Source organism: Dipteris shenzhenensis, chromosome 26, assembly GCF_047967505.1.
Source record: "Dipteris shenzhenensis isolate YYH24624 ecotype China chromosome 26, Dip_SZ_1.0, whole genome shotgun sequence".
Lineage (NCBI taxonomy): Eukaryota > Viridiplantae > Streptophyta > Polypodiopsida > Gleicheniales > Dipteridaceae > Dipteris > Dipteris shenzhenensis.
The window spans coordinates 11,415,856-11,560,034 of NC_141621.1; the positions used below are offsets into that span (position 1 = coordinate 11,415,856).

Here is a 144,179-nt window from a genome sequence, read left to right on the forward strand (position 1 = left end):
ACAAAAACAGGTAGCATTTCATAGCATTTCAGGAAAAGTTTTTTTGCAGGCTAGAAAATGTTGCACTAGCGTGACTTGTTATTGGATTTTTTTTCTAACATAGAGCAAAAAATTGATGCAAAATTTGAAGATTTTGACATCACCAATGCATTTGGGGTGCCCCAAAATCCCCAAAATGACTTTTGAATCACCAAAATTGTGACTTCAGATGAGGGAGAAGTGACATTTAGGGCAAATGTTTTTGCCTAGATAAGGCTGTGTCGGCCCACTTCCCTATTGCAAAATTACCTTGCCACTTAGCTCGCCCAACTGTTTTGTGATAATCTTTTCACTAAGTGATAGTTGCTACCCGTGCTTTGCCCATCCCACGATTGCTTTATGCTAATTTCGTTCTTTTGGAAGCTCCTCGTTAATGTTGCTAGCAATCACCGTCTCGTAGGTCTTCCAACTTGCGCTGTGTCTAACTCTATGCAATTCAGAGGAGTTGCTCTTACATGATCCATGATCATTTTTTGCAAATCACCTCCTTGTGCCTCGCTGAAATTTTGGTCCATGACTACCCTTAATTCATCTATGACGACAACCATAACGTGCATCAATAAGCTTCGTGTTTTAGCCCAATTAACTTCATCAATAATTCTAGAGAGATATTGTACTAGCTTTCACTCATTAAAGCCAAGTTTTCCATGACACACAACTTAAAAACACCTCCTGTAAACACATAAGGATGGAAAGAACAAATGCTTCCTCAATGTCTCTCAGCAAGGACCACATCAAGTTAAAATCAAGCTATCGAGTGAAATTCTCTCATATATGTTTCGACCTTGTTTAGGTAACCATCTTGAGCTAATATTAGTCAAACCATAGGAAACTACAGTCATAAGATCTGACCCCTAAGGGTTAGTCCAAGCTTCATTTGATTCTCTTCTATCAATATCTTCCTGATGAGGATAGCAATCCTATGAGTAGGAGAGGAAGACGAGCATGAGAGCCCGATATGGTGGTACAATGCCCCTCTTGCAATGCTAGTTCAACTCCTCTAGTCAATATGTGCTTTCTATATAAGAGTCTCATTTGCAATGCCTTAACTTTTAAAACAAGTCGTGTCTTGTTGCAGTTCTTCATTGGGTAGGATGATATGAAGTCTGTCATGCAGGAATACATCCAATCCTGAGCGGTTGAGGCCCTCATGAACGCCTGCAAGGCACACCATACGAAATTATGCCATCTAGAGCTGCTTTAAACAGCTAGAGTCAACTAACTAAAGCACTCACAAGACAAAATAGATGAAACATTTTTGGCTCACATTTTTGCCCTGCCCTCAAGCTCACACATGACACTAGACATTCACATGGCACTCATATGCCATGGCGCTAATTGTGTAGGAAAAGGCTACTTGCTCTACCCTTGGCTTATCCCTAACCAAGGGTTAGGTTAGTTACCCTTCTTTCGAGTTGGCAGCTACTGTGGATGTTGCAGGGCGGTCTTAGCAACTCGGTGAACACTAACAAACAAGGGGCCTTCCTGCTGCTGCAGATCACAAACGCACAGATGCTGCAGGGACCAAGGGATGCACTCATCCCCTGCACACGAGGAAGGGGCAAAGATTGAGCAAGAGGGATTCCAATCATGGTGGCGACAAGATTGGCATTCATATGTAATGATGGCAAGCAACTGTCGTATTGTGATGGACAGGACAGCCATGAGTTGATAGAAATTGCAAAGGTTGCATGTTGCAACAACCACCAAGCCACATTGAAGACCCTCAAGGAACAGAGGTAGGCACTGAAGAAGGATGGCTTTAGAACAAGGGGTTGGAAGGGGCAGCATCGACGACAATGCAAGCCAATGGTGTGGTGTCAACATGCAGCTCCTCCTGCAGCTATCCAATCAGTGAAACGCTGCAGGATTTCCGCATTGACAGGCCTGAGCCATGGGTTGGTTTCTGTGTCTGGGGATTGGGGGGGGAGGGAGTGGCTGGGGGCGGGGGGCATATCCAATGCGAGGTACAATGCCATGAGGGTTGACATAGTCCCTGCCCTTTTTGGCCCTCTTGTCCTAGAACATCGCTACTAGTTTAAAACAATGCTAAATTAGCCCTTACATCAATTTGTTGCAACTTGGCAGGCTGCTCCCCAAACCTCCTTAAGGCTATGCATATGCATCTTTATGCTGTGCCTAGCCCATCTTGTTCTTGGCATGCTTGTAGACAGACCTCTGCCCTGCCATTGGCAATCTGCCACCCCCAACCTGCATGGTCTTCATGGGTCATGCCAGCAAACTAATATGAATCACAGCTATGTGGCGGCCTGTTCTGTCTGGCCTATGTCGGGTACATAGCTTGAGGGGGTTGGAAAGAGACTAAGTCATATCAAATGCGAAGTACAATGCCATGAGGGTTGACATAGTCTCTGGCCTTTTCGGCCCTCTTGTACTAGAACATGCCCAATAGTATAAACATAGCCACTTTTCTCACTTTGTTACAGTTTGGCAGGCTGCTCCATGACCCTCCTCAAGGGCTATGCAGATGCACTTTTATGCAGTGCCTAGCCAGATTGTTCTTGGCATGCTTGTAGACAGACCTCTGTTGTACGAAAGGCAGAGTAGGATACAGCCCTGCTTGTGAACCCCATGAATGGGAGGGCAATGTCCTAGATGGTAGATGATGCAGGTAGCCTAAACAAAGGACAGCCACCACACGGAGGACATGCAGCCTGCGATGTAAGCTATGCAGCCAGGGTTGGCACCCAGGACAAGCAGCACACAAAGGCTTCCCACATAGGCCATGCATTCCAGTCAGACTGCCACGTAGGCTATGCAGCCCATGCAACCTGATAGGCCATGCATTCCAGTCAGACTGCCACGTAGGCCGCCACATGGTTGTGATCCACATTCACATTTCATATTTGGTGCAAGCAACTAGCAGATCAATTTTGCACTAAGCTACGCATTCAATACCTCAGCTACTGAAGGAAAACAGGTAGAAGTATGGCTTCTACTGATCTTCAAAGCGTTGCAACGAAGCCTTCCAGTAAGGCAAGTTGGAATGTGCGGCTGATCACGTTTGCCCAATAAGCAATCACGGCTAGATGAAAATCGGCAAGATTTGGGTGTAGATGTATCCAAATGAAGAAGCAAGGGAGTCTTTTGTTGCATGCAGCTTTGCAAGGCGCCTATCTCTTTAAATCTTTGGACAAAATGCTTGAAAATGATTAAAATTTCCGAATTCAGGATTTAGTTTGGGGTAACTACGTGAATCGTCCCAGACGACGCCCAAGCTCTAACCTGAGCTGGATGCAACCTCAACAGACTCTTTGAGGTTGGAACTCCAGATCGAAGAAGGAATTCTCCTCGTATGCAAAAGTTCACAAGGCGAATGTCCTCGTTACATCTTCGCGCTGGCATGAAGCTCTCTCATGTATTCTAGTAGCGTACCTTGTCAATCTATTGCCAGGAGTGATGATTCTTGTGGTGCACCAGTCACGAATCAACAGGCTCTTCAGAGGGTGGTTTTCTCGATGCAGCCCATGCGGTAGGTACAACAAACGTCTACGGCATGGGCGGAATCGGAAAAATCAACCTGGTAGAGCAAACCTCATTTTCGATTGTCTTGAACTGATTGCTAAGGGGGTAGCTGTGGTGGAACTCATAGTTCCTCATGTCTTGAACTGATTGCTAAGGCGAAGATGTGGTGGAACTCATAGTTCCTTGGAGATGAGAGTGAGCACTCAAGGGAAATTTAAAGGAAAGGGAGGAGGAACTTGGAAGGTGGAGAGGAACTGATTGCTAAGGGGGAAGCTCTGGTGGAACTCATAGTTCCTAACTGATTGCTAAGGGGAAGTTGTGGTGGAACTCAGTTCCTTGGAGATGAGGTGAGCACTCAGGGAAATTTAAAGGAGAGGGAGGAGGAACATGGAAGGTAGAGGGGGGTTCTTTTTAGCCCAGCCATTTTCCACAAAGTGAACCTCATAAAAAGGGGAGGTGAACCTCATGATTCGTTCCACTTTTTCCACAATGTCAAAAAGGCATGCTCAAAGGGGCTGAACCTCATGATTCTCTCCACTTTTTAGCCTAGCAAACGATTCAAATTTGGCAAAGTAGAAATTAGGCATTTTTAGAATTTTGGGAAGTGCATTTTTCCAATTGGACAATATGTTGACTCTTCTTCATTGGACTTGAATGAAGACTTTAAAGTGGTTCTCTCTCTCTCTCTCTCTCTCTCTCTCTCTCTCTCTCCTCTCAAGTTTTCTTACTCCCTGCCTCACCCCCCCCCCGCCCCTCTCTCTCTCTCTCTCTCTCTCTCTCTCTCTCTCCCCTTTATCTCATGTAGTCTTCCTCCACACCATTTCCTCTTTGTTTGCTTTTTTGATCTTGGGCAGACAGGCCTTATGAATGATTAAATATCATTCACATTGTTAGCATGCCAAAGGCAAATGCCTAAGTGTTTGTTTTTCCTTTCTCTGATTGCTCACATGGAAGGATAATTTGAGAGGAGATTTAAAAGTTATCCTAATTTGAGGGTGAGGTTGTTCTTAAATGAATGCTATCATGGAAGGAGATTTACAAATTCTTCTAATCTGCCTATCCTTTGGCACCTAGTGAAATTTTCACCTTGTTTCACAAAATCTTCTCTAATTTAAAGAATCAATCAAGTGGCAGCTTTAGCATAAAACATAGAGAAGCATTTTAGTGGCAATAAGATCTAACAATCAAGCAAAGGTAGGTGCATGAAGTAAAGCCCCTTGCACCCATAGCAATAAATCAAAAAGTTAAACCCACTTTCCATTCACAAGCCAAAAGCCAAAAGATAGACAAGGTGAGTAAGAAGGGAACCTTATTATTTTGCCTTTTATTCATGAGGGTAGGCATTTAAAATTTAGAAACCTTTTACTTTCCCCACAAGCATCTTGAATGCCTTTTGCTCAAATACCCCCTTTGCATGAAATTTGAATGCCATCCTTTTGACCTTAGCTTACTTGGGCTACTTCTTAAGAATAATGTATTTCTTAATTGAGAAATAGAGGATCAATTATCAATGAGACTACTTACAAGTTAAAAAATGGATCACCACAGTTTATTAATGAAAAAATGGATATTCTGCAAAGTGAACATTTATGTATATAATTTACAAAACTTCCACACAAAGGAAGACCTAATGCACTTAAATTTTCATGTTTTACACAAAATTGCCCATTCCCACATCAAGAAATTATATATAAGGAACAAGGTTTGTTTGTAGCAATTAGAGTGCAATATATATGATTCAAACACTTTTTATAAAAACAAGGAAAATATCAAACACACACACACACACACACACACACATACTAATGTATCTCTCACACACACATAGACACTTATTTCTTTACACACACACACACACACACATGTATACTTCCCTAACTATGAATTATTCTTTTATATACCCCTGTGAAATCTTCCCTTTACACTTTCTTTTTAACCACCCCAAATACCAAGCCTACTAATCGTCCCATACCTCCTCTAATCCCTTCTTAACCCATGTACTCATTCACTCCTTACTCCACTTGTGACTTAAATTTCACTTGTGGCTAAACTGTTAAAAAAAAATAAAATCTAAGAATCCATATGGTTGTCTATCTTCCTAGGTAAAGCAATAATAAGCCGGGGAAAACAGGCATTATTTGTCTATCCAAATGTAACTATGATGTCACCTAGTTTGTTTCGATGGTGGTGGGTAAGTAGACCCCGACCTCGGAATGTGGACTGCCTAAGGATAATATTATGTTTATCAAACTCAGTATTATAAAAAATTCTTAATTTGATCAAAATTTTTACAAACTCTAGTTGCATTTTTAAACTTAGATGTCTCAAACATTTTTTCCTTTTTTAACTTTTTATCGAACTGATGGAATTAATTGTATGGCTCAATTATTGATGGGACTTTTTAATCTAAACACACACTTTGATTTCCTAACTATGGGCTAGTGCCATATAATTAATTCACATCCATTGGATAATTCTTTAGCATGGATAATCCCTAGTCATGTTGTGATCCACCTTATCTTTTACTAACTTTTATATCTATTTTGCAGAATTGGTTTACGCATTTACTATTGGCATTATTTTTTCATTTTGATAGTTATCATATAGATCCACTTTTATTCACTTATTATCAGTAGGTGAGAAGTAAGTTCCACATGGTGGGCTTACTCCCCACCATGTGGTCTTACCCTTTGGGCCACAAAAAAAGAAAAAAAAGAAAAAAAAGAAAAAAAAAAGATAAGTAAATGTATCTCACACATAGACAAATACTTATTTCTTTACAGACAAACACACGCACGCACGCGCATGTGTACACAAATGTATGCTTTCCTAACTATGAATTATTCTTTTATGTACCCTCGTGAAATCTTTCCTTTATACTTTCTTTTTAACCACCCCACATACCAAGCCTATTAATCGTCCCATACCTCCTCTAATCCCTTGTTAACCCATGCACTCATTCGCTTCTTACTCCACTTGTGACTTAAACTTCACTTGTGGCTAAATTGTTAGAAAAAAAAAAATCGAAGAATCCATATGGTTGTCTATATTCCTAGGTAAAGTGATAACAAGCTGGGGAAAATAGGCATTACCTGTCTACCCAAATGTAACTATGATGTTCTAACACCTAGTTTGTTTAGATGGTGGTAGGTAAGTAGACCTCAATCTCGGAATGTGGACTACCTGAGGATTCGACATCTTTTTCAATATTATGTTTGTCAAACTCAATATATTAAAAATTCTTAATTTGATCAAAATTTTTGCAAACTCTAGTTGCATTTCTCAACTTAGATGTCTCAAACATTCTTTCCTTATATGTTTTCCTTTTTAAACTTTTTATCCAATTGATGGAATTAATTGTATGGCTCAATTATTGATGGGACTTTTTAATCTAAACACGCATACACTTCCATGTTACACACTTTCACTATGACTCTAAAACCCCCCCTTCCCCCCGACGACACAACCACATCGAGTTTAATTACATCATGACTTCAATTATATCATGATAACTTCTATAATTTTTTGATGCTGGCTCATGTGTCCACCTTGGCATTTTAAATTCTTGTCTAGTTTGAACATGGTGTTTTTGAGCTCTATGACATGCATTTAAAATGTTACACCCCTCTAATTAGTGTAGGGTGTTTTAGTCCTCTTATTATGTTTTAAGTAATACCCATTTGCACTCTTAGCATCCTCGTAACCTCTTTTAATTGTGGGTATTACCTCTGTAAGATTGATTTAACCCCTAGTTTATAAGGCCGCCCAACCCTTTGTTTTCTTTTTTATTATTAACAAAAATCCCCCCTTTTTTTATTTTTTAATATTTTTAAAACTTTAAATTCCCTTTTTCTCATGCCTTTATTATTATTAAAATTGCCTTATTTTTTAATTAAACACCAAAACCCTTTTTCCTTTTCATTTTTTACTCTACTATCCTCACTATTTTTTCCTCAAACTTTACCTAACTCTAAGTCAACCCCTTAACGCCCACCACTGTCTCCTTACTCATCACCTCTTCTTCATAGTACTACTTCGACCTCCCTTAGACTCCCTCTGTCATGAGTGTTTTCCCACTCCTGCTCTATCAGGCAGTCTTCTTTGATGGGTACCAGCTTCTCTTGCACCTTTGAGGCACTTAGCATATGCATACGTAGAGTTTAGCAGTGCACACAACCGGTTGCATTTAATTGTCTACATAACTGGAGTTTGTTTATCTTTTTTGGTCTTAGCTGGTAGTCGGGAGACTTTCCGCTACTCTTACGTAGTTCTTTATCTCATGAGTAGCTCTTTTTATAAGATATTATGTACACATATACACATTTATACTTATATATATAATACACATTTATACTTATATATATAACTTTATTTTTACACTCTTCTATATATTTATATGCTTATTTATAGTTTTAGATTTGTTCTTTTATTAAGTTAACTGACTCTATCCTTACAACTTATTCATGGGGATAGTTATCTTGCAGAGTGCCAACCAGTTTTGGACGTCTACGTAGTAGCCATTGCCTTTCTCATATATTTACAATTATATTAATTCATATAGATATATAATTGTTTAGTCTTGTAATTGTTCTTAAAATAATTATTTGCTTGTTTCTTCTCCTTATTTCTTTATTTTATATACATACATATATATATATATATATATATATATATATATATATATACATATATATGTGTGTGTGTTATTTATAAAGCTTTCCAACTTACTTATTTTTATGTATATTAATGCTTCATTCAATTACTTAAGTTCCCTTATCTTCATGCCTAGTCTTTGTTAGTAGGAGTTGGCCCTCCTCATTCTCTTTTGCTTTTGTTTAAAAAAAAAGGGACTCTATCATTTGCACCTTATTAACAGTTTACATTTTAAAAGTTGATTTAGTTCTTCCTCCCTAAGTAACCCTTTAAGTTTTGTTAAAAAGAGAGCGAGGATGACCCCCCTCATGCAATTTTTCTCAACCACTTTTTCCTTGTTTCTTTTCTCATTCATTTTGTATGGATTAGTCTCTTTTATTCATAGGCTTATATATACAGTTGGCTTAAAGGTTCTTTGTAGATCTCTTATTTCATTCTAATTTTACTTTTAATTTACTAATCACTAATGTTGTAGTTTCCTTTAATTAATCGGCGTAATCCCGGAATAGTGTCCAACTCCCCTCGTCAATGGAATTTAACCAATGCGTAATCCATCTCCCCCCTTGGTCCTTAACCCCTTTGCTTTAATTTATTCATTTTATTAAATAGTTTTTTTCAAAACCTATAAGTTATTCTTTAAGAAAATACTTGGTTAATTTTATTCATTTAATGCAATTATTTTCAATTTTTTATAATAGAAATTGCCTTTATTGAATTAATTTATTATTTCTTTTCATTTGCTTTAAAACACTTAAGCAAATTGGTTTATTTTCCATTAAGTTTTAAAAGTATTTGTCTAGATGGTCCTTGTTGTGCAATCAAGGGTGAGGATTACCCCCCATAATTCAAAAGGGTGTGGACTACGCCCCTGTATAACAAGGTTTAATTTTTCTCTTAAGATGATCATTCATCTCTTAGTTTATTTCAAATGATGGTTTTTCTAATGCTTGTGGACTAAACCCCTTTTTTGTAACACATTATTTGTGGATTATCTCCTTTTATTTTTTGATGACTCTTTTTATGCATTAGAATCTTGAAGGTTGTGCATGTTTCTAGGTAAAGCAATAACAAGCCAGGGAGCACATGCATTAACTGTCTACCTAAATCATGCTATATTGTTCTAACATATAGTGTATTTGGATGGTGGTAGGTAAGTGTACCTTGACCTCAGAGCGTGGACTACCTAGCGGATTCGACATTTTTGTACTAATTCTAGTCAGCAAACTCAATATAAAGAAAAATTCTTTTGCCAGCTCACCTATTTTCTTTTTTATAAAAGTTTTGGATTGCAATATTGTCAAAAGGTACTTCAAATTAGTTTTATTTATTTATATTTTCCAACCAGTGCTTTTTAATCCAAATGATTGAATTAATTGTATGGTTCATTTATTGATGGGATTACTAAATCTAAACACACACATAGATCTAACCAACTAGCCTTTGGTCGGGCTAGTACCATACAATTAATTCATTATCATTGGATAATTTTAAGCATGTTAAATCTTTGTCTTTAGAAAAATTCTTTTGCCGATCCTCCTATCTTCTTTTTTTAAATAATAGTTTTGGATTGCAATATTGTTAAAGGGTACTTCAATTTAGTTTTATTTATTTATTTATATTTTTTCAAACTAGTTCTTTTTTATCCAATTGGTGGAATTAATTGTATGGCTCATTTATTGATGGGACTTTTAAATCTACACACACACACACACACACTTCTCTTACTTACATGCACTCATGATGTGTGCACACACTTCCTCACCTTTACTTAACAACCCCCCCACACTTTCTTACCTTTACTTAACACCCCCCCCCCCCCTTCCTCTTCCTTATCCTCAATTATATTCTAGGTCAATCCAATCATCCATACTTCCCCTAGCTCCAACACAATTATCTCTTTGAACTCATATAAAAATCCCCCCCACACATACACAATATAATTCTTTTTCAATCTTTTATTTTTTATTTTTGGTTTTAATCTCTTATGATTTTTACATTTTCCTCCCTCATTATCTAAACAATTTGTGGCCACACACACATCGACATATGACCCCTACACAACCTTACACATGAGTTACAAACTTATGTACACTTGCACTCACAAGCATCCTTAAGGAATTCAAGGGAAGACTCTCGACCCCGTTTGCCAAACAAAGATGTGATTTTAGCATTAGAGACATAGGGAAAATGCAAGGAACTCCCTATGGTGGATGTGGAGGTCAACATACCTTTCTAATAAGCTCACCACTATCTTAGACGGAGGGGTTGGAGTAAGCATCATCACTAAGAAATGTTGGGAAATATGGGAAAGAACCAACATGGAGAGTATGTACTTGGTGTTAAAATTAGCTGATGGGGCCACATCTAGGCCAAAAGGAAATCAAGATCAAGGTCTTTAGTTTTACTTATCTGGTACAGTTCATAATAATACAAAGCCATCTTAGGGAGACCGTTCTTCCATCTAGCAGGTTTGGTCCATGACTAGCACTAAAATAATATATACTTAAGGAAGGATGAGCAAGTCCTCGTGAGGGTCAAGGTCCACATGTGGAAGGACCACCCTATGTTGGGACACTTATTCATAGTTGAATCCAATGCAACACAAAGTTTCACATCCATAAAGCTATTCTAGGTGTGTAATGCCATAAGAAAGAGGGCAAGGGAAGGGATGAGCATTGGTATGCACCACTCCTAAAGCCCGAGTTCTCCCAAAATTGGATGCATGTGCTTGCCACAATAGATGTCCCAGAAAGAACATGCTTCCAAATTACTACCCCCAAACTAGAGGAGTAAGAAATGGTTGCTCCCCTCAAAAAAATTAACATGTTCAAGCTTAGCAAGGTTAGTAAGGGGGAGGTGAAGGCAAAATTAGAGCTTCACTGGATGCTTTATGTAAGTGCCATCACTACTCTAGGTGTGTAATGCCAAAAGAAAGAGGGCAAGGGCAAGGATGATGAGCATTGGTATGCACCAATCCTAAGGCCCAAGTTCTCCCAAAATTGGATGCATGTGCTTGCCACAATAGATGTCCCAGAAAGAACATGATTCCAAATTACTACCCCCAAACTAGAGGAGTAAGAAATGGTTGCTCCCCTCAAAAAAATCAACATGTTCAAGCTTAGCAAGGTTAGCAAGGGGGAGGTGAAGGCAAAATTAGACCTTCACTGGATGCTTTATGTCAGTGCCATCACTGTCCACCATGAATTCTCATCGATTGGGGTGCAAGAGTAAGCTAAGTGACTACCCTTGTAGGCACTATGAGCACCGAGAAGGAATGAGTGTCCTAAGCCAAGTCCACTAAGGCCAAAGCTAAGAAACCATCTGCTTAACCCAAACCCTTACCCAAGGCAACGATGGAGGAGGATCACAATGATAAGGAAGATTTACATCAAGTCCATCCCCACTATAAGGCTTACACGATCCAAGATAGAAAGATTCTCTTTCAATAAGCCAAGCAAACAAAAGGAGAGGGTGGCAATTAGAGCTATAATGGTCTCACTAAGGTAAAGGAGGTGAATTTTGCACTAGAGAATGTAGAGCCTCAACCGGTGTATGTTGCTAATGACCCCACCCAATCAGAGGAGCATTAGAGAAAAACTGAGCTCATTTTGTGGTCATGTAAGAAATTCTTATTTTCTTGGCTCAAAATTAAAAAATTCTAGAGTGAGAAGCACAATTTTATATGGTCAAGCATTCATTCGGTGGTATAAATTGCAAAACAGATAAATTGACATTTTGAAGTTCCCACCCGAGTGTTTTTCAATGTGTCATAAATGCTTTGTCCAAGATTTTTATAGATCTGGTGGTTTTGGCATCAGCACAACAGTGTGTTAGGAGCAGGCAAAAATCCCAAAACAACTTTTGAATCACTAACATGGCATTAGTCTTATTGCAACCTGGTGTTGCATTAGCACTAATGTAACATCTAGCCCAAGTTGTCAATTTTGGCAATTCTAAGGGGGATGATTTGCATGGTGACCTTGTGCACACATTTCATGAGTGCCTAGCACAAAATTTGATTTGGTGGAAAACTTGTTTGTTGATGTGCATCTTTGACCTACCCGTATGACAACATAGTTTTTTGGTGAAAATAGTGCATGGGTGATTCACTTACCCAACTTTTGCTTTCATATCCTATTCACCTACTTGCTTAGCATCATCTTAATGTGGTGAGTTAGAATGATTTTGATAGACTCAACTTGTGAAGGAACCTCGTGAGTGTCCGACTATACCATGGACTCACCTAGATTTAAAAATCATGCATGCATGTGAGTGTGTGTGCTACTTTGGATCAAGATTGATGTATTGCATCATACCTCACTAACAACCATGAGTTGATTTTGTTGGACAGTTGAGCTGATAGCAATGGCCTTGAGTGATTAATTAGAGGTACCATGGAGTCGTTACGGCTTGGTCTTTAGTATTCCTAGCCTTCTCATCCTACAAAAGCAATGTTGTCATACATTGAGGTGATTCCTTAAGTTCTATAGGTTCCTATGTGATTACTCTATTTTGGGGAGTAGGTTCTTGTGTGACTATGGTATTTTATTGGACTAGAGTTCCAAATTTATTTGGTGGTCCCCCTCTGACGTGCATCTCAATGGTAGGTTCTTGTGCTACTAGCCCATTTTCAGGAGCAGGTCCTTGTGCTACTAAACAATTGCTTTTGAATTTATAGCAATAGATTATTGTGGTTCTAGCCCTTTTTGCAAAGTCACTCATGGTCTTGCTCTACTACTGTTAGTAAATCTATACTCCAAGGAACTCTCGTATCAATATCCGTGGAGTTGCCTCTCTGTAGGTGCGGTAGTGTTGCCACATTTTGTCCAAATGGGTAGCTCATCTAGGAGAGGGAATTAGGTTGGCAAGCTTAGGTACCCAAATATAGACATTCCCTTTATAGTACCCTTGGGGCTTTAGCATGCTCTTAGGGACCCACTACAAATGACTGTTATGCCTTGGGGATCTTGGTACTTGTCATCTTCTTCGGGGCATTTTCTACCTTAGAGATTGAACTAGCTCTGGCTTGGGTATTACTAAAGAAGGGGGAGTGAGATGCCGAGGTACTACCATTGGTATCCAAACATGCTTTTCCCCTTCAAAGTAGTGTTGGGCTTGAAGTATCTCTCTTTGTTCCCACATCCTATGACTCCTTTGTCATCTTCTTTTGGTCCCTTATGTAGCTGAGGCTTGAACATTTGGAAGTGAGCTTGTAGGTGGTTTAATTTTCTTAGAATTTATTGGCTTTGTGGATGTCGTCATGGCTCTTGTGGACCTTCCATAGAAGGTCACCACGGATGTACGGTCCAAACCCATGTGTTCATGTGGCTGTGGACCTGGCATCTGCCCATTTTGTGGCCTTTGGTTTTGGCCATTCAGTGAAATAATTGATGGTTGTGATGATGTAAGAGTGTAGAGTAGAATCTTGATCCGACAAGTATGTGGGCTTCAACAGAATGCAAGAAAAGGAGAGACAGCCTAAGTGCAGAAGTCATTGCTACAGTGATGAAGTTTTGGCACAAAAATATGAGAGTTTCTCCAAATAGAAAGGACATCTGTAAGAAGCGGATGGGATGAAAGGTGTTTGAAAAGCACATCATACACATGCTAGATATAACACAGGTCAGTGGTGCCTAAACCAGCTCGATGGTTGTTTGTGATTGAGCTTTGGGATAGTTTACTTGTTTCTTTTCTTAAACTAGGCTTGGACTAAATGTGATTTTCCTAAACCAGCACAGTGGTTGGAACATCATGCAACCGTAGGCTAGTTTAGCTCAATCGCTAATGATGTGATTCTCCTGAACCAGTGTGGTTGAACAGACATTAGTTGTTGTCTAGCCCAGTGGTATGGTTGAGCAAAAATTAACAGCAATATATTTTGCAATACATTGTTATTTTACGAAACTAGCCCGGTGGTTGGAACATCATGCAACCATGGCTGCTTCAGCTCAATCACCATTTATGTGATTGTCCTAAACCAGCATGGTTGAACAGACATTACTTATTGACCAGGTCGGGGTTGAAATTATTGTATTTCTTAGTACTTAAATTCATTAAATTTAATTTCTTGCTATTCGGGTCATATACCACTGTTAAATTATGGAATTGAAATTATTGTATTTCTTAGTACTTAAATTCGTTAAATTTAATTTCTTGCTATTCGGGTCATATACCACTGTTAAATTATGGAATTCAAAAATGAAAAGCAATATATTTTATTTTCTAATGGTGAAATTCAGAAATAAAAAGCAATATACTTGTGATTGTCTAATATGTGAAGTTGAGACTGTCAGGCTAAACCATCCTAGTGGTTGAAATAGTGACAGTGTCCTAAACCATCCCAGTGGTTGAAATTGTGACTATCCTAAACGTGTCCTAAACTAGCCCCGTGATTGAAATTATGACTGTCCTAAACCATTGCGGTGGTTGAAAATTATTTTGCTTCATTATATACTGTAATTAGACCGTGTTTTGTATTCTTTCAGTAGTAGGAAAAAGGGGGCTTATTGTTCTGTTATTCTCGCATGTTGGGTCAGTAGATAGATTTGTATCTCAAGTTTGTGGATCAAAATCTAGACATTTCAATTGGGCAGAGGAGCTTTGAGCATTGTAAGCCTTGGTACATCAGGAAACTCAAACAACCTTTAATGCTCATTAACGACTTATAATAAGTTAAGGCTAGGGTAAACAAACTAAGATATTAGCTAACAATAGCCTCAACTAACTGATAATAAGTTAAGGTTAGGGCAAACAAACTAATATATTAGCTAACACTACCCTCAATTATTAAAAAAAAAGTCATGTTGACCATTGGCTACCTAGCTCATTCAATATTTTTCCCTTGCCTATTTAAAACTTTGGTAGGAAATTCATGCATATTATATGTGGACCCACCTTGTAGCTCCATACCCTATATTTTGGCCAAGGGTAATAACATAAGACATACTAAGTTGGTGCCCTAGGTCCGACACCAAGCTTGGAAGTTCACAATTATCGGGTGTAGGTTGAGCTATGAAATATCTCTCTAGAGTGAGCTCACATTTGGTTTAAAAATCCATAGCTAGAATGGGCTATCTAAAAATTGTATGGCCTTAGAGGAGGGCTTGGAAAAAGTTAGAGGGAGGGGTTAGGTTAAATCAACATGATAGGGTGTGGATTGTGCGATGAGGGTGGCATAGTGGAATGTGAAGGTCTCTTCAACCATACATGGGGCCAGTGAGTGGGTGGCAAGATAGCAAGACATGTGCACAAGCCCTGCAAATTCATCCTATTGCCTATTCAGCATGGAATAATTTGGTCTAGGACCTTGCTTCAAAAGGCCGATCTCCTAATGCAACACCCAATTGTTATCTTGTTCTATTTGGAGAGTAGTCTTCAAAGTGTTTTTGCTACATCAAATAGAGCTTCTAATTGGTGAGTCACTTCTAAGATAGCTTTGTGGTATGATTCTTCTCTTCAGTCAATTGGCCTGCAACTTGTGCAAGGTGGGTGTGCATCTCTTTTTCCTATTGCTAGAAGGATGGCCTCTATCTTGGGCCTTTTGGTGATTAGTTATTGTTGTAGCTCAGTATTGTGGAGATTAGCCATCATACATTGGGCAGTGGTGGTTGCTTGTGCTTCATGTGCCCTTGGGAACACATTTAGGCCCATTTGTTGCTTTTGGATCATGGACATCATGGCTCTCTCATTCATTCAAATTGTCGTGGTGAAAATCTTGGGCTTGCATCAAGCTGTAAGCCTCCTTGCTATCAAATGCAGCAAAGGAGAAAAATGCTAGCACCTCTTGCACCTTGATCCAATTGATATCCAAAGAATGGGAGGAATGAGCAAATGGCTAAGCAATGGTGTGACCAGTTGTTTGTTGGGCAGTTGATGATCCTGTGGGCTGAGGCTGTGAGGGTTGCATAATCCCTTGGGGGAAGGTGAAAAGAGCCCAGATGCCATGCTAGTCTAGGCTAGTCTAGAAATATGCACCCAGGATGGCTTTATCATGTAGTTCTTGTTAGATATTAATGCTCCACTCTCGTGTAACTACGTGGGAACCAATTAACTCTACTTGTAAGCCCCCCATATGAGGAGAAGGCATTTGAGTAGCTCGGTTATCTAGTAGGTCCTGGTTTAGACACCAGATGGGGGCCATGTGTAGCCTGATGGCTGGACGGCTTCAGATAGAGTTGGCACACCACCAACTAGGCTACATGCAAGTGTGGGAAGGCATCCCTTGACTGACCGCATAGAGGGTAGATGGAGCATTTCCCGGGGCAGCCCACTTTTAGGTTGCAGGGCCCGTTTGGAGCCTCACATGATCTCGGATGGCTCAGATGATCCCGAATGGCTCCAGGAGTCTGTAGGTCAGTTGCTCTATTTTGCGCACTGGATCTATCGTATGGTCGGTGGCCTATTTTGGGACCAACCCCCAGTCGACCGTTTTGGGCAGACTGGGTCAGTCACCCAATTGAGCCTAACCGACTATGAGTGGTGGCTATATAAGAGCAAGCCTGTGAAGCCCATTTCATCATTGGCTACAACAACCCTGATTCCTTAGCATCCAACCTCCATCTTGTACTGTTTCCAACATGCCATCGAAGCTTCTTTCACAGGAGCACACGGTTGGGAGGCAGCGCCATCTATTGTATCAGTTCTATAGTAATCAAATTTTTGATTCTCCATACTATCTTGTTTTCTCTCTTGCGTACATGATCCTGTTATCTGTTGAGCATAGACATTGTATTATTTTCTTACATGGTATCAGAGCCTGGACTTTAGCAAGAAGATTTGGTAGAGTGTTTCTGTTTGCGAGCAGATTGTGAGAGATGGCCCAGTCCGCAAGATTGCGAATCCCATCGTTCGACGAAAGTGGAAAGTTGGACGGCTCTAATTATCCACTCTGGAAGTTCAAAATGAAGACCATCTTAAGCACATACGAGCTTTGGGACACTGCTACTGGGGTGGATGTGAGGCCAGTTGCGAGATCGGATCCAACCAATGCAGGACAACAGATAGTACCAACTGCGGATGAGATTCTCGCATGGACAAGAAGAAATGCAGATGCGTTGTGTTCTATTGTCTACAGTGTTAGTGATTCCGTCATGGCATTAATTCAACATCTAAAACAGCGGGGGAGGCATGGATGGTCTTGAAAAATCAGTACGAGACCACGAATCAGATGCGGATTTAGAATTTGGAGACTCAACTCATGAACGAGAAGTTGTCTGAGTCTGAAGCGGCAGAGAAGTTCATTACTAGGGTAAAGAATCTGCACGATCAGATGACTGCGATTGGCATCACCATAACCAGCGAGAATCTAGCATGAAGGTGCATACGGATTCTTCCACCAAAGTACGATGGTATTGTTATGGTGCTGAATATGCAGAATAGAAATCCGCCCCTCAACTTTGAGGATTTTAGCACGATGCTTCTGGAGGAGGAGATGCGTCAAAAGATGAGGACTGGAGAAGATTTGGCTTTCTGGACCGGATCAAAGAAAGGTAAGGGTAAGGACTCTGGTAACCCATCTTCTTCTGATGATAAAAAGAGAAAGAAGAAGGTCAAGTGCTTCTATTGCAACAAGGCAAGGCACAAGCAGAATGAGTGCTGAAAGAAGATTGCAGATGAGAAGAACAGAGTAAAGAAAGAGTCCAACAATAGTGCACAAGTAGTACCAATAGAGCTATTCATTGCAATTGAGGAGATTTGCACAGAGGCAGTTCATGTACCTGCGGATGAACCTTAGATCATTGACAGTGGTGCATCGCACCACATGACCAGTCGGAAGGATTGGTATACCTCTCTACAGCCGGTAGGGAATGACATCATGGTAGCAGTCGGCAATGATGCAAAATGCCCAGTAAAAGGAAAAGGTACAATTGCTCTCAAGTCAGATGGAGTTGTAAGATAGTTGTCCGATGTTCTTTATGTGCCAGATATCAAGAGGAACTTGTTGTCTGTTTCTGTGATCACGGATCGATAAGAATGGTGCATAGATTTTGGATCTTCAAGGGAAGGTCGTTGGTAAAGGTACACGGCGCAACAACATTTACGAACTCTCAGTTTTTAGTGCTCGAGCGGATGTGAAGCACACTAAGCTGTGGCATGAGAGGTTTGGTCATCTAAACCTTAGTTCTTTGAAGGAAATGCATAAAAGTGGAATGATTGCAGATCTACCAGAAATTTCAGATCTACCCGATGTATGTGAAGCTTGCATGATGGGCAAGCAGCATCGACATCCCTTTCCTAAAGAGGCCAGTAGGGCAAAGGCTCCTCTAGAGCTCATTCACACGGACCTTTGTTGAAAGATGGAGATGGAAGCTTTGGGTGGTTCCTACTACTTCATGATGCTGATCAACGACTACAGTAGAAGGATATGGATATACTTCCTGAAGATGAAAGATGAGGGTTTCAGTAGGTTCAAGGAATGGCATGTAATGGTCGAGAAAGAATCGGGGAGGAAGGTGAAGAAGTTGAGATCAGACAGAGGTGGAGAGTTCACATCGACTGAATTCGAAAGTTACTACAAAAGTCATGGGATCAAGAGGCAGAAACCCTCGCCACATACATCACAGCAAAATGGAGTAGCAGAACGCAAGATGCGCATCATCTACGAAATGGGTCGGAGTATGATAAAAGGGAAAGATTTGCCAAAGACTTTCTGGGCTGAAACATGTAACACTGCAGTTTACATCCTGAATCGTAGCTACACGAAGGCTGTGAATGGGATGACTCCACTGCAAGCCTTTTTTGGTAAGAAACCTTTAGCTGCACATTTTAGAGTTTTTGGCTCCCATATGTGTCATCTACCTCATCTTCATCACCCTCCCCAGTCTGGGTTTCTTGTATGGGTTTCTCAATCACTTTCTCTTTCACAACCTCCTTCTCCCATGTATCAGCTAGCTCGCCGGCCTCCGTAAAACCGGGTTTCAATATCTCAGGAGTTTGGGGTTCCCATGACGAGGCTACCATCGAATCTACATCGAACTGTGAAATGATTAAAAGTAAATGGAGTAGATGAAGGAAAATTGATGTGACCAACACATTTTTTTTCATCGACAGACCAATACTTTCTATAGCAGACATAAATCAATGTCCTTTCATTTGTCTCACATTGGGTTTCATCCTACGACATGCAACAAAAATAAGTTTTAAATTTATCAAAAGAAAACACAATTATAACAATAATCATTGACCCCAAAAAATCTTTGCATTTCATTGCTGCACTCACCAATAAAGGTGGTCACATCCAGCACATTTATCATTGATGACACTCATCACTGCCCTGGACTGCAAGTCTGAATAAAAAATCATGACATGCCAAAGCATTGCCATCGTAATTGACATGAACTAGTCAAGAAGACTCATTACTTCTTTCACTTTGTAAGGGACCCCATCAAAGGTGGATCTGCAAGCATTAAATCCATATGGTATGTCTGCAATGATCGTGTACTCATTCTTAAAAACTATCTTTGACAATTCATTGCAATCTCCTTTGAGCACACAATAAAAGTTTGGTGGATGTTTTTTCCCTATGTCAAACTCTAACATGTCATCACTAACATTGATAGATTATTGTCAAGTTCGATGGTCTTTTTCTTTTGTAGCCTGTTCAATCAATTGCTTAAAGCTTACAGGCATCATACTACTCTCAGATCCCTTCTTGCTTTGTTTCTAAAGGTGGTTGTCAAAATAACAGCTCAATATTTCGAACGTTGCAAATCTAGAATTCAAAAGAAAATTTCCATTAACATATGTATACCAAATTTGACATACCATGCTTTTGAATACATTGAAATATGGAGCCAAGCTCTCCATCTTACTGCTCTCTGGATACTCCTCCCGAACAACATCCCAATCTGGCAAGTTCAATCGCCAGATCATTTCTTCCTACATTCTCATGTATATTTTATGCCTGCATTGAAAATGCATGTAGAATTCATCCCACTTTTACAGTTGAAACAAAGTCTATTGAAACATTGTTTGTGAAGAGATTAATGTAAAATCAAGGAGAGACATGATGCAAAGGAGAGAAGTTTACTTACTCATCAAATTCATTGCCCATTTCATCCAAAGAGAGATCCCCAGACACCACTCTGCCAAGCATAGACTTAATTAGAATCTCATCTTTAATTCCTTGCATGCTCTTCCATTATGTGGCTCGAATCTCTTCAGGTAATGCTTTCAAGGTCTAGGTTTCTTTCTTGACTCCTTTAGGTATGAGTTTTTTTTTTTCTTTGATTTCAAAATTCTCCCACTTTGAAAAAATTGCATTTATCTAATCCCAAACTTCTCCACTACGAAATGCAATTTGAAACATCCCATCCCATGATCTCAAGCTCTCACTTGGCCTTGACGGATCTTTAATTGTTGTGGAAATCCCAGTCTCCTTCAACAAAGACAAGTAGAACTCTGGAGTGATCAAAGAACGATCCTCTTTAAGTTTGGTAACAAACTCATTGTGATAGAAACGAGCCCGTTCTATCCAAGACATGGACTTCCTATAGTCATTGTTATTATTGTGATCAAAAGCCAGTAAGTTTGCCTCTGTATCGGTCAAACGAGCATAAACTATATAATTACATGTCTTGCAATGAGAGTTGTGTGGAAACTCAATATTCAACTACCTCTTTGCCTCTGCTGAATGGGAGCCTCCAAGAACAAAGTAGTTATAATCATTTGCTTTTGAGCGATCAAAAGACGCCTTGTCAGGACAATCTTTTGGATCCATGAGCACAATGTAATTCACAACTTGTGCATGCGGATTGTCCTTGATTTGTGTCTTCAAATTCTCAATATGGAAAGGATGTATTGCACGCACCTCAAATGGCCAAAGGCAGTGCTAGGATCAATAGGAGGTCTGATAACATGATCAATGTGCAAGAAGAAAGTATGTCAATCCACAAGGTTATCTCATTGTACCTTTGCACGGACTATCTTGAAGTGTATCTGAGGTGCCATCTCCAATGTTAGCTCCTGATACTTGTAGCGATCTTGCAGCTCACCACTGGTTGGGATTTTAATAACATCCAATGGTTGTACTCTCCTTGGAGCCTTTGATCCCAGTTTACTCCTTTGTTTCCCTTGTGCAATAGATGGAGTCTCCTCAACAACATCCTCATAATACTCCAGAGGAAATGCACTTGCAGCCAATAGAGGTCGTTTTTTAGGGAGCAGTGCACTCAAACCATGCCCACTTGGGGGTGCACTCAATCCATGATGACCTAAAAGAGAAGGTGCTCTCAATCCATGTGAACCTATGGGAGTTGTGTACTAGAGCCAAATTTTTCAGCTTCAACACGGGAAGATCCCTTTCCTTTTCACTTTGAAGAACCTATTGGTTTGATTGGTGATGTTGCAGTATCTTCTGCATAACCCTCCTCTGTATGCTCCTCAGAATCACTATTGGAAGTTGATACCTCCATCTCCTCGATTATTTCATCAACCTCCACAATTTGATTTCTCAAGTGATAAATAAGATCCTAGACACACAAAAAACATTGAATCTCTCATCGTATTCAAAATAAAATTACATAAACATAGAAAATTAGAAATTACTTATGGATAGTAACTACCCTTCCCTTCCTCTTTGATTTGTTTTAATTGTTCTGCTACAGCGGGTGGAATAATAGCTTTCAAAGAGAACTTCTCCTCCATAACAATACAAACAATAGGTTTCTTATTGTTATCAATCCCAAGCATTTCAACACTTTCCTCATTGGACTCACTTCTTGCGATATCTTTACTCTTTATTATTGGCTTAAAAACTAATCTTCCAGTGGGAAGCGTCTTTGGAAGCAACAAAGTCATCTCATCCGTATCAGTGTCAACTTTGATGGTCCATTTTGAATCAATGTTATTGTGTACTTCCACTATGTCCCATAATTTTTTAATTTGCAATGAACCTTCATCAAAAGGAGCAGGAACATCATAAATCTACTGAAGCTATTACACCTCAAGACTTGGATCCTTGGCACTTTTCTTTGGTTCCTTGGTGCCTTTCTTTTCCACCCTTATCTTTTGTATCCCAGTGGAAGCATCCTCCGATGTGGGCTTTCCAAACTTGACACAGATTTCTCCAAAATTTTGTTTGTTCAACATGATACCTACAAAAGATATAAACAATGTCAAAATATTATGATATCATGGAGAGAATATCTCAAGTTGAAAAAAACAAAAACTAATACAACAAGCTTGATGGTTTAAGACTTTGAGCTTCTAACATAGACATTCTTCACGGAAAAGGATCTCCATAGGCTTATTATTGAAACATGATTTTGGACGAGAGAATAAAAAACAAAAAAGCATGAAAAGTAACAACACTACAATTCAAAAACAACAAAATTATGGCCAAAATGCCTCTCTCTCTCAAATTTAATTAAAAACCACTGAGATAAAACTTCGTAATTTGAAGATAAAACTCTATTTTTAATAAAAATCATTCAAAAAATAACAAAATTTCACCAAAAAACCCTCTCCCTCTGTCTAACTATCCCTCTCTCCCCCTCCCTAATTCTCTCTCTCTCTCTCCCTCTCTCCCTCTCTCTCTCTCTCTCCCTCCCTCCCTCTCTCTCTCTCTCTCTCTCTCTCTCTCTCTCTCTCTCTCTCTCATAGACTTGCACATTGTCTTGGCAATGAAAGGCTAAAAAGATTACAAGCCCGCCTCTATAAAGAGCCCCGCATTTGTACAGTAGGACAAATGAGAGTGCCTGGACCACATGGCAATATGGTATGCTCGTGGTTGCAAGATTTAAAAACATGCCGAGGCTCTTCCAAATAGTGACGAATTGCACTTACCGAATAATTTCTCCAAGCGTGAGATCCTTTCTATGAATAAGGATGCCATGGTTACTACAAGTGATGAGTACATGACATACCAGAATTTTTGTAGGATTTGGAAGAATGAATTCAACAACATGAAGATACCAAAGCTTTGTCGCTTTGGTGTGTGTGCCACATGCATGGACTTGAAGGCCTTGTGTAATAGAAGTCAAGGACAAGAGAGAGGTGTGTGTAATCATGCCGTGAAATTTTCTTCTTTTTGACAAAAATCGTTTGCTTGCAACATCTAATCGTTTTCTATATTTGCAGTAGAAGCAATCGCAGAGTTGCAAATGCATCAAGAAATACAAGCTCTAGAAAGGAAGAAGTTAGTGAAGCATCGCAAGAAGAGCTACCAACAACCTGATAAGTATAAAACCATCATCATTGATGGGATGGATCAAAAGAAGACCAATCTTCCACACTTCAAACGAGTGCCCAAAGATTTGAAAGAGGAGAACTTCATCACATATCACGTGGTTGGATGCATGATCTACCGTGGTGAATTAATCCCCAAGGTTTATCTACCGACACCAAATGTAAGAAATGGTCCTAATCTCATAGTTTTTGTTCTTAATGATGCATTGAGGAATCTTACACAACCTCTTCCAAAAGTGTTGTATGTCCAACTTGATAACACATCGAGAGAGAACAAGAATAAAGTTGTGTTGGCATGCCTTTGTATGCTTGTGGGGAAAGGCATATTTCTGAAAGTGAAATTAGGATTCCTTATGGTGGGCCACACACATGACCATATTGATTAGATGTTTAGCCAGTTCTCAGTAAAGCTAAGAAGGAAAGAAGCATGGGACGGGGATGCAATGATCCGCATTTTACAGAATGCATATGTGCCAAAACTGATAATTGCAAACACGGAAAAAACAATAGATTTCAGACACTTTGTGTTTGGTGACAACAAGTGAATTGATTGATGTATTGAGAAGCTCAACGAGTTAAGCTTTCAACACAATTTCGAATGAAGAATGATTAAAAAGGCACGACGTTGTTGTGGAGGAAGTTCTATTCCACATCATCAACTTGGGTTCTAGTCAAAGGATTGAAGTTCTTGAAGTGTGTTCCACAACATGAGTTGTATGTGGCACCCTTACAACCTTTACAATCAGTGAGGGAGGTGCAACGAGCCATGAAGGAGGGGAGAGATGTAAACCCTATAAGTTCAGTCAATGAGATTAGAGAAACAATCCAGCATGCTACAATGTATTTTGAAGATGTGGTGTGGACATGGTGGAATCCATTCTTTACATCCCGAATACTTATCAATCACCAACTAAATGACCCCAAGTTGTGTCAGATTTTGGTTGGCCACAATGCATTGAACAAGATTTTATAAATGCGCATATGAATGCTTCTTCAAGTGCGCATTTACATGCACCTTCAAAGAAGAACTATCTTGGGGAGGAGAGAGAAATGTACCTTGGAGCAAGAAAGTCCAAAAAAGCCAAGGAAAGGGTTCAAGAAATGTGGAGTGGTAGCATCTAGGACTTGGCAGTGAGTATGATGGTTGATGTGTTAGCAACAGATGATCCTAGTGGATTTCCTTTTTGGATTGCTAAAGCTGCAAAAGTCAAAAACGAAGGTTCAAAGACCAAGTCAATAGAGGTGCATTGGTTTTTCACCAAGTCCATGGATGCTTTCACAGGTCGATATAACACAGAGATGGTGGTAAGAAGGAAGCGTGGCCAAAAGGGGCGACAAAGAATTGTCCAAGAATTAATACTCTACAATTGGATGAGGTAGATATTTTGGTATATGCATTTCAATTAACACAAGCCGGGCATTTGCCAAAGGAGACACAATACATAATATCCCAAAAATTTCCAAAGACATTACTCGGATGCAGTGAACAAATGGAAGACAAGACACACCATGCAAAAAAGAGGGTGGCAACTAAACTTTCCCAGACTGACTCAGAGAATGTTCTAGTGGACAGCCTAGAGGAGAAAGGATCTTCAACTTCTACCACATAAAGCTTAGGCCCTAGTGCATTTGAAGGTGTAGGATCAGAGGATGAATAATGTTCTTTGTCCTTTTATGTACTGGATGCATGGGCCCTTATTGTATCGGTTTTAAAAAATTAACGTATTTCTTGCAATTTTGGTATTCCAAGCGTAGGTGTTTGTGCCCGTTTTCCAAAAAAACTATCATCAAAATTTCAAAAAAGCATGGTTTTTATGTATTTTTTCAAAAACTGTCGCCCAAAAAGGCCATCTCTTTCAAATGTGGCATGACTGCACCGATGTTGGAACAGAATTGCCTGAGTTGAATGGACTATGGCATGTATCTCTGCATGCTACTAGAGATGTAATTGCCTCATAGTGAGGACTTACTTTTGCTGGAATAACTGCACATTGATCATTGGTGAACTCCTGCTGAGTATCTACATCTGATGTGATAGTAGATGGAGTCCGGATCCATGCATGAAGATGATGGCTATGCATCATAAGAATCAGATTGTGCTGATGTAGGTGTGAGGGCCTACTGCCAATTATGCTTCATGGTGAGGGCTTACTGAGGAATGTGCCTTATGATGAGGGCTTACCATCAAATGTGCCTCAGGCTGAAGGCTTACCTTCAAATGTGCATGATTAGAAACTGTAGGCTGATCCATGCTAACATGTGGAAGATCTGTGTCCAATCGCTCAAGACCAATGAGGCTCGAGTTTGCTTCATAGACTGGAACATACCTTGTGGCAATGAATGGTCGAAGTAGGTTCTCTTTCCACTCACAGATCTCATTTAGAGTTATGACTGGTGTGTCATCAACTGTGTGATGTGAAGAGCTCCATGCTAGAGTGGTCTGATGCTCTGTGCAAGAGGCATCCCCGTTACCGAGACGAGAGCAACTACCCATGAGAACACTGTACGAAAGCTGCCACTAAGGGGCTTATGCTAAACGATCAAAAGCAAGTCATGTGAAAACTATGTGTATGGCAAGGATCAAGCATGTAATCGAATGATGACAACTATGTGTCGAGAGTAGCCAAGAGGCTGTACAAGGCTGATGTATGTGTACGAGAACCAATGCTAAAAAATAGTCAACAATGTGTGACTTTACATGGGTGGCGTGTGTGTCCAAGAAGATCGCAACAATCCTGAATCTGAGAAAGGGATAACTCTGACAAGTGCCACCATTGATGATGCCCAATGCTGATGTAGTAGCCTTCTATCCACTGCTGATGTGGTAGTGGGATGCGCTTCGTAATGTGGCTACCAACGTGGTTGATTACATGACCGATGACGTTGATGTGGATTGATAGGGAGGTAACATGGTAGCAGGATGCAAAGGTTGCCATATGGCAACTAGTGCAAGAGAGGGAGAGAGAGAGAGAGAGAGAGAGAGAGAGAGAGAGAGAGAGAGGAGTGCACACGATATAGCTACATGTACACTAAGTTGTATTGAACATGAACATGAAGATATACATGTGAATCCCTTAGGGTTAGGCTTAGGGTTAGGCTTAGGATTAGGGTTAGGGTTAGGATCAAGGCTAGGGTCAAAGGGTTAGGGTTAGGGTTGGCATTAGGGCTAGGGTTAGGGTTAGGTTTAGGATTAAGGTTAGGGTTAGGGTTTGTCGCTAATTCCTTAGAGCTATGGTTTAATTTACACCATCATCAATAGATGTTCCAAGTAGTGATATTGGAAACATTCTCCCAAACACAATCCTCCGAGAGAGGTGGTGGGCACGAACGGGAGGGCTGAACTGCATTATCGATCTCAATCCAGGAGACTTGCTATCCATGTACCCTATAAGCGGGTGTGACAGGGTCGATTGCAAAGGCATGGCCTCCCTCCGTGAGCTAGGCCACCATCCCCCATGTGAAATCCATCCTCAGTCTGTTGGCAACAATCCTGAAGGACGCCAGCCATATCCATTGTACAACAAGGAAGCCCCATAGACAGTGCCGGATTGTCTCCAAAACTCTGTCCACTTAACCCACTCATCTGCCATCTATCCGCACCTGCTCTAGCCAGGGGCCGATTGGCAAGCCCCATGCGCAAACTCGTAGAAGAAATAAGAAATGTTTCGTGGGCGCAAACTTGTCCAAGGGCAGGGCCAACAGCGACCTATGACCTCTCTCGGGACATCTTCTCTAGCTAATGGTGCTCCCTCATGGGGAACCATATTGTTTCCTCAAGCGATAAACGACGCCCAATGCGAGTAGTGTACAAGAAGAAGGAGACCTCCTCCACCGATCCGAATGCCAGTAGTATATGAGAAGAAGACCTACTCTACCCAATCCAAATGCCCTATGCAAGTGAGCCAATCCCACAAAATGTCACATAAGGGTCTTCCCTCCCAAATCCCAAGGCACCACACTGCTTCCTCTCAGGTTAATAAGATTATGGAGGGGTTGATGTACCAAGTCCTACTCAAGTGGCCAACAATCTTGACCCTCTGCCACTCCAGGTCCTCTAAGTCCACCTCTGTCTCCTCTTCCATCTCTGACTTAGCCTGCATTTACCCTCTCGATTCCACCATATAGACTCGAGATTGGGGAGCACCAAGAGACCCCCAAAAGAAGCGTATCCAGAGCGGTACCCGTGTCTGCGAGCATTGTGCTAGCCAACTATGGGGGGTCCAAGGGCTCTATAATTTCTCCCACCAAGAGTTCGAGATCGCCTCCTCAATCTCCTGCATCCTGATGCCTACTCCTCAGAGGTAAGACAGGGCCTATCTGTAGGCCTGTATCGCTCTAGAGAGTCATCTCCATGTCCTAAAGGAACTGGCCGGTCCCCTATCCCATTGTGCCCATCCGATATGAGTCTGCTACCCAAGCATGAACCCCTCCAAATCTTCGAACTCCGGATGCCATATGAGCAGATGTCTCCTCTCTACAAGATGGCCTAACCCATATGAGTCCTGCCAATCTCTCTAGATGCTCCGCATTAACAGCAGAGAACCCTTCCCTATAAGTGAAGCCTCGAAGAAGATCCACCTGTAGGACTACTGCCACTTCCCACCACCGGTGCGAGGTGTATCCCCAAGAAGCCCCCACTGAAGTAGGATCTTTCAGGGTTCTGCACACCTGGGGTGAGGCCTCACACTACCAACTTGCCCAAGAGGTCTCTTCTCTGCATCTCTAGATCAATAATGCCAAGTCCACCCTATGCCTAGGGCAAAATCATTGTCTATGAGGCCACCCTGGTTCTGGTGTCACATGTGCCATCCAATCTAGACCAGAGAAAATTATGAACCAAGCACTAGAGCTGCCCCATGTAGCCTTGGTGAAAGCACCAACAAGAAGCAATGTACCAGGACGTGGCAAGGAGTACATGGTTCATCACTAATGCTCGCTCTACGAAAGTGAGAGTTTAGCAAGGCTCCAATACAAGAGCTTTTGCCAAACACTCTCCAGAACAAGGTTGAACTGCTGCTTTGCCGATATGTCAATGCCTACCTAACAACCTAGGTATTTGGCCATCCCTCCTTTCGGGATCCACCAAAATCCGCTCCCCAACCACGAACATCTTGACTCATCTTTGTGCCTATGAAGAAGCCAACTAACTTGGTCCAAATTTTGCAAGCTCTAGAGGCATGGCAATAATGGACAGCACTCCTCTGACCCTCTCTAGACTAGCTGTAGAGCCATCGACATAGAGTGCAGTACCATCTACGAACTCCGAATCTAGGAGCTCCGACTGTCAGATTGGCAACCACATCCTTGTACTCTTCTCCTTGCCATGCAAGTTGTCTAGTGAGATATGACCATTCTCTAGAACGGGAACACACGCGGAACTCAACACAAGAGAACTTTCTGCATCTGAAATACATACAACACAACTGAAAGCTGAGTTAAAGTAGAACTGAAAGTAGAGCTAAGATGTGGACTAAAAGCAAAAGCTCGTGAGAGAGGGACATGCTCCCACATTTTTAAATAATCGGAGAGGACGTGCATTGCTCACCCCATGTTAAGTTTGGATTTTTTTTCCTCACAAATTTCTACTTACATTCTTAATCTTTAAACTTTTACTATTTTGGGTTCTTTGAAAGGATAGGAGCTTTCTATTCATGAGTTGAATATGTATAGCTCCATTTCTTCAATATATTCCTATAAGGATAGGATTTCCCCTAACCAATCTTGTATTTTTTAATGCATGTTCTTGACAGGGAGCAATAGTGAGCACAGACTCAATCAATCATAACACCAACATTCTATCATTCACATGATCATAGTCCTCCTTATACCTTAAAAGGTTGCAATGATGATTACTTCCATATTTGTCAAAAATACCATTGAACTTATGCATATTCAAGATGGTAGCCATGAGAGGGTCTAACCCAAGAATTAGGCAGTGTCCTCTCTCTTACAAGGCTAAAAAAACAACTGAAAAGCTTCAAAGTATAAGCATTTAATGTAGCAAAGACTTGTTACCAAATTTCATACTACAATTCAATGATGCTTTCACTTACATGCTTCATAGAGGTGACTAAATGAAAGCTTTCCAAGCAAATCCAAGTATCGCAACTTAAAAGAAAGTTGTAGCCACAGTTGTACAAATGTTTTTCAAAACTTTAAAACCTCAGAAATGCTAAAGTAGCGCATCACACTCACAACCTTGTTGAAACTCTCCAAAACAAAGACCTGAACTTGGAGGGCTTGTATCTCACTCTTCAAAGCAAAGAAAAGAGGACTTTCTGAAGCAAAAGAAAGCTCATATACCAAAGAAGATCCAGCACAGAGATTGGGCGAAATGGCACGGTTGGACGAAATGGCACGCTGTTTTGCCCGAGGGAGTTACTACAGACTGAACCTGTGTTTTGATATTTTCTCCTTCGTTACTGAACCAAATGGGCTGCAAAGTGACTCAAAATGTTCGTCTTGAGATTGCCCATCTACTCCTAAAAGGTCTCGAGCAATGGTACAACAGACACGGAGTATTATGCAACAGAAGAATGACGAAAAAATGCGTTGTTTGGAGAATGGCAACCAACAAACGCTTTTTTTTCAATTGCTTGCGGGTGGAAGTTCGCTCAAACGAGGAGTATCTCCAACAGGAAGGACTTGGAGAATAGCGGAGAACTAGGGAGAACAAGCTTTAGCAAGATTTGGGAAGAAAGGGAAGAAATGGTGAAGATGAAGAAGAAGAAGATGGAGAAGAAGATGATGATGTGGCACAAATGGACTCAAGGAGGATCAAAGGACTCTGATACCATGTTGGTAAACTGAAAGGAAAGCATGCAGTGAACACAAACTGAAAATTCTTGCTTATGGAATGAAGAAAGGTGAGGTCCTTAAATAGGCACCTCTTACATGATCACTGACATCATTAATGACCTCTGAGCTCCACAATCATCTCCTAGATTCTCTCAATCATCCTATGTGGCTTCTACCAGCACCTAACAGTGCTTATGGGCACCTAACTGTGTCTCTAGCACACACACATAGAAACCAAGGTGTGCCTGGGACATATACCTTGAGATATCCCATCAATTCTATGATGGACCTTTTGTGTTTAAAATATTTTTATTAGACAGCCTGTAAAAGAAAATGAACACAATGCCTTAATGCAAGGCTTAGATAATAGTAAGGATGAAAAACTCCCCAACTACATGAGCAACCCCACATCTTTGCAACATTACAAAATTCTCGCACCCCACAACCCACCCTACCAATGACGTCCCTCAAGTATAGTGAATGGGTACTCAGCTTGCAAACAAGACACCTCATAACAAAGCTAACATACTTATGTAGACTCCATGGTCCTTGAACCACAAGCAATCAATTTACTTCGTGAAAAGGTTTCTTCCTAGGCCTAATTTTGTCACTTGGAGCCTAAATTTGCCACTTGGATCGAGCATGGAGTAAACAATTGTCATCCCGGCTTTGCATTCACCTTTCAATATTACTTAAATATTGTGAGGGTGACTAATTTTGTGCGTCAGTTGTTAAGTTTTCCTTCTCTATTGAAAACCTAGATCTCTATCATCTTGTGGGTCTCGTACAACCAAAGAACACAATTTTTGCAAGACGACGAGCACCACAATGCAAGTCAAGAATCTTTAAATTTTATGCAAGCACAAAACAATTACCAATATAAAAATATTCAAGGCTACAATATCTAACTACAGCACCTTAAGATGAAGAAATATACAAGTTCAATGACTTCAGAATATCAAAAATTACCTCCCAATCCCACACCCATGCAACATTACAAAATTTAACCAGGTGCATTTATTTAGGATAAAATTATCCACAAGCACGCTCTACCAAGAAGCTTGATCCATTTCATGCAGAGAGAGAGAGAGAGAGAGAGAGAGAGAGAGATGTTGAGCAATGATATTATCTAACATAAAATAGCAGCACATCATTTGACACGTCCCCTTACCCAGATTTCCCATTCTCCCCTTTGGAACCAAAGAGTAATGCAGACACTCTGCTTTGATAAAGCTTGGTACCAAAAAGGACACACACACACACACACACGGGTGTTTTTATTTAAGAGGGGGGGCACACAGGCGTTCAAGGGGGAAACAGTATCTCTATGAAACGATACTTTTCACAACACCTATGTTTTGCTCAATATCTTAATCCCACGTCATGTAGCAGGAAGAAAATACAGTGTGGAAATAACTTGTCTAACTCAAGTAATTGACTACTTAATCACAAATAATAGCTTGCACGATATGACGGTGTTAGTACTGTGAGTAAAAATCATCAATCATTCATCATTGATCCAATCATTCCCACACTAGTACAAAATTTGACATACCGCAGGCGGCTTCTGTCAGGCAGTACCAGAAGTATCCTTTGTATCCACGAGACAGAAAGCACTATCCTGATAATGTAATAAAGGACTTGAGTTGATCACATACTGCCACAGTACAACATGAAGCCAGTTCCCCCTGCGGAAAGAGCTGTTATGTTGTAAGAACAGCATGGCTAATCCTGCCATGAACTGCGCTCACATACGTCCTGCTGCCAAAGAGATAATGGAGAGCTGGGGCAAGGAGCTACATGGGAAATTTCTTAAATTTTGTTTTGAAAACACATGATTTTGAGAGCAGGACACTCGGTAGAATGCCACACTACTGGCTATCAGCTGGGAAATGTGGCTTCAACATATTTGCCCCTCACACATGCTGCTATACAAGGGCCTTGAATTTACCAATGCAACCCTATAAACAAACGATGCATAAGCTTTCACTCAAACTCAAGACTGGCTTAGTTGTGACAACTTAAGACTAACCTTTTAAGCTACAGGTAAACAGATCTCCGTCGTGTATTGGATAACTTTATACCAAGCCACAAGATCTAATCATAGAATCCAGGCATTAAAAGAACTATTGCAAATATGAGCAGAGACTATTCCCTTGTTGCAGAGGGCAGGCCTGCAATCTGAGCAGAATGAAATTCCAACACACGGAAGCAAAGAAGCTATTCTTGTTTATGCCCTTTCCCTTTTTATTGTGTGTGGTGGAAGGGAGTCGAGATTAGTACAGAAACAACAAATTCTGAAACAAATCGCTGCATTCAAACTATGATCGAAAAAGCCAAGCCAAATAACTGCTTGGAGACAATGTGAAATGCTATAGTGGTCGGACTTACAGGTCACATACTGAATGGCACAAACCTTGTAACAGTGGCCATTTTGAAACTCTTCAAGCCGAATTCTAGCTCAAGGATATATACAAGTACTGCGGTAGCAAGAGGGTAAAGGAAAGGACAAACCTTTCCATAATACGCATCTTCTGTTCAAATGGGAAAGCAGTTGTCAAAGTTTGCCAAAAACTGAAAACGCGAGAAGCAGATATCCAACACCAAAAAAATAAGCATCAAATTGTGAGCCCATATCCATCATATCCTTGCAGAGATTGATTTGGTTTCCCAGTACAGGACCACAGGTAGTGAAACCACATTTAAGTCTAAGCTCCGAAAACAGGGGCAAAATTGCAATTGCCTTCAAAAACACTCACAAAGATGCAGTGTGCTCCCTCCATCGAGACTAGTAGCGGTTGTATCGACTATCTGAATGCCTGCAAATGTCAATGCTCAGAAGAATCAACCTATGTTCAGGATAAAGAATGTTTGTCAAGAATAGCCATAAACATAAAAACAATTTACAAACCTATGATAATCACCCCGATCTCGGTCCCGAGATCTTCCACCTGTTTGTTCCCTTGAACGCTCTCTTGAGCGTGACCGCGACCTGCGCATGGATGAAACAAATAACATCCACTGAGCACTGAGCTAGACAATTGCCAGGTAAGATGATACTGCCAAATATTTGGAAGACATGAGGTTCTCTTGGGACTTACATCCGATGACTACGAGGTTCACGAGCACGATCACGCCCCCTGTCAGAGTCCCTGTCAGATCCTCGATCTCTCTCCCTGCTTTGTGTGTCACGAACTCTCTCTCTCACACGGTCCCTCTCTCTCTCACGCTCATAATCACGCCTTCTATCATAATCTCCGTCAGCCCTCTCTCTCTCTCTGCTAGCGCCTTGATCACTTTGCCTGTTCTTTGACATGCTGAAATGTTTGTTAGACACGACATCAGACCATGATATCGTACAAATCAGCAATTGCAATGTTGCAGCAAGGTATTTGAACAGATCCGACAGACCTATCATCATCACCACGCTCAGTTTTGCGACCCTTCGTTCGCTCATCCTGCAAGCAATTGTCCATCCAACAAACCGGTAAGGAATTAAGAGGCAAATTGGAATACAAGCCAATTCAAACAGCACGTCATCCTTTAGGAAGAGACAGTATCAAGGAAAAACTCAAACCATTCACATAAAACACTATGTTGAGGATTCAAAGCTTTAATCTTGCTCCTTCTATATCGAAAACCAAGTAACAGTATCAAGGAAAACTCAAACCATTCACATAAAACACTATGTTGAGGATTCGAAGCTTTAAACTTGCTCCTTCTATATCGAAAACCAAGTAGCAGAAAGATTTAGGGATAGGTCCACAACAGTACACAAGAACTCGTCCAACAGCAGACAGAAAATGTACGCATTCCTAAACGACAGATCTATGAGGCCACAGAAAGAGAAAGCCAGACAGATTGAAGACTCAAACAAACACACACTCAACAGAGACGGACTAAATGCACATCATAAAGATACAGACACCATTACACTCAAAATCTAAGAGCAAAAGGAAAGCTTAACCTTCTCACATGCAGCAGACACCTAATCCTTCAGGACTCATAATTCTGTGTGTGCAGTCCATGGTAAAATCTCCCACAAAGGAACATGTACATCATTGAAGAAGTTTACAAATAATCCTAGCAGAAGTCACAAAACTTTCGTAGGACTTGAAAACCTAGGTGTAAGTGCATGCTCTATTTGTGTTTACGATGCTGCATCATTGTTCCCTTTGAGCAATTGTTTACCAGCATGTTTGCTTCTTTGAAAGAGAATAGAGATAACACGCCCTAGTTCTAAGAGCCATTCTTCAAAGGAATCCATTGCTTGATCACTAAGATCACATATCAAACCCCTTGAAAGCCACATAAGATAAAAATGAGAAGAAGATCGGTGTATATACCTTAAGGTCTTGCAGTTTCTCACGGATTTGCATGTAGCCTAAGTGAAGCTTTCCCCCAAAATGATCCGCTAATCGCCGATCACTGTCAACAATAACACACAATCAGAACAAAGCCAGGCTACCAAAAAAAGTTATGTATCTTTGTAAGACTATAATATATCCAATTGTATGAATTCAGAAAAAAAAAAGGCTCTAAAGTCTCAAATTCTACAAAGAAAATAAAAGAGAGAACGAAAGAGAAAATTTAAGAAATTAATTAGTTGACTAGCACGAGTTAGTTTAGTATCGGCAACCTCTTACTGAAGCCTCTAACCCATTCCGAGAACCACACCAAGCTACCCTTGATCCTCTTCAACAACAGAAAAGCTCTCTCTCTCTCTCTGCAGAATCTGCCCCATAGGGGAAGTAGAAGATGAACAGCATGTACTTCTGAAATGTAGAGCCTATGCACACATCAGAGAAGGATATGGAGACAGCAGCTATCTAAAAAATCTACTAGAGCAGGAACCTACTTGAAAGAGATTTTGGAACATGTCTAGCACACAAGCTAGCCCAACACGTACTCAAGACATGACGAGTTGTCATATTTTCTCTCACTGGATGTAAGGGATCACTACTAGTTGGTACTGTTCACCAATCCCATACATATTGAAGGGTCTCCCGCGGACTTTAATACAACCACCTCATATCACCCCCCCCCTCTCTCTCCCTCTCTCTCTAGCCCGTCATCATAGCCCTCAATGTACCCCGTAGCTTATCCCATTGTCGTAGACGTCAACGTAGCCGGTCGTAACCCGTCGTAGCCCTCAGCATATCCTGTCGTAGCCCAAAGTGTAGCCTGTCATAGTCTAGCCGCTTAGCAACGCCCACTACCTCACACAAGGGTCAGGTCGAGCAGTGTCTAACCCCGAGCTGCGCCGAAATCCCTTGTGCAGTTGGGGGGTTAGTGGCCCAGCCTCTCTTCAAAGTCTCCCTCCACCCCAACAGCTTCAGCCAGCAGGCTACGATATGCCACAATTGCAGCTAGGACACCCTCTCCATATGCGCACACATACCTACGAGGAGGTCTAAACCAGCCCATCATTGGGCACCATGAGCAGATTTATTATCTACAGCAAGAGGTGAGAGATTGAAAGATGCAACTAGCGGATGCAGTGGCCTGAGGGACCTCGTAAGCAAGCAGTAATTGAAGAGGTTGTAAAGTCTTGCCAGGCTTCCCTTCCTACCCCTAAATTAGTTTCTACGGTTAAAGATCTAGTTCATACTGAAGTACAAACTGTTAAAAAAGACGTAACTGTAGAGTTTGATGCAGAGGCAAATATATCTGACATCCAGTAAAAGACCAATGAACATGCAGCTAGACGTGATAATGCTTTGAAGATCAGAATTGGAGGACTACACGTCAAAGCGGCAATCACCATTACTTTTGTGTTGTCAATATTGACCTGCATTCTTGAGGGTTTGCAGAATTCTCTCATAGATAAGTATTATCAGAGCATATTCTGCAATCTGGACACCCTCCTTGCTGTGTATTATTATCCACTCATCGATAAAGAGGCCGAAAAGAGTCGGTGAGAGGGTGCAGCCTTGCTTAACCCCTATGTCACTGCCTATGACAGCTTTCGCCTTGGAGCATGATCCATCAGCTTTGCTAACTTTGCTAGAACTCTCCCATAGAGTCGGTATGTGGCCTCTCTGAGTTCTTGAGGGATTCTAGTCTTTCCCATAGCTTCTTACATGGACTCGTATCGAAGACTTTCTTGAAATCCACAAAGCAACAGTAGACATCGTCTTTCTTATGCTTGGCTCCCTCTGTTGCAGCCCTTATGGCAACCAAATGATCTACCGTCCAGAGTTTGGGACGAAACTCTGCTTGGAATGTGTGTCGTGACTCCCAATTCCTTTATCTCTTTGTTGATCTTTGCTCTAGAATAGTGCCATATTCATAAGTTTTGGTAAGCATTTTGTTTCTTCTCTCCTCCCCATGTTAACATTTGTGCTACCAGCGCTTGTCTGGATATATATATATATATATATATATATATATATATATATATATAGAGAGAGAGAGAGAGAGAGAGATGTGTGTGTGTGTGTATGAATGTATAATACAAGCCCCACTCCCATAGATCATGAAGGGTCTCACACGGACTTTAATACAATCATATCATGTCATACCCTCCCTCTCTCTCTCTCTCTCTCTCTCTCTCTCTCTCTCTCTCTCAGCCCTATCACGGAGTTTTTCCTACCACATCACACGAACCCCCACGATCGTGACCCAGAGCCAGTGACTCGACAGCTCAGATAGAGGGTTGACGCGCAAATTACACTTGGGGATATCCCCTCTGATCAGCATTCTCTAAAATTACGGTTGAGGCCATGAATCATAATAAGTATAATTATCTAGCTCCAAAGCAATCTAAACATATGTGATCCTAGGGAAGTCATTTTGGCCTTCACTAGACCCCCCTCTCTTTTTTATAGTAAAATCACCAGACCCCTCTCCCTCTCCCTCTCTCTCTCTCATACACAAGGAGCGGTTGCTCAGAGCACGTAGAGGTGATCAAGACACACAACAAAACCCCACTGAGAGTATGATCACTGAGGTTTTCCAGCCAGACAACACTGACCAACAGGACCCACAGAGACGGCGGCTTCGCAGACCCAAGCCAAAGCTAGAGACACGCCAGACTCGTGGGCGCATTGAGGATTAGAGGACCTACCCTCCATGCTCATTAGACTGAGGCCCGACCCACTGGGGTGACGATGGCACTTGTTCGCCGCAAGGCTATAGCCGGGAGACCAAAGCGGACCTCACGCGTCAGTAGTCGCCAGCGACCTATCACAGGTTATATGCCACCACATCAGCCTCACACATCGACGCCCCCCTCCCAGAGTTGATGCCCCTACTAGCGCCCACTTCGAGCGCCCAAAGAGTTCTCTCTATGTATTGACGCCGTTATGCTCAGGACATTGGGTTTTCCTTTGTATTCATCATGGGTGTATGAGACCCTTTGGTATTCCAAAAACTCCCTCCCTCCCTCCTTCCCCTCCCTCTCTCTCTCCCATCAGTATTCCAAAGACTCTAATAAAATCTCTCTCTCTCTCTCTCTCTCTCTCTCTCTCTCACACACACACATACACTCTCACACACACACACACAAAACCAAAACTTAAATTTATATAATGATAAGACACTCTCGAAGAAGGCTAAAATATATTGGCAATCATTTGCTTTTAGGTCCAACAAAAGTGCTAGTCTCACAGAATTTCAATATTCAGAAAACACTCGCATATGCATTGTCAGGAATTTGCACATGTGCATATAAATTGGGGTGAGTACGTGTGTGCGTGCATGAACTTGTGCATGAGACAAAGAGATACCTGTCATATATACTTAGAAATGCACCACAAATGTCACAAACTCGGAGCTTTTGATCTGTCTGCAACTTGTCATAAGAATATTCACCACATTAGAAAAGAAAAACACTGATATATAGAAAGAACTCCATGAGGCTCTAGGCAATCACTTCACATATTAAGTCTTATCACAGTGATCACAACGAGCTGCTACTGACCATCATCATTAAGAAGCACCCTTCAATAAACCCAATATTTGTATAGGTGACCACAGGGAGCTTCCAGAAAACTATCATTGAAAAAACTTTCACCCAAAATGCAAATAGAAAAGAAAAGCAACGCAACACAAACCAAATGAGATGCAAATCTTTTTTCAGACTTTGACCTATACTTGAAATGAAAAAGCTGGGATTTTAACTTAGATCAAGAACTTATCATTTATGCAACTACAACATCAAATATTACTGGAAACGAGCGCTACTGCAACAATCTAAATAGAGGACAAGAAGCAGTGGTAGCAAGACATCTTTGAGCCAGTGATGCGTGATATCTGAATACCTCAAACATGTACACAACCTCAAGCAACACTACAGTAACCAACACACAGACTCAGATGATGAAAACAATTGAATCAGTCTTGTTTGTCACACAGAACGAATCATTTGATGTTCCCACGACCAAGGTCCTCAAAGCAAAGGATGTATCGCTGCTGCTTATATTCATCCAAAACAAGGCAAGCTCAGACTTACAAGAAATGTGAAACATTTGTTCCTCCAACCAGGGCTCTTTGGGAATGATATACAAAAAGCTGCAACGACATATAAAAGTTTTCAGACTATACATTACAGAGTAGCAGAGTAAGGACACTGCCAGGAAGGAAATCAGCTTAAGCAAAAGTGAATGTTACAGACACAACGAACCATATTACATGGGAGAAGATATGTGACTCTGCAACAATATGCTGAAAGGTTTTACAGCACTCTCAAATATATGCATGAGACTTGATTTGTGATTGCACAACCACCCACACTATCCTTTCATTTGAAAGATCTCATGTGTGCTATGATGAAGTCAACAACAATCAGAGCAACAGAATCGAAATTCAAGTGCAGAGCAAGACAAGAGTTAACAGGAGATTCAGCAAGAACAGCACAGAAACAATTTCACATGCCATAGAAACTCCAAACAAAATTTAGATTCTGATCCAGAAGACATGTAGCTTTATTTATAGTACGGCTGCCCACACAAAGAATCTGACTGGCAACTCCAAAAGACCAAACACCCCCCCCCACACAAAAAAAGAAAAAAACACCCAAAAAGGGGGAAAGATGAATGTGCACACGCACATGCACATGCATACAACCCACACCAACCTCTGCCGCACACACATGTGCACATACGCGAGTGCACGCACAAAAACTTGCACGCGCACGCACAGACGATCTTTAACAAATATCCGATGAAGTTTTGTGGCAGGAGTTATTTTTCACCTGCAAAGCTTTGTGTGAGGTTAAGGTTTTTGGCAAAGCAAATACTGAAAACATTATAAAAGCACTCACATTGTGCACATCTACAGCTGCCAAGTTTACAGCATCTGTCACAGGCTCATCCACCAACCACAAAACCAAAGAAAAGATATGACCTTAAGCATGTTACCCAAGAGTCATGGACATGAGACCTTTACTTCGAATTACAAATCAAACCCTACTAAGAATACTCACAATGCGCACATCCACAGCTGCTAGCTTTGCAGGGTCTGTCACCGGTTCTTGCCGTGCGCTCAACTGTCAAGTAATTACAATGTCACAATAAGCTCCTTTGTTTATTCAACTTCTTGTAAATTGGCCATAAATATGACTATCCTCGGCGACTTCAAACAAATAACAGTTGTGAAGCATAGATTACCTTCCTCAAAGCCTCTGCCTCCTCCATTGCTTTTTGTGCTTCATCAACCATTCCTAGCTCACCTGCGCAAAAGTCATAATACCTAAGAAAAATGACCTCGCACATGGACAGACAATCAATGAGCTACAGGAACAGAAATTGTATTTGATGAGCAGCAACTCCATTGTTCGAATTCTCAAAACTATACCAAACCCCTAAGCTTAACATCTCACCTAGATAAATTTAGAACTGTGTGCAGTTATTCTTAGCATGTGAGAGGTGCCATTAAACAAGCCCACCAAATCTCTTCCTTTTTAAAGGGAATATGCAGAGTCATGGAAGCCTCTGACTACCAAAATCAAAGATATGACTTGTCACTACACTATACACACACACACATATATACATATACACACACATGTATATACATATACATATACATGTGTGTGTGTATGTACACACTTTTTTTTTTGGGTGAAAATTTTTTATCCTTTATATAACACAGTAGCTTCCCCATAATGGGGAGCTCGAGAGTAGGGAGCTCGAGAGTACACACACACGTGCGTGTGTGTGTGTGTGTGTGTGTGTGTGTGTGTGTGTGTACATACATACATACATATATATATATATATATAAAAGAGAGAGAGGGAGAGGAGAGAGAGAAAGAGACAAATAGAAGAAGGAAATTTAGAAGAGGCATGAAAGTTTTAAATAAAAATCGCTTTGTAAGAAAAGCTACATTTATCTTCTCATCAGTACTCGACAATAAGCTACCATCTAGCTTCAAAGGATTTCAGTAAACCCAATGCTTACTCAGCTATAACATCCAATTCACCAACTACAACCACAAAAAGGAAGAACAAGAGAAGAAGAAATGTAAGTGTGTGTGTGTGTGTGAGAAGAAAGTGTCAATGTACTAATGCTTTTAAAGGAAACTGGCTATAAGCTATCACAGACAACGAACTGTGTGACCATTGTTAACCCTCAAAATGTTTTAAAAGGAACCTCACTACATTATCTAATATGCAGCAATCACCATAGCTCTTTGTTAATGCTCAAAAAATGATGTAAACCTGCCATCCCCACTACTACTGTAATATCTACAAAATAGCTTACCAAGTTCCTCCGCCTTCTTCAACTTTTCTTTGATCATCTCCTGTGTGCGTGCATCAGGAGGAAATGGCAAGGGTGCTAAAGGAGGTGGAGCTGGAAGAGGCTGAGGCATCAAGGCTCTGTCCTTGTTGAAAGCATCCAGTAGCGACATTGCCTATTCAATATCCCACTTTAAGAATTAATTGATTAGCAAAAACCTAGAAAATGTTAGAGATATTCGTGGCTTCTTACATTAGCATTCTGCCTCTTACGTCCATGTTTTGCACGACATTCTATCTGCCCAGTGCCAACGTCAAACTATTTCATACCTGACGATCAGCCCTTTTGGCTCTCAGTTCCTCAACTTGCTCCATAATTCTGATCTTATCATCAGCCCTCCCTTCCAAATCTACAAAAACGAAACAAACAGCATCAACAAAAAAGCATTGGCAAAACTATCATGAAGCAAACTGTCTTCATATATACAAAACAGATGCATTGGAAAAACCTATCATATTGTCTTCATAAGAAATAGATGCTAAATCGCCGACCGTGCAGGAACACTGGATTTAATCTGGGAACTACCACCTGAACAGTGCATCCTCAAAATGCCTCAAAACAGTATCTCACCTAGGTACTCTGCTTCTTTCAGTTTCTCCTTGATTTGCCTAGTATATTCCGCAGCTTCTGGGGACTAAAACCACAAAATAACAATAAATAATCTTACAAGCAAAACCAAAACACACACTCAAAGCATTCCTTTATTGCTCATGCCTCGACACAAGAAACTGCCCAAAAAGATCGCATTGCTTGTAAAGTAAACTTAAAAAATGGCATTAATTAAATAATAAGAAAATCATTATAGAAATTTCCTATTTATTACCTTAGTTACTTCCGAAACTGCAATGGCCGTAGCTGCTTTGGCATCTTCATCTTCAAGGCGCTTGAGGGCACGGACAATCTTCCTATCACAGTCCAGTACGTGTTTGTCCAATACATCCTCTAACTCTCGATCATAATTGTCTTTTCCTTTAGCTTTGGCCTCCTCATATCTTTACCAGTGAAGGCTCACATTTTCCCTTAAATTGCACAATTGTAAAACCTTCTAAAGAGTCCAAATATTTCTCCAATATGTCCTCTAACTCTCTATGCTAATTGTCTTTTCCTTTTGCTTTGGCCTCCTCATATCTTAAAGTGAAGGTTATCATTTATTCTTAAATTGGTGAACCCTACTCATTCTAAAATGCAAAACATCCTGAAGCTTGAAAGACTACGCAAATCCAGCTCAATGTACACGGCTTAGATTCATGGCCTTCCCATGTACAAAATTTCTCGTACTAGAAATACACATAATAAACTGAAGCTACATATAGCAACACAAGAGGTAGAAAGGGGTCTTTTTGCCTTCGACGCAATTCATGTGCTGAAGGCAGAAAACATGAGACGCCCAAAGGGAGCGGTCACAAGATGGAAAAAATTTACATCTGTCATACATAAATTGGTTAAGTGGTCATTGAAGCTGAATATAGAAAACTGAAAACGATATAGTTCCCATTCCAGAAACAGAAATTGTAGCCTGTAAGACCTCAGCTTCTTAAGGATTCCAACTCCATAGACAACAGGCATCCACTAATTTAGCTATTTTGCCCCCATACACCTTCGCTACACTACAAATGCATCTACAAACGTTTACTACTGTACAGGTCAATGTCTTCTAAAACAAAAGGTCTGTTTATTTATTATGAGTCTGTATATAAGTTTCGCGTGAAGACAGATATCTGTCCCCCTTTCAAATCAAGTCAATGGCAGAGGGACGCCCAATACAGTATCCAAAACACCAGCACATGTAACCAAAATAGACTTTGCACATGCGCGCAACACCAAAGCACACATGCAAGCTGTGCACATAACAGGCTTTGATGTTGTTCTCTTGCATGCACAGCCAGCCAAGTATGCGCACACAGCAACAGCTCCAAAACCCAAGTGCCTGCAGATTTGTGAACCTGCAGCATCCTTAAAGGAGTTTTGGCATGTACAAACGGGCCCATGATCCAAAGATTTACCGCTCAGCCTCCTGTCAGACATTCCATACAAGTCCGTATGGCCTGCCAGAACTGCATAGAACATGTCAGAAAATCCATACAGTCTGTCAGAACCTCTGTACAGCCTGTCACAGACTGCAAAGCTTACCAGCCCTTCCCCCAGGGATTGCCATACACTCCAGAGCAGGATCTTCCAGCGCCCAGTAGCAATCTACTGCTACAACCAATCCAGCACCAAACAGCTCCAAGACAAGCTGAACTAACAGCGCAGAACTGGTTCATACAGCCTACCCAAGGTCTCCCGTGCAGTTGATGACCTAGGTGTTCAGGTTGACGAACCAACCTCCAAATAGCATCTATACATGACATGAACTGGAAGAAGCTCGAATCCACCTGCTTCAAAAAACAGGCCTGTATCCAGTATTCTCATTCCAAAGGCAAGTCGAATCCACGACTTCACCAAAGGGAGATTTGTACATGCATGCACCAAATATGTGCCCCTACTCAACTTTTTAATTAGTTGTGGAGATTGAAAGAGGGGTGAAAAGGAAGAGTACAAGATCATGATTTAACTAAGGGATAAAGGGGGGAAGGGGTAGAGTTTCAGATTTCACTACACATAGAAGAAGAATTCTCGTCATCACACAGAGTCAAGTCTTCAACAAACGAGGAGAAAAGCCCGAGATCTGGCGACAGAGTGGCTCTGATACCAACTGAACAGGCAATCTAGGCTAGGAATAGTAAGGCCCATTCCTGGATGTAATACTCTGATACCACAGATAAGGAGGATTTAGGTTAGCCAACCATCGCGCCGTATCCATGATCACAAACCCCCATGTCCCGTACCACAGCAGTCCGCCAAACTAGGCATAGGCCTGCTCAAGGTCCCAGTGTGCTACAAACTCTCCAATAGCATCTATTCCCAACAATCCATCCATTCAATTGTTGCCCTGTAAGAGCCTTAGTGCCTGGTTGCCTCCATTGCCTTGTGTGAAAGTCTACCTACTTCTATCTTCGAGGTATTATCAAGATATTGAATGTATTGGGTTACAGTTTCCCAATTAACGGTAACATGAATTTTCTTGCTAATAGAATTAGGTTGAGAATCTGAACTTTATCACACTGTGTAACCGACAGTTGTCTGACCTCATCTTCAGGTTCCAACATTGGTAGCGAAAACCCAATGGTCCCCATAGAGCAATCAATCTCAAAACCTTCATCAAAATCACCGTCCAAGGTGCTCACCCATTCAAACATCCAACAATCACATAGCCCGTGTGCATGTGAACCTACACTCAGCCAATTTAAGCTCGGAACAAAAAAACATGTGGATGGGCACAATGCAAAGTCAAATTTTTCAGTTCAATAGTCTCTTCTCATCTCACAAACCCAGAGGTGTATTATAATTGCTAAAGAGTGATCTCATCTTTCGTATAAAATCCATTTATATTATCTATAAAGTCTAAGCATAGGTATTTATACGAACTGAACCATCTGCAAAATTGTTACATACCTCTGTAAGACTAGAATAAGTCCAATCATACAAATAAGATTCTTAGGGAAGGCTAAGTGTATTTGATTTAATAGTTAGTTTTTCGCCTCTATGCCCTAAATATTTGTGTGTTGTTTTCCTTGTTTATTTCAGGTATACAAGAGTAAAATACACTTGGTTTGATTATTTATCAAAAGTATACTTTCATGGATTTTGGAAGAATTCCTTGATGGGACAAAACCGAAGCATTGGACATAGCAAAGATATTCAAGTTCTTAAGCCAAAGATATAAGGAGCTATGGGATTAATTCATGTGATCGACAAGATCGGATGTTTGTTATGAATTGCAAGAGGTATTTGCAGAGTAAGCGTGGATCTGCTAAGGAAAAGTAGTGTGTTGTCTTCCTGATTGTTTCAGAAACGGAGTATAGTTCAAGGGAAGGCCACCTTGATGAAAGGGTGTGTTCGTGGAGTTTCAAAATCAATTTTCACATAGCTATTTATTCCTAGTTATATTATTTTAGCTATGGAGGATTCCAATTATATTGTTTTTGTTAGGAAACCAATTTCTTCTATTCAGCCAAGAATATGGACTTACAATTTCGTCATTGCAAAGGAGAATGGATATCTTTTGTGGATATTGAGAAATACACATTTGGACCTTATATGACCTCTGGTTTCATTAAGTGCAAAGTTTGGTCTCTCAGATAATTCCAAAGCAATCAATTTAGATGATTCAAGCATAGCTTGAAGAGTTCTTATAAAAGGGAAACAAGTACCCTTGAGATCTAAGGACAGATCCACTCGAGGATTTCTGTTATGATATTCAGTGGATTGTTTCTTATTATGGAGCATGATTTACTCAAGAACATGGTCATCATTTGCCAGGTCAGGATTTTATCATCCTACAGTGTTCTTTTATTGGGACCTATTTATAGAATGAATAGAAATCTTTATGATGGTCTCTCATGGATTAATGTGGCCAGAATGACATGAACCTCATGTGTTTGTGACTTGTTCCAAAGACCATTGTTCACTTGCATGCAAGAGGATGGCAGATGTTGCTTAGCACATCCTATATATACCTTCATAAGACTAGAATATATCCAATCTTACAAATTAGTACATCCCAACTGTTTCTACCAGCCCTGTTCATCGTCTGCAAAGAAGGTCAATGAGGGGTATATCTTGGAATATGTGCCCCTGCCAATGTTAACCCTTGTCCAATCATTTCATTCATAAAACGAGGAGCTCGATACAAGGTGTTTAGTGCCAATATCACTGCATATTTGTCACTAGTATCCTAAGCATTCGGCCCGAGTGTAGCCTCCTCAATTCTTTGGGATCTCCTAACTTTCATAGTCCCAACTTTCTTAGTCATGTCCACACCTGTGTTGAAGCATAATTACCAGGGAACGTTGCTCTCTTCATATGGAACTTGGGAACACCTTTCTACTCAAAAGGACTATTGGGGGAATGCCTAGGGTACGTCAGGCATACAAAACAGCCAAGGAACATCTAAGGAATGTTCCCTAGGCTGTTCACAGGGACTAGTCACTAAATAACAGTTTACGCCTTTGTAGCAACCAAGAAGTCCTCATTTCTTTTGCCCAACTTGATGCTAGTTGTTTGCCTTTTGGGGGCCTTTTCCTAGTTGCCTTTTTTTTATGCCATTTGGCAAGACATTGTATTGGATCCCTAGTGGTAGGAAGATGCTTGTGGGAGCATTGATTTGCTTTTAGTGTCAACTAGTTGAAAATGCAGCACGAAGGGAAATATGTATTAAACTTCACGCCAAAGAGAAAGGGGCCACTATAAATTGCCCACACTAAGGGCAACCCTTGAGTAGACAACAAGGCCACTAGAATGTAGGCACATTAGAGTAAGGTACCCTCGATTGTGCCCCATCAGCTCGTGCGATTAGCAAAAAAACCTCTTCAAGAGACAAACCTAAAATTATAACATATGGACTCGCTTTGACGAACTCTATCCTTGAGCGTCCTACTAATTCCCTACTAGTCAAAGACCTCCTTCCTAACGTCATGGACCATGAAGGGCACACTATCACTTACTTAAGCAAGAATACAGCAGATAGAACATGCTCATGAAATGCTCACAAGGATCGCTCCATCTTAAGAGGCAATATTACATGAGATAGCCATTTCTTGCAATTCCACACTAATAATTGGATTAAATCATGACCGACCTCTTCATTACCTTATAAATATGTAGGAAACTATGAGAATTCTTTCAACATGCACGCCTTGTGAGACCTTTACGTTTCACCTTTTTCAAAGAGGGAGGAATCCGATTTTGAAAATAGGAATCCAAGAAGCAAAAACGAGGTTGTTCATTGGCCCTCCCCCTCTTCTACTTGACCTAATGACATTCTCATGGGCACCAAGCTGCTGTTAGAAGTCACCTTCGTTCTTCCCCCTCCTCTCTCATTGGTTGAGGTGTCAACTTGATGGTGAACTATTGCCGAAAGAGCAAGAGCACTTCTCTCATCTATTTAAGCATGGCCCCACCATGCTTAGTCGCACCACCCCTATTTTTGCTAGTGAGGCCGCTCTCCTGGAGTGGCTAAAGACTATTTGAGGATGGCATCCTAGAATTTCAGGTCGAACTGTAAGGAAATCAAGAAGCTACTTGTCAAATCAACCTTACAATTAAGGATGGTGCCACTTCCCCTTTCCGAAAAAAGAGCTCTCTCTCCAATCTTTGGCCTGCTACTATAATCATGTATTTGCTACACCTAAAGGTGGGCCTATGGTACCCTCTACTCAGCTTTAGACCCACCCCGTCAATGGTTGTTCTTGGAGGTCTTTGTCATGCAAGTACTACTCCCATGTGGTTACATGTGTGTTTTTATTGGAGGTCTTTGTCATGCAACTACTCCCATGTGAGTTACATGGTGAAACACTATTTCATAGAAATTCATTTTTGGCTACCATTGATTGGCTAAATCATTTCATCCCTTCAACATGAGCTTTATTAATGTTATTAAAGACACTTCCCCTAAACATTTCCTACTTGAAAATAAATAATTCTCTCTCTTCCCAAAAAACAAAGCAAGGATGATAGTCTCGTCAGTTTCTGAGCTTCTATTGTTTCTTTATTTTCCATGCGTATTTCCCCATTTTTTAGCCTCAGGAGCTATGCTTCAATGAGGCAAGAAAAACATGATCCAAAAATACAAAGCTCCCAATACTACTCAGCTTGGCTGTTTAAAGTAATGACCATATGTTTCTTTGAGCATATCCACTCTAAAATTTTGATAATTCGTTTAAAAACGAAGCCATGAAAGAAAAGAATAGGGGTTGATGGAAGAGAGGAGGAAGAGGGAGAGAGATGATTTCAGGACAAGACCAGTAATAAGCAAACCAATATGATTACAAATTGACAATTGCTTTTACAACAAAGGCGCCAAAAGAAAAGAACAGGGGTTGATGGACTAAAAGAGGAGAGAGAGAGAGAGAGAGAGAGAGCATTTCAGGACAAGACATAGCAAAATAAACCAGTTATAAGCAAAGTAATATATAATGAAAATTGGATACTCTTTCCTCAGCTGCAAAGAGTGAATTTTTGAACAAGAGCCCAAATCCATCTTCTGCAAAAGAGAAACCCAAATTGGAAAGTCAGTTCCAAACTATGGAAAAACGATTACGAACTAAGTTTCCACTTTCATTCTACGGGAAAGACAAAAATCCCAAACAAATTCTGGATGGCAACCCAACATATCATCTTCGTTGTAAGTTCTTAGTTTCTGGATATTCTATAGATCACAGTGGTTTTAATCTGCCTGCCCTCCCTCCCCTTCTCTAGGCCACTTTGGACCTCATAACTCTGCTTTGTATTCCTCCGGCACAAAATATGCAAGAAAAACAGAGACCAACCCACCATTACATCGAGATTCTCACCAAGGAATAGCGGTGATCTACAGCACTGTTTTGCACAATGCATACACGAGGATGTGTAGAGGATATGTGGGGAAAGAAAGCTTTAGAAACTGCTATGGCAGCCCTCTCAACAGGAACGTCTCATAAGGGCACATCGGATGTGCTCACCTGCCTCAACAAGATAGCTTGAAAGCTCCAAATGTGGCTCTATACTAACTGAGATAAAGAAGCAGGGACGGAAAACACAAGAAAAACGGTAGAAAGAGAAGGCCAAGGACGAGGATTGGGAGAAGGAAAAAAACAGGGTGGGAAACTAAAAAAAACAAACTCCAAGACAGCATAGATGCATTGGGGATTGAATTGCAGCCACTAAAAGTCAGCTCAGAGGGAGGCAGCAAAGCCATGAAAGAGCTCAAAGCTGAGAATGCAGCTCTCATGAAAGTGAAGGCTTTAATGAAACCACAGATACACGATCTGATCTTCACAATAACCAAATTCAAAAGACTATTGTATTACTTCAAAGATACAATCGACTCAAACTGACTAACAACAGCTCATCCCTACGAGGCTTGTCGCTGAGTTACAAAACATGACGACTATGGACCCTAGAACTCAGAGCAGCTGCTCTATTACTTGACTATACTCTTATCTACCAGCCCTAGAAGACCAGCGACTAAAGCTAAGGACTCCATGGCTGACTCTCATTGTGAGAGCTTGGACAAAAAGACCGACTACAACGTAGCTCTCGAGTTTTGTAGTAGCCATGCACACAGGTGATGCCACCTCAGAATACCATCTCTTGTAATCGCGCCACGTGAAGACCATGCAAGCTACGTTCTTCTTGGACCAATGAGTAATCATCCATGTGCTCCATTCGCTGAATTTTCCAATTGCAACGTAACTCAACTGGCATCTCGAACCTTTGATCACTCTTGCTATCCCATGAGGGCTTAAACCATGCTAACAAACCCAATATACCCCCCCACGACCGAAATGGGAGACAAACAACAAACTAAGGACATCATAGTCCCAAGAGATTTCTAGGCATCATAGCCTAAAAGAAAATTGTCTAGCATCGTAGCTAGACACTGGCATCGTAGCCAGAAAACTCACAATATCCATCACAAAATTATAGCTTGGCTTTAGAAAGCCCAATCCTCTTCTTCACCGACTCCATATACTTGTGCAACTATACCCAGCTGATCTTAAAAACACGCCTCTGCCAAAATATCTAAAGCAGATCTCCTCCTTCAAACGCTCTTACTCCTCGGTCGCCTAACTCTTTGTGGAAAAACAAGTATCTCGGTGATGGCTCTTCTAACGGATCGTTTCAACATGCATGCCAAGCTCTAAGTCTCATACCAACTCACGACAATGTTCCCTCCCCTTATCAGATCTCAAGGCTCTAATACCAAATGAAGGCTTTAATGAAACCACAAATACACGATATGATCTTCACAATAACCGAATTCAAAAGACTATTGTATTACTTCAAAGATACAATCGACTCAAACTAACTAACAACAGCTCATCCCTATGGGACTTGTTGCTCAGTTACAAAACATGACGACTATGGACCCTAGAACTCAGAGCAGCTGCTCTATTACTTGACTATACTCTATCTACCAGCCCTAGAAGACCAACGACTAAAGCTAAGGACTCCACGGCCGACTCTCATTGTGAGAGCTTGGACAAAAGGACCGACTACAACGTAGCTCTCGAGTTTTGTAGTAGCCATGCACACGGGTGATGCCACCTCAGAATACCGTCTCTTGTGATCGTGCTACGTGAAGACCATGCAAGCTACGTTCTTCTTGGACCAATGAGTAATCATCCATGTGCTCCATTCGCTGAATTAGCCAATCACAATTACCATGCCACGTAACTCGACTGGCATCTCGAACCTTTGATCAATCTTGCTACCCCATGAGGGCGTAAACCATGCTAACAAACCCAATAGAAAGAGATGGCAGCCATGCAAACCAACATGAACGGAAAATATGCTGAGTTTACACAACAGCTCACCAAGAGGAATGAGGAGATGCTTGAATGGGTTATCTCCACTCTGGCTTGATGTAGCATTCCAGGTCATCACATATCTATACTGTGTCAAATGGTACAGGGACTGATCACAGGGCAACGTAGACTACCATGGCTAGCACTTTTCTCTTCTATGGCCCTAGCAGCTGAGGGTGAAGAGAGAGGCTAGTATGCGCACACTAGTGTCACAAGAAACGTTTCTAGGTTCTCACAGGCATTTTGCCTAGAAACGTGGTAGAAAATGCATTTCTCATATATTATATATATTGCATAAATATTTACCTCCACATTCTCTCTCTCTCTCTCTCTCTCTAAAGAGCTCTCAAATACACCATTGCAAGTTGCAACTTACAGCCTACAAGTGACAGGTGGCAGCCTACAGTCTACTCAGTGCTGCCTACAGCCTACAGGGCCATACTACAACTAGTGCTACCATTTTAATAAACAATTGCAAAATGGCTTAGCTAACATTCGGTACAATAGATGAACCAACAGCATTGGTACCACACCCTAGGTATGCCGATGAACAAAACCTCTTTACAGTTGTTCAAAATCAAAAGAAAGAGCATGAAGCATAAAGAAAGTATTTTAATTAAGAAACATCGAGGAAAGTACTTTCACGCCATGTGACTGCAGCCTTATCTCTTTCAGATTCTGAGTTAGATTGTATTTTGACAGCCGTGCATCCATGCACATCACTTCCTGCAAATCTCTCTTTCAATCCTTGGGGGCTGCTCCACATGGCGGCACTGTCACTTATGCCAATAATCCCATTAAGGGAATTGGCCACGATGAGGTCACTTACTTTCACACTAGCTAGATAAAAAGCAAACAAAATGCATGTTGCACGGATTCAAAGTTTATACTTTCCATCTTGCATTTATCTACTTCTCTGTCATATGTCTTTGGTTGTCAAAATGCTTTTGAGGTAGCCTTGCAACGTGCTTCTAAAGATGCTCCTATGTGAGAGTGAAGGTGATACGATTTGTTGAGGGTGGGGCTATGTGGATACAACCTTCCAACATGGGAAGAGAGACGTGTTTCCTTGATGACTTGGAATCCAAACGCAAGAAAAGATGATGCCAACACCATCAATGACATAGCAAAGCTTACATTAGCTGATTGAGAATCAAATGGTTAGGATCAGTGAGATTGAGGGTGTCACGGGTACGTGAAATTCTAAGTACTTTAATGTACTATGACAACTTTGGTTTTAAAAGTCCAAGCGTGAATAATGTGTAATTAAACGCGGCAAGGTACCTAGCACACAAGCGTAATTAATCCCTAATCCCAAAGGCATTCCAAAAAATTAAAAGTGTGGTTGTTAGGAAATGATGATGTGGCATCTTTAATGGACCCCCTTGAGGGCCATGTACCTTCAGTGGCCCCCCTAGAGTTCCAGGTGGCTCTAGTGTCTTCTACATGCTCCTTTGCCATTCCTGGACCTTCCTGGGCCTTCTAAACTTCACACATGTGGTTTTCTCTCTCATCTTCTTCCTTTGTTGAGATTTTGGACTGGTTTTTCAGCCTCTTCAGCTGAATTCCGTTTTCCTTCATAACTCCTCACTCGTTTGGATTCCTCGACTTCCGTTTGGCCCGATGGCTTCCCCTCTGCCTCCCCTTCGCAGTGATATGCTTTTCCCTCCGTGCGTTTGGTAGAACGGGCAGAGTTGAGCACTTCTTCTGCTGGTCGAATTTGCAAAAGTGGCTTTTTCTAGACCTTTTTGCTTCTACAGCCTCCTGGGCCTCTCCTCTTGCAAAGCTACAGCTTTCTGTTGAATTTCGAGTGGTCCCACGCACTGGTTGACTGGTTTTTCTCAATTTGGGAGGACTTTCCGACGATGAAACTTCTCCAAAACCTTCTCAATGCATTCCTCTCTGAAGCACACTTCTTTTGAGCCCAAGAACTCCCACTTCTTCGCGACAGAAGTGCTTCTTTTCGCATTTTTCAGTGGAATTCTTGCCGGTCGGCTCTTGTAAATGCTCTTTCTTCATGCCTTTGCACTCCTCTTTGGCTGAGAATACAATTGGGCATTGGCTACTATGTCCTCTTGGCGATTGAGGACTTGGTTCGAGTTTTCAGGGCTTGGTGAGTTGTGATTTTGTTGCTGCAATTTCTTTTTGCCATAAGCTATTGGTTGGCCTCGTGTGCCGCCTCTTTCTAGGTTCATAGGTGCCCAAGCAATGCTACATGAGTCATTCTTTGGTTGGGTACTTTGCTGATTTTATTTTGGAGCTTTGAAAAGCTTTGTGAATGCCATCTAGAAACCACTCAAAGATAGTGCAGCTAGGATACAGTGTGATTGCATTTGGACAGCCAATGGAATTGCACTCAAAAAAGAGAATGCCTTTGAATTGAGCCTATGGGTTAAGTGCACTTATGTGATGGTGTGCTATGCTTGAAAGCCTTGCAAAGGCTCAGTGAATTTGGGCTGCATGCTCAGTTGCAAGGAAGGTCTCCCAGATGCAACTTGTAATCATTTCACTGTGAAATATAAAGAAATACCGAAAGGGACGCCACGGTGTTTGGGGCCAATCAGGTGCACTTGTCTATGTTTGTTGAGCAGGGGCATTCTAGCCTCCATCCCTTTTTCAATGGTTTTGTTTGTGAACAAATGGGTAAATGCCAAATGGTGATCATGCAATGGTTAATGGGTGATCTATGCTTCGTGAGCTGTAAATAAGTGCTGAAGTGATTAAAGGTTTAGTTCCACTGCCCTCTGAGTGATTAGAGGCCGGTTTCAAAGGGATTATGTGGGAAACAATGTTCCAACATGGAATGAGTTCCAGCATGGAATGAGACAAATGTGTGTACTTACATGTATTGGTTGGAGTCGAATCTATCGGTTACTCTATATATAGGTAGCTTGGCTTGCAAGCTAAGCTAATGCCAATGTCATTTTTTGACATGTTATGCTCACACTCATGAAGATGTATCTTGCATTGTCTACCATCAAACTCACATCTACGCCTCCCTTTTATGGGCATATATTTAAATCAAGGTCTTCGTACTCATATCCAAATGCTCATATATCTAGATGAAGCCAAAAAGATTTTAAAACTCATGGTTGAGACTACAAGCAATGCATTCATAACCTCATGCTAGTCGTCCACAAGGTTAGAAACAATGACTCCATCATCATTAGCTACTATGGCATCCCCACTGCCATCATGGAATTGTATAAACATACGTTCTCACGCACACGCATATATCCACACCCCCGCACATATGGGCATATATTTAAATCAAGGTCTTTGTACTCACTCTCTTTCAAAACTTCTAACGTACTCGTCCCTGATAAAGGTTCGCACTAAAGGGAAAAACTTAAGGAGACTGGCTGAAACTTGAACTACACACATTCTAGTTATAAATGCCTAAGGTAGAGCCCAAAACTTTCACTCAACAACTGGCATCCCCTAACAACTCTCCTACAACTCCACGAGTGATAGCAATACTTGCCATTTTATAATCCTTTCACATACAAGCTCCTCAAGGCTAGTGTTGGTACTTTCCTCATGCAAATATAGTCTATAATACAGTTGATGTGTACATGAATACTTATACTTGTGTTTTAGCGAGCCTCTAAATTTACTAGTTTGTACAATTACTAAGCATGAGATGTATTTCAATTGCAGCAGCTTCCATAAGAACGTATCAAAATTCATCATATGAATAATTTCATGTACAGGTTGCCATGATCATGACTCAACCTTAAAGAGTCATGCAAGATGGACTCCACTGCTGAGGTTAGTATCTGAAGGCTTTTGGTTAGAACTGGTCAATATAATAACCACTCTGCTGGGTCCTTCAGTGTAGATCCTTGATACCATTGTTCTATCAGATAAACCGTGAGCTTGTTGAGTCTTGTAAACTAGATTGTTGGCATCAATTGCAAAATATTACCTATAAAACGGTACGTAAAGAATGTGCGAAGACCTTAAAGACAAATCCCGTAATGATATTTGCATGTCGAATATTAGTTTCTGAGCCACATACACGTGCGACAAACCCTATAAGGACATGAATGCTAGCTTGAAGCAAGTGATGATATGCCTCACTCCAGTGCCAAATCAGGTTCTATAAAGCCTACCTGTCTTGGCTGACACTTTCTCAACATTCACACACAAACCATAAAAAATGCTTAGCATGCAGTGAACGTGAAAGCCTGAAGGAAGGCATGCAGTAAACACACACACCCCCTTAAAGAAAAAAAAAAATTTATCGATTCAGATAATGCAGAAACAGCAGACACTAGGACAGAGATTTAGAAATTAACAAAAGTCATGATAACAATTGTGCAGCCACAAAAGCTTGAAAAGGAAGCATAAAATTAACAAATTCAGTTGATTGGGAGTTTCAAGAGGTCCAGGAAAGGACAGTGACCACGCATCCACGTTATGCAGGAAATAATGGCAAAACCTATTATCCCATTAAGGCACACCCTGCAAGGCCTACAGTAGATTTTGACCTCTGGTACAATCGTTTGTACACCAAGCATACAACTATTGAGATTCCACAACCCACACAATCACAACAAGAGGGCGGGACAATGCTGCTCACAACTAAAACGTCCTTCTAATACACAAAACTAAACAATATGATCTTGATGACGTGTTTCATTCAATCAGCAAAACCTTTCTGTATCGGCCTGCGGCGCACCCAGATTTTGATAAAAAGAGAGAGAATTCCAAGAGCAATCCCAATAGGAAGAAGGAGTCATGGTGCAACAAAATTAATAATCCCCTTCATGGTTTTTTGAACTCCAAGAAGTGTTGTCCTTGCAAGTATTGTAGCTTTGTGACATCCCGTGGCATACGTTTCCAGAATTAAACGCAGGCCTTGTATATGTAACACGATGAGACGAATTCATTGCCATTCCGGAACGCAAAAATTGAGCAACAGGACGAGGAGCACCAGCCATGAGTTGGAAAAGCTTGTGAGGGCCAATGTCTCGTCGTAGTACTTGTGTTTAATGAGTTGGACATCCCCATTATGATTGGCACCGATGAGGGTATTGAGCTGCTTACGGAGAGCACCCATGGCCAAAATTGGGAGTCAATGTCTTCATGAGGCCTTGCGGTCCTAGGATACAAAGTACAAACCAGAAATAAGCCACTGTGGGCTGAAGCAAAGGGCTCACTAAGCCCCTTGCACAAAGAGAGAGAGATAGAGAGAGAGAGAGAGAGAGAGAGAAAGGAAGAAAGATATATTAACGTCAGTGGCAAGCCTCACAAGCTATGGGACAAAGTACACCGAATAGAAATGAAACTCATACAAGCCTCAAAGGGCTCAAGCAAAGGGCACGCTATGGCTGAGTGCTATGTTGTGCTAGATAGATAAATAAATAGAGAGAGAGAGAAAGAGTAGATGTCCAAACGCTGTGCTCTCTTATAAGGCTAGGGTTTAGAATGATCCTACATCCCACTACTTTCTTGTTTGGTCTTTACATTATGGGCATCTACATGGACATGTCGCGGTCTCTATAGGCCGTTTATACACATCGAACGAGTCCCTTGCCCACCAAAACTCTTTTACAAAAGCGAACACAATCTAAAAAAGCATTTGGCTTGTCAAATACGCTGAAGGGACAAAGTTGGGCGGGCAAGACCCCCACCGAAGCATACGGGCTGAGATTTTTCTTAACAAAGGCATTTCTTGTATCACAACTGGTGGGGCTTGAACCCAAGGCATCATGGCATGTAGGAAGAAACGTTTTCGCCTTGCTATGTATTGAGTCTTGCCCAACAAAAGGGGGAAAAACACACTTGGGCAGGTGGGGGCTTCGTGTGTAAACGGGCACGGACTACTAGAAGCTGCCCAAAGAGTGCCCGTTGTTGGGGCAAGCTGAAACCACTTCGATATACAAATCAAATATGCGCTTGCAATGATAGCCCAACAAATGACAATGAGAGAGAAATTGCTTTACACACACAGCACCACACTACACTAGGGCCCTTAACAAAGCCACTGGACCCTATTATTACTTTCAAAAGAAAACTGAGTACAAGACTTTTGCAGCCGAATGCTATATAGCAAAAATTGTTACAAAAGGAAGATAGAGTGGACAGGCTAAGCTCTCCCAAAATTTTGCAACTGCCACTTGTAACAATTCTAACCAAGTTGTAAATAATGCGAGTAAATATTTTACTTCATCATGGTCAAAGAGTTCTTCCTTCATTTTGCTATGGTCAAAGAGTTTTCCTATTTTGGTCAAACCATTCACTCCAGTCAATGAGCTTTGACTTTAGTCAAGGAGGCTTGGCTTCGGCTAAGGAGAGTTGATTCTTGTCACCAAGTTGTAAATACTCCAAGTCAAAATTCCAATTGACCATTTATTTGATCATAATTGAAGAGTTCTTTATTTATTTAATTATGTTCAAAAAGTTATCTTTTATTGGTCAAAGATACTTAACTTCGGTTAAGTAAGCCTAACTCCGATTAGGAGACACTTGGCTTAGGTCAAGAGGGTTAACTACGGTTAACAAAAGAACCACAGTGCTAACTTCGGTCAAAGAGTCTTGACTTCAATCAACAAGACTTGGCTTAGGCCAAGAGGGTTAACTACATTAAACTAAGAGGTGCCAACTTTGGTCGGGGAGACTTGGCCACAATTAAGGCACTTCGCCTGTTGGTCAAGGTATAATTATGATCAAGAGGGTTGACCTCGGTCAGCCAGAGAAATTGTTCTAGCACATGTTAACTTGGTGGGGGACGTCCACAATGACTAGGATTAGTCCACATATTATTATTTGCATGCAAAGCACAGACCATTACTGGGTGCCATGGTTGTGCGCTTTAGTTAATGGTTGCAACTTGCAGGTACCTAGGGGGATTGAAGACCCGAGCAATATGGAGTTTGGCGAGCAACCAAGAGATCACCCGCGTGGCTTTGAAGACTCCAGAGTTGCCCTTAGGTGGCATGTAATTAGGAAAGTAGATTAAAATCTGACACTTGGCATGTTGCCAAAGAAAATGAGTTGAGAGCTCCTTTGTATATTCATTCACATATGGATTTTGTAAGCAACTTGAAAGCGCTGAGCTGATGTGATGTACTCAAGAAATTCTGTTTATAATAATAAAGCCTTCGAGGGGGGTCCAGCCCGACATGTTGTCCTGGGCCCTAATGTGTTTCACAAAGAGGGAGTGAGAAAGAGAGCGCTTGAAAAGAATTAGGCTCCGTTGGGCTAAAGGTTTTCAAGCATGGAAGGTTGTATGAAGGTTGCATTGGTATCATAGCATGGCTTCACAACTCTCTAGTAGTGACGATCAAGTATTGGCTGCAGTGCAAAAACTCCACAGGAAATGATGACGCAAGTAGTGATTTTGGGGACGCAATTCTGAAGTCTGCAAACGCTCAATTGGTCGGGTGATAACCGATAAACGTTGTGTGGACTACTTTCGATTGCAGGCTGTACAATAGATTGGAGCCTAGTGTTTCTCCATCACACGGCCTCTTCAGACCGTCGAAACTGTGGCGTATCTTAGATGGTAATCGAGAGCTTACAAACCGCCAAGCAGGGTGACGGGTCATGTGATCGCGAGTGGCAATTCAACGCCCAACGGAAGTCTACATGCATCGTGAAGAGCTAACGACGGTGCACATGATGCAAGGGATGAAAGGAACGCTCATCTGTTTGTGGTTGTGCTTCTAAGTACTCATGAAATAGAGGCACAAAGAAAATCCGAGATTTGCCTGAATGCCTTTGAGCAGAGAAAAGATGCCCTTTGAATGCTTTTTGCAGTAGCCACAGAACACAACAGTTGATGCTCAAGCAACCTTGTGGTTTATGCCTTGAGGTGTCAGCTACTTACTGGCACAAGTTTGTGAATGCAATACACATCTTATTGAGGTATTTTTATTTTGAAAAAAAAGCAGGCTGAATGCATTGGTTACATACACTCTGTGTGAGAGTTTGCAAATCTCAGGATAAGTTTGCAAAGATGGCTTCACAGCAGGATGCCATGCCCTCCCATGAGGAGAGTGCCAAGAATGATCAGGCCACACAAGGGCTGAGCATGCAGTCAAAGACTGAGGCAACCCAGCAAAGGGCTTCTTCTGAAGCAACCCAGAAGGTGATGCCAAAAAGAGATCCCGGCATACAGTTCCTGTTCTTCCTTCAGATGATATATCCAAGAAGAGGAAGAAGCCTTGATATGAGGATAGCAAGAAGAGAAAAGGAAGTAGTCAAGAAGGGCGTTCTTATCCCAGGAAGAAGAAGGCCAGGCATGACCATAGCTCTTGGAGTTCTTCTTCTTCCTCTTCCAGCCCTACCTCTTCATCCGCATCATCGTCTTCTTCATCTGGATCATTAAAGCCTAAGCAGAAGAAGAAGAAGAAGAAGTCATCTAATAAAACAAAGACCAAGGACTTCAAAGAAGGTGGGAAGTCTATCAGGTTTGCTAATTTTAATGGCCAGTATGGTCAAACAGAAAAAGCCATGTAGTTCATTAGGCAGTTTGATGCAGGTTTTGGCACAAAGAATTTTGTCCTCCAAGCTACGCACCAGTGGGGTCTGCACCAAAGAAGTGGAAGGTCTTCAAGAAAGCCTTCTACATGCCTAAGCAGTTTAGAGACCATGTCCTTGTTGTCTGGGACAGTTTGCATATGGATGTAGGAGACACAGTAGAGGCCTATAATCAGAAATTTTGGCATGCATACTTGCAGATTACTCCCTTCAAAAAGCTCTCAAAGAAGACTCAGGCAAGAAAAAATACAAGTCGAGTCTCACTCCAAAGATACAGGCTGTGGTTAATACCCAATAACATAAGGGCATACAAGACATCATGCATGCAGCCATTGTGGCAAGCTTAATGCACATGCAGGATCCCACCACAGTGCCTTCTCTTTTTCCCGGGACAGCAGAGAAGAAAAATCCAGCCACACCCCAATCTGAGAAAAAGGAGTTTCCCAAGGCTCAAAAGAGGGAATTTCAGCCTCAGAAGCCAAGGGGGAACCGAGCACCAAAAAGCCTTCAAAAAATCCAGAGGAAAGAGAGTTGCTGCTTTCTTGGGACAAGATAAGAGACCAGCAGGCGCTCATATTGTTTGATCCACGGGCTACAGACAATTTCATCTAAGAAGATTTAGCCCTGAGCTAGGGATACAGATGGAGGAATTGGGCAGGGCCCTTGATGTTAACCAAATGTTTTGTGGGGACCCTGTGCCTGTTACTCCCTTGATAGGGAAGCTCCGTCTTCATGTACAGAACTATGTTGATCAGGAGGGTTTCGTCATTTCCCCACTTATACTTCTATCCAATGTAAGTACCCTGCAAGACATATATTGTTGACTTGTTAGGGAACCTCTATCCAAAGTAAGTATCTTTCAAGACATGTATTGTTGATGTGTTCAAGGACATGGGAAAAATACATCTATAGAAAAAAACTATGACAAAGCCTCCATTATCTTTGCAACAATGGCATGGTTGCTGTTTGGACTTGTACAAACTGTTGGCTGAACAAAACTCAAGCATATAGCTCTATTAAAAATCTACTTCTATGGTACCACCCTTTTATTTTCGAAGACATAACTTTATCATTGAAAATAAAATTGGGTGGAAATTTCAAGACTTAAAAGTATCTTATGGTCTTTAAAATCGAATAAATACGTGCATGTCATCATTGGCTACAGCCTACTCAAAGTTATATACATATGAAACCTACGATTTCTACACTTAACCAAAGTTTAAACCTTGAACTTTCACATCATACAAGATTTCAGTTTCCCCCAACAACAACAAAAAAAAGGGTTATGCCAAATAGACCTGTTTTCCAAAAACCACCCTCCACAAAAGACCTAGATCTCATCCACTAATGTCTGAGACCTAGAGCAAGGGGGAACAGATGCAAAACAGGCACAGCAAGCTGTGGAAGGCCTATGCCAGAAAAGTTGGCCATTTCAGCACGACCTTGTGCCTTGTATAAGGGGCCAATATTCTTATCACTTGGCGCAGCCTCTGACAAGCAGGAAGGAGCAGCAATAGCAGTAGCAGTTGGGCCTTATCCAGGAGGTGAACTGGGCTGAATACCTGCAGACTTGGCTCAGCAAGAGTTGCCCACCTAGGCTGGCTTTCCAGGCAGCAAGGTGGAAGGGATCTTTGGACAGAGAGTCTACACAGCTAAATGGGGCACCTGGGCTCAGAGGTGCAAGCATATGGTGGGAGAACATTTTGGTATTGTATTGTGTCCAGTTTGTGGATGGACGGAAATATATAATTGTTGCTTCTATATTTGTCTTGATGCACGGTTTATTTACTGGCCTGCACACACATGAATGGTTGTGAAGTACACACATGTTGTGAAACACTTCCGCGTGTAATTCTTGTGCTGTCTTCCACTACGGCATACCCTCTGGTAGGATTTCATTTTCTAACATAATGACTACTTGGAAAGACAATTTACAAAATGCAATTTACATCAAAGCATATTGCCAGTGAGATCTTCTAAAACTCTAAAGAGTATCTCCAAAAGATGCCATTTATGAAGATTATCACTATTGACCTTTACATTGGCTCACAGCTTGGCACAAAGTGCATGCAGATACACTCCATCAACTACTCGTGACAAGAGATAACACTTACAAAGCTTGTGCGTAACTAATAACACTTGTAAAGAACAAAGGGAGTGGCCATCAACTAGAAAACATATGTTGGTTGGCCAATTTGAAGTCGATTGAATGTGACAAGTCCTACGTGTAGCTTCCCACATTACAAAGCACACCATAAATACATTGCTTGTAAAAATTAACTTAGTAGTCAACTTCTACTCACTTACTGTCAAAACTTCTAAGGTGAAGGGTAGACTCGTCACTCAGCCCTAATGAAGGTTCGCACTGAAGGAAAAAGCTTAAGGATGTCATGGTTGAACTACGCATATTCTATTCACAAACGCCTAAGGTAGAGGCCAGAACTGAGAACTCCCACTCAACCATTCTCCAACTCCTTGAGCGATAGCAATACTTGCAACTTTTTATCATTCCTTTCACAAAAAAGCTCCCCAAGGCTAGTGTTGCACTTTCCTGATGCAAAATTATCTATGATGCACTTTGATGTGTACATGCATACTTCTATTGTGTTTTAGCGCTCCTCTAGATTTGCTTGTTTGTTCAATTACATAAGTGCAGCAGCTTCCATAAGGACATGTCAAAATTTACCATACGGAAAACTTCATGTACAAGGTGCCATGATCATGACTCAACTTAAAGAATCATGCAAGATGGACTCCAATGCTGAGGTTAGTATCCGAACGCTTTTTGTTAGATATGGTCAATAAGATGACCATTCTGCTGGGTCCTTCAGTGTTGAGCCTTGGTACCATTGTCTTAACAAAAAAATTTCAAGTTTGTTGGGTCTTGTAAAGTAAATTATTAGCATCCATTACAAAAGTGTTGAGCCTTGGTACCATTGTCTTATCAAAAAAATGTCAAGTTTGTTGGGTCTTGTAAAGTAAATTGTTAGCATCAATTACAAAAATCTTCCTATAAAACAATAAGAAAGAATGTGCAAAGACCTTAAAGACAAGTCCAGCAATAATATACACCTGCCTATTATAAGTTTCCACTAGCAACTCACTTGGTGAGCTGTACAACTCACATATCCAACGAGGAGCCACATACATGTTCCACACATCCTATAAGGGCATGAATGCTAGCTTGAAGCAGGAGACTCATCGTCCTCGCTACCATAAACCCTACATGACTTGGCTGACGCTTCCTCACATTCACGCATACACCAGATAATACGATAAGAATGCAGTCAAAGTGAAACCCTGAAGGAAGGCATGCAAATCCCCCGCCCCCCTCCTCAAAAAAAGGGGAAAAATGGCCTTAAACCAAGGAGAACATGTAATAAGAGTTCGATTCAGAAAAATGCAGAAACAGCACACTCTAGAGCAGCGATATAAGAGCAAGAGCTTTAGAAAAGCCGTGAAATGATTGTGCAGCCACAAAAGCTTGAAAAGGAAGCGTATAAAATTTAACAATTCAACTGACTGCGGGTTTCAAGAGCTCCAGTAAAGGATGGCGACTGCGCATCCACGCCACGAAGGAAATAATGGCAAAACCTATTTTCCCATTTAAGGCATGCCCTGCGAGGCCTACAGTAGATTTCGACCTCTAGTACAATCGTTTGTGGACCGAGCGTACAAACTACTCCGCAACCCACACAATCACAATTAAGAAGGCCCGCTCACAACTAAAACGTCCCTTTAATACACGACACTCCAAAAATTGATGAAAATCCCCATTCGCGGTGTTTCGAGCTCCCAGAAGCGCGAGTATTGTAGCTTTGTGACATCCCGCGGCGTACATTTCTAGGATTAAACGCAGGCCTTGAATATGTAAAACGATGAGAGGAATTCACTGCCATCCGCAAAAGCAAAAATTGCAACCATAAAGCAGGAGGGGGTAGGACTCACCGTGAGTTGGAAAAGCTCGTGAGGGCACAAGCCAGCGATGTAAAGGCGGCAAACGTCTCGGTCGTAGTACTTGCGTTTAACGACTTGGACATCCCCGTTACGATTGGCACCCATGAGGGTGTCAAGCTGCTTACGGAGAGCATCCATGGCCAAAAATTGGGAGACGATGGTGGAAGATCTGGAGAGAAGATGGAAGGAAGAATGCAAAAACACAAGGGGAAAGCTCACTTGTGTGTTTTTTTTTGTGTGAGCCAGAGAATAGAGGTCCAAACGCTCTGCTTTTTTATAAGTCTAGGGTTTAGAGTACTCTCTTCCTATAGCCCACTCCTTTCTTGTTTGGCCTTGGGGTTCCGCGTCGCCCCGCACTTGTGGAAGACACATCTCTGGATCTCGAGTGGAGAAGGGCCGACTCTTTCACCAAAAAACTAGGTTGCGGTAGGCAACCTTTCCATCATGGCTCTAACTCCAAATTGGACCCAAATCCTCACTATTATCCAATTGGAGTTTCAGTAGTAAGGTCGTGAGCTCTGTCCAACAATTACTCAATCAAGTGATGGCAAGAAACATAGTTTTGATACAAACATTAATTCAGTGGTTTTTTGCCCAGGGGTCTATTTTTATAGAAAATTAACCCAATGTGCGCCGCATTAACAAGCTGTGTGCCGCGTTGGCAAGCTGTCATGCAGTATCTTATAAATAACCTATCATGCACAGTGTTAACGGCTGACCCTTCATGTGCACACTGCATTAGCAACCCGACAACCATTCATACTGTTAGGATTTCTTTGCTAAGCAAATCAAAGAATTATCCAAGCAACCAAAAGAGATACAGTCTTTAGCCACTATACCTATGATTTATACTCTAGTAGTTGATGAGGAAGTGTCGGTAATCACCATCAAGTTTAAGAAACAAACTATACTGGGAATGATAGTGGATGGTGATTTTTGAAGAATAGCTTAAAGACTAAAGTTTAAGTCCCATAAGCCATCACCTTTCTGAGTATGTATGGCAGATCAATGACGAGTTGAGTCAAAAGGTATGTTACAGGATGCTGTCATCTCTATAAGTGGAATATATTATACAGTTAGCTTTATTGTGATTGCCATGGAGTAGCATGCTTATCCAATATTTTTCGGATAACCTTGGCTTAAGAATGCAAAAGTACTCCATGATTGGGGTTCAAAAGAGAGGATCATTAAAACGGATAGTCAAGATGTGTGCATTCCTACAAATCCTCAGAAACTTTCAAGTAGTTGTTGACCAAAGAATTTGGAGGTCACAGATCTGTTTCCTTAGGATGTTGAGTCATGATTAATGGAATTACGAATTCTACTTCTGAGTGAGACTGATATTTTCCAAGTGGCTACAGATATCAAACAAAAGTTGAAAGCCAAGTAGATCGCTAAGCAAAAAGATCTATTTTCAAGTATTTTCACTTAACACCTTGAAGGGGAATGAGAGCTAGTTGAGATGCCGATGACTATTACTAGACTTAGAAATTCCCTTCAAATGGCTATGAGGTGTAGTTTGAGGATCACAACTCCATTGCCTTCCGAACCACAAGAGCCATCGCTAGAGCTCCTTCACAAAGCCGCTTTTCTAGACGACGACATGGGTCGCAGCAAGAAGTCCCTAACTCAGGCAAGAAAGAGGCCCCGAGTTAGTACCAGAGCCAACACAAGAACTGAATCTCGAAACAGAAGACAACCCTACCATGGTAATAATAAGTGCTAATCTTTATTTTGAGCACTAGGGGTTACAAGAGATTTGTTTGTTAGGTTATCATAGAATGGGGTGCTTAGGCAACCCGCGTTGTGCCTTTTGGATTGAGAAATGCCCCATTGACATTCTAGAAGTTTATGGTAGAAACTTTTTGAGACTATCTCACCACGTTCATTGCCATTTACTTAGATGATTTCTTTAGACAAGGATCCCCGATCATGTCATTTCCCAAGATGGTATACAAACCGAGCTAGGTAAGATCCGAGCTATACAACAAATGCCTGAGCCTTGAAATCTAACTCAATTGCATTCTTTTGTGGGGTTTATCAGCTTCTATAGATGCTTTATCAAAGACTTTTCTAGATTGTAGCTCCATTGTATAAGTTGACAAAGAAGGATGCCAAGTTTGAGTACACTACCGAGTTGACAGTGGTTTTCCATGAATTAAAGAACCGAGCAATGGCTACTCATATTCTAAGGCAACCAAGGTGGGATTTTATCTTCCATGCACATGTAGATGCTTCTGGGTTTGCCTTAGGCATTATTTTGTCTCAACTGGATGGTCAACTAGATTATTTAGTATACTATGCCTATTGATCGTTGTGACATCCACTGAGTCCAATCAAAGCACTACTAAATGAGAAAACTTAGGTATGATATTCAGTGTGCAAAAACCGAGACATTATTTTGCTCGGCAATCCTTTTGTGTTCTATGTAGACCATCAAGCATTACTTTATTTGATCAATGAGACTGCTATTCAAGGACATCTTGTATGCTCTTCAGGAGTTCAATGTTAAGATAATTCATAAACCCGAGAAAAGCTATGTAGGAGCTAACTGTTTATTGAGATTACTTACACCCAAGGGTTCACTACTACTGAACTGCCAAATGCGAAACTCTTTGCAATTGACTATTGTGAGCATGAGTAAGCCGGGTTGATGGGTTATTTATCTAATGGTATATTTTCATATGCAATGCCTCAGGATAAGCATAGACAACTAGCCTTAAAATCTTGTAAATACACTTTGATTGGTAGACATCTCTATCGTCAGTGTGCAAATGGAATTCTTCACAGATGGGTTATGCCACACAAGCGAGCAATTGTGTTGTAGGAAGCTCATTTGGGTCCCTCGAGAGGACATTTCCTGACAGAAAAGTCTTGTAGGCAAGCTTATGGTGGGAAACCTTGTTCAAAGATGCTCAAAATAAGTGTGTCCATTGTGACATATGTCGATGCACTGGATGGTCTTGGCCAATCAGTGTATGCCATTACAACCTACTCATCCATGGGAAGCCTTTTAGAGACAGGGTGGATTTTGTTGGTACTTTTAAACTAGCCAGGATTACACATAATAAATACATCATTGTTGCCACTAGCTATGCTACTAAATGGGTAGAAGCTAAGGCACTTCAAGACAACTTGGCTCAAAGAACACTGCTCAGTTCATTTTTGAAAATATTATCTACATATATGGAAACCCTTTGTAGCTTGTTAGTGATCAAGGAACACATTTCCTTAATGATGTGGCACAATTGCTAAAGATTGAAATCAGAATCATGCATACAGTTTCTACTACTTACCATCCTTGTGGTAATGGGGAACCTAAATGATGTGGCATACTTGCTAAATATTGAATTCAAAATCATGCATACTATCCTCGTGGTAATGGGGAAGTTGAGTTTAATCATCCTCACAAAGATAGTTCAAGCGGCTAAGGGTGAATGGGATACTAAACGTCATCTGTTTTGTGGGCATATCGAACTACTTACAAGGTCACTACAAATCTTAAACACTTTCGTATGGCCTTCAGTTTGGAAGTAGTTTGTTTCCTTAGAATTTATTGTTCCTAGTCTTCGAATTGCTATCGAGCATCACTTGAATAAGCTACACGCAATCAAGGGGCGATTGTATGAGCTAAGCCACATGAATGAGTTACGAATCTTGAATATGACTTTGTTATTCACCTTCATTGTGTAGATCAAATGTGATCTATCACTTGCCTCTTTGTCTACCTCATTTGGGAGCTCACATGCGATGTAGTGATCTCTAAAACCCCCTCTCAATGACCCACTATAGGCCTACACCCAAGCATCACAAATCCTTGGTAAAATGTTAGTGGCATTTCCTTCATTGGATAGTAGATCAACTCTATCAACTCATTCTTGATTAGTCCCCTAATGAAGTGGTAATGAACCTCGATGAATACTTTGGTTACTTTTTTCATTGTCAAATAGTAGATCAACTCTATCAACTCATCCTTGATCAACTCCTAATGAAGTGGTAATGAGCCTTGATATGTTTGGTCTTGGAATGACACTATATTCTTTGCTATTTGTATTCTACTTCTATTGATGATAGAGACACAATTGTGTTGCTTCTTGCTAAGCCATGAGATGGCCCCATCTCTTAGCATGAAGCAATATTCGGAAGTGGATCACCACGTGTCCACATCTCCTACCCTATCTGTTAGAAAATACCCAACATAGGGTACACACAGTGGAAGACTTATAGTAATGCCCAGGAGCTCACACAGTGTGCGGTGTGGGTGTGGAATCACAGACTTCTTTACTTATGTGCATACAATAGGTGTGTAGACTCATCGATAGACAATGAACCAACCAAATAGAGAAACCACCAAGAATATATGTTTCCATCCACAAATATGGACACAATACAAAAGAGACAGATCCAGAGTCCCACCAATGATGTGGTCCTCGGATCTTACCACAAGGTCCTTCTCCTATCTGCTGGCTATCTCTAGACTCGAGCCCGCGTGCTCCACCTCGAGCGTAAGTAGACTTTCCGTCTAGATCCCTTCCACCTTGCTGTCTTTGCACCAGCCTAGGTGGGCAGCACCCTCAACTAAGACTGCAGCTACTGTATGCTCTCTTCTCCTCCAATGATGAGGCCTAAGACAAGCTCCCGCTGCTCCTTTCTGATGGGGCTTTTCTGCTGCTCCAAGTGATGTGAAATGAGGCCCAGGGCCTCTCCTTTCATAGGCCCCAAGGGGACTGACAAAAAAAACCGACTAGCCTGCTACAGACTGGCCGACCAGTCTGTGGCTGGTCCAGCCCTAAAAGGGCACACACCTTAAGGCTTTTGGCCCAAACTTTCAGGGTCCTTTGGCCCTCCATTCAAGGCAGGTATCCAGCCTATAAAAGACCTGCCTTCTGCCCACTGACAGCCAGATTTCCTGGGCCTGCTCATCCTGCCATATCTGTGCCTCTACCAGGTCCTCTTCCCAGCCATGTGTGCAGTGCCGTACACTGCTGATGTCATCGTGCCTTGCCAGGTCAGATCTAGGGCTTGATGTCCCCGCCTTCTGCTCCTTCCACAGGTTCCGTCCTTTGCAGCCTTCTTCTCTTGTGAGGTGTTGCCCATGTGGCAGCCCCCTCTCTCTTTCTTCTCTGGGCACATCCTGCCCTAGGTCTCCTTCCCCCATGCACTCCTCATTTGGGGTCTTACAGATGGAGAGGTGACCTTTCCAACACCCCCTCTCACTGACACATCTCAACCCAATGCCAACACGTCGATGAAGATGCTCCAGTGACTCCCTGGTCGTAGTCCTCCGAAACTTTTCGGTGTCAAAATATTTTCCTGGCTTTTCATCCAGTGGCTCCTGCTCCACCAGGTCCGGCGGTTCCGCTTCCGCACACCATCCTGGTACACAGGTCCATCTCTGGTAGCACCTCCTGGTACCACCTCCTTCAGTCACGTTCCCGCCTCTGAACTCGAGCAATACAGTCGTCACGATCTTCCAGTCGTCCCCCTCATAATGAGTGAACAACCTGGAGTCTTCCAGGCACCATGCTCTGAGGGTCTGTTTCAACCCGTTCTTCCTTTGGCAAGGTCTGCAACCAATGAATATTGCCAGATAACCTGGACCATGAACTCTCGCTGAGTTCTCAAGCAGGTACTCTTCTGGCTTCGGTACTCTTTCTCCATCACCTTCTAGCAATCTGCGTCCAAGATTTGAAGAAGCACCAATACTTCCCCTTTTGCCTTCGAAGAAGGCCAATTCCTTCCAATCTCTTATCATCTAAGACAAATGAAGAGAAGAATCTCTCCACAGGATGCTATAAAGGCTCAAATGCAGAATATCAGATACATACCAGACTGTTGTACTACCTGAATGTTCGCTCTGAAAGCAAACTCTCACTGAGGCACCCACTAAGTGCTTGTGTAATTCTGTACTGTCCCCTTCTGAACTCCAGCATCCATCTGACCACATGAGACCCTAGGGCCTTCCATGGAATCCACCCTCGTGTCAGTGTCAACAGCCACGCACTTAGAAGGTACCAAGCGCTCCATGCTGTCCTTCACCTTCACAAAGGCATCTGACTCCTTGTCGACCCACATCTCTATGTTAGACATCCTTACTGTGATTTCTGGATCAACATATCTGACCTCGGTAATACTCGGTGATGTCACCAGGAACAACTCTTCGATTACCACATTTGCTTTGGCCTTTCCCTCTGAATCTGAGTCAGACTCCTTGTTTTTCAGATCCGTCTTTTTCTTTCTGCAGTCCTTTGCAAAATGTCCGGGCGTATCACAATAGAAACACTTCTTCTTGTGCTTCCTCTTCGAAGTCCCCTCGTCGTCAGAGTCGTCTTCATTGGACTTGCCACCATTAGGCTTGCCCTTTCCTTTGCCAGTGGAATCCTTCACCAGCATCGCCTTGTCATCTTTATCCTCGTTGTAGAGCTTGTCCCGAGCTTCCTCCTGTAGCAGTAATGGACACAACTCCTCAAACGTCAGAGGTTTGGTCCTTTGTCCTGCTATCACAGCCATAACAAAGCTCTTGAAACTCCGAGGCAGTCTCCTCAGTACCATCAAGGCTAGATGGCATGAGTCTGTCTTCTGACCAATTGCTGCCAGCTGGTCCCTCACCACCTTGACCTTCGTCAAATGGCTATGTATTGTATCTCCTTCTTCCATATCAAGATTGTAGAGTTGATGCTGAAGAAGCACAATCCGGGAGGTATTGTCTATCTCGTACAGATGGTGGCCCACGCCTCTACTGACGTCTCGGCCAGCTGGATATGCGGAAGAACGGAGTCCGCCGTAGTCCCTATGATTATTGCCAGGGCATGGGCATCTCTTTCTTCCCAAGCTTCAAGCTCCTCTCTGTCTACTGCCATGAGTACCTCCCCTTTACTGTCCACCATGTCCTCCGGCTTCGACTCCTCTCCCGTGGTCAGCTTCCACAACTTCCGAGCCACTAAATGACTCTCGACCTTCACTTTCCAGATCGGGTAATTAGCCCCGTCCAGGTCCCAGACTCTCCAAAATTAGGGATAGTGAAAGAGAGAAAACTGGGGGAGGAGGAAGGGAAAGCAGGGGCTGAAGAGGATGTAGAGGTCGACATCTCTGCTGTTTATACCACACAGCAAATTCAACCAAACTCAATTTCAGTAAACCAGAACTCTGAATGCACGTGACTAAACCTGAGTCACCCTCCTTCTTGCAAGGGCACAATCCTCCAGTTGTGGAAGTCGATTCCCTAGAGCTTCTGAATCAGGGTCGTCCTTCAGCAAGGTCCCTGCCTTCAGGCTCCCACACCTGTGAGCCTCCTTCTTGGGCTCTAATACCATGTTAGAAAATACCCAACAGAGGGTACACGCAGTGGAAGACTTATAGTAATGCCCAGGAGCTCACATAGTGTGCGGTGTGGGTATGGAATCACAGACTTCTTTACTTATGTGCATACAATAGGTGTGCAGACTCATCAATAGACAATGAACCAACCACATAGAGAAACCACCAAGAATATATATTTTCGTCCACAAATGTGGACACAATACAAAAGAGACAGATCTAGAGTCCCACCAATGATGTGGTCCTCTGATCTTACCACAAGGTCCTTCTCCTATCTGATGGCTATCTCTAGACTCGAGTCCGCGTGCTCCACCTCAAGCGTAAGTAGACTTTCCATCTAGATCCCTTCCACCTTGCTGTCTTTGCACCAGCCTAGGTGGGCAGCACCCTCAGCTAAGTCTGCAACTACTGTATGCTCTCTTCTCCTCAAGTGATGAGGCCCAAGACAAGCGCCCTGTTGCTCCTTTCTGATGGGGCTTTTCTGCTGCTCCAAGTGATGTGAAATGAGGCCCAGGGCCTCTCCTTTTATAGGCCCCAAGGGGGCTGACAAAAAAAACTGACCTGCCTGCTACAGACTGGCCGACCAAACTGGCCGACCATTCTGTGGCTGGTCCAGCCCTAAAAGGGCACACACCCCAGGGCTTTTGGCCCAAACTTTCAGGGTCCTTTGGCCCTCCATTCAAGGCTACCTAGGTATCCAGCCTATAAAAGACCTTCCTTCTGCCCACTGACAACCACATTTCGTGCTGCATATCTGGGCCTGCTCATCCTGCCATATTTGCACCTCTGCTAGGTCCTCTTCCCAACCATGTGTGCAGCGCCGTACACTGTTGATGTCATCGCGCCCTGCCAGGTCAGATCTAGGGCTTGCTGTCCCCGCCTTCTGCTCCTTCCACGGGTTCCATCCTTTACAGCCTTCTTCTCTTGTGAGGTGCTGCCCATGTGGCAGCCCCCTCTCTCTTTCTTCTCTGGGCACATCCTGCCCTAGGTCTCCCTCCCACTACGCACTCCTCATTTGGGGGCTTACAGATGGGGATGTGACCTTTCCAACACTATCTGAATCATGATAACTATGGAAGTCAATTTTGGTAGGTGATTCCATATACTTTCAAATACTTAAGCACACAAAGGCATGCCTTGTAGTGGATCTCCTTTGATGCAAATGCAAATTGATAGAGTAGTTGTTGGAAATCGCCATAGATGTAGCCACATGGCAGCCACATGTCAAGACCGACTCCGAGTATGGGGGATCCCATCTCCCCCACCTCCTAGCCACACATCAACCTCACAAGTCCCAAAAAGCTGGTGGGACTTTGAGAGGGCCTTCATATTTCTCCCTCACACTTTCCATGTGTCACCACATACATTATGGGCCCAACACCATGCAGAACTAATCAACCAATAAATGTCGAACACTCAAGAAGGGCCAGATCAGCCCAGAAATCTGACCACCCACACACAAGGCTGGATCATGTCAACCACCCACACACTTAGGGCCAAGTCGACCAATCAAATTGCTAGAGATATCATTATTCATAAGATACCACCGACTAGCACACTGTAGTCAAAGCATCCATGCCCACATCCTGTGGCCGCATAGAGACTTTGTCTAGTTCCCAATAGCAAGCTACTTGCTACCTTAGCACAAAATAGTCGCAACTACAGTCAAATAACATGCACGGTTCATCACATCCTACGTGATGCATAGTTACTTTCATTTGACCAAGTCCAGCAACAGCAACTACCACAAAGTCATAGTTCAGTGACAACAAATGTTATGCCAGTACACGTGTCACAACAAGCACAATCCCACAGGGCCACCCTTCCTCTCATACCATGTTGGGAATCCCCATAGATGCAACCATGCCAGGTATTAACCTCTCAAGTCCTAAAAAGCTAGCGGACTTTGAGAGGGCCTTCATATTTCACTACATATCCAAGGATCCACAAGAGTCGACATTGCATATGGGATTTCTCCCTTAGAATATCCACGTATCACCACACACATTATGGGGCCTTTCCAACCCTCCAACATCCAATTAATCTGATATTGGAAGTGAGAGAGGAGTGCACACGATATAGCTACCTCTACATTGAGTTGTATTGAACATGAACTTGAATATATACATGTGAACCCCTTAGGGTTAGGGTTAGGGTGTGCCCCTAATGCCCTAGAGGTATGGTGAAATTTACACCATCCTCAACACCCCCTCTTAAATTGCACTAGGTAAGTAGAAGATGCATGTACAAGACCTTTTTGTGGATTTCGTTTGGTGTGTATGATAGCATCCAAAACTGAAACAAATTAGAGTAGTATGTGCATGTGTGAGCACGATGACTATCTAGTAGAAGCATGTACAATGAGTACAACTTACAAGATCTTGTACATATCATGCATTTCCCCCTCTTAAGTTATGGGTCATCCTCCGTCTTTGGGAATAAAACCTAGAAGATAGGCCAAAGGAAGAGGAAGGAAATATGTAGAAAGTCAAGTCCACCTAGATAAAAGACCGGTCGATTGAAAGATGACTGCGTGGAGAACTGTGTGTATGGCTGCATGATGAACATGTCAAAGCTAAACATGTCATGTGTCATCGTGGACTGTGTAATTGCTCTATAGAAAAGGCCTCCGGATGTAAAGCTAGTCGATGTAGTGATGGATAAAGAATTCGGTAGGTTGTGACATACAAGGGTGTCACCAACCCAAAAGAATTGATAGCAATGTGTGAGGTATGCTGCAATAGAGCTATAATCTTTTACGAATGATGTGGGGTCAAAGAAGACCGCATAGTCGGTGTGGACAGAGTGATCCAGGGGTTGAGATCTCGTTTGGAATCATGACTAGTGTATCATCAACTGCGTGATGTGAATAACTCCAAGTTAGAAGCGGTCTAGTGCTCTGTGCAAGAGGCTTACCTGTGCACCAGTGAGAGTGTCTACCCATGAGAACACTATATGAGAGCTGCCACTGTGGAACTTACACTAAACAGTTAAAACCAAGTCATATGAGAACAACTGTGTGCCAAGGATCAAGCCTATAAGAAAGCAGTGACAACTGAGTGTCGGGCGTAGCAAAGAGGCTGTACAAGGATAATGTATGTGTGCATGAACCAATGCCAGAAGTAGTCAATAAATATGACTATACATGGGTGGCATATGTGTGTGCAAGAAGAATGCAACAGTCTTGAATCTGAGAAAGATCTCTGCCAAGTGTCACTAATGTACGAAACTGCCAAATGCCAAGGGACTGAGCTGGTGTCAAATGTATGAATGTGTAACCAATGATAGATTTGAATGGATTGACACGCCAATGGAAACTAATCGAGCGATGTTGCAATGGCTTACTTGGCTTGATGGAGTTGAATCTCCTCAAAAGCTGAGCTAGTCTATGGCTAGACTACGTATCGAAGCATCAAAGGTAGCAAAATAATTTTATCTTAATTCATTTTATGTGCTGGGTACGTTGCAATGGATTAGGAGGTGGTTTCAATGAAGAGGATTTGATGATGCTGACCTATGGAAATGTCAGATGGAGATCTGAGGTGTTCAGAGCGTAGAGCACAATTTGGCGATCATTTTTGCTTTTTGGATCACCATGAAATTTTGCCTGGATGGTTCTCGGAAAGACAGCCAAACTTTGATCCCAAGAGGGTGATCAAAATGATGAGGTGGCATGGAGGGTGATGTGGTAGTGTGGGTCACATGCCAAGTGCACTATGCGCCTATGGAGAGACAATTGTCCCTGGTTGGCACTCTACCATGTGGTAATGCTACTTGAGCTGGATGCTGACTGTACAAGGTGATGTGGCACCTAGGGGCTTGATGATGTGGCAATGGGCCAGATTCTTACGTGGCAGTCTGACAACTGGACACTTTGATGACATGGCACTAGGTTGTAATGATGTGTTAGTGCACAATCACATGCTGATGTGGTAAATGAGGTTGCCAACGTGGCGGTGACATGGTGGATAAGTGCCACGAGGGTGAGTAACGCTATTAATAAGGTTATTGGAATCTTGAGAAGATTCTATTGGAATCTGTCAAGATTCCATTGATTTCTCCAGGTTTCGTTTGGAGCGTCACTTTTAGAGGGCTGAGCGGGATCACTCATTAGTACATCGCAGTACCTGGTTGGCCATGGCGTTGTAGCAGAGCATCGTGTGGTCATTCGTCACAGAGCTGTTGAGTGTCGTGAGTGACTGGAGCTGAGTGCTAGAGCTGTGGAGTTCACCGCCCGCTGATCTCTGTTGTGTCATAGGCGGTGGTAGCCATAGGTTGAGTCGTGGTGGAGGCTCTGTGGAGCTGAGTAGACACTAGACATTTTCGTGAAGGCATTGTTGAGGCAGCTCGGTGGTCGTTGCATGCCAGTCATAGATGCAGCTCCGTAGATGTGGAGCCGGAAGGAGCCGTGAGGGTCGTAGAAGCCTCGATTTGCAAGGTAGAAGAGCTGCTGTCGTTGTAGTTGAAGATGAGGCGTTGCTCGTCCATGAGCGTTTCTTTGCTTACTGGGGAGTTTGTGAGCCATCGTGTGTCAATTCACTAAGGCTTGTTGATAGAAGCGCTGAGGTTGTCGTCGGGTGCTGTGTAGGAGCTTTGTAGCTCATGTGGCAGTTGTTTGACGCTTCTCGTGTGGAAGAGTCACTGCCTTAGGGTGCATGAGCATTGAAAGGTCGGAGATGGCGTTTAGCATGGCCAGTCGTTGTCGATGTAGAGATAGCGTTGGGCATTGGAGGCGCATGTCGTAGAGAGTAGTAGAAGCATTGTGGGAGGATCTTTGGAGCTTAGTTGTTGTAGTGGGGCTGAAGCTAGTGCGCTGCCATCTCTGAGCTTGATTCCCTGCTCAGATGCTTCCCGGCAACGCATTCTGCACATGGAGCCTCCGCAACAAACTATGTGGCATCCTCAAGGCCTGCTTCAAAAGCACCTTCATTGTCCTGGCAGCAATCCTCGATGGGTTCTCGGTCTCTCTCACAAGTTTCAAGCTCAGAAGATCTGGCCAGGGCTAAATATGTGCAAGCAACATTTGAAAAGTATGGGCTTTTGACCCTTTACAAAGACTATGAAGTGCTTCTGTCTTTCCCTGAAAAGAGAGAACTCTCCCAAAACAGGTCGGAAGCGAGTTTGTCTTTGACGGAAGGCCAGGCAGAAGAAGATCTGGACAGAACTATTGACTCTTTGAGAAAAACTAAGGAACCATTTCGACACCTCAAAAATCTCACAAACTCTCAGCAATCCCTCAAAGCGTCTCTCTCTCTCTCTCATAAAGAATATATCTCTGAAGGAAACCTACAGAGATTTGGAGCAGCATAACTTGAGCTCCATGAAGCGGAATGAAAAGCTTTTTTATTTGAAATGGAGAGATAGAAGATGAAACGAAGATTCCTCAAAAGGACGGCTTATCACCTCGAGAGAGCAAGGGCTTGCATGGCTTGGCGGAACAAGGGCTTATACTCTCTCAATAGAGGATGCCTCACAGAAGGAGGGCTTGACACTCATGATGTGGGAGCACCATCAGCTCTGATACCATGATAGCAGAAGTCAGAGAGGGAGAGAGAGAGGAGTCCACATGATATAGCTACCTGTACACTAAGTTGTATTGAACATGAACATGAATATATACATGTGAACCCCTTAGGGTTAGGGTTAAGGTTTGCCCCTGATGCCTTAGAGGTATGGTCTTGAACATAATCCTCTATTACACCAAGGTACCACGAGGGGGTTAGGAGCACATGAGGTCCCATTCCCCCACAATTTCCAATAGTAGTTCTCTCTTTGTAAGAAAAATGTCTTGCCTCTCTCTTGCCAAATTTTGATGTTAAGAACTAATGAAATAGCCCAAGGTCAGACTTAGACTTTAAAGTCTTCACATTTGTAATTTCTCCTTGTGATCCTCTATTATCATCAAATCTCTAGCATACAAAATCACCATCAATTTTGTGTCCCCCTCTCAATGGAGATACAATTTTTTGTTTATGTACTCCGAATTAGACCAATTAATTATCGATCCTCGAGGGGGGCTATTTCAGTGCATGCAATGCCTTCATGAGTTAGCATCCTTTGTCACCTTGGATCATCCAATTTCTTACATGGTTTTCACGACCAAATATCGAGCATGAACAAATCCCTCACTCCACAACCTAAATGCACTCTTCCTATAAAGGCCTTTATCCTCTACGCCTCTAGTAGCCCTACCCTTGTGGCATTGAACCAAATGAGGGCATTGCCTTTGTTAAAGGCCATACTCATCCCGTTTTTGCAACATAGAGTAAATTCTTGCATAGATCTAGGATGTAAAGTACATGCCTAAGTACTTTCTCCTCTCTATCAATAGTCTTGTATGACACCATTTGATTCCCTTGATGGAACATTGGTTGTCACCCACCACCACATTGGGTAGGAACCAAATTTAATGGGGGTTAGAAACCAATGAAAAAGAGATGTTGCTTGTTCCATAACATATTATCAGAGAGGAAATCCTTATATGAAATCCCTTATACTGCACAAGCTTTCTACTTAAGGATGTGTTTGCATGGAGTTACATTGACCTACGAGGAGTTCCCTTGAGTTATGCCAACATAAGATTTAGGTTCTGTTGTCAAAAAAAGAATGACATGTGGAAATTATTACCGAATATATTTGACAAATCACATCACAAAACTAGACGCTATGGAATACTCGTACCCAAATTGCTCTAAGAAGTGCACAAAACTCATCCCAGATGCAAACCTCAATGCCTCTTTTTTCTCCATGGGAAAGAAGTGACCAACAACATTTCATATGCATTAAGAAATCATTGTTGTTGCAACTAAGCATGGTGCACAATGCTATGAACAATCCCACTAGCAAGTGCAAGACATCTTGAGACCTCTTATCACTAGCATGAACATAGAAAACGTGTAGTGATTCCCCCATTTTATGGACCTAGTCTTGATGTACAATATAGAGGGATTGATAATGCCTCGCAAGTCCACCAAAATTTAGAAATTCATATCGAAATTCGATAAGCATTGGACTTTGATCATCACCATTCTCACCAATGAACATCCGCTCTAGGATGCACATTCCTAGATTTTCCAAACACCTCCTTCATCATTTTATGAACTTCAAGATCTAAATCTGTATGGGTAATGCCCTCTTCACGTTCATTCAAACCCATGGAAAAGTGTTTCCTATATGGAGTATTATTCTCCCAATCAATGACACATATATATGTTGGACACATTTCATTAAAATTATCAGGGTCTTGCGCCCATGTGATGTGAAGTCCTTGTTGGACACATGCTAAATAGATTTTTGCCCATTCTTCCTCCGTAGTTAAAACCTTCCTAAAGACTCCTCCATCTATGCAGCTTTTATCGAATTTAGATTTACACTCACAAAGAATGCCCATGGATTTTTGAAACCATGTCAACCTCCCTTCCCCACCCCTATTTCCTTGTTGTCCTTGTTTTTCACCTTAGGCTTGGAGTTTTTGTGGTCAATTTGCCATTATGATGGACTTGTGGCAAATTTGCTAGTATGACGCACTATGGTAGAATCCAAAGATATGCATATCTTGGAGGGAAGCCACAACACCTATGCCTTGATACATATAATCTTGTGAATCATAGTATACATCCATAGGTGATGTATGCATGGGGGTAGGAGATTGCTGTGGGAGATGCCATGCTTGTGAATGCATATAGCTACGTTGGGAAATAGAGCATTTCTAATCACCTAGGGGACATTTAATTACATATACAAGGAGCATGCAAAGGAGTCGCATTTGGAAGGGGTTGTTGGAGTCGAAGAGGTTGTGATGGCGGGGAACTTGAGTAGCCAAAGGGAAGCTGAAATGCCATCTTCAAACTGCATACACAAAAGTTGAGAAGTATGAACAATTGAATTGGAAGGTAGAAGTTTACACTCACAAAAGGAAGACACACAAAAGTAGATGTCTACATTCACACATTATGCATGAAAGTATATTTTTACATTCACACAAACATATATTTGTGTTGAATTGGAAGTTCAAAGATATGAAGCTATTGTGAGAAGCAAAATAAATAGGAAAGATGAATCTATCTACACAAAAGATGCAAAATTATGCGAACAAACATCGCAAGAGCTTACCACATAGAACTTAATCCTACAATAGGGACCCACATCATGGAACCGTTGTTGCTAAATCTCTCATTGCCAACAAAATAGAACACATGTCAAGACCAATCAACACATGTTTTCTGGTTGGCATCCATACTAGAAACAATCAATCGAGGATGAGAAGATAGAAATCGTTGCAACAAGGCATTCCATTACGGCAACCTCTTATGCTGATGTATGTTAATTGTCCATGTAATCTTGGCTTACTACCAGAATTTGAAAATCACTTTTGACTACGTAAAATCAATGCCAACAACTACACACAATCCTAATATTGAGAGAAAAAGGTGGTTACTTTAAAAGGATGAAAATTTAAGAAATGCCACGAAGCTCAGGTGTTCCTTGCTAGGAACACTTTTTCCAAAATCAAATTAGTCGAAGCAATGCTTATCCTTCAACTAAGCCTATCAACATACATGAAAATTTTGCAACCTTCATGCATGGTCTCGAACAAGCCATCTTCAAGTTTTGACCTATAGTCCTACACAACACAAGCATAAATTAAAAGATGGAAATACCTCACAGGCTGTCTCTCCTTGCCTTCTACATGCACAAGCAACGTCTTATCAAAGGAGGGGCTGGACATAAGACTACCACTGCTGACACGTCTTGACCACCCACGTAGACAAATCATCTTTGACGCCACGTTGGAACACACCGCGCCACCTTCGAGGCCACCTAGGCCTCCCAGCTCACCTTGACGGTCGGAAAGGCCATGTAGCCCCCCCAGCTCACCTTCGAGGCCACGTAGGCCTCCCAACTCACCTTGACGGTCGAAAAGGGCCATGTGTCGCTCTTTTTCGATCGAAATCCGGTCGGATTCCGACTGGCGGCCTTCTACGATTAGTTGTCCGCTGATATCCTTTCGGCTTCCTCTTAGGAAAGGGCTCCCCGTGGCACTCTCCGACCCCCATAGGAGGTTGACAAGGTAGTCGGAGGCGGGTGGGGGAGGTGTGAAAGCAACAAGGAGGAGATGTGTGAGGGGGAATGGCAAAGGAATAAAAGATGAGATGTGAGGAGGAAAGAGCAAATGAAAACTGTGAAAGGGTGGAGGAGAAACAAGAAGAAGAAGAAGAAGAAGAAGAAGAAGAGGAAGAAAGGAAGAAGGAAGAAGAAAAGAAGAAGAAGAAGAAGAAGCTGTTGAAGCTCAAAGCTCTCAAAGCTCTCAAAGCTCAAGCTCTCAAAGCTCTTGCAAGACAGCACAAGATCGCCCTCTCTCTTCCCCTTGAGCTTCCTCTCCCTCATTTTCCCGCATTTCTCTCCACAATTCCTTCCATTTTTGCTTCTCCCTCCATCACCATAGCCATCGCCATCGCTCCTTCCTCGCCCTCGCCCTTCGCCTTGTCGCTTCATCGGAATTCCCGCACACCTTTTCTGGCTTCGCCACCTCCACCTTTCTTACGCTCCCCCGCTTGGTGTCATGCCATTGCCTTCCCATTGACGGAGCAATGAATCTCTCCTTGCTCGGTGAGTAAAAGCTCGTTTTGTTCCAGCTCGCCGCAAGAACGGCGAATTGAATTTTCCAGAAGCCACATTGGTTGATGACTCTATACTGCTTTCACATGAGACGGCGAGCGTGGGATTTTAGTTTGTCGTTCTGATTCCCTCTTCGAATCGCATTCGTAGGAAGGGTTTTCTGGCTTTTTTGGATACTTGTTTCTGAGGAGCAGAAAATCTTTTGTAGCTCTCCTGACTGCTAACTCCTTGTGTGCGTCAGATCCATTTCAAAACGATTTTCCGGAAGTCATCGAAGAGTACTTGGAGCACGGCAACACCAAGTGCATTGCTTTCAATCGTCGGGGGACGCTCCTTGCCGGTATGCTTGGCAAATTCTCTACGTTGGAATCGTAATTTTCCTACTTTGTTGTTCTTTCTTTCCCGGTAACATTCCAAACTATCTGCTGAAGGTTGTAATCTTCCAAGTAATCCACCACAGTAGACCATTTGAACTTTACGTCGGTAGCTCTACTACTCCCTGATAGATTTGATATGATGACTCCAAAGTTTTTATGGTATATGACCTGAGTTTTTTACAGCCAACATGAAACAGCTTTCTTTTGGGGCAATTTCTTCTGTATGTTTGTTACGTTTCGGAACAAATGACACAGGGAATTCGTTGAGCAATCAACTGAATATGTTTTCTGTGTTCGTGGCAGCCGGATGCATGGATGGGGCATGCATCATCTGGGACTTCGACACCAGAGGTGTTGCCAAAGAGCTTCGCGACAAGGGCTGCACTGCCCCAATAACAAGCGTGAGCTGGTCTAAATGTGGGCGTCGTCTGTTAGCGTCAGCAACTGACAAGTCTCTGGCTTTATGGGATGTCTCTCATGGAGTTAAGATTGCTTCAATGGCGTTGCAGCAGACCGCACTCCATACCCGACTTCATCCCGGCTCTGCTGCCCCATCTTTATGCCTTGCTTGCCCTATGTCTAGTGCGCCCGTTCTCGTAGATTTTACGTCTTGCTCGACTCATACACTTCCAGTTTCTGCATCTAGAGGATCAGACTCAGCACACAATGCCCGCAGCAAGTCAATCAATGGAAGTACGTCGTATTCTCCTTCAGCGGCAAGTTTTAATAAAAGGGGCGATCTAGTTTACCTTGGAAATTCCAAAGGGGACGTTCTCATCATTGATACTGCCAGCAGGCAGGTACGAGGTGTGGTACAAATTCCTGGAGGTGCTTTGATCAGACAACTTATGTTTAGCCGAAATGGTCAATACCTGCTCACGAACTCAAACGACAGGACTATCAGAGTGTATGAAAATTTGCTACCGAGAGATGGAGCTTCGGATACCTTGGCTGACATGGCAGTTGCAAAGACAGATAATTATACTGTCGAGGATTTGAAGCAGTGGGGTTCTCAGTGTCTTCAGCTCACTAAAGAGTTTCAAGATGCAGTAAACCGAGTGCAATGGAAGGTAGCATGCTTCAATGGCGATGGTGAGTGTGTTGCAGGGGCATCGGCAATTAAAGGAGAACACAAGATACACATCTGGAATAGGAAATTTGGGCAATTGGCAAGAATATTGGAAGGGCCGAAAGAGGCTCTTACAGATCTTGCTTGGCATCCCAGTCGCCCAATTGTGGCTTCAGTGTCAATGACAGGTGTCATATATCTTTGGGCCAAGGACTATACAGAGAATTGGAGTGCCTTTGCCCCAGACTTTAAGGAGTTAGAAGAGAATGAAGAATACATAGAGAGGGAAGATGAGTTTGACATGATGCCGGAGCCTGAAAAGGTAAATAGAATAAGAAATGTGTATGATTGCACGTACCTATCAGTCTCAACGTTGAACGTAGCTGTGTGCTGGTCGTTTTGAACAGGTGAAACCTGCAAAAGTTGACGAGGATGAAGAAGTCGATATCATGACAGCAGATAAAGTTGCAGCTTTCAGCGACTCTGATGATTCGGAGGATGGTCTTTACTTTTTGCCCACCACACCGTTGCCCGACACACCTGAACAACAGAATGCATCTATGCACTCATCTGAAGGACCTCTTAAGCCTGAGCACAGTAGCCCCCCTGAGTCAGAGAGGTCACGTGCAGCAGTAGAAAATGAGAAAGCTAAGCTCCCTGAGGCAAACCAGACCAATCCTGTCACTGGTGAGGGTAAATGGCCTGCTGCTGCTCTTTTTCTTTGAATTCTGAGAGAGACTTATTACGTCCACAATATTCTAACATGTTTAGAGAGGGACAGCAGATTTCAAAAGGGGGGTGACTAGTATTGCAAAAGAATACGAATATACTTTATCTTGCACTGGAGTCGCTTTGGTGTTGCTAAAGTAGACAAAGAAATTCAAATATCCTTCATTCTTATTCATAAGCAAAGTTTTTAAGCTTTTGGTTCCACGTGCAAAAATTGGTCCTCTAAATCTATCTCCATTTTATCTTAGTCTATGTGTTTTTAAGCTTGGTTCTTAGGAATCAATCCTCCCTTGGAATGTAGGGCTCTGCCTTTCTTAAAAGCTACTGACACTTGTTCTGCGCCTTAAGGACTCCTGCCCTTTGAAAAAATAGCTTGAAACAAATGCAGCTCAACACTGCAATAAGAAAATTAGGCACTTGGCCTGGTCGACTGTTGCCTCAAAAAGGTGACATTTAGTACTGTTTTTTTTCCCCCAAAGAACATTTAGTACTGGTTTAAGTAATGTTTTTCAGAAAATTGTTATCTGTAATATGATAGACGAACAAATTGGGTTCAGAAGCTGATTCAAAATGTAAGTCTGGATCCTGATTTTCAATAATTGAAGTTGTGGGCCCTGTTTCTCTTAATTCATGCAGGTACTCTTCTCCAGGTATCTCTCTATCACTTGAAGAGCATGCCGATCAGCTAAAATGCCAAATTTTGGTGCAGCTTTTTTTGAGCCAAAAGCCAGGCTCCTCCACTATCAAAGAGTGCACATGTGCTTCTAAACTGGAAAAGTGTGGGATTGTGTGTGGAAGTGAGGGATAGTGGCAGTTCTATAGATTTAGGTCTAGGCTTTCTCAGGGCTACCCTTAATTTTCTGGAGTGTCAGCAGTGAGCAGATTCTTCTTTTTGGGGCTTGTGATACAAGACTTTCCTCATACATTACAAAGATGCCATTATGTCCGCTTGCAAATCTATCATTGCAGACTTGTAAAGGTGGCTTTGATTCTTGTTTTGGTTATTGGCAAGCTGGGCTTTTCTTCATAGCTCCATAGAAGTTTTGTCCTAATGGACCTATCAGTACCTTTGAGAACAACCTTAAATTTGCAAGCCTTGTTCTGTGCCACATCCATCACATCTTACAAAACCCATTAGGATGTTTAGTACCTTTCATGATATTGTGACTTCACAGCTTACTTCAAGTGGTAAGGCTTTACCGAGATGTTTGTACCTGTGTTGTGACCCTAATCCTTCCCCCCCCTGCTTCTCTACCTCAGGACAAAGATCTGAATATGGAATGCCTGTTTGAAAATAAATAAAAAATCTTGAAGAGATGCTTAACATATTGCTCATAGCCCTAGAGTCATGGGAGCAGGGTATAGACAGTCCAAGAAATCATCTAACTAAGACCACCACCTGCCAACACGAGTGTGGCGTGGTCATTATAGGCCCGTAGCCATTTGTCGACAACAGCTTACAGATCTAGGCAAAACACAAGGGTTGCTATTACAGCCAAGAGGCAGATCAGTGACATCATCTGTAGAACTGGATCATGACATGCAGGTCTGGGACAACAGGCTCAAAACAATACGTAGATCTGGGAGAGCAGCAGTAATAATCTGCAGCAGCAGATGACAAAACAGGTACAAAACTCCGTTGAGTTTTTGGAGGACAAGTCAATGTCCTGACTTTTGGTCCATGTTTTCTGGCTGATCTGATCATCACTGACCTTTGTCCAGCCCGACTGGGCCAACTTGTGGAGGGTTTCAGCCTAAGCAGCTGCCCCAATCGCTCATTCTCAGCATCAGCAGTTAGCTGTTCAGCTAGCCTTCAACCTCAACATGCTTCAGCAGCAGCCCCTCTATGAACCTTAAGCCAGCCACCCAGCCAGCCGGTTATAAGGATGAGGACCAGTCCTCTCCCCTCATTCAGGCAACTTTTCTTTGAAGACCAGCCGCATGTTGTCTGCAGCCTCTTCAGATAAAAACCGTTACTCCCACCCAATGGTTCGACCACTGGTCTGGTGGAGCTAGACATTCCAGCAGGTTGAAGGGGCATGATCAAGCATGCACGGATCAGAGAATGTGATTGTCCATTGTACAAGAGTCCATGTTTTCGGACATGAAACCTGTACCATGATGCTCCCAAGGACTCATTGGTACAAGTGATGTTGGGCATTCAACCCGGTGATTACTCCATATTTGATGGGTCGCTGCTCCATAAAGGCCGCCTTTGTGTAATGTGTTCTTTCCCAGTTCCGGCCAGCCTTGTTGCATTTTGCCTATGATTCCACGATTGGCAGATGCAAGGTTGTACATGGCACCCTCCAGAAACAAGCAAAAAAGTTTCTTTAGCCTCATTTTCGTCGTGACTTCTATGAATATGTCACTCATTGTCAAGTACGCCAAGAGATCAAGGTCCCTCTTGGGATGTGGCCTGGTTTCCAAAAGCCCCTTGAGATTCCCGACGAGCCCTTAGAGCAGACCAGCATTGACTTCGTCATAGACCTTCCACCCTCCATTGGTTCTCGGAACACCATGTGCTTAACCTTTGCTGACAGGTTTAGCAATTTGTCATGTTGATTCCGTTTAAAAACACAATTGATGTTTAGGACACCGTTGGGCTGCTTCTCTGTTGGTGGTATGTGCGGCATTCCCAAGGCCATTGTGTCTGTCAGGGACTCCAAGTTTTCCAGTCAGTTTTGAAGGGATTGGAAGAAGTTCCTTCCGTTGGTGCAGTGGATTCTCAATGACACCCATTCAATTAGTGTGGGCAGGACTCACAATGAAGTTGCCTTTGGGAAGAAGTTTAAAATCCTTCTCACCAGGATCTCTGAGAAGGTATATGAAGCAGATCGTGTCACCGAGTCTTATGAGCAGATCATGAAGACAGTCAAATATTGAATTGCCAAAGCCCAAGATTCAAAATTTCATACCAGACTAGGCCAATGAGCATAGATTAGATGCAGAGACGTCTGCACAGTACAATAAAATAACTTGTCATTATTACTATCATCTGCAGGGCTACAAGAAGCAAGAATGTCCTCATTTACAAGAAGCTCTGAGAGGAGATGGTCACATGGCTTCATCCAGATCCAGTTCAGTGCTGGTCAACATGATTTCTGTCATCATAGGCTTGAGCTCACCAGCATACTCAAGTCATTTCCCACCATGTTCCAGGTCTACCAAAGGTCCAAAGATTTCCGGATGGGTAGAGAGCAGGACTCTTTGAATTGCCGTAACGTTAAGCAATGAACATCATTTTGGGAGCTTGATGAGCTACCAGAATGCACTAGATGTCGCTTCATGTGGGCAAGCTAGTAAATTCATGGGTGTACTGCATCGTGGGATTAGAGAACCACCAGGCTAAGGGAAGGTGCTGAAAGAGTTTTAAAATTCACAAAAGAGACGCTGTACCTGTTGTGATGAAGATCAATATGTGATGAAGACCAGAAGTACTTGGAATGCCTATTTCACCTTTCTTCTCTTTAGATAAACTTTCAAAAACAATCTTATAACAATTTAAAATATTTGATAATTATTTTGTGGTGTTTATGTAGAGGAAGACAAGAGTATAGATGGACGTGGGAAGCGAAAGCGCAAACCATCTGAAAAGGCAGAGAAAGGGCGTACACCTACTCAGAAAAGCCATATGCTTGCAGGAAAGCAAAAGGGTGACCCTAGGATGGCTATAGCGTTCTCCACAAGTTGTGAGGACTTCTCACCCGAGTAAGGCCCCTTGAAACTAGAGATATCTATACCAAGCCAATGGACAAGATGCTGAAGGAAAGGTATGCTTAAATGGATGCCTAACTCTTCTCATATGTTAGAATGATACTTTCTAATCGTACTGGTTTCTGTATAAAATTCACGGGAAGTGTTCTTTGATATGCACATAATTTATGTCCGAGAAAGTAGGTGCATAATGTAGTAGATAATTCTGACTTTGCATCTTAGTTGTGTAATTCAACGAACTATCATAGTAATTCTCACTGTAATTATTGAGCTAGTTGCATGGCTGAACCATCACCACTGTAAATCGTTTCAAGATGGCTGGTCTTCCGAAGGGGTTTGGCCCCATGAGACAAGCTTGCCTCCTTGGATTGGAGGACTCCCTTGAGAGACACTAGCTCCAAGAGCAGGTCTGTAAGAAATCCTAGATTTACTATATTTAGAAATGTGCTAAGGAATAGAAAGGAGACTGAGATAGCAGAGAACAAGGAATAATTGTATTGCTTGAATGTCTGTAGGGTATCTGTAGTGTCATCGATACAATTGGGCTTCTCTTATATAGAGAGTGAAGAGTCACACATGAAAAGGTGTGTACTCCAAAGTGTGTGTGCATGAAGAGGTGTGTACCCCTTGTGAAGGGTGTGACCCTTGATGAGAGGGTACATTACAATAGAAATGTCTCTTCATAGAATGTCTCTTGTGAAGGGTTGTGCCTCATAGGAAGTGTCCCGTCGAAAGGGCAAGGGTTGTGCCTCATAGGAAGTGTCCCGTCGAAAGGGCATACCCTTCCACAAGTGTCCATTCATCAAACCATCCATAAGTCTAGAAATAGAGAAAGGAATACGTCACAGATCGTGACATCTCCTCCTACTCAAAATAAGACCTTGGTGGAGATAATGAACTGATGTAGAAAATAGCATTGTAAATTCTGAAAATACTGCTGTAAAATGTCAGGGTACTACTGTAAGTCTTCATCAGATTGCCAAGTACCGTCGGAGTCGTCCAGATCTCGAGCGTTCATGACTGGCTGAGTAAAGATATACTTTAGAGAGTGATGGTCTGTCTTGACCACAGACTCGGCTCCCATGAGATAATGTTTCCGAGAGCGATAAGCGTGTACAATGGCAAGAAAATCCTTATCATAAACCGGGTATCGGGTTTGGATATCAGAATGTTTATGGCTGTCAAAAGCAATAACTCTGCCTTCTTGCATCAAGACTGCTCCTGTAGCGATGTCGGAAGTGTCGGTCATGACCTCAAATGGAAGGTTTGGGTCAGCAATAGCCATAACTGGTGTGGTAGTGAGTGCTTGCTTGAGTTGTTGGAAACATAGGAGCTGCGATTTCGGAAAACTGATAGACCTTTGTATGGTAGAAGTTTGCCAATCCGAGAAAAGAGCGGACATCATGAACATTCTTAGGAGTAGGCCAGTTTCTGATTACCTCGACCTTCTTGGGATCCACAGAGATGCCTTGAGCGGAAATAACATGTCCCACATATTTGAGTTGGGTCTTGAAGAACTCACTCTTCTCAATGTTGATGTAGAGAGAATTTGCACGGAGAACTTCAAAAACTTTGTGAAGATGTTGTTTGTGCTCATGTAGGGATGTCATGTGCACGGATTGGTATCTGACGTGTACTAGGTACACAGAATTAGCTCAGGTTAGCCTGGGGAGGCTTAGAGCTAGGCAGGCTTGATTCTCGGGTTGAGTGGCAAGGGTACGAACTATTTATAGGTCTTCGCTATTTTTGGCGCCGGGGCCCGAGTCTATAAAAGAGGCCCAGGGGGTTCAGTTCTCAGTGTGCAGTTGGGAGCAAGTCTCGTTCCCAGGTGCAAGGTCTGATCCTGGAATGTGTCGCGGACGCGCGCCTGCATCTTAGCGTAGCCCAAGGCCCAGTGACAGATCCAGGGCTTCACAGCGCCACCTGGTGGTATGGGATACCAGGCTGGTTCGGATCTGATTGGGAGTTCGTGCCAGTAGCTCAGCTCGTGGCTCGGAGGGGACATCTTCTGATTCGGGATCACATCCCGTAGATGTCATGGTTGGGTGGTGAGCAGCCTGCTCAGATCTGATGTTGTGTGTGTTGTTTTGCAGATCAGGGGTTTCAGGAGTGCTGGGATGTATCAGTTGGTATCAGAGCCAACTTCTGAGGTAGGAACTTCTGATGCGAGAATTTTGACGGATTTCTCTTCCAGGTATGCCCTAAATTTCGAAATTCCTTGCTGCGTTTTTGCTGGCTACATGGGGTAGAAGGGGTGACGAGATATCTGGAAAAGCTAGAAGAATAGGAGAGAGAGAAAATCGAATTCTCTGAAGGCCTCTGAGAGAAGTTTAGAGGGAGGAGAAATAGAGCAGAAAAGTAGGGGAGATGTGCAGGAAAAAGACAGCAAGGGAGGCGGGGATGCAGAGCTTAGGAAGGGGCGGAGTAGACGGGGCAGTAGAGGCTTGACAGCCTGTGCAACAGGCTGTCCACAGCCAGCGCAATAGGCTGACTACAGCCTGCGCAACAGGCTGCGTGCAGCCTGCGCCTAGGGCTGCGTGCAGCCTGCGCAGGGGGGAGGTGCTTTTTTCGAAAAAGCACCCCTCCAAAGCTGGAGGGGCTTGGCCTTTTTTGGAAGCTCAGCTTCCAAATAAGGCAGCCCTGCACCCTATATAGGTGGGGGCAGGGTGTTAGGCTACCCACAACCAGCCTCAAGTTTCGAGCCTCTACCTCGATTCCTGTGCCAGCCTTGTCCGTACGCTGCCTGCGTCAGCATCGCCCTGCCCCGAGCAGTTTCTCGCATCTGCCCCTGCTTGCGTCAGCCCTGCACAGTTTTCGAAGCCTCTGCACCAGCCGTATTGTCTGTACGGACTGTTTCGCCAGCCCCTGTACCTGCTGCTGCACCGAATTGTGACTGCGCCAGTATCTGCAGCAACCGTACGGCCTGCGTCAGCAGCCGTACAGGCCACGTCAGCAGCCGTACAGGCCACGTCAGCAACCGTACGGCCTGCGTCAGCAGACCGTACAGCTACTACAGCAGCATGCGCATCCGGCTTGCGGGTTCGGGGAGGCTCCGGGACTCTCGGTCTTCTGATTCGCCAGATTTCAGCATCTCCTTCCGTCAGCTTCATTCGGGACGGTTTTCTCCTGCTCCATCTTCCTCTGTGCTTCGTTTCAGTTAGTTATTTCTCTCCGTTTGTAATCAAATCAGATTTCAGCCATGTCTGATGCTCAAAATCCCGAGTTCACCATGGGAGAGCAGGACTTGGATTACACTCCAGTGGGAGAGGACGATTAGGGTCTCTATGACGACCTGATAACTAAGAAAGCCTTCAGTGAGTTTACGACTGCTCTTGATGGCAAATTTGAGCAGGTCAATGCTAATCAATCGGGGTTGACACAGCAACTCCAGGGGATACAAGCAACTCTGACTCTTCTGGCTAGCACTGTACAGGCACTCACGCATGTGGATGCCATGGCTTCAGTGCTAGGCCCGAATATAACTCCGGATCCTTTTCCAGGTGACCAAAAATCAAGAACAAAGGAGGTAGTTGACACTTGGTTGCACAAGTGGCAGGTACACTTCCAATTCCACCCCTATCCAGATGAGAAAAAGATTCAGCTTGCAGCAGGGTTTATGTCAGGAAAAGCCTTGCTTTGGTGGAAAGAACTCCAGCCTAAGCCTGATACTTGGACAGATTTTGAGGGCATCTTCAGGAAGGAGTTCCTGAAGAAGGAAGATGACTACGATATCGTTGGCAAGCTCAAGGCCCTCGATATGTCAAAATTGAATGTGACCTTTGAAGTTTATCTTCAAAGATTTAGGGATCTGCAAACCAGGGCCACTAAAATGGATCCAGTAACCTTGTTAGGTTTCTTCGTGGATGGTTTGCTAGACTCCTATAAGTTGCAGATCAAGAACAACAAGTGCACAACGTTGTAGGAGGCCATGACATATGCGCGCATATATGATGATACCATGGCCGGTACCAAGGCAACCACAGTTACCGAAACGAGTGGAAAGAACAAACGCAAGTTCTTTCAGCATGCGACTGGTATTGGGGAGACGAAGTCTACGGACAACGCCTCCAGGAAAAGCTTAACTCCAGCAAAGAATGGTAAGGCCCGATTCCTGCGCACTCTCAGGCTCAAGAAAGAAGGCCGATGTTTTTATTGCGAGGAACGGGGCCACACAAAGAATGAGTGTCCTAAGCGGAAGAACCAAAAATTGGTGCTAGGACCGAAGCTCCAGGCGGGTCCACGTACCGCAGCCAAGGGAGCCAACCAAGTCACGATGACAGGTATTTCAGTAAATGTCATTACCTGCCCCCTTTCTTGTAATTGTACCTTTAATACTTCGTTGTTTGGTTCCCATGATCTTTTCCGAGTTTATGGAGAAGTTAGGGACCAACAGGTTCACATTCTCTTTGATCCGGGTAGCTCTCACAATTTTGTTAATTACAAATTTGTGCAGAAGATGGGGCTGTCCACAGTACCTAGCGACCACACCTACGAGGTGCAGCTTCCAGCTGGGAAGCAGTTTTGGGATCGCAAGGTTGAAGCGCTTCCTATCCGGATTCAGGCCTACACGGGAGCTCTCACATGTTATGTTATGCATCTAGAGCATGTAGACTTGTTGATCGGGATAGAGTGGTTTAAAACCCACAATATTCAGATCGGATGGACGGAGCATACGCTTTCTTTTGTAGATAACCCAATTTTGTATTCAGTGTGATAAGATTCCCCCTTCTCAGGGGCCTATTGTATCTGCGATGCAGCTTCGGAATATATTAAACAATTCTCATTATGATGTCTATCAGTGTGTTTTGATTCCACTTTCTTCATTTGTTGTTTCGGTCATTAACAAAAATGAATTAAGTGTGTTTGAACACCGAGAATTGAGAATGTTGTTAGATAATTTTAAAGACGTATTCCCAGCTCAACTGCCGGAAGGTTTACCTCCAGAACGGGCAGTAGATCATCGCATAGACTTAGTCCCAGGGGCTCAACCTATTAGTGTACCACCTTATAGGATGAGCCAGGTAGAGGAGGATGAGTTAGCTATCCAGCTTCAGGATTACCTGAATATGGGCTATATCCGCCCAAGTAAATCACCCTGGGGTACACCTGTCCTCTTAAGAAAGAAGAAATATTCTTCCTGGAGAATGTGTATAGATTATAAACGATTAAATAAAGTCACAATTAAGAACCGCTATCCTTTACCTCGTTCCGATGATTTGATAGACCGTTTGGCCGGAGCGAAGTATTTCACTAAGATTAATTTGCGTATGGGTTATCACCAAATCCGTATCTATGCTAAACACATAGATAGGACCGCATTCCGGACTAGGTATGGTCATTACGAGTTCCTCGTATTGCCTTTTGGTTTGACCAATGCTCCTGCTACTTTTCAGCAGATGATGAACGATTTGTTCATGGATTTTCTGGGCAAATTTGTTGTAGTGTTCTTGGATGATATCTTGGTATATAGTAAAACGCTTGAGGATCACATAGCACACCTCCGGGTTGTCTTACTACTTCTAAGACAGCATAAGCTTTATGCCAAGATGAGTAAATGTGACTTCTTTATGAAGGAGATCATTTACTTAGGACACAAGATTTCTTCTGAAGGTATTAGCATTGATCTGGATCGTATCCAGAAGGTTTTAGAATGGCCTATTCCTCAGACTGTGTTCTTTCCTAGGATTTACGGTGTTTCTTCGGAAGTCAGTGCGTGATTATTCACGTATCACGGCACCTTTGACCAACATATTGAAAGATCGTGGACGCAGGTCTACCCAGCCGATCTCTTGGACTGATGCAATGAACAAGGCTTTTGAAACCTTGAAGTTTTCTATCAAGGAAGCACCCGTTCTTGCATTACCCGATCCTACCCGGCCTTATGTTTTAGAGGCCGATGCGAGTGATTATGCGATTGGGGCAGCTTTATTCCAAGAGGGCAGACCTGTAGCTTTTGAGAGTAAGAAGTTAGACGACACCCAGTATCGTTGGCCCACACTTGAGAAGGAACTTTATGCTGTAGTGTATGCTCTCAAGGTTTGGAGACACTACTTGTATGGTTCAAAGTTCCTTGTATTGACTGATCATCAGTCAATTAAGTATGTGTGTGATGGATTAGAATTGAGAGGAAGGAAAGCTAGATGGGCAGAGTTAATGCAGGATTTTGATTTCGAAATACGTTATCGTAAGGGTTCGTTGAATAGTGTGGCGGATGCCTTAAGTCGAGTTAAGTTTGTAAATGCTTTGTCATTTACGGAAATATCCTCAGACCTATTTCAATCCTTGAGAGGGCTATACGCAACTGATAGTCATTTCAGTTCTTATTGGCAGAGAGTCCAGGATGGGAGCTCCATGGTTGACCAGGACTCAGGGATTGTGCCACCTAGGATACAGGCGGCGGGAGGTCAGTGGATGATTAGGAACGGCTTGCTGTTCCGAAATGAAAAGATTTGTGTGCCTGATGTTCTGGACCTTAAATCCAAGATTCTCTGGGAGTGTCATGATGCTCCTAGTGCGGGACATCCAGGTATACATAGGACTCTTGTCTCTTGTGAAGCATACCTTTTATTGGCCTAAGATGCGTGCATTTATAGAGAACTATGTAGTAGGTTGCTGGGTTTGTCAGGTTACTAAGGCTGAACGCCTTAGAAGCGCGGGCTTATTACAGCCATTACAGATTCCAGGTAATAAATGGGAAAGTATTTCCATGGATTTTATTACTGGTTTACCTCGAATGCGCAAGGGTCATGACTCCATTTGGGTCATAGTCGACCGTTTGACAAAAATGGCTAGATTCTTACCTACAAGAACAACGATTTCAGCTGTTCAGTTGGCTCACGAGTTTGTGGACCACTTGTTCAAGCTGTATGGTTTGCCATCTGACATAGTCAGTGACAGGGACTCAAAGTTTACAAGTAACTTTTGGACACTTGTTTTTGAGAAGTTAGAAACTACTCTAAGTATGAATTCCTCGGATTATGCACAATCCGATGGCAGTACAGAAGAGGTCAACCAGTTGGTTGAAGACATGCTTCGGGCATATGTATCTAAGAGACAGTCTTCATGGGAAGATTATCTACCCATGATTGAATTTGCTTACAACAGTGCAAAGCATTCTAGTACAGGTTATAGTAGGGTAGGATAACCAGCATAAGCTTGATTGTGACAAACAAACATGTTAATTTTGGAGTTGATCAAGTGTCTGCGATGCAGATTTTGTCCAGGCAGTTAGGTATTAGATTTACTTATTATTGCTGAAATTTTGAATATGCATATGTAGATCATTAAAAATTGCTTGTGCTAGTTAATGATGTTGCGAATGAGCGCACAAAGTAAGCTTGAGCTGTTATTTTTCAATGAAATTATCTGATGATTGGTTGGCACACATTGAAAGATTTGTTTTTCCTTTTTTGCAGGATCTCAAGGGAGTATGTTTACATCACAATGGATGGCAAAGCTCCCTTTTCAATCAGAAAGCTCTGCCTTATATCAGGCAAAATAGATTTAAATCTCGTGCACAAAGACATTCAAAGACACTCAGTCTTACATTGTGTTTCCTGTCAGTTAGAGTTAAGCACTCGGCTTCGACTGTCTGGTTACTGTATTTGTGGGATCTGAATCTTCTCTTCTAACAAGCATGTTCTGTGACATCAGTCTAAAGTCGGTTGCTACATTATTTGTGACAATTGTTCTGCAGATGCCGAATTCTGTGTGGAAGGTAGACTTGTGCTTACTTTTCTAGTGTCCGGTTCGCTTGCATTGATACAAGATTCCCTTCTCCAATGATTGTTTCTTCTTGCATATGAGGAGCAGTTTTTGAAGTTTGACCTATTTTCTTGAAGGAGTAAGTGGACAGGAGCGAAGGAACTCTGAGCAAGATGACGTGTAGCTAAACTGTAGGGAAGTACTTTCAAAATTAGCTAAAATGTGCAACAACATAATGGGCCCAATTTAGGGCTGGGATCTTGAACGTAGTTACATATAGCTAAGACCTCTGGGAGTAAAATTACTCGTCATGTATTTACCAATGAAATAAAACTAAAAAAAAGGGGAAAAAAGTCACACGCATGGTGAGGCCAATAATTTACTTCTAATCCCTGCAACTATCTCACGGATACCTAACAACCCACCCTCAATGAGATTGTGTTACTTTTTCCTAAGAAAAGAGAGTCTCTGAATTCTACCTTGTTTTTCATGTTGATCCCTTTGGTGTAGATGTCAATAACAGATGCTTATTATTGCTCATCAAACACGTACTATCACATGCTATGTATATTCTGGCAGCTGAATGATAAACCATATCAACTCATGAGCTATGCCACTTTAGAGAGCACGTTAGTTTGGGACTTCTTGGGTGAATTCGACATGACAACATGTTACCCCCTCATATATGACAGCCTGGATGGCTGAATTGGATGGTCTTGAGGAAGACAAGCAACAGTGGGTTGGCACCTTTGTCATACATTGTAAGCTACGCTCTCATGAAGCTTCACAAGAGGACATCTCTCTCTCTCTCTCTCTCTCTCTCTCTCCACTAGTGAGGTAGCAGCTTACTCTATTTTGTCTCTTAATCTGAACCCTTTGAGCTCAGGCCCTTATTGTTGACTTTACAAAGCTAGTTATGCAGTTGCAAGTGCTGAGGCGCTCTGGCTGAGTAAGTTGTGTTGGGGTTCATTGTGCATGATTTACGTTTGTTTCTTTACGTGTGTTTTGTTTCGCTCTTCAGGAACATGGGTACGCGAACACAATCTTCGACTCAGCCAATTCAACACGATGAACAGTACAACTCTCTCTGCACACAGCACCAGTGTAGTACAATCTTGAGACTTCTTTTCGAACATGTTGACCCACTTAACGCTAGAAGTTCCCTACCCGACTAGGTATCTTGCCAAATTTCCGTTCCTTATGCTCCCCCCACTCTCATACCCCTCTTAAGGATACCGCTAATAATTGCTGTGTATCAATTGCCCCTAAGCAATTAATCACCTATAGTCAATACAAGGAAATCCTAGGAGCCCCTAGTCCGCTTGCAACCCTCACCAAGCACCTCGAAAGAACCTTGTCTTTGGCTGTTAGTTTGGACCTGTAACCTGCACACTATACATAAACCACATCACGGTTTCATACATAAAATCAGTCCAAATATGTACAACAATCTGAATACCGAAATCACATCAAACTATCTCTAGAGACTTTTGTCATTCGATCCATTTGAGGGCATGTCATGTTCAAGTTTGAATGTAACGTTTCCTCCCTCTTAAAGAATTAGCATCCTCAATATAAAGTTTGAGAATGCTCTCCGGTATTGGTAAACAAATTCTGGATAGCCTTACGTAGAGGAAATCCATGTCAAGCAACTAGCAACGCAGGTATCTTTTAGTTTCCAACTGTTATTTTTCATCGGTCTACGATTCTTGTTGGTTTGTGTTTCGCATTATTCTTTAATTTCTATAATGTATCTATTAGGGAATCAATTTTTTGTAAAAATCACAAAGAAATGTGATATACTAGAAGAACCTTGTAACCTGTAGTAATTTTAATCTATAGGTTGCCTTGCCTGTTGTTTTTTGAATTAACCATGGTCCATAGTAATAGCATGTAATTTGCTGCTCGATACAAGTGTTGGAGGTGGCGGCCTTCACCCCTCACTTGAAGCATGGTGAATTGGTGGCAAGGGGAGCTTGCGCTCATTTGACACGTGGAATCCGATGGGAGTAATCCCATAATCATATGTGTATATTGGGATGCCTTGGATATAAAGGCCTCATTTGCCCACGTTCATCCCTCCCGGGATTTTTTGGGAGGCGAGAGAGGCCCTTTCCATAGCTAGAGGGCAGGGATTGGGACCTTTCGTACCGGGTGCACATGTGGCGCCTTTTGTACCTACATGGTATTAGAACAGGCTCGGCCCGCGGACTCGACTGTGCGTTTTGGCGTGGCCCTCGCGTGGGTGACACATGGCGATTGTAGACTATTTGGCGACGGAGGTGGCGCGATTTGTGGCAACGTTTAAGTGCGCCTGAACCTTGATTTCGACGGCGGTTCCCATAACTCCTAATGCGTGCTCGTTTGTTCCTCCTGTGGGCTTTGGTGGCTAGCTACCCGTGGTAGTTTGGTAACGTGAACTTTGGTTTGTCTCATGTGCCTTGTTTGGTATGCCCCTCCTTGGTTTGGTTGGGGGTCAAGGTTAGCTCGGTGTTTGTCCGTGGGGTTGTTTGAGGCGGTGGCTTTCACCCCTCACTTGAAGTATGGTGAATTGGCACTTTGGTATTTTTCATACCCTTGGTTCCATGCTTTTATAGTAGATGGAATGGAAATGGCACATCATTTGCCAAGGTTTCTAGTGACCTCACACTTCTTAGGGATTTTGAAGGAATATAGACCCTTTCTATCTTGCATCCGGGCTTCCGTGCTAGTCCTTGCCCACAATAGCCTCGATCCTTGCATGGATGATGGTGTTTTGTGGCTTAAGGTTGAAGCTACCGTGAGTGAGTGTGTGTGAGAGGGAGACACACGAGAGAGTGGAACTTCAATTGAACTCCATCCATCTTCACTTTGATCTCACAGTCTCATTTTCTTTTACATGTTTCTTACATTCACATATGGACATTCACATATGAACTCATATTTCTAACGCTCCCTCTCAAGCTCAAAATGATCTTGCACATGATATACTCCCAATGCTCCTCGAAAATACTCAAACTTCTCCTCCCTAAGGGCCTTCGTGAAACTGTTGGCCACTTGATCATTTGTCTGTTGCACATACTCAAGGTGAATCTCCCTATTGATCACTTTCTCTCTAATGAAGTGGTAATGCACTTCAATATGAATCATTCTGGCATGGTAGATTGGGTTCTTTGCTAACACAATATTACTAATGTTATCACAATAGTTTGTGACACTTCCTTCAATCTCTATCCCCAACTCTTCAAGTAACAATCTTAGCCATGATGCCTCACATGCGGCAACCTTTGCACCTCCTTACTCTGCTTCTGTGCTAGGCAAAGCAAATGTTGGTTTTTTCTTACTCAACCAACTCACCATTGCACTTCCTAGTGCAAAGGCATAACCACTCGTGCTTCTCCTATCAAGCACGCTACTTGCCTAGACTGCATTTGTGTAGCCATAGAGCTCTTTGTTCTTGCGTTTCTCATATAACAAACCATATCCACAAGTGGCCTTGACATATCTCAAGATGCATCAGAATGAATCTTGTATGGATTTTGCATGAATTGGTTGATCACACCATTGGCATAACTCAGATCCGCCGGGCTTGTGATTGTCAAATAGATCAAACTTCCAACCATTTTGTGGTACATTGTGACATCCTCAAAATTTTGCACCATCCATCTCTAAATTCCCATTCTGATCCATGGGAGTATGATATAGGTTTGCATCTTGTCATCCCATACTTTTCCAACATGTCTAACATGTATTGTCGTTGCATCAATTATATGCCATGCGGTGTCCTCACAACCTTGATGCCAAGAAAGAACGTCAACTCTCCTCTATATTTCCGCTGTACCATCTGCATTGCACTTCACTTTGTATACCCATTTATATCCAATTGCACTCTTTCCAACCGGCAATCTCACCAAACCCCATGTCTCATTTTTCATGAGAGAATCCATGTCTACATCCATGGCTTCTTGCCACTCTATCTTGTCCATGGCTTTTTGAAGGCTAATTGGCTCCACATGCTGCACTGTAGATGTCATGTATGCCTAGTTCATATGCATATATTCATTGTACGTCAACCTCTCCACTGGGTGCTTCACCCTTGATGATCTTCTCAATTGCATCTCACTACTTTTCACATTCTCCCCTCTTGCATGCAAAGACATAATTTTGCACATTCTTTACTCTCGATGTCGTGACAATAGGAATCTCATATTCCTCATCCATGCTCTGTTCACTTGAACTCTCTCCAATTGGCTTCTTCCCTTTCTTTATATTAGTCCCCTTTGGGGTTTCACGTAACCTTCCACTCCCATGGATTTACACTCCCCGTACTCTTTGAATGCTCATGAGGGCCTGTAACATTCTCAACATAATGTCTATCATTATGTGCATCATCTCCATGTCGATCCATGGGGCTGATTTCCTTCATATGCATCTTCAATTTCCACATACCATGACTCAAATTCACTAAATTTGACATCTTTACCAACATAGACCCTCTTGTTCACTAGATCATTAGCCCTTCTTTTCCACTGGGTATCCCAAGAAGATGCACTTAATAGCTTTCGACTCCATTTTTCTTCTCACCTCATCAGGCACATGCACATAACAAATGCATCCAAACACCATATATACCACTGTTTCCTTCTTGCCATACATCCTCTCATATGTGACATGCCATGTATGATTGCGGTGGGTGTCCTTTTGATAATGTGTACTGTTATGTGCATTGCTTTTGCCCAATAATACATTGGCATGTTCATTTGGTTCTTAAGAGCCCTAGCAACCTTAGCAATCACATCTATTCTTCCTCGCAGGAACTGGATGTTGATGAGCTGTATACTTAGTTACATGTAAGTTGTCTACGTATGCCATTCTTCCATAAGTAATCATCAAACTTCTTGGACAAGTATTCCTAACCATTGTCTAGCCTTAAGCATATTACATATGTACCAAACTCCTCAACTATGCTCCGGCGCTCAATGGATTTCCACCCATGTCATGATCAATAAAAGTGATATAAAATCTAGCTCATCAAATGACATGTTTTGGCATGGATACATGAATATTCACCCAGGTCATGAGAGCATGATCATCAATAAAAGTGATATAAAATCTACCTCCATCAAATGACATGTTTTGGCATGGACCCCATATATTCGTGTGCACAATTTCCAAAGGATATCTACTCATTCTCCCCCTCCTTGGAAATGGGAGATGGCTTTGCTTGCCAAATTGACAGGCCCCATAGACATGCTTATAATTTATGTTTCCAAATCGAGGTAAACCTCTTACAATCTCATGGCTTTGCATAGTCTTCAACCGTTGTAGATTCACATAATGCAAATAGGCGCCCTTTCTTTTGTCCTTGGGCAATCAGCCTACCAGGTTTTCCATTCCAAAATTCCTCAATAAAGCAACCATATTTGTTGAACTCATTTGCTATCTTGCCCCATCATTTGACCAACCAAAGTTAAGTTCTTAGTGATTGTTGGCACATACAAAACATCACCAGGTGTGTTTTGTCTGACATCTCTAGTTGCAAGTGGCACATTCCTAACATGGCATAGTATCATCTCCTGTCCCAACATATTTTCCCCTTTGCATAGACTCTTTACACTCAAACCATTCTTCATGGTGCGTCGTGTGGTTTGTGGCACCAGAATCAATGAACCAATCATCATCATTAGGCGCCTGTATCATAAACTGATTTAAAATCTCCCAAGAATTTCATTTGCAAGGGGCGAGGGGAGGATATGCTACTTGTTGAGAGCCAAGTTCCTTTCCGATTGCCACCTGTAAGGGTTCTCCATTAGAAAGTACTCGTGCTTTGCACAGGTATTAAATGCTCACCACATCTCTTCCCGAGCCTCCAATCTCTCCCCGAACCACCATCCTTTTGGCATGTCACTAACTTCGGTAAACTTAATATCCTTAATATATATAACAAGGGGCATGCGATGCCGAGAGCACTGCCCCTACAGGAAAGAACAGAAGTGAAGTTTTTTTTAAATTTTAAAGAGTCTCTCCTTTTTTTGTGCGTCTTTTTAATTTCAAAATCAAAGGAAAAATGGAAATTTATAACTTTTTGAGAGGAGCTCGAAGAAAGGCATAAGTTACATGGAGCTTTAAAAACATGATATTGAAGTGTTTGATTGTGCTAGCGTAGTGAGACGAATCTTGTAGATTACATCAAAGAACTTTGATGTTCCCGAACAAGGAACTAGATCATGATTTGTTTATAGGGTTTGTGTATAGATTCAATATTTGGACTTGCGGTTTTGTTGGTGCGCTATTACATTGATCTTGTTGTTGATATGACCTGTGAATAAGTTAAGAGAGAACAGGTTAGACCGTAGCCATGATTCAACTTTTTGCACCTTCAAAGAGAGAGAATGCATACATAACTTCTTATGCAATATACCTGTCTTTTAATTAGTGACTTTATCGCTCAGGTTTGTGGCTTTTTTGTTGTAGGATGTTGACTTCTTTCCTGTAAAATACAGCAAGACTTGGTTGGTGCCATTGGAACTTTGCTAGTGAAGAGAATTGCTTGTTTAGTTAAAGAAGCTATAGTTTAATAAAAGTTAAGATGTGAGAGAGAGGAAAGCAATGTAAGTAAGCATTATGCAAATTAGTTATAAACATACTTGAAAGGATCGATTGTCGATTGAATTATTTACGAGCATACTTGAAGGACCATTGTCGATGTATTTAGCATAAATAGAAAGTGAGCAATTTACCGATCATGTTAATTTAAAAAATAGGAATTTGAAAGTCCATTTTTCTGGGTGTCTCATATTCAAGTTTCAAGTTTCTAAGTATGAGGTTTTCTATTGTCAAGTTTCTTGTCTCATTTTGAATGAAGGCATACACGATGGGGTTTTGTATGATAGTATAACTACGTCATGATCTGACTAGTAGATCGGTATGTTATTGGTGATTGATTCTGATAGTAATGCATTTGTCCATATCTGATCTAACAATGATTTATAATTGGTTGTTGGTAAGCTGTTTGCTAGTACTAGATGATTTGCAGACATTAATGATTGCAACGTTCTCTGTCCTTTACTATTTGTTAGCATATCAATGTTAAAGTCACCAAGGATGAAGGTTACAGAATTACTTGGTGTTGTCTTTATCTTGTTGCTCAGTACTGTTAGGAAAGCCTCTTGGTTAGTAGAAGGTGAACAATATATTGCTATGATATGGAGTAACGTGTGTTTGGTAGCTTGTAATGTTGTTTCAATTATCATAATCTTGTTTCTACAAGTGTTTCTTTTAAGCTATGTTCACTGTCGTAGAGAAGTGTTGTTGCGTGTTTACTAGGAGTTGTGACAGATTTGTATTTGTGCTGGTGAAGTATGTTGTTAATTGAGGCGTGTTGACTTATGTTAAACAAATGACATGACTGTATTTCATAAAGTAATGTGCCTTTAGATCGTTTGCATGTGCTGATAAAGAGCGAATGTTTAATGTCAATATATTGTGGTGACCTGCGTTTAAGTCTTGTATTTGTAATATCGAAAATTGCCACAAGGATTCTGTTAGTAGTCATTCCATTTCTTCTTCGATGGCGTTGTCCACATGAAAGTTCGAATTTGTCAGCGGGGTGATAGTAGGTAAAAGTGTTCTTTTAATCTTATGCGTGATAGTGCAGTGTATGTTAGCCCATGCTTAGTAACATTTGATGGGTAGAAATCTACTTGCTCTAGAGTTAAACTTTGTGAACGATGTATCGTACGAGCTGCAACTCTTTGTATTGAAAACTCTTTTTTGATTACTGTATTTGTGTTGTGGTGTCCTATTTGTATTTGTTTCGAGATAGGGAAGATCCATGTCAATTGTGTTGTATGCCATCTATATATAAGTTTGCATATCGAGCTCGTGTTTGTGCACCTACACGTGGTTGAAGGAATTTTATCCAGATAATTGGATTTGTTTGTTTCCGTTATTGTTGATGTGCGAAAGTAGCCGTCTGCTTCGTTAACTAGTCCGTCTGTTGTGTCAAAATTTCCTGCACATAGTTCTACTAACATTGATGGCTTTAACTCTATTGTTGTATGTAAACTAGCTGTTTTGTTTGGATTATTTGGTAATGTTATGCTTGTTTTAAAATGTTCATTGTAAAAGTATTTTTCTTCGAAGATGTGAATTTCACCTTGGGTTTTTTGGAAAATGATATTGTGTTGGTTTGTAGCCTTTTGAGTGTAGAATAAGTGTGGTATTGTCAAGTCATCTCCAGGTTCGTGGAAACATATTTTGTTTATTGTATTAATTTTCTCCTATGTTTGTTTGTTTTTTCAAAATTTGTTTAGAATTTTTATGAACTCAATGTTAGTTTATTGCATAACTTGTGAGAGTTCATAGTACCTGAATTTCTGTGTCCAGATGTTTGTAAGCAGTATACCTTCTCGTGCGAATATCCACTTGTCACGTATGGGCATGATTTGACATAAATGACCGAAGAAGAAAACATGCACTCCACCAAATGGAAGATGTCGAGTGTGTTTAATTGCACGTAACGCTTGTCTTAGTATTGTAAGCATCCACGCTCCTATTAGGGATATTTTGTCTACAACTATTGCTTGTAGTTCAGAGTATGCTTTTGTGAGTGCATCTAATCGTTCATCTGGTATTTGTGACTTTTATCTTTGGTTGATAGGAATATGTAAAGTTGAGTGTAGTGTCATTCCATCTATGTTGTATGCAGCTTTGCCTCTGTATGCTAGTTTCAGGACTTTTAGTTTCAATGGATCAACATATTTATTTGAATTGAATTTTCTTGTTAGGAATTCAATGAGGACCTTTAAGAGAGTTGTTTTCTCAGTACTAGCTCCTCCTGTGATGAATACATGTATTTGTTCTTCTTCTAGGTAAGTTAGCTTGAAGGCGATGTCATCGAAAATTTGGCACTGTTGTGGATTTAGTTATCTTATTTGTTTGTAGTACTCATCTGAGGATAGAGCAACTCCTTTTGGTGTAAGTAACTAGTACGGTAGCATGTTTTGTTTGGCCTTTTTTGCTATCTTCTTTGTAGGCCAAGTTATATAACTCGACATTTGTAGCATTGGTTAACTTGATACATTTCTCATGAAAGTTGAGCGGTGTTGAGCTTATGAAGTCATCGTTGTCTTATGAGCATTTTCTTCAAAGTTATTCCGGCTAGAGTCTTCGTTGTTACAGTAAGCATGTGTGTATTTCTTTGTGTTATTCATTATATAATCAATGTGGAGACTGTAGAAGTCCTTCCAAGTTGTATATGAATCTTTCAAATTTTCTTCATTCTATCGAAAAGGTAAATGTAGTAAGCTCCTCTGTCTGTAGTAGTTTTCGGGGTCACAGTGTCTATTGTATTTTATTGATCTTATGATTCGGTCTTTTTTCCGCTTTCTGAAGCCCTTTTTGTAATTATGAAATGCAACAATGTCAGATAGGGTACAATTGTCAAGGCAAGAGGGACATGCCTTGTATTTTTCTATAATGGATATACACACTATGTTTGTGGAATTGTTGGGTAAGGCTTGGAGCTTGTAATTATGTTTAAGTATAAAAGATGGGTCTTCCACAGGTGCCATGTTGATGAATTGGAATGATCTAGAGGCATGGTGCAGGGGTAGCGAAAGTATTATAAACACTGCTTGTTGAGTAGACATTTGCTGCATGTTTAGGAATGTTGACCCAAGTTGCTTGATACGTGTAGCAATGTCACTGTGCTCATGCTTGCATTTCTTTATAATTGCGTTAAAAGTTTTTGTCATTGTATTGTCACATTTTGTGAGGTACGATGTGTAGTACAATGCGGCTGCATATGGCTCCAAGATATATTGAGTGTCCGTATTAGATTTCCATAGATTTATAAGTCGTGGTGAAAATGGATTGGTACGTATGTTTGCTAGGTTGTTTTAAAAATAGTCTTGGATGTTTTAATGTCGCAAAAATCGACTGTTTGTATGCATGCTCATCTAGGCATAAGACGGATAAAAATTCTTTGAATGTTTTAATTTTACTTTCTTCAGTGTATGCTTCTAGGAATTGAAATATTTCTTTCTCTTTTTCAAGATCTTCTTTCTTTATGCTTTTTCCAAGTACCAGAATCATAGTTTCTTTCATTGGTGGTTGAGGAAAATTGAATCTACATTTTGTTTTATATTTTTTTCGACATGTGTGCATGTGATAGTGTGTTTGTGTATTTCATATTTCTTTATCGATTTATTGTTGCGATCTTTACTAGTATCTTGCTTGTCATTATCTTTTGCTAGTTTTTGCAGAGCTTCTTGGAGAGGTTCCCAATGTCATTCCTCGCTAGTAAGTCACAAAAAATGTAGGTAGACCAAGTTGGCATATCATGGCAACATTAGGGGAATTTTGGACTCAAAAAGGGCCTCTTGGATTAGTCCCTCAAGATTTGTGATTAGTAAACCATAAGCATAGAACATGCCCATGCATATCCATGCTATTGAATTGAGGTACAATGAGATTATTAGGGGCATACATATGTATAATATCGATGATTCTTGTATAAGGTAACAATTATCTCTAATGGCAAATTGTCTCTAAAAGTTTAAGAGTGACATTTGTTCTTATTGGTTTTAGTGTAAACACTAAAACAATAACTAGAGAAGGACATAATACATAAGAAATAAATATGCTTGAATTTATGTAATAGATCAATCTTGGAGTATAATATGCATATGCATGCAAAAGTGAAAGGGATGCGCATGGGACATATATAAACCATGAGTAGAATTTGTAGATCAACCTTGTAGAGTATAATAAGTGTACTTTTTGTGAGCACCCATTGTGAGGCCATAGGTCATTGCACTGTATTTTTGCTTCCATGATTTGTTTTCACAATTTCATCAGCATATTGAGAGTGAGCACTTTGGAAAGGCAAATATGTGTACAATGGTGTTTGTGTAAGAATGTGCAGAGCTTTCATGACATTATATGGTTGAATGTGCCTGCTCATATAAATCGATTTGTACTTAAGTTTACGCTTTATCACTACACCGATTGTCGTCGTATTTTCTACTAGTCGTGGAAGTATAGTTTGTATGATTTTGGTATTTGCAGGCACATTGATAATACTACCTTTTAGTAAGTATTTCCTATAGTTCAAAAATTGGTGTATTTAGCCAAATGTGTTTCAAGGAGCAACTAATCTTTCTTGCAATTTGCTCAACTTTGAAATTTTTGGCAATTTTTTTTGCATTTTGATGCAGTATGGTGACGTGTATTTTGGTATCTTATCTTTTTTGATTTGCTTGTAGCATTCAATGCAAATTTTTGCGCCTTCTTTTTCACTGCATGTTAGTTGCATTTGCAATTTATGTTCAAGTAAATCTATTCCTTTAAGAAACGCTCTTTTAATTGAAAAGCGAATGACAACCATTTATAGCAAAAGCAAGCATATGTAGGAGTGTCTAAAATCTTCTTTAGGTAATTCATAATGGCACGCTAGTCACTATCATGAATTATATTAAGAGAAGGTTTAAGTTTTTCAATAAATACCTCTTCGATATGTTTTTGTTTCAAAGATTCTATGTTTGCAAGTTTTTTTTCTTTTTGAAGTATATATTGTAAGTGTTTAACTGCAGAGTAGGGGTGTGATCAATGCTTAATTGCGGGTGTTCTTTTAAGAACACTGAGCATACTTGTAACTTGGACAATTGTTGGTTTTGTCAAAATAAAGACATTAAATCATTATTGATATCATTGTTCCATGATGTATAGATCCTTTTGTGTTGTGTTCGGTTTATCCTATTGTCATAAATACTTGGTGACTTGGAATTTCTATGGATACTTTCGAGGTTATTGTATTCTTGTATAGCATTTATGTCCACAATAGGTTCATAGTGACCACTATTTTGAAACGTATCATAGTATACAAGATTGCATGTGTAGGAATTTTCAGACATGTACTTTAAAAATGGGCGGGCTATTGAATTAGACCAAATAATAATGTTTATATTAAGCGCCTTTGCAATTTAGTACAATATTACTGAGTCACCCCACAGCTCCATTAGCGCTGTTTGTAGCCATACCTACTAAATATTGGTTAATAGTATCAATGTTGCGTATGGTGCTCAAGTAATCGTGTGTTAAGTGTACTTGGACAATTTTTAGTGCAAGTTCAGTTTGTTGAATAAATTCTTCTTTAAATTTGAAGTAGCTTTATTTCACATTTCTTGGCTTGTGTAAAAAAAATTTAACATATAAGAGATACTATCAAAAAGACAATCTCCTATATTGTAGCTATAGTTTGGTACACAGGTGATCATGTAGTAGAAGGCGCCTACTTAAGGAGGTTCCAATGATTAATCATCTTTCACGCAATATTTTGTCGTGTGGATACTCTGTGGATACACTTGCGTGTGTATTTTGGGTTGATGTTAGATTGTTGTAGTTGCTAGGACCTTCGTTCTCATGTTTTACTTTCGTATTTTTTTGGATTTTGGAAATTTGTATTTTTATATCCTTTTCAAAAGTTTCAAATTTTCTTTTCGTTTAAATTTTAATAACTACTAGTTCATAGTGACCGTTATTTTATTGTGTATCATAGTATGCTAATTGCATTTTCTCTAGGTTAGGGTCGATATTTATTTGAAGGAATGGTTGACTTGTTGCGTGTGACCAGAGTGTTATGTTTTTTTGTATCCACTCTGCTATCCAATGTAGCATGAAGAAGTCACCTTTTAAACCACCGTCAGTAATGCTTTTAAACATGTTGATGTAGTATTCGTCCATGGTAGTAATTGTATGCAACTTGAAAAGAAGTTCTCGGTTAAAGGAAGACTGTGTGGTTTTAATTGTTGTAATATCTAGGTATTGAAGTGCGAGTTGCAATTGTTTAATGCCCTCAAAGCGTACCTGTTGAGAAGTAAAACGTTTTTCAAGTAAGTAAGAAATACTATCAAAAAGGGAATCTCCATCTACATAATCGTAATCTTGGATCCTTTGTAGATTGTGTTTTGCTAATTCCATGTCCATTTGTATTGTGCTTTGATCTTTTCATGTTGTTTATATAGAGTGTTCAAGACGTATGAATGGCTCAAAGTGTCCTATATGTCCAGCTTGGTCATCATATAAAATGTTGACGGACGGCATGTGGGATTTGTCAGTATATGTAATGTATGGTTTTACGTGAGTTGAAGACCAAAGCATGATTAAACAAGCAAAGCACCTTGCTGACCAAAAAATGCAGAAGTGGTCACCCCATAGCCTGTTAGCTAAAACTGGTAATCACGTACGGTGGAAGTATTTTCTCTTGTGCATACTCCATGTAAAGTTGAAAGTATATCGAGTGTCAACAAAGTACGCATGCACGTGGGTTTTGTTTTTAAGAGCTACTAGGAAACTATTGATTATGATTTTACGTATGTTTGGACCAGACTGCCTAAAACCCATTAAAAAGATTAAAGTGTTAAAGAAACAATCACCAGGTACGTATTTGTAATTTGAGGGATGATGTAAGCCATGCAGGCTTAGGGCTCTGTCTATTCTATCCAGGCTTGTATGTATACTTTTATTTGGAACTTGTAGGCAACAAAAAAGAACAAGACGTAATGTGATTAAAATTTTACTATTTAGGAGATCGTTTAAATTAGAATCAAATACTAGAATAACGACAAATCAGTAAAAAATTAAAAGGTAACACTACATATAAATTTGAATGACATTGCCTATCTTAATATGGGTTTGAATAAAGAATTGTAAGTGAACATTTCATGAGTTAAAAGAAAATATGTATGAACTAAAATCTAATAATAGTGAAAGGCATACTTAGTAAAGTAGAGTACAAACTTGCATGTAAAGGTACATGGTAAAATTTACTTCTTACAACTTAACAAATTGTATTGATGAACCAAGGTACAGCGACAAAGAGTCAGTGAAAACAAAAAACCATTTTGCTAGGAACATGTAGTTGGGAAAAGAGTTGTGATCTTGAAACAGATTTGAAATGTTCGAACGATGAAAACAAACATAAAGATCCATCCTATCTTTTGTTATCCTTTGGATAAGATGTTGATTGCACTCTCGTTCACATACAAGTAGTAACCACCAATGATGGTACTTGGTGATACCAAAGCCTATTGCTCCAAGCTAGCTTGTGATTAGTCAATCTTTGTTTTTCCCTTGTTGCTTTTTGTATTGTTATCGCTTTCTATTTTTTGTTTCTGTCTTCCAGTGCTATCGCATCCAATAATCGAGTTTGACCCAGTGAGCATGAACCATCCTTGTATCTTTTTGCATTAGTATCTTTGTGAAACCTTGCTCAGAAACCTTGCTCGGTTCTCATTTTAGTAGATTTCGATTGGTTTATTTGTTCCTAGAAATGATAGAAGCCATTGATCTTCGACGAAAACATTGATCTTGCTTGAGATTGTACTGATGGTGCCTATCATTAGTGGTATTATTTTTGACTCGACATCAGGTTGACACTTCAAGTAGTAGAAAGCATCATTGTACAAGCCTTTGTTGATTTGTACTTTCGAACTGCACTTTGAACAGACATGGTAAAAAGGTTTGCATGGAGGAGTAAATCTGAACTTATCTTCGACCTACACAATTCCAAGATCTTTAATAAAACCTGAGGTTATTGTAAGGTTTTTTAATGTTTCATTGTAAATGTACGAGAACATTAAAAAAATACTTCTCAGTAAGAATTTTGCTTTCTCCAATGTCTTGCTACTTGGATCAACTCTTCTTGTATTGCAGCATCATTTACTGGAGCAACGATACTGGATGTTTGGAATTGAATATTTCTTTTGTTACTGTATGTACTTACCTGTACATTTTTTAGAATGCACATAGGAGAATCCTTCGAGTGTAGCTCATATGATCATCCAATTTCTTTCTCTCTATTTCGGGAAAAAAGGTAATCTAGAATTTCAAAACAGAAAAAAATAATCGTATACTTGGTATATATTTGGTACTAGATTCAAGTAAGTATTTTGAGAGAAGTATAGCTAGTTACCAATTCATTGTCTGTTTCATTCATGCCATCAGCAACTTGCACATAGAATATCATAGTCTTTTCAGTGTCTTGTTTTTTGCTATCTTCCAAAATAGCAACGGCAAGAGTGCCCTCTGTTTCCTTACTGAATGCACCCGTTAATGATTTTATACTTGTATTAGGGTAGAATTTAAGCTTGATTTATTTTGGATGTATTTTGAATATCTTTGTGTAATATGCAATTCATATTGTTATGTTAGCGTCTCCTTTATCATACTTTTCTATTAATTCCTTGTTAAGTTGTAATGTAACCGTTACAAGTCCATCATCTATTAAGTCGGCACGGATATTTAAATATGAACTTTCTTTGTTGAAGTCAAATGTCTTGTAATGGTTAAGGATTAATCCCTCAAATGCAACTCCTTGCATCCGTTCGATGAGGTCTGTAATTTTGATCACTTTGAACTGATTGTTGTGTAGCTGCATCGTTGCCATCCTTCACAATTATGTAATTGTATAAAGTTAAATGAAAAAAGGTTGAATGCTTACTACCTATAAAAATATTTGTTTCACGAGGTAAGAATGTGAAAATCAATCATTATGTTATTTTTTTATGTATATCTTATTATATAAATATTTAATTACTTTGAAAAAATATTACTGAAAGAAGAGTAACTTGTAAAAAGTCACAATGTATGATATAGATAGGAATACAACTATATAATATAGAAATACTAAAATTGAAACACATGTATGTAGCTTAGAGAATTTAAATTGTCTACCCATGAAACATATCATGAAAGCAATTGAAACTATACACACAAAATGCTTAAATGAATGCAAGTATGTTTAGAGAATTTTGTGAAACATGCATAAAAGATTGAAACACATATATATAACTTGGAGAATTTGAATCGCCTACCTATGCAATAGATTATAAAAGTAGTTGAAAATCTATACAAAGAATGCTTAAATGAATACAAGTGTGTTCAAAGAATTAAAGTCGTCTACTTTTACAACATTTTGCAAAAACAATTGGAACTATATATATAAGATGCTAAAATGAAAACTTTTACAAACATGATTTCAATTCTTCTATAGGTCGCATTACAATGTTTTCATCAACATGATTTATATGTAGTTTTGTTAGAATCAGGGATGATTTTTTTCGCATTAGTTTTGTTAATAAGTGACATTTTTATATGGCTTGTGAAAGTTTGTATGCTGTTATAAAAATAAAAGCTTAGTATATTTGCCACAATTTGAAACTAAAATTTAAAAAAAGAGCTAGGTTTAGCCTTTAAGATTATAAAATTATAAATAAAGTCCATGAAAATTCGCCAAAGTTTTATATAATGAATATATATATATTTGGAAAATTTTGCCAACATATCATATATACAATTTTACCTCTATAATCCCTTTTTTTTGGTGCACGCCATCCTACTCTTCGCCTCCTTTTTCGAAATTTCATCTCTGTCAAGCTCCTGACTTCTTTGGTTATGCTTCACTACATCCCAACTTCATCAACTGACTTGCTCTCCTCCTACTCCTTCTTACCATCTCAACTGCCTTCCCTGCCATGCCTCCTTCAAACAGGTTCTCTCCTTCTACAAACAACCCATCCCTTCATTCAAGCCTCTATTTGTGTCCACTTGCAGCTCGGCTATCAGCGTGCCAACTTCCTGTGGGCTTTATTCTCTATGCTGCAGCCTTATCTCCTTTGCAACTCTACTACTTACTCCACATTCAAGGTCACCACTCAACTCACAAGGTCTCCTTCTTTCCTCTCTTGTAACTGCCAGCACTATGGCTCTCATTGCAGACAACTAGGCTATCCACTAGTAGCTTGGTGTTGCTGTCCCTTTTCTGTGTGTTGATATAGTAGCTACAGCTTTCCATTGGAGCTTTTTGTTGTAACAACTCCCCTTTCACTTTTAGCTTCTCTACTGTCTCTTTTTGCTCATTAATTCCTATCTTCCACAATGGATGGGCAAGTCTCTTGTGGAAGATAGTCTCTTGAGATATGGCTTTAAAACGACTATCAAAGGGCTACCGTTTGTGGACTTCGGTGAAGACAAGGCAACCATAGTCAGGACTTCAGTGAAGTCACATAGATGCAGAAGGAAGACAAGGTAAACAAGGCGGCATTTGCTGCAGAACCATTCCCTCTGTTCGTGTTCTCTCCCATTCATTCATTGAATCTGTAAATGGTTCTGACTGTGTAGGCTTTACTCATCCTAGTAAGAATGCAAAAAGAGTTGCCAAAAATCTCAAAGTTGAGCAAACTAGAAGAAAGACTAGTTGCTCCTCGAAACACATTTGGCCAAATACACCAATTTTTGAACTACGGGCAGTACTTACTAAAAGGTAGTATTATTAATGTGCCTGCAAATACTAATATCATACAAATTGTACTTCCACAACTAATAGAACATACAACGACAATAGGTGTGGCAATAAAGCGTAAACTTGAATACAAATCAATTTATACAAGTGGGTACATTCAACCATATAATATCATGAAAGCTTTACACATTCTTACACAAACACCACTTTATAGAAAGTACAAAGATAAGATCTCAAATTTACGGATATCACAATTTCATCTAAGTTATGAAATGAACAAACCAAATTAAACACATGACAACCACCAAGATAGCAATGATAATATTGAAATCTCTAACGAAGAGGCCGTTGATGCTTGCACAAATACACTTGTACACAGTTTCATGGACTTGGGTGAATTTTTTGACACCACATCTAATATTATTACAATAGCACCTTCACAAGAATACCATCCACTTGGATTTTTCAAAGATGAGGATTGCGAAGAACTAAAATTTCCAAAATTATTCTATGGCAACGAGAGAAGGAAAACAATAAAAGAAAGACTCAGCTACCAAAAAATAGCACAATGGGAATTAACAAACCGAGACTGATGATTCGCTATGCATATTACTAATATATTTTTCGAGTTAGGTAATGGCTATACATTGCAAAATATTAGAGTTGCTGCTCATGTTTTGCGAGAGATAGCCAGTGAAACGTTGGACCAAACAAGCTTTCTGAGCATCTATCCGTGGACAACTTTGGACATCAACATCACCTAGGTATCCCAATCGATTTGTAAAACACCAAGAACTCTGTTCGAACCCGAGAACCAACCCCCATTGAATAGAGTGAATGAGGTGCCCATTTTAGAAAGAGATACCCAAGCTTTTTGAAAGTATTCATATGAAATTCATGCAAGTGAAGCAGTACCTAATAGCGTATGGGGCGACCTTCTGAGCTATTTTTTGTTTTTGAGCTCACGAATTGGGCAGTGCACTGCTGCTTAACTTCTACGCTCCCCAACTAGCTGGTGTGGCAAGTTTGGGTCTCCATTGATGAGCGTTGATCTTCATTCCTTCTTCGAGCTCAATATGGGAAGGATTATGGGAGAAGGAGATTGATGAAGGAATGGAAGAAGATGCAGAGTGTATCTTGTCTTCTAGGCTCGTGGGCTACATAGCAAGGATTGCGAAGAACTAAAATTTCCAAAATTATTCTATGGCAACGAGAGAAGGAAAACAATAAAAGAAAGACTCAGCTACGAAAAAATAGCACAATGGGAATTAACAAACCGAGACTGATGATTCGCTACACATATTACTAATATATTTTCGAGTTAGGTAATGGCTATACATTGCAAAATATTAGAGTTGCTGCTCATGTTTTGCGAGAGATAGCCAGTGAAACGTTGGACCAAACAAGCTTTCTGAGCATCTATCCGTGGACAACTTTGGACATCAACATCACCTAGGTATCCCAATCGATTTGTAAAACACCAAGAACTCTGTTCGAACCCGAGAACCAACCCCCATTGAATAGAGTGAATGAGGTGCCCATTTTAGAAAGAGATACCCAAGCTTTTTGAAAGTATTCATATGAAATTCATGCAAGTGAAGCAGTACCTAATAGCATATGGGGCGACCTTCTGAGCTATTTTTTGTTTTTGAGCTCACGAATTGGGCAGTGCGCTGCTGCTTAACTTCTACGCTCCCCAACTAGCTGGTGTGGCAAGTTTGGGTCTCCATTGATGAGCGTTGATCTTCATTCCTTCTTCGAGCTCAATATGGGAAGGATTATGGGAGAAGGAGATTGATGAAGGAATGGAAGAAGATGCAGAGTGTATCTTGTCTTCTAGGCTCGTGGGCTACATAGCAAGGGAGTCTTCCTCGGCCATGCGACTCCTCTGCACGAGAATTATTGCCATGAATGATAAGTGGGGAAATCCCTTGTCAGGCTGGCCAAATCCCACTATCTCCATAGCATCAATGGCTTTCTTGGGGTACCAATGGATCCCCATTTTTCCACTACTTCCAGCCATTTTTCGAGCTGGTATCACTAAGTCTTGGTAGAAGTAACATGTAGATTGGGTATGGTCTTCATGATTGTACCTCCTCTTATGCAGTTCATGCCTGCAAGTACCATTGCATTGCCCATATCCATGAGAGATAAGGTGTAATGAATATTCCTCTAGTTCATCCACCAAACCTCAGTTTAGTACAAAGGCTCCCATCACACAACTATAGGACTCTAATCACTGTCCTTGTAATCATAGCTCTTTGTATCTTTCTTTATATATATCCATATCAAGTCTAAATATTTCTAGAATCTAGTATCATGTCTGGTAGCTAACTAAGTCCCCAAATTTTGAGTTATTGTGGGTCGAGCATTATCCCAATGAGCAGGTCTTCAAAATAATGAATTTATCAATTCCTGATTGGGTATGTGGATCCCATCCTCACCGCTACTGGGACAAATGGAATAAGTAAGTACAGTGTGAATGTTCTTCCTTCAAGATGAAACTAAAACAAATCAAGTGCACAATTCCCAATGCTTACATATGCTCTCCCCCATGTTCTTCTCACGTCCATGTAGAGCCTTTCTGCCAATCTCTAGGGTAGATACAAAACATGTTGTAGCAAAAATGTTATCAAAATGAGCCACACCCCTAGAATTGCTAGTATGCCCAAGGGGGAGGGTGTGTGTGTGTGTCTGTAAAAATAGAAAGAGAGTATGTCCCCCTATACGTTGATACATATATTTAAGTATTTGTATGTGGCATTTTAGAAGTCTTTAGTAGTTCGTAGCAGTAGGAGAAGAGCTCTTTAGTAGTTGGAGAAGAAGTCGTTAAATAAAGGCTTGTGTTCATCGGTGAGGAGGCATGAGAGTCTTTACAAGCTCGTGATATAGTCACAAACAAGTACCTGAGCACATAGCACTACACTCCAACGCAACCAGAGTGTAGAAACTAGGTTGGGAAGCAAGGAATTAGTGAGCAAAAAGAGACAGAAGAGAAGCTAAAAGTAAAAGAGGAGTTGTTACGACAAAAAGCTCCAACAGAAAGCCGTAGCTACTATATCAACACAGAGAAAAGGGACAGCAGCACCAAGCTACTAGTGGATAGCCTAGCTGCCTACAATGAGAGCCGTAGTGCTGGCAGTTGCAAGAGAGGGAAGAAGGAGACCTTGCGAGTTGAGTGGCGACCTTGAATGTGGAGTAAGTCGTAGAATTGCAGAGGAGATAAGGCTGCAGCATAGAGAATAAAGCCCACAGGAAGTTGGCGCGCTGATAGCCGAGCTGCAAGTGGACACAAATAGAGGCTTGAATGAAGGGATGGGTTGTTTGTAGAAGGAGAGAACCTGTTTGTTGAAAGTTACAGCTTGTCAAAGATTCTGTGAAGAAGAGGGGGCTTTGATGTTGTGGTACAGGAGCTCATATGCAGAACCATTTGTGCGGCTGAGTTGGCTGCCCCTAGCAGGGCAATGCTAATAATAACAAGTTGAATACATTCAAAAGGCCTGCCTTAGAAGCTGAGAGAGAGAACGAGAAGAAGAAGAAGAAGAAAAGAGAGAGAGAGAGGACTTGGATGTGCAGCAAGGAGAAGGGAGAAGAGAGAGAGAGGGGGGGAGGGGGCTTGCCTTGAAATAGAAAGAGAGAAAGAGAGACGTGGAAATTAGAGAAATGGATGAAATTCTTTTCGCTTTGAGAAGCTCACCCACCGTCAATAAGGCTTCCACGTTTTGACATGGCAGGCCAACAAGTTGAATAAATTCAAAAGGCTTGCCGTGGAAGCTGAGAGAAAAAGAAGAAGAGAGAGAGAGAGAGAAAGGGGGAGAAAAAGATGGGGACCTAAATAACAAAAATCCACATCATTTTCCTTTCTTAAAAAGAAATACCTTTACTAAAGCCTTCCCTCCTGGGCACCAATAAAATAATATATAGAGAGATAGAGATAGAGAAGTATAGAGAAAAGCATAGAGAAGTATACAGATATAGAGAAGGGAAGAGATGCGCTCTCATTTGGTGTGCATCTACATGGTTACCAATTTGCCCCGAAAATATAACTTCCATTTTGGAGAGGTTTACAATACTTGAATGTAGACTCTTTAGGGCGGGATACATGTGGTGCGGCGGCCAATGCTGCGAAATTGGCTCCGCCAAATCTGGGGACACCGCTACACAAGGCGACGGCGCGTGCGCCCCCAAATTTGGAAGTCGTCGTTCAAATCAAAACATTCTTCTTCTACGTCCCGTCGTTCAATTAACGCTCTTCGTCTCCCGAGCTTCCTTCGAATTCTTGAGCTTCCTTCGCTGCACCCGACGACATGAATTCTCCTCTTTCATCTCCTTTCCTCGTCAGTTCATCGTTCTTCACCTCTCTTTTTTCCTATGCGTACCTTCCATCTTCACCCATGCAACTCATCACAACTCCCACGCCCCCCAGCTGTAGTCGCCCGACGTGTTCTTATGCTATAGTTTCTAGTTGATCAGTTGCCGTTCCTAGCTTCGTGATGCATGCAGTTGTTCATTGGATCTCTTTTGGGCTAGGCCGCCGACTCTCATTAATATGAAGACAGATTATCACATGTTGGCGGATCAGCGCTCTCTCTCGTTAAATGATCAGTGATTTTCTCTTTCAAACCCACCACTCCTGTATATGGCTTGTCAATCCTGCGATTTTTGACAGTAAATGTGGTTGTGCACTGCAGGATTGTGCAGAAGAGCCTCAACCGCGGCTGTTCCACGACTTTGCATCGTATGTAATCGTATTCGCACATACTTGTTTCGAAAGGGTTACCTTCCTCCCGTTCCCTGTCGGCACCGTTATAAAGAATGCAGAACAACTGGTGGATCCATGGACTCATCCGTTCATCGAGGCCCTGGAAGAGTCTAGCTTAGGGATTTTAGCTGCTTTTGATGACCAGGTAAACCATTAAAATTGTGTTCAGAAAAGTTTATTTTGTTCTTAACCTGCTTTTGAAAGTAGTCCAGTTTCTTTCGAACTACTTTATTTGTCAGTCATTCTTGGTACCGTCTCTCAAGGTTTTTGTCTCGGCATTGTGGTTATAGGAGTTCAACATACAAACTCGTTTTTAGCCCTTCTTCATACTGCTTAGTCCTTGTTGTGAGTTTCAACATGTGTCCCTTTTTCTTTAAGTGGCTTGCTGATTGTCATCTCTTTCCTTAAAGAGATTCCGAGACTGCATTTTGTTTACCGGTCTGTCAAAGTTCCAGCATGAATGGCAACATGAACTTTTTGGTATCGTCAAGATATATCGAGCAGCCCTTAAAGTTTACTGTATTCTTCATTTCAGATGTATGTTTTGGGTACCTCTGTTGAAGGATACATACTTGGAACATCTGAAAAACTGAGAGCGGCTCCTATTATCCTACACAAACGAGGGTTGATAGGAGTTTCTGCCGACTTGTGGGTAAGACATGAGGCAACTCTGAGGGAAAACATGCAAAAAGCGATTGATTTGGCCAACAGATTCCCATTGCTAAATTTGGTAGCTCCTGTGCTGTGCGCAATCTCTGCTCCCTTGGCACGGTCCATTTCTGATTGGCTGGTCAAGCACAGCGAAGTGGAAGAGAAAGGCATTCAACCGTCTTTTTATAATGATCTATTGGCACAAGAGCAGCATCTTGGTGAGCCTGAAGCCAAGGCCGTTGAACTGCAGCCTCTGAGACAGACACAGTATCTAACCGAAGAGAAGGTTGTTGCAGTGATTGCAGAGGAGGGTATAGAGGAAGTCAAAGAAAGTGAGGACAAGGTTGGGAAAGCCCATGAGACTGTCGCTTCACATGAAGATAAAGATGTGGACAAGGTCCATGAGAGTACTGTCGCTTCACATGAAGATAAAGATGTAAGAGATGTACTTGAAATGATAGATTCGGGCTGGCTGTTGGGCTCACCGGCTCGCTCACCACCCAAAACATTTTCGAGCCCCGGGGGCTCCAAGTTGAAAAAATCAAGGAAAGGAAATCGCACTAAGAAGTGAACTCCATGTCATGGCCATGAAAGCACTTTTAATATCTTGAACAAAACAGTGGCATTGATGGCAATTCAATTGAAACAAACTGGTGGAACAAAGGTCTACATTATTTTTATATTTTTTACTTTTTATTCTAAAGAACCATAGTGTATATATTGTAGAGTTCCATGTGTTTCAATTGTTTTTGTTAATTTCAAAGTTTGTCTCATATTCATGAACTCTCAATAGAAGGATTTTTTGTTGGCAATGAGTGATTCATCTATAGACTAGTATTTTGCAATACTTGTGGGTGACCTATAAATGTTAACAATATTGTAAAGTGTGAGAGATGATTGTATTTCTTTTTTCTTTAACCTATTAACCATGGACACGAGGAAAAAAAGAGAGGACACGTAGCAGCTTGAAGGAGAAGTGTCACAAAGAAGGAGCCCTTGGATGGAGGCTTGGAGAGGGGAGGAGGTGGAAAGACAAGAGGCAGGCTTTGAGTGGGAGGAGGTGGAAAGACAAGAGGCAGCTTTGGGAGGAAGTAGGAGATAGAAGGTCAATGGCTTTGAGTGGGTAGGAGGTGGAAATATAAGAGGCAGCTTTGGAAGGAAGTAGGAGATAGAAGGTCAATGGAATGGAGATAGAAGTTCACCTTTGGGAGGAAGGAGGAGATGGAAGGTCAATGGAATGAAAGGAGGAGATGGAAAGTCTCAAAGCCACCAATCCAAGTATGCAAGCTTAATTGATTAGCCAAAATTTCAAAAGCCAATCCAAGTATAGGTGGTGAATTTTGATTAGTCAATTTTTTAAAAGCAAATCCAAGTATGTAAGGTGAATTGATTAGCAATTTAAGAATCGATCAATGCATGTGTCAAAAGGAGTCTCTCTCTCTCTCTCTCTCTCTCTCTCTCTCTCTCTCTCTCTCTCTCTCTCTCTCTCTCTCTCTCTTTCCTGTGTGTGTGTTCGGGGGAGGGGGGGGGCACTTGCTATATGCATATATGTGTGTGTGTGTGTGTGTGTGCACATATATATATATACATTTGTGTATGACATATGTGCACACATGCTCACGTGTAAGTATGTTATGAGAGAGATGAAAATATATATATATATATATATATATATATATATAGAGAGAGAGAGAGAGAGAGTCCGCATCAAAAGAACACAATGATACAAACGAAAGGACTCTCTCTCTCTCTCTCTCTCTCTCTCTCTCTCTCTCTCTCTCTCTCTCTCTCTCTCTCTCTCTCTCCCTTTGTGTGTGTTTGGGGGAGGGGGGGGCACTTGCTATATGTGTGTGTGTGTGTGAACATATATATACATTTGTGTATGACATATGTGCACACATGCTCACGTGTAAGTATGCTATGAGAGAGAAATGAATATATATATATATATATAGAGAGAGAGAGAGAGTCCTCATCAAAAGAACACAATGACACAAAAGAAATTTTTAAGCCTTCAAAGCCATATACAAAAAGATCCAATAGATCCACATAGAGCTCCCCTTTATAATAAGTTGAATTGTGTTTGTTGAGTATAGAGCAAAGACAACAACTTCAAAAAGAAACAATAGATCTACATAGAGCTGCCCTAATAAATTGAATTGCATTTGTTGAGTAATTGGGTTACATGAAACCTGAATTTTTGTTTATTGACATTTTAAGATCCTACCTTGAGACTTAACGGAGCAGGTCTCTAACCCATAGTAGACGGTGATGCAACTCGTGTAATATTGTAGTGCTTATATTTTTCTTATTTTAGAAGCAAGGGTTAACTCTCGGTTAACTAGGTTAATAGATTCATTTAGAGTGATTGCAGTTCCTCGATTAGAGTCACCTTCGTTATTGTCTGGAAGTTTGTGCAAACTGTTGTTGACAAGAGTTGGTGTTTGTTTCTTGTAGGTACATGACATCACAATTTAGGAGGTTTGTTGAGTGTTGAATGTCTACGTGATGTTGGGTAGTAATCTTATATTAGCAAACTTTTTCAAGATCTCTTTAGAAGGTTTAGTATTTTTAACGAACCATAATGATTGAAATCATTGTTGCCAAGTCCTTATGGTGGAGAGAGCACCATAGAGAGCCACACTTTGAAGAATGCTCCAAATCAATAGTGCTTTTAAGCACCATAGAGAGCAACTCTGTGAGGAATTCTCGAAGAAAGTGCTTGAAGAATCTTGATAAGCCTTTGGGTCTTTATGGATGGTAGGAATCAAAAGAAGACCTATTTGGCATAGTTCATGAGAGTTTCAGAAGATGGAAAGAGATATTTGTGCAAATGCATCTCCTGAGGTGCCTCTTGTATCACAAAAAGCTCTAAGCTAAGGTTTTTCTCAAGTATCCAAAATTTGCACAATCATGCAAACCTATCAGTCACAATGATTGCTAGATCTTTGAAAATTACCTTATCAAAGTTGTTTAGCATTGTTGTAGGCCTCCAATCCCACACTCGTATCTAATTTTGTCTCTTAGCAAATAACTAGACTAAGGCAGCATTTACATCCTCCGACAAAAAACCCCGTCGAGAGTTACATTTTCCATCACCACAAGTTCATCCTTAATTATATTCCAAGAGGCAACAAAGAATATTTTGTTGAGACCACCAGCTCCTGGGGACTTATCACATTCCATGTCCTTCAGTGCTTCCCATAATTCCTTGAATATAAATTGTCTTGCTATCTCATGCCTTTGGGAACCAAGATTCTATGTTAAATTTAGCTAAGTCAATACCTATACTTTCTTTTACCACTCATCATCCTGCACAGATGGTTTACCCACAATATCCTTCAACTCTAATTTAAAGTGCTTGACAATGTGCCAAATTTCAATAGTTGCCTAACTTTAACACATGTCTTCTCTACTCTTTCTACCTCCCTTGCCTAAATAAATAACATGTCTTCAACCTCCACCAAAACCATGCTAAAAGAGGATTTGAATGAACTTCCACCCAGGGCTGTCCTCAACGCTTGTTTAGCCTCTGAGTAAGTACCCCATCCATTTGCATAGACAAAGCATGGTATTGCACATCCCAAGCCTTGATTTTTTCAATGACTCCTCTAACTACTGCATCCCATCTTGTGCAGATTCCTTGAATGGTGGCTCCACGGGCCCTCTACTTAGCTTGGATCAAATGGCAAAACTGTATATTGGAGAAACTTCTCATTTAAATTGTAATGGATATCCAAGAACTTGTCCATCTTTTAGGTAATGAGAACCTCCACATGACCAATACAAGGTCCACCGTCTGAGAGACAAGAAGACAATAGATGTTCTCCTCCTACGAGAGCACTCATCCAGTAACCTATTTTCGAGGAGTAAAATCAATCAATCCTACGTGCTCTAAATTCCCGTCCCTTCCTACGGTTGTTTAAAAGAAACTTCCTAAGCCCTCAAGATCAAACTCAGCACAACCGACAAGCCCAAATTATTAGTGCTATTAGATGCATAATTACAGGATTAAAATCAAGAAATATGGTTAAAGCTTGCATTTTGAGCCTAAATTTATTTTGTGTGCCACACTTAGTGAGACTAGTGACGAACCTTAGGGCTTAAAACAGCGAGTCATGAAAAATGACGACAAGCCATGAGTTGTCGTTTGCAACACATTATTTAGATTTTTTGCTGCTCCTAAATTTTAATCAATTTTACAATCTTTAGGTGACATTAAAGATAAATAATTTCATAAATTTTGCAAACTAAGTATACTTTTGAACTTTTTTTTAAAATGTAAATATTGCTAGTTTAAAGGTGCAAAATTTTTTGCTTTTCATGTCAAACAAAAAAATTTCAAAAACCAAGTCAATGACATGATATAATATTTTAAGAGCTACTAGTAATTTATGCATGACTATGAAATGTATATTACATCCTTTACTTATAATTACCAAAATATGCTTCATTTTCTACAATAAATAAAGTAATTTCACCTCAATCAATGTAGTTCATTCCAATATTTGAATTAGAGCATATTTTTTATGTTATGATAAATAAGTATATGGAGTCCATGCTCATAGAAGAGGTTTATTGAAACTTAAAATGTCTCTAGAATTAGATAGTAACTAAACTATCTAAATGGTCAAAGTTTAGAGAAGAAAGTAATACAATCTCTTGTCATTTGGACCAAGTGGTTCAATATCCACCTAATGGTCAATATTTAGATGGTAGTAAGTTTTAAGTTTACTTTATTCGATCTATGAAAACAAGAACAATTGTTGTTTGAAAATTGTGATGTGAACTTGGATTCTGGAATCCGAAAATGGGTGACGGATTGAAATTTCCGTCGAGGGAGTGAAATTTCCATCCAAAAAAGGGGGAAACAAAGCGTTCCAATATGTGTGAAATCTTGCTTTCATCCAATGAAACCTTCAATGCCAAAGTTTCCCGCCGATGGAAAAAAAATTGTGTGAAAATTTCATTGTCGAAAATTTTCCATCAACAAAATTTTTTCCCGTCATCAAAATTGGGATTCCAGAATCCAAGTGGATTTTGGAATCCCAAATTCCATCGACGAAAGAAAAGTTTCAATCTGTCACCCAATTTCGGATTCCAAAATCTAAGTTCACATCACAACGGCTTGGATTGAAATAAAGTAAATTGATTAACTTAAAATCATCACTATTTAAATCAAAATTTAACTATTTGATCCAAATAATGTAAGATGATATGCGTCTTTAGTTAATATTTAAATCTAAAAATATATTTACATTCAACAAACCTCTTCTATGGCCATGAACTCCACATAACAAGAAGTTGTTTGAAAAAAAACTAGCTTTTGTGAAGGATGCCATTATGTAGGGAGTTCAAGTTAACCTACAAGATTTCATTCTTATTTGGTTAGAAGAGGTGGATGATTCCCACAGGTCATTAAACTTGAGGGAGTGGACTTAAGTGGAATCAAAGCTAGATAAATGTCAAAGAATGTGCTTCAAATCATTTCTTTTATGTGGTAATAGTAGAAGAGAAGAAAAGATGTACTTGATTGGGTTCAAAAAAAGGTAGAATCTTTCCTACCACTAGTATAAGCTGGTTGATAGTTTGTGTAGGAATGAGAAGAAATAGGTGGTAATAAACTAAAAATTTATATTGGGTGGGAACCCAAGGCTCAAGTGTTACTATAATATGTTGTGCCTCAAGTTTTCTAGATAGAAAGATGCAAGTTGGAACAAGAGCTTCTAGTAGACGAATTGAATGAAGGTTTGGATAGATTTGGATAGCCATATGAGGATGATGATTTTTGGCTAGATGGCCTAACTTCAGAATTTTTAAAGTACTTTTGGATTTGATTAAGCTTGATTATGTTGTAGTGGTGAGGCATGCATGTAGAATTGGTTCTCTCAACATTTCTTATAATATATTTGCTAAGTCTTTGGTAAATGGAATTAAGCTTCCACTTCTTAAATTAGTTTATTTGTTTTTAACTTTATTGCTTTGTTCTTAAGAGGGACGTAATGGAGATCATTTTGAATGTGAATCTAGCTATTGATTGTGCAATGAAACCAAGAAGTAGGTGTGTCTTTCTTAATATATAGTTTGGATAATTCATTTGATTGAATAAAATAGGAATTCATATTCTTGGCCATGGAGGAAATTGGATTGGTTCAAAGTTTTGGAAAATGATCAAGGCATTTGGAAATGCAAGAGTAGTGGTTTCTACACACAGTGGTTATAGTGAACTTTCATTGGTTGGTAAGGCAAAATTGCCCCATTACTTCTATTTTTTCTTGTCACACTGAGGTCCTTAGTAGTTCTTACAAGGTCTTGAAAAGTGGCGTGGAGGTTGTCTATATCATGCTTGTGAGAGTGGTATATAGCTTGGGCATTAGGTGTTTGCAAATGTTTTTTGTTAGAATAGCTATTATTATGGCTTCATGTTAGCATAACTTTAGTATGCATAGGTTAGTGTGTAGGTATAGTTGTACATAGTGGATAAGAGGATCAACCCCATCCACATGTACACCTATAAATATTGGTTCATGATAATGCATTTTAGGGAAGAATCTTATCACATCTTCATCCTTCTGTATAGTCCTCTCTCCTTCTCTTTTTTTGCAAACATGTGTCAAATGATATTTATCATCCAAAATCTACTCTCTCTACGATATTGATAGCATGAGTGCTGAGAGATAGACACTTGCTAGAAGGAATACATTTTCAAAGATATCATATTCTTTAGAGAACTCTGAGGAAACATTGAATAGTCAAGTTGATGGAGAGTAGACTAAAGTTTAAAAGAATCTTAATAGATGCCTCAAAGGCCATATTGAAGCATCACAATCAACCAAGATATTTGGAAATGGGGGTGTTTGAGATACTGTGGTAGCTAGAACTCAGGATTAACAAGTGGAGATATCCATCGAAGGACTTCAGCGACAAGGTACACATCAGTAACATATAGCTTATAGTTTGCACAGGTATTGTGGATATCAATAGCACAAAGCTCTTTTCAAATAGCAAATAAGAGTTTCACAAAGGCAACATGAAAGTCTTGTGAGAATGCCATGTGGGCTAGTACTCATGGGAGAAATCCCATGTACAAAGAGAAGCCCCAGAATAGAAGAGGTGGACTTTCCTTTATTATACTCAAGCAAGGGGAGTGCAATGAGAGGATTTGTGGATCATGTTCTTCCCGCAAGTACCATGTAGGCTTATCTACCACCTACAATAGCTACAAATTGATGTCATGCATGAGCTAGCACAAGCTTGATGGATGACCTTACACCAAGTTTGTTTATGGGTTCTTGGGACTTCTAGCCCACTATCCTACTACATCCATGATTGTCTATGCTATATTAGGCCAGTATTGACCTCTATCTTTGATGCCATGTTAAATGTTTATGATCTTGAATTTTCTTGTAGTTGAGGACTAGCTATAACATAGTATTAATATTCTTAATAATATCTAGTAGTAGCTAAATTGCCATTCTACATAGAATGATGTCACAACCACCAAAGTTTGTATAAGGCTCTTAAATATAACTCTTTGGCTTGTGTACTTGTAGAAAAAAAATTTTAACCCTTCCTCCTCTCATACAAAATCCTTTTACATAATTTATGTTCTTGTACAACGAACCACTCAAATTACAACCCAACTTTGGTATGCCCCAACACTTCAACAAATATACATACACACATACATAGTGTAGGAAGGCTTCTCCCACAATCCATTTATTAAAACTAGAGAGACCTCTCTCAATGGAAATAAGTTATGAATGGAACTCAATTCTCTCAAGCTCATGTGTCCATCACTTTCAACCTCTCCACCCCCCCTTCTCTCTCTCTCTCTCTCTCTCTCTCTCTCTCTCTCTCTCAAACACAGCTACCTATCTTGTGCACTCCACTCTCTCCCCAAAATCCCCCAACAAGCTAGCATATAAGGGCCTTCTAGCCAAGCAATCACTACTACTGAGTTCAAATAAGCATTCCCTAGAAGGTAGAACAAGGTATGGAGCTCAATTTATGCTTGCTATCATTATGGAATAGTTGGCCACATTGCATATGTTGTTGTGCTCATAATTCGGTTCTGCATACACTCTCATGTGGGGTATATGCAAGGAAAGGATAGAAGGTAGAGTTACCTATGAAGGAATGCAAAAGTAGGAGCCTACTTTAGCAGTAATCATAACCTGAAATAGCCCCATACAACTAAGTTACACGTCTCAAACCCTACCACAAACAAGGGAAAAGTGCTATATTCTAGGCATCCTGAGTATACCATTTGGAAAATCCCAAGGGGACAATGAGGATGACCCCACAGTGCATGACTTCCGCCCCCCCCCCTAGCTCTAATTTAGGAGTCCAATGCCAATAAACTCAAGATTTTTCTAGCCACCTGGGACAAGGTGATACGCTTTCCGTAAGTCTAGATATTTTAAGACCTACTACATCTATGCCAAAAGGGGGAAATTAAGATAGATTCACTAGAGGAGGATTATTCTATACATTCACCTATGTAGGAGGTGAACTTAGGTGCTAAGATAAACCCAAGTATGATTAACCTTCGAGATCAGTTAAGCATTAGGAAAAGAGAAGCTTCTTACATAGAGCAATTGGCTAAGTTTAAGGATGTTATAGCATGGTCTTGTAAGGATTTAAAGAGAATCCCTATATGTATCAATCAATAGAAAATCTATCTTGAGTCTAATTAAAAGTCAAAACTTTGCCAATGTCCTAGATTGAACCCCAAGTATTCAATTCTAGTCAAAGGAAATATCCAAAACGCTAATCTAAGTTGCATAATTTGATTGATTTTTTTAATATTAAAAAAAAAGTGTAAAATGTTCAGATTTAAAACATATTCAATGAAATATCCTCTTTTATTCATATGAATACTTTATCCCTAAACCACCATGAATACTTTACTCATGTCAATAGACCCTTGTTCATACAAATAAACTGGTCTTCATATACAAATAATATGGAGCATATATAGGGGGAAACTACGTGAATTTTGTATCTTATGAGACCACTTGCTCTTTATGTGTTATTGTTTTCAAGTTGTTTTCATGGGTAAGTTATCGTGTGTAGTTACTAGTTTTAAGTTGGCAATTTAGTCTTACATTGAGACAATGTGTTACAACATTGAGACATTGTAGCATAGTGACCTGAAGATGGCAATTTACCTAGTTTTTGGTAGTGTGTTACAACTATGGTGATAAAATTGCCAATCACTAGATAGAACAAATCCCTCCAGTGATGAATCTCCTTCTCATTGTCTCAATGAGAAATTGAGTCAGTTCCCTAATATGTGTCAAATTAACTTAAGAGTAGTCAAACTTCAAGAAAATCACAAGGTTTGACCCCCTCAATTTCCCATCGACCTCTTGATCTAAGCAAGGGAATGCATTGATGTGGAGCTTTCAAAATGAAGGGAATGATAGGTCTCAGCATGGTAACATAGAAATGCACAAAAAGATGTGAAAGGAAGGATGGCGTGTAAAGTTTCAACAAATCTTTGAGTTACTATGAGCGAGATAAAAGCTGAGAAGATCATGTAATCTCTCTTCTTAAGTGGTTTTGATTAAGACACTCAACTCATGATCAGCAATGAATTGGTCATCCTCTTCACTCATCCTACATCATTAATTCACATAGATTTGAGGGTAAATCTTAATTTCCCCCTAGATATTTGGGTGAATCCATCATATGGTGGATCTCCAATTGCAAGTGACTCTAAACACCTTGCCAATTGGCCTCTTTAAGTTAACGCATCATTGATTCGAACCCTTTTTTCTATACTATTTAGGCCCTAACAAGCGCCATTCGACAAGTTCATTGAATTTTTCGGTATGGAATCTTGCTTGACAAATGCTTTCAAATGGTTAAAGCATTCCTAGTAGAAGTACGGGACCCAAATGGAATCACGCATTAAAGACTGTGAAGAAAAAATGGATTTTAAACTTATTAGACTTGTTCATGCAAATATAGCTCTTGGCATGGCATCGCATTTATTAAAAAACCATATTGTGGATTGGTAACATGCAAGCAATCCCATTTAAAATGCCCCTATATTTAAAATCCTACATTTTGTTGTATAATTATTTTCCCTCTTTCGTGCATGTACATGTTACAACGTTGATTTTAAAAGTCCCATCTGTACATGTGTATACCGTATTATATTAGATAAGTATTTTAAGAGTCCTCCTCCTATCCATAAGTCCTCCAAACTAAAAATTCCCTTCATTAATGCACATGCTATCTTATGTGTTGTAGAGAGTGACTACCCCGAGTCTATCAATTAAAACTAAATGGTATGTCATACATTATTCAAGGTGAAAAGGATTTACCTTAAGGCCCTTTAAAATCAACCATGGAAGATCAAAAGACTTCAAATGAGCTTTTATTCCTTTGTAGTATGTCTGATTGAATTATATGAGGATGCACCAATAGATTTGAAGGAAATCAAATGGGTTTTAAAAAGTAGCTAATGTGCATAACTGAAGTTCGGTGTTTGGTGCAGGTAGAATAGAAAACCCCACCATAAAAATGATGCAAGTCTCTCTCTCTCTCTCTCTCTCTATATATATATATTTATTTATTCCTTTGTAGTATGTCTGATTGAATTATATGAGGATGCACCAATAGATTTGAAGGAAATCAAATGGGTTTTAAAAAGTAGCCAATGTGCGTAACTGAAGTTCGGAACTGAAGTTCGGTGTTTGGTGCAGGTAGAATAGAAAACCCCACTATAAAAATGATGCAAGTCTCTCTCTCTCTCTCTCTCTATATATATATATATATATATATATATATAGAGAGAGAGAGAGAGAGAGAGAGAGAGAGAGACAGATATAGATATATGTATATATGTATGTAATAAAATATTAAGCTTACAAAATAATAATAATAAATTTAGTAGAAGTATTATAATACTATTTCAGTTGGTAACATAGTGTAGGCAACGAATGAGAAAAATATTAGAGTAATAGAATTTCAAATATTAAACTTAAAAAATCATTTTTAAAATTTTAGTAAAAGTATTATAATACTATTTTTCTTGCTAAGGTAGTGCATATAGCAAATGAGAGATATTGAGAGAGAGAGAGAGAGAGAGAGAGAGAGAGAGAGAAAGAGAGGGGATTGTATTTCTCCATGAATAGTATTCAATCAAAACAAATCTTCAAAATATATGTATGTATGTAGTAATATAATATTAAGCTTACAAAATAATAATAATAAATTTAATAGAAGTATTAGAATACTATTTCGGTTGGTAACATAGTGTAGGCAACGAATGAGAAAAATATTAGAGTAATAAAATTCCAAATATTAAACTTAAAAAATCATTTTAAAAAATGTAACAAAAGTATTATAATACTATTTTGCATGCTAAGGTAGTGCAGACAGCGAATGAGAGATATTGAGAGAGAGAGAGAGAGAGAGAGAGAGAGAGAGAGAGAATGGGTTGTATTTCTCCATGAATAGTATTCAATCAAAGCAAATCTTCAAAATGTGAAAAACTTGAAAATCATGTAGAAAAGAGTAGAAAAAACATAATTTGGCTCCGAGGACCAAGAGAAACTAGGTTGCGGTAGGCAACCTTTCCGTCATGGCTCTAACTCCGAATTGAACCTGAATCCTCACTATTATCCAATTGGAGTTTCAGTAGTAAGGTCGTGAGCTTTGTCCAATAATTACACAATCAAGTGATGGCAAGAAAGAAAATATGCAATTATCTCCCTCCTTATATAATAGATTTGTGGAAAGAATGAATAAAAACGTATGCTTTTGGGTCCAATTTGGAAGGAGTGTTCTAGTCCTTTAGATCAATCTAAAATCAAGGGCCTAAATTTGTACACGTGGCTTAAGGAGAGCTCACAAAAGTTTTGCTTTTCTAGAAAGCATGTTTCAAACCCTTGGATCTTCATAAAGATCAGTCCTATAATCACGACACATGGCTTAATGATGGCTTAGAAAAGGAAAACTTCCTTTTAGGCTGCCTACCGTAAAGAATGGAGTCTCTTGCACTGACACTATAGGAGATGTGCCCTAGCTCAATGAAAGCTAGAACCTAAGACAACCAAGGCGACATCTAGCCAAAGTGAGTAGGTGGCCTAGGCAAGGGTGGGCTCTGCAAGGTGGGAGAAGAAGGGAAGGGGGTGGAAGTCAAAGCCTTAAGAAGGGGGAGGGGGAGGGGGAGGAGGATTGGTGGTGAGGGCTATCCTAGAGGGCATGGGAGCAGATGGGGGAGGGGGTCTAGAGGTTGGGGGAAGGGGTGGGAGGGATGATGGTAATAGGGGGAACAATGGGAGGTGCCTCTCCTACATGTGGCCTGAGGAGAGTCTTCTCGATTGACTGGGAATCCTATACTTAGGTTAGAGTAGATGTCTGAAGATAAAAGAAGTCTACCTCTCCCTTAGGTGTTGAAGCTCGAAATTTGGTACGTGCCACATCTTTGCCGTGAGAAGAAGAAGATTTCTCTCTACTACCACAACTCAAGGAAAGAGAGCTTTACAAAAATCGACCTCCATTTCTAATGAATGCAAGACAAAGCAAGGGGAGATATGTTAGCATCAATTCACTCTCATTAAAAAACGAACTAAAGGTAGACTCCAGCAATTCATATTGCTTTCAAAAACAGAGAAGTGAAGATTACAGAGGTGGTTTGTTGTATTTGCCTTCCAACTGTTCTATAATCTTCATCAGGTATAGTTTTATGAAAGTCTGCTCCAATCTACCTAAGCTACTATCTCCATTGAAGTATTTTCATGCAAGTGCTTGGTCTCAGATTTGGAATAGTTTCTTGAATACGATGGGCATTAGAAGCATGGTTGCATCTCTTGAGTTCAAGACTCTTGTTTTTGTAAATTGCAACTGGCTCAAATAGTGGGGGTGAGAAATTGACAAAGGACAACTACAGTGTGTGCTCCTACATGATGGAGAATTCGTTAGTGGGCAAAGGCATGTGGGTGTCAATCACAGGTGAGGATGAATGCCCAGACTTGCCGAAAGAGAAGAGCAAAAGAAGGCATATAAGACATGGGTTTAAAATTCCAAGAAAGTGCTCCATTCAATTTCTATTTGTATTTCGAAGACACTCATACCATGTATTAAAAAGGCAAGTACACCCAAGGAAGCATGGGAGATCGTACACAAGATGTATGGGACTAGCACGGAAGCTAGGCTTTAGCAGCACTTGCATAGTGTGTGGAGAGGCAATCATACCATCACTACTATGTGGCTGAGATTAGATAAATTGCTAAGGATCTTGCATCTACAAATTGCTTAGTAGAGAATGATGACTTGGTCTCATTGACCTTGAACCCATCCCTATGGAACATTGTGCCCTTGGCAAGGAGAAGCTGTACTTCAAGAAATTTAGCATCGACAGGTCCTATAGGGTATTTGGCACCTTGTGTTGGGAGTGAGAAGGCCCTTTGAATGATTTTACTGTGGAGGATAATGTTGAGTGGGCTCTGATGTACAGTGATGGTGCCATACTTGCCAACCTGTGCATTGCTAGAGTGGTAAGAATGGAGAAAGTCCCTTATGTATGTGGTCATTGTAGGACTGTCCTCCAAGGATTTTAGGCTCTCATACAAACTACCCAGACCCCTTAGCTCTAAGAAAGATATTATTGTGTTGGAGAGAGCATAAGTCGATGTAGGTGGCCACACAAGTTCCAATGATTGGGCCATGTCAATGGCTGTGTAGGCTGGTGGTGACTAGGGTGGCATTTGGGTCTCCATGTCATGCACAGATTCCTCCTCAGAGCTATCGCTTTGGACCACAAATGCCTGTGGTTGCCGTGGTTGAGAGGAGGTAGATGGCTTTGAACTCTATAGGGGGTCTCGTGGTTGAGGCGGTGGGCTCTTTCTATGCATCCTCTTTAGTGGCGGCACACATGCTGTGTTTGTTAGCACTGCCTTTAGGGAGCGCACTAGGTACACTTTTTTTAAAAAAGTGTCCCACACACTTTGTTGCCACGTGGCCCTTCTATTTTGGTTCTCTCTCCTTTGTCCTCTGTCCTCTCTCTCTCTCTCTCATCTATCTCTCTCTCTCTCTCCCCTCTCCTCTCCTCTCCCCTCCCCTCCCCTCCCCTCCCCTCCCCTCTGCTCTCCTCTCCTCTCCTCTCTCTCCTCTCTCTCTCTCTCTCTATCCCCTCTCTCCCCCCGCTCTCTCTCTCTTCCCCATCTCTCTCCCCTCTCTCTCTCCCCCCCCCCTCTCTCTCTCTCTCACAGAGTTTGCAAATCATTCGAACTTTCCTAATTAATCATTTATCCATCTTGACAATTGTTTTCCTTTCACAGAACCAACTTGAAGGCAGTGCCCACGAGTACTTGTATTCCCTTGTTCTTCCGCCGAACGATCTCTTCACCGAGCAGCTCCAAAGAAAATGTGTTTCAACCGACAGATCGATCTCGAGAGCAAGGAGTGAGAGTTTGGACTCAACCTTTATTCGAAGCATTCGAAAGAACAAGGAGCAAGGAGTCGGGAGCGAGCAAGCAAGAGGGAGCTGGAGAGCAAGGAGCGAGAGTTTGGACTCAATCATTTTTTCAAGCATTCAAATTGAACAAGGAGCAAGCGAGTAGCAAGGAGCGAGAGATTGGAATCACATGTACAGTGGATTGACAGCCTATGCAAAATGGATCGGTAGCCTATGGAGAGAGAAGAGAAGAGAGAAGCATCACTGCCAGGTGCAGTTTCTCTCACATTCTTGCCTTAACATTTCTGCAAGCTTTATCTTTTTGTGTCGATCTAGAAGTAAGGCTCTGTAATAAGCATTGGCCCTGCCTTATTTTATTGTTAGAAACCACTGTTTCAAAACCTGGATCTGAATCCGTGAGTCCCTTGGAGTCTACATCCATTCTAGCTCCACATAGATAAAATATATGTCTCGATCATTTTACGTTGACGATTACGGATGTGGGGCTGTTGGTCTAAGAATCTATGGTATTGTAATCCATAACAAGGATTTCAAGTCGATGATTTTGTCCACAAGAATCATTTATGTAAACAATTTCGTCCATATGTCAACAAGCCATGCCTCCAATAACTTCCTTTTATATCTAATCATGATTTTCATGCTGGCAAATGAAATGGGGATGGCCGCCTATATACCATCAACTATTGTAGCACAATCTACCTTTCTTGAGTTGATAGCCTCATGCAGAAGGATCTTCTAACTTAGAGCAAGTGTCTAAGTCGCTTAATGCTCTAATAAACACGTTGCATGGTGTTGCATACTAGAGTGCAACGTGGATTTAGATAGTGTCTCTTCTAGCCATTCTCTTTAAGCCATTCCCCTATTTCCTATATACGTGGCCGTTATCATATCATGTATACATGGCCTCACAAATCCCTTCATGCTCCTTCCAATAGTCAACATTTTCCTGGGGTGGCTCAACTATATACTCATTAGTGTGGCATACATTAACCACAAGATTCTTTGCCGTAGTGCATCTTTTGCATACGTGGCCAATTAAACAAACATAGTCACCTAGGTCTTGGGAGGCATACATGGCTAGTTGGTCATATAAGCATTAGGATAGTTCCATAAGGCTTAGTGCTTTTAGACTTGTGGTTTAAGCCCTTGGGCTTAACTCCATAAGCATGAGCCTTAATTCAATAAACTTAATGTTTTCTATGTTTCTCCCATGTGTAGGTTCCGAGGGTGTTGGTCACCTACAGTCATGTCGTTGCTCATTGTAGCATAGGTGTTCACAAGTGTAGCATAGCTCCTCGGGTCGTGTTTTGGTAAGATGTGTAGGCTAAAGCATGGAAAGCAGATCTCATGCACACGTGGGTGAGAAAGAGGGCTTTATCTCATAATGATTGGTGGAGGCTCTCGCCTCCATGGGAGCTCAAGCGTTTAGAAGTGGATTTCAGGGTTCGAAAGGGGGACAAGGTTGAGAGAGCTAGCTAGGAGTTCCAGGGTTTAGAGGGGGTTACAGGGTTTAGGAGTAGTCCAAGGTTGTATTGAGATATCGAGCTCCACTCGTGATATGCCAAGGTGACCATTGTGCATTTATGTCACCGACTTGTTAGCTGCAGATGCAGTTGGTACACCACCCATGAATAATAGCTGAATGATGGCTATCCTTATGTACTCTAGTTCGTGGCTCAGTTAGTATGCCACCTTAGTTAGCTGAGTTTGGTTTGAGACCCACATATAGGGTTCTTCTATTTCTTTGTACTAGAGTTCTTTTGGCTTACACAACTAAGAAGAGGAAAACTGTTTTCAGCCTCCACCTTTGTGTGTATTCCCCCATTGTGTATGTGAGAAAGCTGCAAGTGAGACTCCTTCCTTCTCTCCCACTATCTTCACATGGTATCAGAGCCTAGTTCGTGGTAAGGAGCTCAAGAAAGCAAACCAAGTTCGCTGTGTCCTAGTAAGAGGACCAGTGTTGCTTTCCTTTTTCGAGTTTGGGAGAAAATCTCTACAGGTAGCACAGCCGGAAATGCAAGAGTGGATTGTCTTAGATTGAGACGCCCTTCGCAGTGTGGCGAGAGGGTAGTATATGCTGCGGTGTGGGCGAAGCCCTCGATGACTTCATTTTTTAGATTCGAGGCCATTTAGATGCCCGTTTTGGAGGCGGAAGTTCTCCACAACCACTCAGAAAAAGGCCCTGTTTTTGCTGTGCGACCACTGTTCTGCAGGTCGTTGAAAGGTTGATGCAGAAATTGCATTGTATGCATGTGCGTAGAGATACTAGGAGTTACAAAATCGTCCTGATTGCCTATTGATGCAAAATCATCACAAGGAAGTGACTGTGTGGTCAAATACCACTTTCATTAGTTTTGCAGATTTGCCCGTGTGAGGCAAAAGCTGTGTTTTTTGCAGTGACAGAATTTTTTGCAGTGTTCTGTAATGGCGTCTGATTCTCTTTCACAGATTGTCACTGAAAAGCTTGACAAGAACAACTTCCAAGCATGGAAGTTTAGAATGACGAATTTCCTTATAGGAAAAGGCTATTGGGAGTTCATTACAAGAAATGAAGAAGAACCAATTCTTCCTAATGTTCCCAATCAATAGGAAATGCAGCCATTTAAAGGATGGCATGAGAGAGCTAGAAAAGTTATGTATTGGCTATCTATCAGTGTTTCAGATTCTATGATTGTGCATATTCAAGATGCAAGTATGCCAAAGGAGGCATGGGATACTTTGGCAAAGATGTACAGCACAAATACGCAAGCCAGGAAAATGCAGCTCAAGCAGGAGTTGCACAATGTGCAGAGAGAAAATATGAGCATCAATGACTACCACATGAAGGTGAAGAAAATTGCAGATGCACTTGCTTCCATTGGGTCACTAGTGGAAGATGATGATCTAGTTTCTGTGACCTTGAATGGTCTAGGAAAGGATTATGCACAGTTCTGGACATCCATTGCCATCCGTGAAAAATTTCCTGATTTTGAGGAGTTGTTTGCTCTTCTAATTTCTGAAGAGCAGAGAAATGGTGGTGCATCTTCTTCAGGAGGAACTTCAAAAGAAACTATCTTCTACTCAAATGCTAGAAGAGGTAGAGGCAGAGGTAGAGGAGGCCGATCTGGAGGCTGTGGTAGAAATCAGAATATGCAGCAAACTCAAGAAAACCAGTCCTTTGGAGGAGGACATGGTAACTCTAGAGGCAGGGGGAGCCAAAGATGTCGTGGTGGATGGCTGAGAGGCCAAAATGCAAACAGCAATGTTGAATGCTACTATTGTGGTAAAATGGGTCATATGGCTAAAGATTGCTACAAAAAGCAGAATGACATTATGAATGGAAAATTGTAGCAAGGCAATTATGCATCCTCTAGTAGACAGGGTGATGACAGAAATGAGCATTTGTTTATGGTACAGCACATGACCAATTCTGTGACAAGTGCAAAAGAAAGTAATGATGTGTGGTATGTTGACTCAGGTGCATCAAACCACATGACAGGTCATGCAGAATGGATGAAGGATGCAAGGAAAATGGAAAGACCAGGATTTGTGGAGATTGGTGATGATACTGCACATCCTATTGTGCAGATTGGTAAAATTCCTTTGTCTATGCAGGATGGGAAAAAGAAATACCTGTCTAATGTATTTCATGTCCCGAATATCACCAAGAACCTGGTTTCTATTGGTCAAATGGTTGAGCAGGGCTTGCAGGTTAGGTTTAATCCTCATGGATGCTTTGTTAAGGATATGAAAAATAACGGTCGCTTAATAGCAAAAGGAAAGAAGAAGGGCAGGATGTTTACGTTGGATGCAGACATGCCTGAATTGAGTGCAGCAATGTTTGCACATGGGACCGATGTAGTTGCAGATATTGATATCTGGCATAAACGCATTGGTCGTGTTAATGTACGGCGACTTAAATCAATGCAGGCCCAAAATATTGTTGCAGGATTGCCTAAATTCAAGGTTGCAGAAATGCATAAGGTATATGAAGCCTGTCAATTTGGAAAACAGGCAAGGAAACCATTTCCTAGACATGTTCAAGAGAGTAAGAAGCCATTGGAATTAATCCACTCTGATGTGTGGACTACTAAAGCTGCATCTATTGGAGGCTGTCATTACTTTGTCACTTTTATTGATGACTACAGTAGAAAAGTTTGGGTGCATTTTATGAAAAAGAAAAGTGAAGTGTTTGGGCATTTCAAAGCTTTTAAAGCTATGGTTGAAAAAGAAACAAGCCTGCAAATAAAATGCCTAAGGTCAGATGGAGGGGGAGACTACCTCTCAAATGAGCTTGCAAGGTTCCTGCAGGAGCATGGCATAAAGCAGCAATATTCATGCAGTCATACCCCACAGCAAAATGGACTTGCAGAAAGGAAAAACGGGCATATTGGAGAGGTATCTCGGGCCATGCTAAATGAAAAAGACCTACCAGATTATTATTGGGCTGAAGTAGTTGCTACAGCAGTTTACATAATGAATAGGACTCCCACTGCAGCAATACATGGCATGACGCCAGAGGAGATGTATACTGGTAGGAAACCAGATATTTCTTATTTGAAAATTTTTTGTTGCATTGCCTATGTTCATGTGCCAGATGAGTTGAGGTCCAAGTTGGATCCAGAAGCTGAGAAGTGCATCTTTATTGGTTATTCTCTGCAGCAGAAAGGGTATAGATGTTATAACCCTTCTACTCGTAAGTTTACAGTGAGCAGAGATGTTGTTTTTGATGAGATGAGCAGCTGGTATAAACCAATAAATGTGATTGATGATATAGATGCACAAAATGGTAATGTTGCATAGAATTCACAGCAGCAATCACAAAATACTAGTGGACCTGCAGTGTCCTCTAGTAGTGGTTCACATACTTTGCCATGGACAGGCAGATTGAGATCAGGAGAATCTCCTCAAAGCGATGCAGATAGTGGTATGCAGGTATCATGAAAAGGAAAAGAGAAGGTAGATCAGCCCATGTTTGATGTGAATGCAGGTCACTCTTATGTGGATGGTGAATCCAGTGGCTCAGAACAGAGCATTACTGATGAGTTGGGTATTCCTTCTGTTGTTACACCTGGAGTAAGGAAGACCAGGGATGCTTTGAGAGCACCTGGTAGTGAGCCTATTTTGCGCAAGTCTACCAGAGTCAAGTATCCTGTGGATAGGCTGAAATATGATGGATTTACAGCCATTCACTATGCCTATATGGTCAAAGTGATACAAGAACCAGAACCCACTTCTTTTGAGCAAGCCATGGGAAAAGAAAAATGGGAGAAAGCCATGGATGAAGAAATGGATGCCTTGGAAGCAAATGCTACATGGGAATTGGTGCCTTTGCCTAAAGACAAGAATGTAATTGGCTGTAAGTGGGTTTATAAGGTGAAGCACAATGTAGATGGTTCTGTCAACAGCAGATACAAGGCAAGATTAGTTGTCAAGGGGTATGCATAGACATATGGCATTGATTATGAAGAAACATTCAGTCCGGTTGCAAGGATGGCAACTGTAAGAGCAGTCATTGCTATGGCTGCATCAAAGGGATGGTCTTTACATCAGATGGATGTAAAGAATGCCTTCTTGCATGGTGATTTGCAAGAAGAGGTCTTTATGGAGCAGCCACCAGGTTATGTTCATGTTGTTCATCCTGAGTTTGTTTGCAGGTTGAAGAAAGCCTTGTATGGCTTGAAGCAAGCACCTAGAGCATGGTCTGACAAGATAGGACAGTATCTTGTCACTATTGGCTTTCAGATTTCCAAGGCAGATTTCTCACTTTATGTGAGAAAAACAGAGAAAGGTATTATGCTGCTCGTCATTTATGTTGATGATTTGATCATCACAGGTGATAGTGATGAAGATATCCTTCATGTGAAAATGCTATTGAAGCAGAAGTTTGAGATTAAGGATTTGGGAGAGCTGCGTTATTTCTTGGGCATTGAGGTGATTAGATCACCAAGTGGGATACAGCTCTTGCAGAGGCAGTATGGATTGGACATGCTGTCCAAATATGGGATGACAGGCTGTAAGCCTATTTCAGTTCCTTTGGAGCAGAATGTGAAGCTGAGCGCAGATGCAGGTGAGCTTCTGGAAGACCCTACTATGTATAGACGCATAGTAGGAAGTTTGATTTATATGACTATTACCAGGCCAAATTTGAGCTATGCTGTTGGATTGGTAAGTCAGTTTATTCAGGCTCCAAGGAAACCGCATTTGGATGCGGCTAGATGCATACTCAGGTATATGAAGTCCACATTGCAGTATGGACTATTTTATGAGGTTGGGGTTCAGATACAGTTGCATGGATACACTGATGCTGATTGGGCTGGTAGTATTTCTGATAGATGATCTACTAGTGGATATGTGTTCTCTTTTGGGAGTGCTGCAGTCACTTGGAGCAGTAAGAAACATCATACAGTTGCCTTGTCGAGCACAGAGGCTGAGTACAGGGGTGCAGCAATGGCTGCATGTGAGGTAGCTTGGTTGCATAAGCTACTTTATGACATGCATCAGTCTACAGATGGGCCAGTTGTCATTTATTGTGACAACATGAGCAATATACACTTGGCAAATAACCCAGTCTATCATGCTAGAACAAAGCACATTGAGGTACATTATCACTATGTGCGGGAGAAGGTTTTACTACGTCTTATTGATCTAGTTTATGTTAGCATAGAGGATTAGGTAGCTGACATATTCACGAAGGCATTGGGCACAGAGAAGCTGCGCAAGTTCAGAGACCTGCTTGGTGTGTGCAGGAATTGGGATCGAGCTCGAGGGGGAGTGTTGAGATATCGAGCTCCACTCGTGATATGCCAGGGTGACCATTGTGCATTTATGTCACCGACTTGTTAGCTGCAGATGCGGTTGGTACACCGCCCATGAATAATAGCTGGATGACAGCTATCCTTATGTACTCTAGTTCGTGGCCCAGTTAGTATGCCACCTTAGCTAGCTGAGTTTGGTTTGAGACCCACATATAGGGTTCTTCTATTTCTTTATACTAGAGTTCTTTTGGCTTACACAACTAAGAAGAGGAAAACTGTTTTCAGCCTCCACCTTTGTGTGTATTCCCCCATTGTGTATCTGAGAGAGCCGCAAGTGAGACTCCTTCCTTCTCTCCCACTATCTTCACAGGTTGAGCAGTGGAGAGCTAGTCTCCTTCACGAATTCAAGGGGTAAGGGTTGAGGAAGAGGGACAAGGAAGGAGGAGGAAGAGAAGGGAGGAGGAGGAGGAGGAGGAGGAGGAGGAGGGAGGAGGAGGGAGGAGGGAGGAGGAGGAGAAGGGAGGAAGAGATGGGAGGAGGAGGAGGAAAGAGGAGAGAGGAGGAGGGAGGAGGAGGAGAAGGGAGGAGGAGGAGGAGGGAGGAGGAGGAGGAAGGAAAAGGAGATGGGAGGAGGAGGAGGAGGAGGAAGGAGGAGGAGGAGGAGGAGGCAGGAGGAGGAGATGGAGGAGAAGGATGAGGGAGGAGAAGGAGGAGGAGGAGGAGGGAGGAAGGAGAGGAGGGAGGAGGAGGAGGGAGTACAAGGGTAGAGAGTGCAAGGGTGAGGGCATGCTAGAACACGATAGTGTAAGAGAGCGTGGACGCAATGGAGATCAATCGCATGAAATAGTGAGCTTGAACATTGAACCCCAAATAGTGGGAGCTTCATTCCATTGAGGGGTATTTATACATGTTGGTCTCTACACAATCCGTAGGTACCTCCATGGTGGGACCTCTCTTGTAGGAGACCTTTTGGACAGGAGTCCCTCCACTTTAGGGGGGGACCTTTTGGGTCTCTAGACAAAGTGGGGGGACCTTTTGGGTCCCTACACAAAGTGGAGGGTTCTTTTGGGTCCCTACACAAAGTGGAGGGTTCTTTTGGGTCTCTACACAAAGTGGAGGGACCTTAGAAAGTGTAGGCTTTTAGTCTTTCTCTCTCTATATTTAGGCTTTCTCTCTCTAGATCCTAATTTTGCAAGTATGATTGGATCTTTTCTAGAGAGGATTTGGCTATCCTCATCCTTTCAGATTTATCATACCATCTTTCGAGCTCAAAATATTACAAGCAGGGCTTTGCCGCTACTTTACACACACAATGCTCTCATAGTTGTTCTCCTAAAGAGGCATGGCAAGGAATATGGGTTAGCATGGAGTTCTGGAAAGGTATGGAAGATAGTACTAGAGTTAGGGAGGGATGTGAGTAGATCAGAATAGAGAGTGGCAAGATAGGGGAGATTAGATTGAAGGTAGACCACATATTCGCTTCTGGAGTGCATTGACAGCTTTAATGTTGGATTTCTCTGAGAGTTATATCCCATGGAAGTTGCTGGTGATTGTTGCAGTAAGGGTAGGAGTCCGGATACTACCCAAAGAGGGGGGCTTCCCATCAAGTATTCATATAGTAGTATTGCATCAGCCTTTAATCGTATGAGATTTGCATGCACATTCTTCTCATCTTCATCCATATCCTTGCATAGATCTCAGAGAGTCTTTGTGCTTACTGGTCTGGTCCACCAATCAAGATCAGATACTGCATGTAACATTTTTATTTGCAAGTGTTTCTAGAGTATGCGTATTCTTCCTTCAAGGTGATCCTCTTGCTGGAGGACTGCAACAAGCTCTTGGTAGAATGTAGTGATGCCTTGTAGCAAAAGATCTTGTGCTGACTCTTCCACATCATCATCGGCTTGACCTAGTAGTTGAATTTCCTCGACAACAGTGCCAAATGTTTTCTCTGTTTCTCCCATGTGCAGATTCCGAGGGTGTTGGTCACCTATAGTCGTGTCATTGCTCGTTGTAGCATAGGTGTTCACAAGTGTAGCATAGGTGTAGGCTAAAGCATGGAAAGCAAATCTCATGCACGCATGGGTGAGAAAGAGGGCTCAATCATAATGATTGGTGGACGCTCTCACCTCCATGGGAGTTCAAGGGTTTAGAAGGATATTTCAGGGTTTGAAAGGGGGATAGGGCTGAGAGAGCTAACTAGGAATTCCAGGGTTCAGAGGGGGTTGCACGGTTTAGGAGGAGTCTGAGGTTGAGGAGTGGAGAGCTAGTTTCCTTCATGGATTCAAGAGGTAAGGGTTGAGGAGGAGGGACAAGGAAGGAGGCTTATTTATGGCCATAACTCCCTTATTCACCATTCTCCTACTTATTTTCATGGGTAGTGGTAATATAGAAAAATGGATTCTTGGCAAGATTTATGGGTGTAGTAATTTAATGACTCTAATAGTAAAATGAAGGGAGATACTTCTTCCTCTTCGAAGATGTCATGGAGGTTTCCCACCTTTATGATTGGGATCTTCAATACTTTACTTTGACTTGGCATTCACTGATTGGCCATTCTTGTATTTATCTGGATGTGTGGTAGTAATTTATGTGTGCAGTGATTAGGGAATTTTCCAATCCATTTATTTTCCATGGATTAATCTTTTACTTTACTTTGGACATCGATAATAAGTCCAGCAATGCTATGACGTCTGTCTTCCCTTCTGGTTTCAGCTATGTTCCTAACTTAAGCTTGTTGGATGGTGGTAGGTATGAGGGTTGCTAATTGAAGTTTTGTGCAAAGGTTCTTCCATGGAAAAATTCTTATTCAATCCTAAAATTATTTTCTTTTTGGGATTCAGCCATATCTATTCTTTATAAATACCTTTTCTTATATATCATTTGATGTTAAAGTGTTGTTCATGTATTCTTGGACCTTCTGGAGGGGTTCTAATCTAATCTTCACACACACACACACACACTTTTTTTTTGGGGAGGGTGAGAATTCACCTTTATATTACAGAGTCAGCATCCCAAAGTAGGATGTGCTCAAATACATCAAGAGAAAATCTCAATATAGCACAAATATACATCTTGATCTATAGACCCTGTTTGCAGGCAATTATAAAAAGATTGCTGCAAAGAGTGCTCGAAGAAAGAGTAAGGTGAGAAAATTAGATCACCAAAAACTCTATGATTTCTGTCTTTCCATAGAGTCCAAAGTTTCCAATATCTAACTCAAAGAAGAAAACAAACCAAAATCCTGTCTAGGTGGGTGAATTTCAAACAACCATAAGCATTTTCCCAAAGTAAAACTTGGAAATCTGATTCTCAAACGTTGGCCCAGGAAATCATGTGTATGAGAGTAGTGCCAAAGAAGGTGAGGCATTGTCTCCCATGGAGCTAAGCATCTATGACAAATTGCCCGAGCAATATGTATGCATGTCAGAACCTGCCCAGATGGAAAAAGTCCCAATAAAACTCTCCAAAGAAACACTTGTAGTTGGATAGGAAGTTTTGATTTCCAAATCTCATGTAATCTCCGTCGCCACCACTTTGTAGGACCATTCATATGCCAAAGTTTATTTGCCCATTGCAAAACCCAAGGTAAGGGCGAAAGAACTTTGTAAAGAGAAGAAACTGTAATATGAGACAGTCGCAAAGGATGGCATGTCGACCCTAGAAAACAAAGAGTCCAGTCTTGTAGCCAGTCCTCTATCTCCAAATTAGGAACTGGAATAAGATTCTGAATCATGTAGATAATGTGATGCCATACCGGACGATAATGCATGCCGAGGCTATATTTTGCAGTAGCCAAAGGAAAAGAAAGAGGGGTCCCATCATCGTGGATCACATCTGCAATCGAGTGGATCCTGTTGAGACTCAGAAAATAAGAACGTCGAGGCTCCTGCAAAGCCAACGGAGGGGAGAAGACTCTAGACCGATGGATGCTTTCAGCCTGTAAAGAATCCCTGCCATGCAAAAGCCTTTGATTTTTCCATCAATAAAACCCAAAATGAAGTCCCAGGGAGGTGGCTGCCACCAGTATCCAAAGGCAGGGGTAAGTTCTGAAAGCAAATGACGCCATGGCAACCTAGGGCTGAGAACCCTGCATAAATTGCAGCATCATGGTGCCTTTGTGAGCAAGAATTTGTACATGAAGGTTAAGAATATTTAGACCTCCATGCATCTTAGGTGAACAGAGATGTTGCATCAAAAGAAAACACAAGATTTTCTTGCCATATTTGGAGCGCCATAATGTTTCCAAAACCATAGACATGAAAACTGATAGATCCCCTTTGCTGAACATGATCGAAGGCAAATAGAACTAGATGTATGCCATTAAAATGGATTGAACAATCTGGAGCCTGACATGCGATGTCCAAGTAGCAAGTTTCCAATATTCAAGCTTCTTCCTTAGCTTTTCAAGAACCCAATTCGATTGTTGGCGATGAGTAATCATCCAAGCAAGAGGATAACCAAGGTGATGAACTAGCTAAGTAGGTTGGACAATTTCACCAGGCCATAAAAGAGAATGCCATTCTTTTGAGTGCAGAGGCAAGATCTTAGAATTTCTGAAAATTAACATGAAGACCAGCAGCCAAACCATAAAGAGATAGAGCATGCATCGGTTGAGAAGTAGAAGGCAAGGAAGTAAGAGCATTCCCAATAGCAAGAACCAGTGCTTTGCCTTTCTCTTGAGCAACATATACATGTTTATTCCCTTTGTTCTTAATCACAAGAGAGCCAGCGGTATCCTTGTTTTGCAGTTGAGCAGGCATAGGATCCTATGGCATTTTTTGTGCATGCAAAGGGATGGTCTCACAGTTGAGTTCTTCCTTGCAATATTGGGATATTCTTAAGCTACCTCTGTTATGCATTCTACTTGGGAAAATCAGCATTTGCCAAATTTATGGAAAAAAGGAATTGTAAAATTAATTCGTGAAAGGCAGATATGTGAATCTATGGCTGATTGGAGGCTTATCAATGCCTGTTATATACAAGATCATCACTAAAACGGTGGTTGATCGCATCAAAGGGTATCTGCATGATGACCTTCATCCTGCATAATATGGCTTTGTTCCTCAATGGCATATCACAAAACTATATTGCCAATGCATATGTTGGCATAGAATATGCCAAATACACTGAGCAGGATGTTTTATTATTGTAGGTTGATATTGCTAAATAGTTTGACACAATCCAATGGGATTTTATAGTGCAGACTATGTGAGCATTGGGTTTTGGTTAAAAATTGCAGTATCTTATCTATTGGCTTTATAGTGATAGTAAGGCTGCTTGCATATTGCCTGGAGATCTTTCTGAAGCATGGACTCTTTGGTGTTCAGTTCGTCAGGGCTGTCCACTTAGTGCATTACTTTATGCTATTGGCACACATCCCATGCTGCAATATATGGATCATTTAGTGGCTATAGGCATGCTTCATGGATTGGAGATTTCGGGAAGTGGTACTATGATTGCTCAGGCCTATGCTGATGATTCCTTTTTTAATCCTTAGAATACCAAGAAGGATCTTTCATACGGGATCATTGGTCTCAACTTTTGCTTCAGCTCCGATTAACTTATCTCTAGAAAGAATCTCAACCATTTTTGCCAAGCTTTACGTTTTAGCATAATGCACTGTCTTCTTATCAGGCATGCCTAGATCGCTAGTATAGGGTCACGACCCTCAACATTATGATAATCTAACTACAAAAATGTGGGTGGATTATACCTTTGTGCATTCGGACCATGCCCCTTTATGGTTGAGAATTTATTTGCATGACATGCTAGATGATCAATTCTCACATAGAAGGTTGCTCATTGTAAACAACAGTTACTTGCAGCATGATGCTTACAAGGCAATGGTTTATGATGTGTGTCAACCTCTTTCTCGTCAAAGTCTCATTGACATGGATTATGCCTGGGATGCTTTTGCTACCATAATGCAATCTGTCATTAGGGACTATGGCAAAAATTATAGAAGACTTTGAGGGAAAATGTGGCTCAAGCAAGACAAACTTGTCAATCTTTAACTGACCTTAGTCATTTTTGGCCTCTCTCCATGGAAGAAAACACAACTCTATGCCAGGCTAGATATTGTCTGCAAAGTAATGATCACAAGAAAGTATCTAAATGGGAGACAAGAGTGAGATAGAGAACTTTTTTGGATAAAGGTTGCTCATCTAAAGATTTTTTAAAAAAATTACATATTGCAAGAGGCAATCTTCAAATATTTGCCGTATTCTTATGCATGATGGGGTTTGGACTTCTTCCACAGCACAACTTGCAGTAGTATGTGTTGCTCATTTTTATAGACAATTTGGTATGGCAGTTCTCCCTTCACAAGAGGTTCTTTTAGCAAGGGCTAAGATCCTTCGTTATGTCTCTCCTATTATTACTTCTACCCAAGCTATAGAGCTGGAAGGGCCTTTTACTGAAGCGGAGCTGTTTGCTGCATTGAAATCCTATGGTAGATGGAAATCTCCAAGATGGCATTGTGAAGCCATATGCCCAAATTTCTTGCATTCAAAACAAGCTCCTACAAACAAACCCCACTTGAGCTTGTAGAAAGCACTTCCCATAGCAACATTATTTACTGTAACAGAGTAAAACCAGTATCCCACAAAATGCAAAATCTGTTTGAATTCCCATTTGGTACAGACCACCTTGCCTAGAGATGCTGCATTTTAGGCAAAGGGAAGCCAAACACTATGTGAAATACACCACCTCCACCCAACCTGGACATCTATGATGAATGAGGGCTTGATAGTCCCTGGTCGGTGACCATGGCAGGACATGTACCATCTGTTGCCCAAAAAACAGAGGAGAATGCTCTATGAGCACATCTGCTTATGCTCCTTGTCTTTCATGATAACCTCAAAAAAGCCCGGTTCTACATAATGAACTTTTCTAAAAAAAGAACCTCCAAGAGTCCTTGTTAACCACTTTCCAACATCTGCAGCAATAGGCATGCGGCCTGGAAAGAAAATAATGATAGCATGCTTGGCATAATCCCTCATAGGGTCAACAATGTCATCCACCTCAACCATAAG

The 144,179-nt window shown here is 41.2% G+C and overlaps 3 protein-coding genes across 5 annotated transcripts; 2 read left to right on the top strand and 1 right to left on the bottom strand.

Moving 5' to 3' along the window:
• Nucleotides 1-31,528: 31,528 nt before the first annotated feature.
• LOC147884667 (U1 snRNP-associated protein usp106-like) lies at nt 31,529-62,995 on the bottom strand. Of its 2 annotated transcripts, XM_087397158.1 has the most exons (15): nt 62,732-62,995; nt 47,936-47,988; nt 41,728-41,896; nt 41,475-41,538; nt 41,174-41,253; nt 40,869-41,019; nt 39,774-39,835; nt 39,590-39,652; nt 37,893-37,951; nt 34,509-34,590; nt 33,574-33,620; nt 33,264-33,479; nt 33,074-33,154; nt 32,922-32,981; nt 31,529-32,696 (listed from the first exon to the last, which is right to left on the bottom strand). In XM_087397158.1, exons 1-14 carry the CDS (start codon nt 62,876-62,878, stop codon nt 32,951-32,953), a joined length of 1,305 nt encoding a protein of 434 aa, XP_087253284.1. In that variant the 5' UTR covers nt 62,879-62,995; the 3' UTR covers nt 31,529-32,696; nt 32,922-32,950. The 2 variants fall into 2 exon arrangements, with proteins under 2 accessions (XP_087253284.1, XP_087253282.1); XM_087397156.1 differs by having other exon boundaries at nt 31,529-32,981.
• Nucleotides 62,996-79,271: 16,276 nt separating this feature from the next.
• Nucleotides 79,272-93,686, top strand: LOC147884668 (protein RBL-like). 2 transcript variants are annotated; one of them, XM_087397783.1, is made up of 6 exons: nt 79,272-79,666; nt 79,917-80,015; nt 80,356-81,443; nt 81,529-81,814; nt 85,393-85,623; nt 92,983-93,686. In XM_087397783.1, exons 1-5 carry the CDS (start codon nt 79,648-79,650, stop codon nt 85,563-85,565), a joined length of 1,665 nt encoding a protein of 554 aa, XP_087253909.1. In that variant the 5' UTR covers nt 79,272-79,647; the 3' UTR covers nt 85,566-85,623; nt 92,983-93,686. The 2 variants fall into 2 exon arrangements, with proteins under 2 accessions (XP_087253909.1, XP_087253910.1); XM_087397784.1 differs by having other exon boundaries at nt 81,529-81,808.
• Nucleotides 93,687-114,814: 21,128 nt separating this feature from the next.
• On the top strand, nt 114,815-116,625 carry LOC147884669 (uncharacterized). Its single transcript, XM_087397981.1, has 3 exons — nt 114,815-114,892; nt 115,247-115,462; nt 115,853-116,625. The coding sequence occupies exons 1-3, from the start codon at nt 114,863-114,865 to the stop codon at nt 116,537-116,539; spliced, it is 933 nt and encodes a 310-aa protein (XP_087254107.1). The 5' UTR covers nt 114,815-114,862; the 3' UTR covers nt 116,540-116,625.
• The last annotated feature ends 27,554 nt before the right edge of the window (nt 116,626-144,179 follow it).

What these genes read in the sequence shown, in the direction of transcription:
- LOC147884668 (XM_087397783.1), top strand. An exon ending in TCGGGGGACGCTCCTTGCCG is followed by an intron (nt 80,016 to 80,355) that starts GTATGCTTGGCA and finishes TGTTCGTGGCAG; the next exon opens with CCGGATGCATGGATGGGGCA. An exon ending in TGATGCCGGAGCCTGAAAAG is followed by an intron (nt 81,444 to 81,528) that starts GTAAATAGAATA and finishes CGTTTTGAACAG; the next exon opens with GTGAAACCTGCAAAAGTTGA.
- LOC147884667 (XM_087397158.1), bottom strand. Translation starts at nt 62,878, where the DNA reads ATGGATGCTCTCCGTAAGCAGCTTGACACCCTCATGGGTGCCAATCGT. An exon ending in CCAAAAGGGCTGATCGTCAG is followed by an intron (nt 41,020 to 41,173) that starts GTATGAAATAGT and finishes GATATTGAATAG; the next exon opens with GCAATGTCGCTACTGGATGC. An exon ending in GAACCTCGTAGTCATCGGAT is followed by an intron (nt 33,155 to 33,263) that starts GTAAGTCCCAAG and finishes ATCCATGCGCAG; the next exon opens with GTCGCGGTCACGCTCAAGAG.
- LOC147884669 (XM_087397981.1), top strand. Translation starts at nt 114,863, where the DNA reads ATGAATTCTCCTCTTTCATCTCCTTTCCTC. An exon ending in CTCTTTCATCTCCTTTCCTC is followed by an intron (nt 114,893 to 115,246) that starts GTCAGTTCATCG and finishes TGTGCACTGCAG; the next exon opens with GATTGTGCAGAAGAGCCTCA. An exon ending in TAGCTGCTTTTGATGACCAG is followed by an intron (nt 115,463 to 115,852) that starts GTAAACCATTAA and finishes TCTTCATTTCAG; the next exon opens with ATGTATGTTTTGGGTACCTC.